This window comes from Notechis scutatus, chromosome 7, assembly GCF_049901735.1.
Source record: "Notechis scutatus isolate UNSWTSFEM ecotype Mainland chromosome 7, rNotScu1.2, whole genome shotgun sequence".
Lineage (NCBI taxonomy): Eukaryota > Metazoa > Chordata > Lepidosauria > Squamata > Elapidae > Notechis > Notechis scutatus.
In genome coordinates, this window is record NC_142015.1 from 10,907,482 (window position 1) to 11,051,660 (window position 144,179).

General features: G+C 40.1%; 5 protein-coding genes across 12 annotated transcripts in view; 3 read left to right on the top strand and 2 right to left on the bottom strand.

The window, feature by feature from the left end:
• DDHD2 (DDHD domain containing 2) overlaps positions 1-325 on the bottom strand; it is a 27,798-nt gene extending 27,473 nt beyond the window's left edge. For 2 of the 3 annotated variants that reach the window (XM_087969961.1, XM_026671332.2), the window contains exon 1: positions 189-325. The gene's annotated coding sequence lies outside the window, so the exon portion shown is untranslated. The remainder of the gene's footprint in view (positions 1-188) is intronic. The other variant, XM_087969960.1, reaches the window with a different exon arrangement.
• A 6,859-nt stretch (positions 326-7,184) lies between these two features.
• BAG4 (BAG cochaperone 4) lies at positions 7,185-18,028 on the bottom strand. 6 transcript variants are annotated; one of them, XM_087969969.1, is made up of 6 exons: positions 17,959-18,028; positions 15,705-15,763; positions 12,254-12,355; positions 11,114-11,368; positions 10,243-10,485; positions 7,185-8,742 (listed from the first exon to the last, which is right to left on the bottom strand). In XM_087969969.1, the coding sequence occupies exons 2-6, from the start codon at positions 15,711-15,713 to the stop codon at positions 8,254-8,256; spliced, it is 1,098 nt and encodes a 365-aa protein (XP_087826095.1). In that variant the 5' UTR covers positions 15,714-15,763; positions 17,959-18,028; the 3' UTR covers positions 7,185-8,253. The 6 variants fall into 6 exon arrangements, with proteins under 6 accessions (XP_087826095.1, XP_087826094.1, XP_087826096.1 ...); XM_087969968.1 differs by lacking the exon at positions 17,959-18,028 and adding an exon at positions 16,202-16,403; XM_087969970.1 differs by lacking the exon at positions 17,959-18,028 and adding an exon at positions 16,202-16,389 and having other exon boundaries at positions 15,536-15,763.
• LSM1 (LSM1 homolog, mRNA degradation associated) lies at positions 17,802-25,761 on the top strand. Its single transcript, XM_026671336.2, has 4 exons — positions 17,802-18,174; positions 19,448-19,516; positions 24,365-24,480; positions 25,241-25,761. Exons 1-4 carry the CDS (start codon positions 17,973-17,975, stop codon positions 25,409-25,411), a joined length of 558 nt encoding a protein of 185 aa, XP_026527121.2. The 5' UTR covers positions 17,802-17,972; the 3' UTR covers positions 25,412-25,761.
• A 5,393-nt stretch (positions 25,762-31,154) lies between these two features.
• On the top strand, positions 31,155-108,832 carry LOC113414440 (G protein-coupled receptor kinase 5-like). The gene is made up of 16 exons (XM_026671337.2): positions 31,155-31,357; positions 71,160-71,255; positions 74,125-74,237; positions 83,688-83,765; positions 84,738-84,838; positions 86,169-86,261; positions 86,375-86,438; positions 91,065-91,205; positions 91,843-92,033; positions 97,774-97,811; positions 98,060-98,149; positions 99,345-99,553; positions 100,405-100,542; positions 101,552-101,689; positions 101,955-102,086; positions 102,927-108,832. Exons 1-16 carry the CDS (start codon positions 31,306-31,308, stop codon positions 103,014-103,016), a joined length of 1,764 nt encoding a protein of 587 aa, XP_026527122.1. The 5' UTR covers positions 31,155-31,305; the 3' UTR covers positions 103,017-108,832.
• Positions 108,833-135,224: 26,392 nt separating this feature from the next.
• On the top strand, positions 135,225-142,366 carry STAR (steroidogenic acute regulatory protein). The gene is made up of 7 exons (XM_026671338.2): positions 135,225-135,611; positions 137,758-137,871; positions 137,992-138,119; positions 138,423-138,581; positions 139,509-139,693; positions 141,816-141,909; positions 142,236-142,366. Exons 1-7 carry the CDS (start codon positions 135,548-135,550, stop codon positions 142,350-142,352), a joined length of 861 nt encoding a protein of 286 aa, XP_026527123.1. The 5' UTR covers positions 135,225-135,547; the 3' UTR covers positions 142,353-142,366.
• The last annotated feature ends 1,813 nt before the right edge of the window (positions 142,367-144,179 follow it).

Consider the following 144,179-nt stretch of genomic DNA (forward strand, 5'->3'; position numbering starts at 1 on the left):
CTCGGCCAGGCGGAGGAGAGCCGCATCCCTTCCCCACACGCACCCCATTAAACGTCTGAAAGCGCCAACCCAGAGAAGGTATAATTTATCCCTCTTCTACCGCCCATCCCCCAGTCTTTTCTCTCTCTCTCTCTCTCTCTCTCTCCGGCGCCAGAGTAGCCACCCGGCCCCGGCTCAAAGTGCCTCACCCGGGTCGCGAGAGCCCGAGAAGCAGGCTCCTCCTCACCGCTCCTCCTCACCGCCACGGCCGCCGCGGCTACTGACAGACGCGGCGGCCGTTGAAGGTGGGCGGTCGAACGCCGAGCGATGGCCCCGCCCAGGAGGCGGGGCCTAAAGGAGGGGACGTGGCCTGGGGTCAGTTTCCCCGCCATGCGGATTTGTGCTGGGCGGTGCTAGCGGGGCTCCGAAGCTCCGCCCCTTGGAGGCTTCAGGGCACCTTCCCCTGGCGAGGGCAGAACAGGGTGGGGAAGAAGGAAGGGCGGGGCAGGGTCGACACGTTTCTTCGGGTAGTCTTCAGAACCCAGCGCTTTGCGGGGCCAGAGCCAATCCTAGGGTTCCATCCAGGTTGTACACTCCACTTTCACCCCCTTCCAGGCAGAGCATGAAAGTAGAGTCCCTGTTTATTAACTCAGCTTTCCTTCTGTCCCAAAGGTGCTTTTTCAAAAGGCTTGGGGCTTCCTTGGAGAGTTTAGCTTTTTCATCCAAGAAGCTTCCTCAGTTCTGAAGTCAGAGTGAGAAGTTTTTTTAAAAAAAACCAAAAAACAAAGTCCAGTTGCCTTTTGAAAAAAGCATCTTTGGGACTATCATGACATGGATGATTGAAGAATCTCCATAGACATTCACCTTTCCTTTGTACGTTTTTTTCTTAAATGTCAAAACAGAATAACTGTTGGAAGGGACCTTGGAAGTCTTCTAGTCCAAGCCCCTGCTCAGCCAGGAAACCCTATACCATTTCAAACAAATGGTTGTCTAATTCTTAAAAATCTCCAGTATTGGAGCTTTAACAACTTCTGGAGGCAAGCTGCTCCACTGATTGTTGTCAGGAAATGTCTCCTTAGTTCTAGGTTGATGCTGGTACAGGTAATCCTCTGTAATGTCAGGGAAGTCTGTAATAAGAGTGGTTTATAAAGGGAGTGGAAGAGAACAGAAATAAGAGTTTCACTGACAGGGATTAAAATGAGTTCTAGAGAAAGCCAGGGACCACTCCTGAGAAAATTGCCAAGACCCAGCACCATGGGGATAGTTCTACAGTTCATAGCATGGGAAACTCCCTGCAGTTTAGCTGGAAGAGTAAAGATTCTAAGAATAGGCCTGTCTGTTGAAGAAACAGTTGTATTCAGAAGCCTGCTGACCCTTCACATACCATAAAACTGTTGAGTAAGAGTTTTGCACAATGAGTTGCTTTTCCCCCAATGTCTACAACCCATTTTAGAAAAAAATGTTTTGTGACTGATGCAGTCACCCACCACATGGCTAAGCATGAGACAGTTGTACAGTACGTAATTGGCTGTAAGAGCAACACTTCTAAAAATAGGAATTGTTTCTCCCGACCCAGGATCCAAAAACTCTGGTTATGCTAGATCTTGTTTAAGCAGATAACTAAGAGCTAATCTGAATTATGTGTTGCCCAGAGCAGGAGAACGTAGTTTGGTGCTCTTGGAGAACAATGCTTATTCTGCCCATGTTGGTTGGGGATAATGGAGAACGAAGTCTGGATGACAGAAGAATGACAGCTAGACAGACACTTGTAAGCAGCTTATTACTGCAGGCAGATGGTTGTAGCTGATGTGCATCTTTGGCATTTATACACCTTACAGTTAAAAGCAGTAAATGGCATCAAAATGCAGAAGTTGATCAAGTATTACATTAAAAGGTATGAATATGTGATGATCCATACACATATTTATAACATGCAATGTGTCTAATATGCTGACATATTGAGAGGATCCCCTTGTAGGTATAAACAAAGTATTGAAGATGGTCCTCCAAGACAGACCTTTTCCAGTAACTCAAACTTTATTTCAAAGACGAGCATAGAACAAAACAATTAACAAACTGTTTAAAAGTAAAAAGACCAAACAAAACAAGCTAGCAGAATACAGAATATCACTCTATTCATATCACTAAAAGCTATACATAGAATTAAAAAAATCCACAGAACTGTCTAGACATTAAGACAGAAATTAAAATTCTAAGATAGAAATTTAGATTGAAATAAAATAAACTGATATCTACCCATCCTTATTCAATATTGTTCAAGTTAAGTATAGTAACTGTACCGTAATATCGAGGGATGGGATTAGGCAGCTTGAATCTTGTTTTACTAGCAGCATAAAGAGAAGTGGAGTCCCTTAGATCAGAAAGCAGAATTAACTGTAATGGCAGATCACTGGGCTGATCTTTCTCCACCATCTGTAACTTCTATGTAAGGGTTATAAAGGATGAAAAATCAAAGATTGTCAGCCTTCAGCAGTTTAATTTACCCCTCAGTAGTTTTTCTAACACTTATGACATCAGGGCAGGACTTTGAGACTGAAATCTAAGTCATACGCCCCAGGGATGGGTTATCATTTTTAGTGACTGTAAATACACAGTACTATCTGAAAAGAGAGAAACGTAAAACCATTTACATCCAAAGTTCCTCCTAGTCTTCTCCGCTGGGCTTACATAGATAGCTCCCCTAAGATGGCATTGAAGAAAAGAATTGCCAACAGAGACTGCAAACAAATATCAAAAGTGAACGATTAATATTCCAGCCACGTTTTGGAAATTTTAATCCAGTTTTCAAAGCAAAGTAATCATCATCTTCAGCGTTAATTCCAAGTTTGAGTCATTTGGTAAGGACAACAGTGGTTGGTTTTATTCTTAATCCAATGTATACTGTATGTTGCTCTATATTTTTCCTACGACAACCTTGTGAGGTAGGTCTGAATGTGAAGCGTCAACTAGATTAACATCACCCAGTGAGCTTCTGTGTCCAGTGGTGGAGTTGAACCCTTCTTGTCCAGCACCATAATTACTGCATCATGTTTACTGATCTCTAAAGAGGAATTGAAGGCAGACTTCTTTTATCTGGTGTCCTTCAAATGTCCCTCAAATGCATGAGCATCATTGCTCCAGCGCTGTTCAGAATTATGCAGTGATGGTGCCTGCCAGGAACTGCAGTTCTACACCATCTAGGTTAGCTTCACCATTCAGGTTATACAAATATACTGGACTACAATTTTATGGAAACATCCCCAGGGTGCTAGGCTCTGTGTGCAATGCCACATTTTGTCATTCACCAGCATTAGTGTCCAAAGGATCCACAGCATGGCTTTTAATCAAGATTATGTTCACTTCTTGCACAGATTAATTGAATGGCAAGGACCGTGAGCAGTGGTGTTAGGGAAAACACCTTGCATCAATTCACTTCACACCTCCAGGTATGGCATGGTGTATGAAGTAGAAACAGCATCTTCTATTTGCTGCAGCCTGGAGATAAATAGCCACACCTTTGTAACATGGGTATAAATCCATGGGCTTAGACTTGATGCAGTAAGTGCCCTTCAGGGTTTATTTATAAAGCTGAAGACCAGCAACCAATGAATCAATAGACGGCCTTTTCACCACGTCCCCACATCACATTACTGTTAGGACATTATATATGGATAGTCCTCGATTTACAACCATAATTGAGTCCAACATGTTTCTAAGTGAAACATTTGTTAAGTGAATTTGCCCCATTTTATGCAGTTGTTTAAGTTAGTAACACAGTTGCTCAGTGAATCTAGTTGCCCTATTGACTTTGCTCTTAAGGTCGCAAAAGGTGATCACGTGACACCGGGACACTCCAACTGTCATAAATATGAATCGGTTGCGAAGCATCCACATTTTGATCACGTGACCATGGGGATGTTGCAGCAGTCGTAAGTGTGAAAAACTGTCATGAGTCATTCTTTTCAGTGCCGCTGTTAACTTTGAGCAGTGACTAGATGAAATGTTGTAAGTTGAGGACAATCTGTATAAAGTTATGACTCCTAAAACAAAACTCCATTTCAGATAATACCCTGAGTACATTTATCCAGGAGGCAGTTTGGAAATGGTCTGACATCCCAAATTAGCCTACTGTATTGGTATTTTGTGGCAATTTCCATTCCAATTAAGCAACCTAGCCTTGGGCCGGTACTTCCACTACAACATAATTAATAAATGCTAATCTTATAACGTAATCCAAATTTCAACCATTCCCTCACAGGTACAGATAGTCTTACTTTACTACTGTACCATCCTGGAACCGGAATGTTCATCATCAAGCGATATAGTTGTTAAGTGAACTGTGTCCAAAACCCATTTTTTGTTGTGGTTAATCCCAGTGTCTTTAAGCAAATTCAGCTTCCTCCACTGATTCTGCTTGTCAGAAGCGTCCTAAGAAGGATGCAGATCACATGACTCTGCAACTGTCATAAATACATGCCCGTTGCCAAGCCTCCAAATTTTGATTACGTAACCCATGCAACACTGAAATGGTCTAAAGTGCAAGGAGTGGTCATAAGTCATTTTTTTCAGTGCAACTTTGAACAGTTGTTAAATGATTGATGCTAGCTGTTATTAAATATGCTAAAGCACATCAATTACAAACCAGGTTTTTGCATTGTCTTGCTAGTGAGATGAAGAACAAGCTAATCAGAGAACCAAATTTCAGCAATTACAAATGCTCCTTTCATGTAACAATTTAGTCACACATTTTTTACTACATTTCTCAATTACCAGTATGTGTTAATACTTGTATGCAAGCATTACCTATTGAAACATTCTGTTGTTTAAATTATGAATACAAAAAAAGGAGAGGATTTTTCAGAATTAAAAAACCCAAAACTATTCCATATATAAAATATAGCAAGTAAGAAAAGAAAACATTTTTACTGAGCTCAGAAAGCAGTGAAGTAAATTAAATGGAGTCATTGCTGCAACTTTAGAGCAACTCCACCCAGGACCTTTATGCCAAGTTTCTCAAAAAGTCTAAATGTTGTCAAAGTATACAGTATATACTTCACTTTGGTGAATGTATCTGAAAGGGCCAAAACATGACAGGAGCTGCATGTTTTTGAAGTACTCTGATCATGAAATCAATAAAAATCTGCTACAGTGCTAATATGAATGAGATTTTAAATGTAAAGCTTTCTTAGCCTCTTAAATCCATAGCCCACAGGCCAGAGTTTTATATATGGGATGAGACATCAGGGTGCTGCAGACCCAGCCTCCAGTCAGAAAACTAGAGTGCACAGCCCAATTAATGTTGTACATACAAATCAGATGATACTTTCTTTCAAATAGATTGCACTATAAATTCTTAGATTCTCCATTAGTTTCCCAAACACAACAAGCCACTCTCAGAAATTATATTAAACTGCCAACTGGCAGAGGGAGTTTGTATGGATTGATCCTTGTGCCAGGGGGAAGATCACAAAAACAATAAAAGAACAAGAGGTTTGTAAATCAAGGTAATCACTTCATTGAGAAAATTCTATGTGACAGACACTGCATTTTGCTAGCAAAAACACTCCACAAATAAGCCATAATTACTTGTCATTACATGCACCCTTTGATGGGGATGAAGAATGGCAGTAATTGAGAATACGTTGTCTTAAAAATGGAAAGTATAAGATATGTGTTCCACTTACCTCTAGCAACCACAAAATAGGGAAAGAGATCAGGAAGTATGCCTTGATCTTAGATTCATTTCTGAGCAACTGACATTGTTTGTTTAAAAACAAATGTAATTAAACTGTTTAAAACATTAAGATGCAGAAAAAGTAGAGTTTACAAGTTCATTCAAGACAGTTCATTCATTATTTTGCAGTAGAAAGTCAAAAGTTCAATTTCCTTCAGACAGTATTCAGCTGCAATGATGTAAGATACTAAACATACAGTACTTATCTACCATCTCTATTGTTTCTATGACTGAACATAGTCTGGAGTCCAGGAGGGAGGGACTATCTCAGTGGGAAAACAAGCAGTGGAGCTTGGAATATCTGGTAGGAAAGAAGAGGACTCTCCCTTGCAGTTCATAGAGTATATTTATAGTTATGCAGATAGTCATTTTAGTCTGGCAAAATTCTGTCTGTAGGCAAACAATAAAGAAGCTGTTCAGAAGTCATCATTCTTGTTTTGTGCGGCCTGACATCAATCTTGCCAGACTATACTACTACTATCTGCATAACTACAAATATATTCTGTGAACTGTTTGTGGGGGGGGGGGTCTGTCCTTGCTCTTTTCCTGCCTATCAGATGTTCTGCTGTTTTTTGCCCTCTGCGAAGCAGCCCCTCCCTCCTGAGGCTCCAGACTACATTCAACCACACTTCCCTAATTTATCCCAACAATGCTGTTAGGCAGGTTTGGCTGAAAGAAAATGCCAGATTCCAAACTACTTGGGATTATTGTTCTTCCTGGTCCCACACTGTGGGGGTTTTAGTAAAAAATACACACAATCCAACATTGCAAACTTAAATCAACCACAGTTCTCCCATCTCTAGTTTTATATTGTTTTCCCACTTGTTTTTTAGTTTCACATGAAAGCCCGAGAGACTGTACCCTGGAACTGATTCAAATAATTACAGAACAAAATTTAACAGGAATTTCTTTGGATAAGTTGAGAACAAGAACAAACCTAACTACAACCATCACACAAATTAAGTGAGATATGTTTTTTGTTCTCCTTATGCAATAAAAAGGCTTTCCATATAAAACAGTACTACTGACTCTTTAAAACAAGTAAAAATATGAAAACTGAACATGGTTTTTCCGTGAATGTTTCTTTCCTACCATGGAGAAAACTGCATATTCTTGTGGTTTTCTTATCTGATACTTTCACAATAGAATTGTTGCACAGATCTTTTTAATTTGGCTGATCTGTTCTTTTATTCGTTGCTGAATATTATCTTTATAGCATATTCCCATCCTGATTTTATAAAGTTTATAAACACTTCAGATTTACAGCAGAAAAAGGCCATGCAATATTAAAAAAAACCTACCAGCTAATATAACAGTTGGGAGTTTGAGTTCATTGCAACAAACAGTATCAACTAGGCTTTTAAAATTTAAGGAAGGAAAGTCAATAGCTAATGTTACAGCCAAATCACGTATTTTTCTTGCTGCTGATATTCAGAGCACTGGGGTACAAGAAACCAGGAACTACAATACCATATTTAAGATATATTTTCTGTATCATTATGTACAATTTTCTTTTAAAGCAGTTATACCCTGCTTTTCAACCAGAAAGACTTCCAAAGTGGTATACAAGTCTTTTATGTATTGTACGAAGTTCTTACTAGAACACTTCTAACATTTATTTTATTATTTTAGCTATTTGACACAGTGTTCTTTAAAAAAAAAACCTCTTACAATAAATAACTGTTTTTTAAAACATTAAAAGATGTATTTCTTGCCTTTTTGAATCAGGGACACACTGTGAAGAGCTGATGATACATTTCAAATCAGCTGTAGCAGATTAAACCAGAATATAAGCAACTGTAATACATAAAGTCTATGTCACAACTAAGTATTTATCACCAAATTCTCCTGATCCAAATCCTCAGAATCAGTTTATTAGTTAAAAGTGCCAGCAATTCAAGCATCTTCTAGGTTCCTTTTTCTTATCCCATTTTTTTAAAAAAATGTGGATATTTGCATAAGAGATGAGGGAGAAATAACATGAAAAATGCCTGTTTGGTTGCCTTAGTGATACACATGGCTTATCAGCATGGTTGCACTTGAACATATTATATCCCAAAAGATATTACACAATTTACATGATGATCAGGAAGAATCTATAAATAATGTACAGGAAAAATTAGCTAAAGAGCCCAAAGTCATGGCTTTACTGGTGCTGCATTGCAACTTAAAAGATTTTTTTCTACCTTTCAAATATGACAAGTAACTTGCTGAAATCCTTGATGGTCCAGGAGATTTTCTGAGATGTAAATCCCAATCTCTTTTCGCCAAATCATTTCTCTCTTGTAGCTGGTAAAACTATGCAATGAAACCCTTAAAACAACAAGGGTCAGCATTTCATCCCTTCTTACTCATTGAATGGGATAACCACCATACTAAACTAGATTCTAGATCTGACCCATTTGTTAAATCAGATCAAACTTACCATGCTTGATTTCCTAAAGTCAAAATGCACATCCCCACTTATTGCTTTGGAGGTCAAGAGAAAAGCCAGAGACCTGTAATAATTTCAGGACTGGATTTTAACACTGTCATTCACATTAAAGACCCTTCCTTTCCAGCTCTTCCAGTACAGCTTGGATTCTATGAACTGCCTCTTTCCTTGCCTGGCGCACATTGTCCTGACCACCTGTATCTACCGAGTCCAGTTCCAACAACTTCTTGGTCAGCATTTCTTCCAGCAACCAGTAGTCCTTATCTGTCTTTTTACCTACAAATTCATCCACTTCTTCTTCCAACAGTTCAATTCCCTCCATAACTTGTGCGATCTTCTGTATTCCAGGCAGCACATTAGTTGGAGGCTGTATGTTTATTTTAGAAGCTGATCCACTGTTAATCACAGATGGTTTCTTATGCACATTATCATACAGCTGGGGCTGTGCACTATACTGCACTTTGGGGTTGGAAGCAGATGGCTTAACATCAAGCTGTGTTGGATTGTAGTCATTCGTTGTCCCAGAAGGCAAATTATTGGCTTCAGGAAGATAACCATGTTGGTTAATTCCTTGATCCATTTGGCTAAAAGAGTCCTAAAGCAGAAAAAAAGCAATTTGAACAACTCTTATCAATTCCATTTCCCCCCATCCTGTCTCGAAAATGCTGTGAAAGCAGATCCCTAGATGGCCAATATTGCCAGCGTGTTTCTCTGCATATTTGTAAGATCTGCATGCTCAAGATGCCAGTGCAAAAAGGTTCTAGTACTGAAGGCCACTATGGATAGGACCTGACTTTTGAACCTGTCAGAATGACATCACAATGTGCCATGATCCAATAGCCTAAAACCTAGGTGATCTTCTCATGGGTTCTATAACACAGTAAGCAAAAACAAGAATGTAAGAGCTCACTAGACTAAGTACTTCCTTCCTCACGTACATATGTGTAAACTCAACAGCTACTACACTGAAGACTTGTAAGTTTCAAAATGAGCATCTCCAATTACTTTTCCTATTAGGTTTCTTTTTAAAACTTTATTTTATTGTTACCAATTTCTGCAATATCAAAACATTTCAACTACGATCGAACAAGATTTCTCCAGTATTCTACCCAAATGCTCTTGGCAAAATGTTTCTATATCAATACATTGAATATTAATCACCTTGCTTTTTTAAATAGCTATTTCCCTCTGCAATTCTGCATCTATACAAATCTCCTCTAGATGTACTATAATAGCAATAGCAGTTAGACTTATATACCGCTTTATAGTGCTTTACAACCCTAAGCGGTTTACAAAGTCAGCATATTGCCCCCAACAATTTGGGTCCTCATTTTACTCACTGTAAATAATAATTAATTAAATAATTAAAAAGTATAATGCTGTACTACTCCATTTTTTTAACATTTAAAGCCTGGGTCTGCAAATTTCCTATTAAATCAGACTTATTTCAGATAATACACCTAATATAAACTCATACTTTGTTTCTCAGACTGAAAGCTGATCAGGATATTTTTATTTTTAATAACTGTTACCTTAACTCTAGTCCTTTACACTCCACTTTCATTCTTTTTTATATTAATTTCCTACAGTATGTTAGTGACAGTATGTATTTGAAAAAAATTACATCACTTTCTTGTAATCAGTATTTTTGAAACTGTCTTAATTTTGAGCTTTTTTATTGCAAGTTAGTGACACTTTGACATGTTTATTTTAAATTAAATTACTAAATAATTTATTTAGAGTGATAGTGTTTCAACCAGTTTCAATTCTATGGTATTTTGAAGACACAACCCTAAATTTTCAGCATATTATTTAATATTTTGCATTAAAGAATAAGTAAGTACAGCTAAACTATGAATTAGTATTACAACATTCAGGATTTTTAAATAAAACAACTGTCCCAAAACAGGTATTTATTAAACAGCTGGTAACAAGCACCATTTTAAAATTTTGGATTTTGCTTCAAGGGAGTTAGATACTGTATCCAATGGGATTCTTCCTATGATGTAGGGCACAAATCCTAAAGCAGATGAAAATGGAGTTTCTGATCTTGAATAAATAATGCACCAACCCCTTGTGTATTTCAAAGACATACCTTAGGATTGTTATTTGGGGGGTGTAGAGTAGACGCATCACTGCTAGGCCAAGATTCTGCAACATACGGATTCCCTTGCCCCGCCGGGGGAGGGGGCCAACCATAGGGAGGCTGCATTCCATAAGTGCCAGGTGTTTGCCAAGTGGCATCTTGAAGTCCTGGTTGAGGAGGAGGTGGCCTCTGCTGTGGAATGTTAGGATTGCAATCTCCATAGGGATAGGGTGGGAGCGGAAAAGCTGGGCCCTGTAGGAAAAGGGGGATACAGAGACACTGTTTCTTTAATCATCCCAGGAAAACTCATCACTTAATTACATTTACACTTAATTACATCACATTAAGACATTTCTAGTAGCAGTATTTCCATGGTGCTAATAGAAAAACAACATTCCTGTTCATGCTTCAAAGGACTGGGCCCTTTTCTGATGGGCACATCTGATTATGATCCATCCATGCGGAGTGTAATACAGCTGAGTAAGCAATGGTTTGCCCTCCCCCATTTCCTTATTTTCATGATCAGGACACACGCCAGCACTTTAGAGTAGATGCTTCATAATACCATGTGTGATCTCCCCTTCTTTCAGTATCTGAATGCTCTTTTTCATTTACTGTTTCTATATCTGCCACTTGAAAAGAAGAAAGAAGGGCAGCAATTGAAACAGACAAAATATTATGGCCTAGAAGAGGCAAGTGCCAGGCCTCCCTTAAGCATGAAAGCTGGATGATGACATTGTGCCAGCCACTCTTTACAACCAACCCACCTTGTAGGTTTGTTGTTAGGGAGAGACTAAGAGGCAGGAAGATTAGGTATGTTTGTTGTCTTAAGATGACCAAATACACATATACGCAATGATGATTCATATTAGATATTTACTTGTAGAGGGGAGTAACCTGCTACCTGCCTCCTCACCATGGAACCTTCAGCTGGACAGTCTGGAGGAGGGTAATTCCAGTTTGATGCCAATGATGGAGTTCTATATATGCTAGAAGTGTCTGTAGAGTAAGTGGCAGGAGAGCGCTCTGAAGAATAGTATGTGTTTGACTGTGGGAGACTTGGGTATGGCGGCCCTGCCCCAGGAGCTGGATATGAAGGTCCATAGGCACCATTTGTGTAGGAAGAATCAATTCCCTGGAGGACAAAAAGAGAAGCTATTTGAAATGGCTAGCCTAGCTTAAAGACAAGAATTAATTAGGATATCAATACCTTATTCAAAGACAGTTCCAGAGTTATTTGCTTAAGCAACCTCAGTAAACAAAATGACAGCTATTAAGATTTTTTGGTTCTTGCAACTTTTAGTTATGGACAATATAGAATATTGCTTGTAAAAAAGCTAAGAAGGAAGCAAAAAGACCAGAACATATTCACGCCAACAGTCAACACCCAGATAAGCAGAGATTAACACCAGCCAAACTATCAAGCAGAGAACAATGCCCTAACCAAGAAATTATCAGGGAGAAAACCACACCCCCACATTGCCAGAAGAGACACTACTAGACATAAAAAGAGACCAAATCCCACACTCACTTGCACTGATGCTACCAGTTGGATAATTAAACGTTTGCAAGCAAACAACCAAGCTCAGAAAACACCAAGGATTTCGTAGCAAAAGAAACTGTTACATTTATTACTGCTTGCTTGGTTCTGCTAACAATAAAACAAAATGACCCAGTTGGATAAGATATTAAAATCACTGATACTTCTATATAAACTATTTGCATAAAACAAGAAGTCCTGTGAACATGGATGACAGGCTAATAAACAGTTTGAGACAGATTTTATAAACCGTCATTTAGGGCAAAATTTCAGGTGCTTAAGTTTTGTGCCCAGGTGACATCTAAATTCTTACACAAAATTTTACAGAGCAGAAAACCTCTGAAAATTTGTATGCTGCATTACTTAATTTGATCTTTTTAAGATCGTATTATATACTACCAACTCTCAAACCAGAAGCTTAATTATTCTACAAGAAGCCATGTCCAGACAAAATGCAGTATGTTATTCCTATTACTCTACCTGGCCTTGAAGCTCTGATCCAACAGGATATGGATTTGAATAGGAAGCTCTTGGAGATGAATTCCAGTAATTGGGGGCATACCCGGGATAAGGAGGCTGTTCCTATAGGAAGAACCAATACATTTAATTTCTGTAAGTGATTAGGCTCACCTAGAATATTTCTAGAATAGTATATATAGTTATCTAACTTTTGCATTCAAGCTGAATGTCAGACCATCAGTAGGAAGTTCAACAGAATGTTGCTGGAAAATCTTCTTGCCAATCCATGGCTACCAAGCTAAATTCAGCAGTCTGCTTGTAGCAACATGTGTGATTTCTGTTGTAAGAAGATCCTTGTAGCAGAGGCGCCTCTAAAAAGTAATGGCTTGACTTGATCAACTCTTGGTGACTGTGTGGGACTACTGATACAGCTTTCTTGGCTACATTATAAAAATGGTTAGCCTCTTGTTTGAGCCAACTAGTTTTTTAACTTCACAGGGTAGTTTACCATCCTTGTATTCCAGAATTCCAGCCACCCACCAGCCCCTTGGTTGGCACGCTCTCGGGCTCCGCAGGCTCTTCAGCGCAGGTGAGTTGATTGTCCAAACAGCAGAGGCAGAGATGCGGGGGAGGGGGCAGGGGATCCGGATGTGCTGCGCGGCCGCAGGAAAGCCGAGAATCTATGGGCCAGGGGTTGTGGGAGGCTTGTCTTTGCGCAGAGGCACCAGTAAGTGGAGGCAGAGCCACTCGGCTTCCCTGCAGACTGTCCAGTGCATCCAGATTCCCTGCCTCTGCTTCCGCCTGCTGCTTGCACAAGTACTCAACTCACCTGTGCTGCATGGGCTGCTGCTACCAGGTATCATTGGCCCGCACACACTTGCCACCTCCTATACTGGCCACGCCTATCCCCTTCACTAGGGCTTATTTTTGGGATAGGGTTGATATGAGGTGTGCACGTCAAAAACCAGGCTGAAGCTTATTTTCGGGGTAGGTTGTATTTTCGGGGTTGGTAATATTTTGGGGGAAATCTCTCTCTCTCTCTTTCTCTCTCTGTGTGTGTTTGTGTGTGTGTGTGTGTGTTTGTATTTTAAGTGGTGACTGGCAGACAGGCAAGGAAGTCTTGTTTTATTTATGACACATTAAGACTCATAACCACTGGCAAAAATAGGATGAGCACACTGTAGAAGACTTACAGTCTTTTCAAGGTTGTATCAGGAAATGGAAAGAGGAGCTTCCTTTTTCATAATGCAATTTATATTTATATGAACACACAGCTATGACTAATAACAAATCTAAATTTTATCTGCAAAAATCAAATCCTGGGAGGCAGGTGAGTGAGAGGATCAGAGAGCAGGTGAATGAAGTACTCTGCGCTACAATACATCTAGTATTACATTTCTGAAATGCTTTACAACACCTTAAAGCTTAGCTCATTTGTTGGGTGATCTTTACCATACACAAAGAATTGGAAACTCTTGTGGTGTTAGGTAAAAATGGCTACATATTACATTCATGGAAGGATATTATAATATCTGATAGGAATGATCTGGAAATAGTGGATATATAGTAATGGTTTCTTCCAAGCAATGACTAGAAAATCTGTAATCTTCAAATGGTAAGAGCTATAAATAAGGATCAGAATAACCAATATGTATCCCAACAATACCTAAACACAAACTTAAAATGTTTAGGCACACCCCAGAGTACAATAATCTAAAATTTATTTAAGATTCAAATAACTCACTCATACTATATCTTTAATTTTACTTCAATTATATAACAGCGAGTCCGACAGTAACACTAAATCCTCTAAAAAAATCCTAGTGGCATCTGAAAGACCAACCAAATTACCGCTGCATAAACTCTTGTGGATGTCCATTTACTCTTATAGATTTTGAGACTGAGCTGTATTTTTTAGAAATGGAAAAGTTAAGGTGCTGCACGGAATATCAAGAATTATAAGTAGATACAGATAGAAAGATCATAAAAATACCATCCTCCATTTCTCAAGGAAAATAGTCTCAGCTACTATCCATTTTTCTTTAACCAATACAATTTATGAGACTCCTTAATGAATTGCTTAAACTTAGATATTTTGCACTGGTAATTTTAACCATCAGTAGTAAAATATCAGAGTCTTTCAGGACCTATTTCACTGATTGAGCTATTAATTTAAGTGGTATCAAAACACAATTTGAAATAATTGTTTTTACATTTTTAATATCTGCTGATATTTGTGATGCACTAAAATAACATTGGTAAGCCTATGTATGTTTAATTTAATAATCATCTGGGCAACACCTTTTCTTTTACACTTACAGACTATTTACTGAATGGCTGCCAGGACTGACTAACAAAAAGCAAGCTTTATCTTAAATCTCTCTTCAGCAAACGAACTAATTAAAAAATTTTTCCTGATACTCTTATAAAGAAATCTATTCTATTATTCACAACCTATCAAACTGTCCAAGAATTTATAGAATGCAAATATAGTTTGTCATCTGTCCTCAATGTGATTTAACTGGAGGCATACATATTTAATTTCTTAAAATTCCAAAAACTACAATATTTTCCCAGAACAGGAAGTTAATAATTAGTGAGTTAAAACATTAGTGAGCTTTAAAACACATTAGTTATTTCTATTCCAACATTAAAATAAGGTGTCTAGAATTATAGTAATAACACTGTATTGCTCTACTTACATTCACTAGTTTCACTAACTAATGCTTAAGGCTATCTCATCTCTACTTGTCTAAATGTTGTAAGCATTGCCTCCTCTCAGCAATGCCAAATGTTTGTACTAAAACTAATCACCCAAGAAATAAGAAGGAATTCAGATCATAACCACTGCTTGTTAAGAATTTTCTAAGTGTTAAAGTGTATTATTAGACAATTGTTCACAGTTTAAATTTAGGATTTCTTTGCTCTTCATTCAGAATCTTTATAACTTTTGTAAATCCTTTATTGTTACAATCTCAATTTTTAAGATGTGAAAAAAACTAGGGTACAATAAACTAAAAACAGGTGCTTCAAAACAGCATCTTCTACACAATACTACCACAATTCCACTATGAACTACTTAAAAAAAAACTCTATTTGAATCTGCTTCAACATTTTGATGACTATGAATCAAGTTCCAAAACAGAAAGCAACTACCTTAAAAAGCAGCTAAGAGCCAGCTAATCCCACCCAGGCTTTGAAAATAAGCTGTATTTGCCAGGTAATATAATGATCAATGAAAGAACCTTCTAGGAATACAAAACAAAACATTTTAAGACATTTAAACAATTTCCTAGAACCTACCTTCATGACACAGAATTGTTAAGAGAGCCTGCAGCTGTACACAGCCCCAAAAGAAAAGATCAAACAAAACAGACTTGCTTTATGTTTTCCCCAGATTTATGCAGTAGTCCCTCCCTTCCATGTTATGTTAGCCAGCAAGTCTTTTTCCAATATAGGAAAAAGCACTCACCAAGAACATTTCCTGAGTCTCTGGGCTCCTTTTCGAGAATTAAAGTCTATACGATTTTCCTGGGGAGAGACAAGGATGAAAAATTCTAGATAGGAACAAGAAGAGGATTTTTCATACAGGTCTTACCATTTTTTTCAACTTCTAATCAATCCAAGGCTCCCCCCTCCCCTCTTTTTCTGACTTAGCCGAACCAAGGGAAGGTTTTTGTTATGGCTCAGCTCCGGCAAGCGTGCACTTGAAGGAATGCATCAGACTAGAGTCAGCTAAGCAATCATTAAAACAAATGAGAAGGGAAGGAATAACGAGGGGACAAAACAGAACCGGCTTCGTTTCACTTCCTTCTCAGAGTAGACGCAACAAGACTGGACAGAGCACGTGGCAGCACTTCGGGGGAGGGGGAAGAGCAAAGGAGACGCAGACGGTGGCCTGGGGCGGTCAATTACGTCATATAGCGTTAATAAATGAGAGAGAAAATAGGGTATGGACTGGGCCGTTACCTGGGAGCCGCCCTGAACCGCGCTCTGCCCGCTGCTGCGGTGCTGGGCACACCTAAATGGTGCCATGCCCCACAACGGTGGGGGAGGCTCCGGTTCAGGCCGAACTCGTTCCACTTCTGTTCCGCGTAACCTCTTTAACGTCGCCGCCATTACGGACTCTCAATTAGTATTTATTTTCCCCCCCTTGTAAAGCAGTGCGCCTGTTCACCAAGCGACCAATCACAACGATCAACACACCTCTTCGCCTTCGATTGGCTATTTGCGATATTCCCGGATGTGGGGAAAGCGGTAGGGTTTTGCTAAAGAAACAAACGCTGCTGCTGACGTCAATAAGTGGGGACCACTCTCCAACGTCACTGGGAATGTTATCCAATCAGCTAGTCTGAGTTAGAAGAAACTTTCAATTAACTCTTAAAGCGCCGGGGGAAAAAAAGAGGAATTCGGATTTTGTTTAGAGCCAAGATGAGAAATTCCCCTCCCCCCTTTTGTCATTTGTTATTTATTTTACATAGCAGGATTTACCTTCAAACTTTATTTCGGAAGAGGAATATTGTCATGGGTTGAGCATGGTTTATCCCACAAATAACAAATTTGGAGGGCCAATGGAGAGTCCCCATCAAAACAAGATTGGGGACAAAACAGAAATTAAATAATATTGTATAGGTACTTGAAAGAGAATTTTGAACGGGGATTTTATGCCCAGGAATATTTTTATATTATTTTCTTTTAAATAGTTTTAAAATATAGATTGTCTCTACTGTACATGTACTGTACATGTTAAGGACATTCAGCAGGCTTTCAATTAACCGAGTTTGCAGTAGTATTTGAAGCCATTTTAACCGTTACATATATATCTGCGGGAGAGCAGGTTAGGAAAGCTACATCCAGTCAAGGCTTTCTTAGGCTGAACACAATAGGACAAATGGCATACAAATTTTGCCTTCTATTTTATCCTTAAAATGAGTAGCATACAAATACTGTACATATCTTTACATCAATGGTAGACCAGTGTAAATAAAAATCACAATAATAAAATAGCAATAATAAAATCTATGCGATACAAATAATACCTAAAATTTAGGGTTATAAGAATGTAATATGAAACACTATTTTAAATAAGAATTCTTAGTTTTTGTAATACTGTTGAAAAAGTAAGAATATAAAACAATAGAATAGAGCCAGTTTGATGCAGTGGTTAAATTCAGCTCCCACCCAAAGCCAGCTAGATGACCTAGGGCCAGTCGTTCTCTTAGCCCTAAGGAAGTAGAAAATGGCAAACTCCTTGAGAAAACCATGCCGAGAAAACTGTAGGGACTAGTTCAGGCACCATTTGGAGTAGAATAATATAAGAGCAAAAGGATAAAATGAATGTGCAATTATAACCCAAGGTCACCCAGTGATCTTCAGGCTGAGTTAGGATCCTGCAAGCTTGCATATACATCAATTTTAGAACTGGGATCATAGCATCCTAAATGATGATTTATTGAATAAAACACATTAGGTGAACTCTCACGTCCTACAGACCAGAGTATAGCAGGCTTTCCACAGCAAACCAGGTTTTCACGTAGTTTACTGACCCCGCTGAAGCCCAAATCCCGAGGGGGGGGGTAGGAGCTCCTGACCGGCGGGCGCAGCCGAGATCCCTTTCCGATCCCGTCTTTGATTGCGCTCCAGCCAGCCGGGCGCGGCCGCTTCCGACCCCTCCGCCCTTCCCTGTCCGCCTATTTAAGGGTCGAGGCCGGCGCTGCCAGACTCACTCCTGGGAACTCCCATGCGCACCAATTCGCCGCCGGGCACGGGTCCCCCTTTGTCTCCCCGCCCCGCCGGAGCTTGTGCTTCCGGACCGGGCGGGGAGAGGGCAAGAGCAGGTTCCGCTTCTCCCAGGGCCGATGCAGGCGGCGGAGCTTCCGCTGCGTCCGGGGAAAAAATGAATTATATGCCGGGCACGGCTAGCCTCATCCAAGATATCGACAGTGAGTTGCTTGCCGGGCGCCCCGCCTCAGCACGGCGTCCCTTGGCGCCTGGCGGGTGGCTCCTTGCAAAACCAGCCGGTCTTTCTCCTTTTCTCGGGTTTTGAACCAGCTTTCTTTCCACTTCTCTCCTCTAGATAAAGCCTTTGCTTTAGGAAATGGCACTGCACTAATTTAAGCTCCGCTGCCCTACAACCTGGCTGGCATGCACGCATGCATGCATGGCGGCAGCAGGCAGGGGTAGGGCCATGAATGCGAAGGGGGTAAAAAAGGGGAGAGACCCCCCTTCCCAAAAAGAGAGGCATGGAGCGCTGCGTTGTGGCTGATTTCGGTTTGAAGGATTTGCGGCTGGCGAGCGTTCCGTATAGTAGCAGGGACACCTCTCTCTGTTTTGGAGGGTGTGTGGCGGATACCTTGGCACTATCTTCCTGCTTTTTCTTCTCTTTTCTGCCTTGAAAGTGGCTTGTAAAGGCTTTAACTTGACTTGCGGTGGGCTTTGGTCAAGTTAATTGAAATCATTGTTAATGGGATAAGCTACAGTTGGGGAGTTTTGCACAATACCCTAAGTTGTAACCCATAGTTTCAAAGCCACTGGTGAATTTTTACAAAAGTTGGGAGGGTTGAAGCCTAAGTTTGTTTCCTACCTACCAGAGACATTGAAACATAAGTCAACCATGTTTTACACTAGCAATGTTTTCATGATAGTTTCCTTCAGTGATACGTTTGTGAATGGCTTTTAAAGGCAAACATCCTTCCAATGCTGGTCAAAAGATAACCCCATTTTAGATATATTCTTACATAATCACCTGAACCACAAAATAGCTGGTTATATTTTTAGACTAGCATGTTGCATATGTGCAGTCCATATGGTATGTTTATGCTGCACTGTGCAAAAGAACTCCTGAACACTGAGCTGAGTAAACCATAGTTTATGGTGTGTTATAAGCATAAAATGTGGCAGACTGTTAATACTGTAAAATCCAACATTTTAAAAATGGTGTGAACTAAGTTTTCAGTTAAGTTAGAACGAATGAGGAAGAAAAAGCAAATTCAAGCAATGAAAATCAAATCCAAATAGGTTAATTGGATTCCTGCACCTCTCTGCTTGTACAGTGAATCTGATCATTCTTTATAATCCCAAATAGCAAACCTAAGCGACAAGCATTTTTATAGAAAACAACACAGTAAATATATTTTGCAAAACTCCAAGGCTCATAGATTTTCAGAACTAGAAAAGCAAATTAATGAGATTTTCCTCTCTTTTTTCCCTCTCCAGAGAAACACTTGGTCCTCCTTAGAGATGGCAGAACACTGATTGGATATTTACGCAGCATTGATCAGTTTGGTATGGCAAACCATTCTCTTTTCATTTATGTACCTTTTGATGGTCCTTCACTCAGCTAATATTTTGCCAAAGCCAGTTCAAAGAAAAAAAAAGATTGAGGAAAGAACAGGGAGGAAAAGAAAAAAAAAGGTGACATTTTATTTTGAATGTACTTAATAGCACTTATTGCTGACAGAGTATAACTATATAGAATCTGTTTGGTGTAATGTGAAGACATCAGGAGACTGTGAATTTTAGTCCTGCCTTAGACGCAAAGCCAGTTGGGGTTTCTCTTAGCCCCAAGAAGGAGGCATTGGCAAACTACATGCAAAAATTTTGCTAAGAAAACTGCAAGGATTTGTCAATGGCATCAATGGAGACCTGGCATCAAAACTGATTCAAAGAAGAAAATGTCAAAGACATTCCTGGATTAAAATCAAAATAAATGATTGGGTTCTTAGGGTACCTTCAAAATAAGTTTTCCAGCAAATAATTTTTTATTCTGCCTTTGCTGCAGGAATTCAAAGCAGTGTACATGGAATTCATTCCTCTTTTTTTTTTTTTTTTTTTGCTCCACAATAACCCTGTGGAATTTTGTTTCATGGCCTCTGGGGAAAAGCTAGGGTTCAGAAATCATCCCAGGTTCTCCCAAGCTTAGTTTTCATGCAGTATTATTGTTCTAAAGTCTAAACCATCAGATGACCAGAAAGATTGGTCAGAAATCTGAGTATTTAACATCAATTAATAAAGCACTGGATTAGTGTGAGATGGGGGAAGAGAACTGCATTCCAATACCCTTTTTTTGACTAATGTGTGTGAACATCCCCAAAAATCATATCACTGGAATGCAGCAGCAAATAAAAACTTATTTTCAAAAGCAGGAGTGACTTTTGAGAGGCAATCTTCTCCCCTTTAAAATCTGTACCCGGCCTGACTTTATGCTACTGAAATTCAGCTGCTTTGCTATGGAATTTGATTTTTAGCTGTTAGCTGTTAATTCAGGCTTTTACGTACATGTATACATAAAAGTCCAGCTTGCTGCTGAATTCTGCTGTACCGCTAGAGGGTAGCAAATGCTACAGAAGATCAAGACTTAGGCATGCTTCTAATTGGGTTTAGAGAGCTTCACTTGGTCAATCTGATTGTAAGAATTATAAAAGTAGTAGTTTCTGTTCTTAGATTAGAAGTGCATTGCTATGGGATTGTTTATCAAGCTTGTTTTTCTTCGTGCAGATGGGAAACATCTGTAAAAAGAAAAATAGGCTCAGAATATCAAGAATTCAACAATTCAGCTCTGAGCGACATATAATCCCCAGTATTGTATACTACTATTTTAGAGCTTAGGCTAGTTCTGGTATACTAAGAATTGAACAAAAATAACAAGAGCCAGGATTGACCCAACTCTCAGATTTAATTTAGAAGTCTGTATTCTTTGGTAGAGGCCCAATAGGTCGTCCTCCTTTTTCTCTATTTTTATTTTTTGTTTTCTGTGCTGGAGAAAGTTGGAAAGAAGTTTATATAAAGAGGCATGGGACTCTTTATTTGTACGTCTTTAAGCAGTATAATTGTCTAACAACTGAATAGAATGGAACAAAATTGGGTGCAGGATGAGAAACTGCTAAAAGAAATACTGAGTTTGAAAATGGATTAGAAAAAAGGGGACTGCAGAAGAAAAAGACTTCCTGTGTGTCTCTGTGATATTGGTCAACGGTTGAAATGTTTGCTATTGGACCATTCTAAGCTGCTATGGGCATAGGATTTAAGGCTCTTCCTGTGTTTACCTATGTAAGCATCCCCACAAATGGAGAGCAAAACCCACAGAGATGCAACATATATTTGTTTACATTTACAGAATAAAATGTTGACACTGTACTTCTACAGACATTATCAGCAAAGGACTTGGAAAAGAATTTCAGAAACCATGTTCTGTAGGGCTTCCCTAACTTATTCTTTAATTTATAGTGGTTTGTAATCTTGGTGGGGTTGACCAGAGGAACAGAACTGAAATAGTATCTTGTGCCTATTTTCTGGAATGAAAATAAGTAGTGGTGTTCATATATTTCTGTGGCCTGATGTTAATATTTGCTATATGGTCATGGAGCAGAAGTCTTGAAAGGTTCTCCAGATGTGGGATTATTAAATAATGCTTGTCTGCAAATAATCAAATCCCACTAGTGGTTGGGTAGGCATACCATTATTGTTGCATTTGACCACATCCTTACAAGTAAACCTACAAATAATTGCAAGTGAGCCTGTACTGACGTTGCGGTTTTGATTTAATGCTGAAAAATGTTTTGGGATAAGCACACATGGTACATCTATTGGAATCTCCTTATAGAATCTGCAGGTTTTGTTTTGCTGGGCTTACACAGTAGTTGTGCAAACCCAGGAAAATCACACCAGTTAAGGAACACTGACATGTATATTTCAAGTACCTTGTTTCATCTTTCACTGTCTTCATAGGTCAAATCAGGGTGGATTTGATTTAAATCAAGTCGATTTAAATCATAATTTTTAAAGAGCAACTGTCATCTCTGTCCCACGGCAGCTCCTCCTCTGACCTGCTGTTGACTCACTGACAGTCCCAATATTGCAGAGTATACAGCTTCATGCTACATAACTAAGCTCCATTTCATGCTGAATAAACTAAATTATTAATGTATCTTAAATAGAAAACTATCTTTAGATAGATTTTTAACTCCAAAAGTATTTTATTAAGATAAATTTAATAAAAATTTAAAAATCCAATTTAAATTTTAAAAATCAATTTTTTTAATCAATTTTTGTCCACCCTGGCTCAAATGCATTTTTTAATGGCAATATATTGTATGAGCCCAGAGAAAGATACAACTGCTTAACTGCCAACAGATGTGGATGCATCTCAGTTCCACTTTGCAAAATCTTTTTGGCTTCAGATCCAATATGTACAATATAATTTTTTTTCCTGAACAATGCCTAGCATTCTGCAATTTCATGCTGGCCATATAGGGCAGCAAGCCCCCGACCTACATCCAACCTGGAAGCTGATGGTGCCGATTTGTTTGTAGGTTAGTCCCTTTTGGGCTGAAAGAATGGGAAACATTGTTCTGTTATCAGCATGTTTATTTACACATATGGAAATCCTGCACATCTTTGGCTAGCAGATGAATTAGACGGTAAATTTGTGTTAGATGCCAGATAGAGTTTGGATTTGCATACCTCTGTACAGAATAGACTTCCTGTTGGAAAAAATGAGGGATGTCAACTATGATTTTGATTTTGCTATGCATATGAAATTCTGAAGAAAGGCAACTTACTCAGTGAGAAAAGCATAGAAAAATAGACAGTTGGGATCTGCAACTGAAACAATCACTAAGTGAAACTATGCTGATCTTCCTTCAGCTGTCCTTTCCTTTACAGACCCGAAAAGGTCATTAATGCAGAGGCTGGTTGTAAAGTTACTTTTGCATCTTAAACACAAACAGTTGCTAAACGAGGCAGTAACTAAGCAAGGACTACCTATGGTATATGCTTTCTGATTGTACAGCTCTCCAAATGAACCATTATTTGCTAAGACCTTATTTGTAAATGGCCACATTTACTTTCATGATCCTATAAGCTCCTGATTACCAAGCTGAGAAGCTTTTGTAAATGGCTTGTTAACACCTTTAAAAAATGATGGATTGTTCTCAGATCACCAAAATTGAATGCTGGAGGTGTGTACTCTTGGATTCACATGAAAATTTAATTCTGACTTAACATGGAATGTCACTCCAAGCTATTTTGTTTATGACTTATTGTATGAACTGTGGATTATTTAACAAACGGTAGTCAAGGGAACTCTGATTTCAAGCAATGTGCAAACAGACACTAGTCTTTCCTGACTTTCATTTCAGTACCCTAGAATGCAAGTACAACATTTCCTGTCTACAACTGTTTACCAGAAAGTTAGGGGTCATTTTTTGCCTTGTTGCTGGAGAGCTGAAAGCTTGAGATGGTCCTTTCTGCCTGTGTTCTCCTACTGTTTGTGTTAACATTGGAAGTGTTGAATAGGAATATTAGAGAAGATAAAGAAATAAAAGGAATGAAAATCCAAAAGGAAGAGTATAAATTACAAGCTTTTGCAGATGACCTGGTATATTAGAAGACCCATTGGAAACAGCACCTAAATTAATAGAAAAAATAGAAGAATATGGAAAAGTAGCAGGTTTGAAAATAAACAAAGATAAAACAAAGATACTAACAAAGAATATGTTAGTAAGACAAAAGAAAGAGTTGGAAGAAGTTTTAGAAATACAGGTCACAAAAAAAAACTTGAGTAATGCAATGTAAGTTTGAGAGGTCTTTGGTGCTCTCTGAGCTTGGCTGTTTTTTTGTTAAACACTGATGATGTTATCTAGTTGGGATAATGAAATGTTTACAAGAAAACAACCAAGCTCAGAGAGCAAAAAGCCCCCCTAATTTCAACCCTGAGCTACAAATATTCTCTATTGGGAATATAATATAAGCTACATATATGACAATAGTGTGTTTTTTAGGGACATACCAAAAGAAAATGAAACACCATCATGTTTGTAAAACTATAAAGGACATCTAAAGAGTGTAAACTATCTCATTGAGTTGTTGGATGAATAAAATAAGGTGAAGATTCACTTCTTACCTGTTGGAAGAAAAACAGAGGTCTCATAAGTGCTAAATAGAAACAATGCTTCCAAAGCCAGACAACAAAGAGGAAATATTTGCTAATTAGTATTATTTGCTTACCTCTTTGGAACGCATTGCACAGAAATGCAAAGGTGGAAGATTGCAGACTTTTCCTTTACAAGCAGCCACACATTTCATCACTCTTTCCATCTTTGTTTCTTTCTTTCCTTCTCCCTGAACTTTCAGCAAATCTGGTTTTGCACCAAACAGTGGAGCGCATTCATGTGGGCAAAAAGTATGGTGACATCCCTCGTGGCATCTTCGTAGTCAGAGGCGAGAATGTTGTGCTCCTGGGAGAAATTGTAAGTCAGCAACTTGTTTTTCTTTATTCAAAGAATCACAGGCCTTGGAGCGGAATTCTGGGAGTTGAAATTCTTACAGCTTAAAGTTGCTATGGTTGAGAAACATTGCTACAACTTAATTGATATTAGCTGACCTAAATTGGGATTAAAAGCACTTGTAGCTTGATCTGTCTGGAGATCATAAGGTTGCAGAAAAAAATAGATTTTTTAGGAGTTTTTTATTCTTTAGAAAGGTAAAGGTTTCCCTGTCCAGTTGTGTTTGAATCTAGGGCATGGTGCTCACCTCTGTTTCTTGGCTGTGGATCCAGCCAAAATGAAGACATTTTCAGTGGCCGTGTGTCCAACATGGCTAAATGCCAAAGGCGCACAGAATACTGAAATGATACCTATTTATCTACTTGAATGTTCATGCTTTCAAACTGCTAGGTGGGCAGGAGCTGAGGCAAGGATGGGAGCTCACCCTGTTGCACAGAGCTTGGGCCTCAAACTTGGGCTGTCAGCTCTCCAGCTGACAAGCTCAGCATCTTTAACCGTTGAGTCATCCCTCCACCCATTTTATTTTTATTATTTATTGTATGATAAATTGTATCTTTCAGTGATTTTTTTAAAATTGAGAATTGTTTGATAATGTAGTGTAGAACAGAGGCACTGAACATACCTGTACAAATTCACAGCATATGTGTTTTGTGTCTCAGAGGGAAGAAACAGCAATTTCTTCCCAGTTTCAAGCCCTGAAATATTGACTCTTTTTCTACTGCAGGACCTGGAAAAGGAAAGTGATACCCCTTTGCAGCAAGTCTCGATAGAGGAAATCTTGGAAGTTCAACGGGTAGAGCAGCAAACGAAGCAAGAATCAGACAAGTTAAAAATGCAAGCGCTGAAGGAGCGAGGCCTGTCCGTTCCAAGGGCTGATACATTAGACGAATACTAAGTATTTACCTGAACTGTCTCCCAAAGATTGAGGAGACTGTGTACTGAAGTGCCCAAGAAATGGACAACTATTTTTTTTATTATTATTTCAGATTCCTTCCCCAGTCCAGAAAACGGTTGGATCACCATGATGTAAACCGTAGTTCTTCCCATTTCACGAAAAATCATTTTTGAAGATTAAATATAATCCAGCATGATGAAGCAGCTGTAAAAGAGAAGGCTGGTTTAGGACATTTTGTTTATAATTTTTTTAAATACAGGAATGATTTCTGGAAGAAGTGGGGAAATAACACCCTATAGCCTGTAAATAAAAGGTGATTCTAAGCACTGCTGTAAGCCAAGGTGAAAGCACTACTGAGAATTTGTCTTTTTTGATCAGGGCACTTTTCTAGGGGGACAGAGAAGTGACAAAAAACATTTTTGTCTTCTGAACTGGGCTGATGGAGACTTTAAAACCCTCAAATAGGAGGGGGAAGGTTTGACAGGAGCATCTGAGTTCTTGTTTGTGAAAAGTTCTTAATGGCCTCTGAGCTTGATTGTTTGCTTGCAGATGTTTCAGTATAGAACCAGGTAACATCATCGATGAAGATGTAACATCTGCAAGCAAACAACCAAGCTTAGGTAGCACCAAGAATTCCTGAGCTACAGATATTCTCTTCTATTTGCTTTTATCTGTAAGATTGCAGAATGAGAATTGGAAGAGACCTTGGAGGTCTTCTAGTCCAATCTCTGCTCAGGCAGGAAACCCTGTACCATTTCAGACAAATGGTTGTCCAGTGTCTTCTTAAAAGCCTCCAGTGATGGAGCACCCACAAGTTCCAGAGGCAAGCTATTCCACTGATTAATTGTTCTCACCATCAGGAAATTTCTCCTTAGTTTTAGGTTGGATGATTTTTTGATAAACTTCCATCTGTTCTGCCCTCAGGTGCGTTAGTGATTAGGCCATCCCCTCTTCTCTGTGACAGCCCCTCAAATATTGGAAGACTGCTATCATGTCACTGCTATTCTTCACTAGACTATATGTACTCAGTTCCTGCAGTCATTGTTCATATGATTTAGCCTCCAGACTGCCAATCATCTTTGCTGCTCTTTTCTGCACTCTTTCTAGAGTCTCGTCATCTCTTTTGTATTGTGATGACCAAAATTAAATGCAATCATGCAAACAGCCATTGACCAGAAAGCGAGGAGTAAGATGGTTCCTGCCATTTCTTCTAGCTCCCAAGGATGATCCCTGTTAATTCAGTTTAGTCTTATTTTCTTGGCAATTGAGCTCACTTTCAAACAAAGGCAGGTTTCTTTTGCTTCCCTTGCTGTATCCTGAGAAGACCCGGGAGCACTTTAAAAAACAAGAGTAAATACTAGAATTGACATGTCACAGCAGGTCAGTGTCTCATTTGCTTTAAACAGTGTTTTAAACAGTGAAAAAAAAATAAAATAAAAGCCGGGTGAGGCAGAGATTTAGCAAGATCCAAAATTGATTTTACGTGGAAAAATTGGCACTTCCCCATGCAGTCTGTTACTTGACGCAGCATTGTTTTCCTTAAGCAATGCCCAAGATGTGACCCACAGGGCAATATTGATGGCAAAGGACCTTTTGGGGTTGAGATGGGAGGGGAAATTCTTTTTACAGGTTTTTACTGCCAAGCAGCAGGCTTGTGGTATTCTCTGCTTCTCAATTTAGTTTAATTTAGCTGATGCCTAATAGCCCTGAATGCCTCCTGAATGGAACGGGAAAAGATACATCAATAATATATAAGCTGCTAGCGTGGAGTCCTGCCTACTTTTGCCTGTGATAGTTACAAACATACATCCACAAGTTAAAAAAAAAAAAAGTCCACAGGGGGACCTCTCATTCTGACTTGGTGTATATTGAAGAGATTCCCTGTAGCCACAGACCTCAGGCTGCTGTTTTAGCCTATATGGTAACTGTAGGTTTGTTTGTTTCTGTGCCCAAACAAAAACAGCATAATTCTGCATGCAATGGAGCAGAATGTATCTATTTCCCCAAATCCTGGTTTTTGTCTTGCAAATTGTGCACTTCATTTACTTCTCTCCCTCTCGAGAGTATAATGCATTAATTTTCCCTCTTGCCCCTTGTCATTTCAAATTAGTATTTGTATTACTATCATTGTATTTAAGGGCTTCAACTTTAAAACATCCTAGTTCAGACTGAACATGCTGCTAATTCATTAACCGCCCATTGAATCTATAAGGACCCATTGAACTATCTACTCATGTTTGTGAACCAGCAAGTTCATAATAGGCTTGATCGGTCCCATATCTAGCTAGCTATCCTCAATTCATTCCTTACAAATTGGCCTATTGTTCAAGATCTCACTGGTATCTATAACACCTTCACAGCATTGTAGGAAAGGTGTGTTAGGGCAACCTGGCTGTGGAATTCTGGGAATTGAAGTCCACACAACCTCAAGTTGCCAAGGTTGAGAACGCTGATCCATGGTGGTGAAAAATCAGGAAGAGCCTGTTAGTACTTTTTCTGATTTAGCAAATTTTGTTAAAAGCACCTGCCTTCATGATGCATAGATTGGCTAGACTTGTTCTTTAGAATATGATGAGAATATCACAGAAGTAAACACATACACACAATTCATGCAAGTATATACAAAACTTGCACAGGAATATATGTCAGTGGCCTCATAACTGTATGTCCAGTTCCGCTATTCAGGCAATTGCCTCTCAGTTGTTTCATCAGATTTTCTAAGGAACCAGGGAATGTTCATTCCTGGCTAGATTTGATACTGGCATCTTGGACTTAACAACAGTCCGTATAGTGTAGTGGTCGCCAACCAGTGGACCGGGGACCACTGGTGGTCCATGAGAAAATTTTGGTGGCCTGCAGAGAAATGTCACCCCCAAAGCACCCCCAAAGTTTAAAAGACCCCCAAAGCAATTAATCCAGGCTGCGTGGGAACACAAGGTTGCGCTGCCCACATGGCCTGTGGGAATACAAGGCTTGCGTCATTTGCATTGCAAACAACGAGGTAGTGAGGGTGGGGGAAGGGCAGAGAGGGGGAACTTGCCCCACTCGCCTGGCCTGGCCACCGGGCTGTTGCTTTCCGCTTCTTCTGTTTTTGTCTTCACACAAGGAAAGCAGCAAGTCTTTCTTTCTCTCCTCGAAACTCCACCAGAAATTAATCTTTGATACCCTGCAAGGCCTCCTGCTCCAAGAGGCTGCACCGGCAAAGACTAATTTCTGGCAGAGTTTGGGGGAGAAAAAGAAAGACTTCTGCTGCTTCTGCTGCTTTCCTTGCATGAAGCCAAAAGTCTCTCTCTCTCTCTCTCCCTTCCCCGCCTTGAGAACAGAGCTGGAGACGGTATCCTGCAATCCCAAATAAAGAATAATCGATTGGTAGGAAAACGGGATGGGGAATTTTCCTGCAGACTTTTTTTGGGATTTTCCCAGGGTCTCTGGTCTGCGGGATTTAAAATTATGAGTTTGGTGATCCCTGAGGTCCAAAAGGTTGGTGGCCCCTGATTTAGACAATGTTCAAAGTTACGAAGGCATTGAAAAATGTGACTTTATGACTGTTTTTCACAGTTACGACCTTTGCAGCCTCTCCATGATCATGTGATCAAAATTCAGCTGCTTGGGAAGTGTTTCATACTTATGACTGATGCTGTTTCCCAAAGTCATGTGATCACCTTTTGCAACCTGAGAAGCATAGTCGATGGGGAAGCCAGATTCACTTAACAATCGGATTACCAATTTATCAAGTGCAATGATTCACTTAACCACCGTGGCAAGAAAGGTTCGTAAAATGGGGCAAAACTCACTTTTAACAAATGTTTCACTTAACAACAGGAATTTTGGGCCCAATTGTGGTCGTAAGTCGAGGACTACCTGTACAGGATTAAACCTAGGAGATTGCTTTCATTGTGTCCCTGGCTTGGAGCTGATGATGAAGGGTGTCCTTAATCTGCAACCACACTAGTGTCAAAGTAGCACCTTCCTCTTTATCCTGATGTCTGCTAGTAGCCTAAATGTCTATGACAAATTCTAGGCTTTTGCCATTCATTATTTTGGAGAGGAATTGGGGCTGACCAAGAATGGAGACAGGATAGGGGTCTCCAACATGGAATTTAATGCCATTATTATTTTGTATTGACTTAATAACAGGTCCAATTTCAGTACAAGGGTGAAAGCAGAGGTGGTATTCAGCAGGTTCTGACCAGTTCTGGAGAACTGGTAGCGGAAATTTTGAGTAGTTCAGAGAACCGGCAAATACCACCTCTGACTGGCCGCACACCTATCTATTCTCTTCCTCCCGAGTCCCAGCTGATTGGCTGGGTCTTCTTTGGTTGCCCTGCACAGGAGAATGGAGCTGGAAAGCAGGCTAGTTGGGTGGGGAGGGAATGGAGATTTTGCAGTATCATTCCCCTGCCATTTGCACCAAGCCACGCCCATTGAGTCATGCCACGCCCACCAAGCCACACCCACAGAACTGGTAATAAAAAGTTTTGAATCCCACCACTGGTGAAAAGTCCTCAGACTTGAGTGGATGAAGCATAAATGGGAAGATCCTTCAATGTGCAATTAAAGTCAGAGTTATGGGGCTTTCTGACACTAGTAGACAGACCGTTATAAACTTGAGTGTGCGCCTTTATGCAGCCGTTAGAGCAGGGGTCCCGGACCTCCAATTCAGGGAAAAAGCTCCATGGAACCGGTCCCTGGTGCCCAAATGTTTGGGGGCCATTGCATTGGAGCAGAGGTCTCCATAGTTGGCAACTTTAAGACTTGTGGACTTCAAGTGCCAGAATTCTGGGAGTTGAAGTCCACAAGTCTTAAAAGTTGCCAAGTTTGGAGACCCCTGCGTTAGAGAGCCAACCTTTGCTTGCCCAAACTTTCAAGCCCTTCCCTGCCAAACTACATTTCCCAGCATGCACCCGAGAACCATTTTTTTTTTTTTAAAAGGTGGGACGGAGGCGATTACATAAGTCTTTCGAACGTTGACACATCGGAGCCCTCCCCCCCCCCCCACGCCGTGGGTGGCGACGTCACCAACTCCGAGCCCCGCCCTCTTGGAACGTTTTGTAGCCAGCTTGCTCGCGACGGGCTCTTTCTAGTATCCCTGCTATTTCCTGCTGGGACAGAAAGATTCCAGAGGTCTTGCCTTTCGCTTTCCACCCCCTCCTCTCTCTCTCTCTCTCCCCGCTCTGCGTCGGCGGGAAGAATTCCCTTTGAAGTGGCTTTCTCCCTTTTGGGAGGACCCCCCCTGATCGGTACTTCTTTGGGCGGCGGGGGGGAAGGCGCTAGAGGAAGGATCGCGCGCCCCTCAATTTCGCCTGCTGCACATCGACCGGGGCTGAGCCTTAGCTAGTTTTCCCCCTGCCCCCTTCCCGGGCATGCTTTGCTGGACAGGAGGGTAAGGGGGGGGGGATTTTTTTCCTCAGCGCTGCTGCCGACCCCCTCCGCCCGCCCCAGGCGAAGAGCTTCACCGGCGCCGGAAAGCCGAGGATACGGCTGGCGGAGGGGGGGGGGACGGGGGACGAAGGAGCGCGGCTAAAGAGGATTTCTTCTCCTGCCTGGATTTGCATTGCGGCGGTTGTTCCAACGGTCGGGGAAGAAGATCCTGCTTCCCCCCTCACGCCCTGCCGGGTCTCAGTTCGATCTTCCTGCGAGCAGCCTGCGAGCCAGCGCTGGGCTGGAGGGATGTGATACCTGGAGGTCCAGGATGCTGGCGGCCTCTTTTTAAAAAGCCGGAGGAGAACATCAGCCTTTCGAAGTACGACTGCGGAGGAAACAGCCGGTTCTCCCCTCCAGCACCTTGATTTTCTGGTCCGGTTTCTCCTCTTCCCACCCCCTTCCCTCCTCGCCCCTCTGTTGTTTCCCTTCGGGATTCTGCCGCACCGCAGCATCTTCCAAGCTGGAGCACCATGGAGCTGGAGAACATCGTAGCCAATACAGTTTTACTGAAAGCCAGAGAAGGTAAGAGAGTCGGGCAGCCGAAGCGAGGCAGAAGCATAAGAGTTGTTGGGGGGAGGGAGGGAGGGGAGCCGGTGGCGGTTTCCGAAGAGCGTCGCGCAATTTGAGTAGGGGAAAAAAGTTGAGCCAGCGCACCCACTTCTGGCCGGCAGATTCTCTGAATGGAGTTGCCTTCTGCAAAGGTGTTAAGGAAAATGAATAATTTGTAGGATATTTGCATTTTTTTTTTTTAAAAAAAAGAAGAAAGCCTTGTGTGGCTGCCCTGGAATTTACACAACTCTTCCGTCATCTCCTCCTGAGTTTTATTTCCACAATGCTCCTGCAGGGTGGGTTGCTCTTAGAGGTAGAGAGGGGTCCATCGTCACCCAGTAAGACTGGCATCAACATTTCAACCATGATTCTCACTGAACATCCCTGCAATCATAGAAGGGCAGCCAAAGGAATAGATCCAGAGTTGTGGGCTGCTGGTGGGGGCAGAGAGGATTCATTTGACTTTGATGTGTTGACTTCATCTTAATGATATTCATGGATATGAATTTATGAATTATAAAGTTACTTTGAGAGTTAAATCCAAAGGGATATATGCAGTGCATATTTTTGAAAATTCCAAACGGAAGTGCAGTATGTTAAAAATCTTTAAAGGTAGTTGCTATGTTCTATAGGTGTTCTATAAGTGAGACTTTAACTGACTAACAGGTTCTTAAACATACACACATGCTCTTTAGATTTGCAGGCTTGTCAGAAATGCCCTGGCAAGATGCTACAAAGAAGTTGTTTTGCGGTGAGATGGGCAACAAATAAAATATGTAAGAGCGTGACTTTAATAATAGCAGTGATGATGCTGTAGCCTTTTTGATGAGCCATAAAATCGAAGAGCGAGTTTCATTATCTTTTAAAAAATGTTTTAAATTAAGAGCATTGGATAAAATATTGAATTTGTGTCTGGGTCTAAATCCCAGTTTATTGATTTATGCACAAAATGCTTAGCCTTTATTTTACCAGTGGGAAGGCGAATTGCCTGTTTGGAATGGTGCCAAAGATCAGAAAATTAAAGGCTACAAAATTAATTGTTCCAATAGGAGAGAATATATGCGGCTCAGAGTTGACCTGTGGAGTCCTTGGTATTCTCAGAGTTTAGTTATTTTCTTGCAGACATTTCATTACACGACTTGTTAACATAATCAGTGCACTGATGTTACCTAGTCAGATAATGAAGCATCTGCAAGCAAACCACCAAGTTTGGAGAGCACCACAAAATAGTTAGTGTTCTAAAATGTATTTTTCACTATAAACATCAATTTTATGCTGTTGTCTCTGTTAAGTAGATAAGAATAAAGAAGCCTACAGTATCTTGTTCAGAGCTGAACTCAGTTCCTGTGTGTGGCCAAGATTGAGATGTCACATGTGTTGCATTTCCATGGTGTGTTGGGATATCTCTGCTTTACCCAGATCAGTAGTTATATTCAATTCTTTCTCAGCGAGTCTGAAAATGTCAAATAAACAGCAGCACGCTTCAGTTCAGTATAGACAAAAATGCTCTGTGTGTATCTTCAACAGTGGTTGTTGGGGTGTGGGGGGGGGGGAATCTCAGATGCCATTACGTGTCAAGACTGCATTGCTGTTTATGTGAATGAGTAAACCACAGGGTGGCCTTTAGAAAGGAAAGCCCAGACCTGTACTTTCAAGGCTGCTGCAGTTGTTTTTCAGCAAGGTCATGAAACTTTAGGGCAAGGGGAGCAGGCCTTTATTGATGGGGGCAGAAAAAGCAGAGAGACCACAGAAAAATACATGGTATAGGGTAAGAGTGTACAACCTTAGCAACTTTAAACCCGTGGACTTCAACTCCCAGAATTCTCCAGCCAGGCTGGGGAATTCTGGGAGTTGAAGTCCACAGGTCTTAAAGTTGCCAAGATTGGACACCCCAACATAGGACTCATCATTTACAAGCTACAAAGGCATACAGGTAGTACTCAACTTATGGCCACAATTGAGCCCAAAATTTCTGTTGCTAAGTGAGACAGTTTTGCCCCATTTTACGACCTTTCTTGCCACAGGAGTTAAATGAATCACGGCAGTTCACTTAGTGACATGGTTGTTAAGTGAAACTGGCTCCCCCATTGACATTGCTTGTCAGAAGGTTGCAAAAGGGGACCCCGTGACCCCCCAGGCACTCTGCAACCGTCATAAATATGAATTAGTTGCTGAGCATCTGAATTTAGATCACGGGACCATGGGGATGCTAACAATGGTTGTAAGTGTGAAAAACAGTCATAACTCACTTTTTTCAGTGCCATTTGAACAGTCAGTCAATGAATGGTTGTAAGTTGAGGACTACCAATACTGGGAGCTGCTTTGCTATAATTTGCTGTAAACTTTACACTACTAGATGAGTGGATGGGGCAATTAGGCCTTCTCAAGAGAAATTGGGAACTCCTTAGCTCAATTTCTGGTCCTACAAGAGGATAAGAAAATATTTCTTGAGAGGTTTGAATGAACAACACAGGAAGACACAATTGAGTGACGAAAAGCTATTGTCCTCACATGCCCTTTTCTTTTGTTAAAAAAAATGCACATACACAGTTGCTGAATTCCTAAGCCCTTTGTAATTGTCAAAATGTTGTAAGTTAGCCTGGGAATGATGAGTTTTGTTGAGTGGTTACAGCCCTTCAGTAATTGTGATGTTTTCCCCACTCCTTTCCTTAAAAGCCATAATGTCATCCATATGTTGATAAGAATCAGAATATAGCTGGAAGGGTTCTTGGAGGTCTTCTAGTCCAGCCCTCTACTCAAGCAGGAGATCCTATACCATTTCAGACAAGTGTCTGTCCAGACTCTTCTTAAAAACCTCCAGTGATAAAGGACTCACAATGTCTGAAGGCAAGCCCTTCCACTGGCTAATTGTTAGGAAGTTTCTCCTTCATTCCACGTTGCTTCTCTCCTTGATTAGTTTCCATCCATTGTTTCTTGTCCCGCCCTGTGGTGCTCCGGAAAATAAATTGACCTCCCTCTTCTTTGTGGCAGCCTCTCAAATACTGGAACACTGCTATCATGTCACCCCCCAGTCCTTCTTTTCTCTAGACCAGCCTGCGACTGTTTTTCAAATGTTTTAGTCTCCAGGCTTTTATCCTCTTAAGTTGCTCTTCTTTGCACTTTTCCCAAAATCTCAACATCCTTTTTTTTCTAATGTGGTGACCGGAACTGGATGCAGTATTCCAGATATGGTCTTACTAAGTCTTTATAAAGCGGCACTAATACTTCACATGACCTCTCTTTAGAAAGATAGAAAAAAGTAACAGTTCTAGCCGACCCCAGAATTAAAGGCACCAGAGTGGAAAGGTTTGGGTTTTTTTGACCCTCTTGTAACTAGGCTGTATACAGGTTGTCCTATGGCCACCATTGAAGCCAGAATTCCTGTTGCTAAGCAAGGCAATTTTTCAGTGTGTCACACCTGACTTTACAACTTTTTTTTACAATGGTTGTTAAGTGAATCACTTAATGGTTGTTAAGTGAATCATTGTGAACTAAATCCGGCTTCCCCCATTGACTTTGGTTGTCACAAGGCTGCATAGTCTGCAAATGGCGACCCTGTGAACCCACAATGCTGCAATTGTCATAAATATGCTGCCTTTCCAATCAGCCAAATTCTGATCAATTGAACGTGGGCATGCTGCAACGATTGTAAGTGGAGGGATAGGGTATACCTCACTTTCCCCCCACAACTTTTGTTAGCTTCAAAGGTCACTAAAGAAATCGTTGCGAGTCGAGGACAACCTGTAATTCTATTTCCAAAAGATGACTGAAAAGTGAAAGTACATCAAAGCAATTTTACAAGAAAAAAATAAGATCTTGTTTGAGCAACATTTGTGCATCACTTCTTTGTCCAAAATGTTGCTCAAACAAGATCTTATTTTTTTCTTGTAAAATTGCTTTGATGTACTTTCACTTTTCAGTCATCTTTTGGAAATAGAATTACAGGTTGTCCTCGACTCGCAACGATTTCTTTAGTGACCTTTTGAAGCTAACAAAAGTTGTGGGGGGGAAAAGTGAGGTATACCCTTATCCCTCCACTTACAATCGTTGCAGCATGCCCACGTTCAATTGATCACAATTTGGCTGATTGGAAAGGCAGCATATTTATGACAATTGCAGCATTGTGGGTTCACAGGGTCACCATTTGCAGACTATGCAGCCTTGTGACAACCAAAGTCAATGGGGGAAGCCGGATTTAGTTCACAATGATTCACTTAACAACCATTAAGTGATTCACTTAACAACCATTGTAAAAAAAGTTGTAAAGTCAGAACTGATTGTTTAACTCCCATCCCCTTTGGACTTTATGGCTGTTCTTCTTAAATATGTTAAGCTTCTTTTAGGAATATTTGTGTGATTCTTGCCTTCAAATAGAAGAAACTCTAGAGGCATATTTGATCCTGGGCTTCAGGTTGCTTTCCTCTATTCTTCTTCAACCCTGGCACATTTTCAGATGGAAATTGCCCTCCGCTTACAATTTAAATTTGAAGTGTTCTTCATATAAGTGATATAAGTGGTCCTTTTTATACCCATGCTTCATTTTGTGACACTAAGGTGTATTCCAGAATCTTGATCAATGTTCCTTAATCAGACAAGTGGATTCTATTGTTTTGTGGATGTTTCAAGGCTTAGTGGATTTTTTTTAAAAAAAGCAGGAATCTCCATGCTTAAAACAGCATTCACACTACATGTCTGCAGGATGCATGCTCTTTCCAGCATGTCTGTTAACATTTAAAACAATGAGGCTATTTGTCTGAATATACATTAGCGGAAAGCACACTGTGTACACTTTAAAATGTCTCAGGATAAAATGGATGAAGAGAACAACGATTACAAAATGTGCAATTCCATAAGTCCTAGATGGTTATAAACATCCTCAATTTTCTCCAGCAATTTTTGGAGAGGTTAGAAAGGAAGAATCTACTAGATATTACATGGGGAGAAAGTCAGAATTCTTTAACTTTAATTTGTTGAACAAGCCAAATTAACAATGTTTTGGGATTGTTTTGGATTGGTTTTCCACTATTTTTAGCCACTGTTATGCATTTCTATAAATTGGCCAGGGGCATGGGCAAAACACAGAAGCAAATTGCAAACCATCATTTCTAATACAGCTGTATGAATAACAAACCCTAGTTAGTTTTATGTGCATAAAGGACATAATTAGCTTTGTCTGGATGAAACTAATTCCCTCAAAGAGGCAAGAAAAGTTAGAATAAGTTGGGGAATTTAAATTGTTGTTTCTGATAGCCATTATTGACTAGGGAATTCTACAAGTTGATGTCAATATATCTGGAAGATGTCCACGTTAATCTACTCTAGACCAAGTTCTCCAGTATGGTGTCTTCTAGATTTTCAGGTAAGGATTTCCACTAGCTCCAGACAACATGACCATTAGCAGTAAAAGTTATACCCAGGTCATCAGGGAGAGGGGAGGGAGAGAAATGATTTTTGATGTATGTAAACTTTTCCTAGTATACTTCCATACTCTTATGACAAGCTTAAGAGCTATGTTGCCTCAGGAATGGTGGTTCCATCTGGTTTTGTCTTAGCCTAAGTTCAAATGTGTGTAACTTAAGAAAGCTGTTGTAGTGGATAATGGATAATTCAGATTACCAGTGCAGGATCCAATCTGGGTCAGTCACCAAAACCACAGGGTTTTTTTTTTTTTTTTGTCTTCCAAGTTTTCAGACTCGTGCCCCTCCTCAGGGAACTTCTCTCTGTGACACAGAAAATTCCCTGAAGATGGGCTCCAGCACAAATCCAAAATCTTGGAAGACAAAAAAACCCTCTGGTCTTAGTAACCCACTCAGATTGGATCCTGCAGCACATACAGTCATCATATTGCCATATACATACATATATACATATACATATACATATACATCATATACATATACATATACATATACATATACATATACATATACATATATACATACATACATACATACATACATACATATATATATATATATATATATATATATATATATATATACACATACATACATATGTATATATGTGTGTGTGTGTGTTTTTGTAGATTTTCACAGGTACAGGTATGCAGGTATGTATATATGTGTGTGTGTGTGTTTGAGATTTTCATGGGTACAGGTATGCAGGTCTTGGCGTGTTCGGGTCTTTTCCCATTTAAGATTGAGAGTATCTTGGCAACATTTTGATGAGGTCCCACTCGCCATCTTCAGGCTGGTGCTTTCGGCTTCGTGCTTGTGCGAGCAAAGCGTGATCGGAGCTGCCGTCTCCCTAGGACAAGCACAAAGATGAAAGCACCAGCCTGAAGATGGCTAGTGGGACCTTGTTGAAACGTTGCCAAGATACTCTCAATCTTACACGGGAAAAGACCCGAACACGCCAAGACCTGCATATTATTCAGCTTTGTTCGGGTATTTTCCCACGTCATTATAGTTGTGCTTTTAAAGTTGTAGCAACGTTTCGGCAGAATCTCATCTGCCATCATCAGGCTTCTGTATTGTATTCGTCTGTGAGTCAGACTTTCACAGACTTTCACAAATATATATATAATGTAGGTCTAGGTGTGTTCAGGTCTTTTCCTGTGTAAGATTAAGAGTATCTTGGCGATGTTTCGGTGAGGTCCCACTCGCCATCCTCAAGCTGGTGCTTTCGGCTTTGTGCCAGTACAAGCAGTGTGTGATCGGAGCTGCCGTCTCTCTATATATACTGGTGGTGGGGCTGGTGTGTTGGGCTGGTTGGCTGCACTGCTGCCTCTTGATTGGTTGATGGAGTTGATGTTGGTATAATGGGCTGTGTGATGGCCTTGTGAGTTTTGTTGTGGAGATATCCTGGATCTTGTGCTGTATATATTGTTCTATCTATCTATCTATCTATCTATCTATCTATCTATCTATCTATCTGGTATTCAGCTTTGTTCGGGTATTTTCCCACGTCATTATAGTTGTGCTTTTAAAGTTGTAGCAATGTTTCGGCAGAATCTCATCTATATTTGTTTTCTTAAGTTTTCACGGGTGTTTATATGTATAGTATTCATCTTTGTTAGGGTATTTTCCCACGTCGTTATAGTTGTGCTTTTAAAGTTGTAGCAACATTTCGGCAGAATCTCATCTGCCATCTCAGGCTTCTGTAGAACACTATACAGAAGCCTGATGATGGCAGATGAGATTCTGCCAAACTGCTACAACTTTAAAAGCACAACTATAATGACGTGGGAAAATACCCGAACAAAGCTGAATACCATATATATATATATATTGTAGTTGTTCTTTTAAAGTTGTAGCAAGTTTCAGCAGAATCTCATCTGCCATCATCAGGCTTCAATACAGAAGCCTGATGATGGCAGATGAGATTCTGCTGAAACGCTACAACTTTAAAAGAACAACTACAGTGACGTGGAAAATACCCGAACCAAGCCGAATAATACCATAAGTGTAAACTTAAAAAAATATATATATATATATATATATATAAATATTAAGATAAACAAATATATATATATATATATTTGGGTTTTCCCGCGTAAAATTGGAAGTATTTTGGCGACGTTTCGACGAAATCTCATTCATCATCTTCAGGCTTGTGTCTTCGGCTTTGTGCTTCTTGGAGTAATGTGAGCTTGCAGTTTTACATGGGAGAAAACCCGAATAACCAAAGATCCACATACAAATACGTGCAAAAACCTCAGAAAACAAATTAAATATATATATATATATATATATATATATATATATATATATATATATATATATATATATATATATATATATATATATATGTGTGTGTGTGTGTGTGTGTGTGTGTGTGTGTGTGTGTGTGTGTGTGTATAAGATTACCACTGAATATTGACTATATCTGGGTGACCCTAAGCTATCTCTCAAGTTATCCTGCTTCAAAGTCATCTTGCAAGGATAATTGAGGAGGGCAGGTCTAGCAGACCTTGTATAAATTCCTAATCACCTAAATGGTGGAGGGAAATAGGAAAACAAATGCCTACGATTGCTTTAAAGAGTAGATGCAGTCAAATACTTTGGAAAAAAATCCCTTATAAAAGGTCTGGCTTTAAGACAGAATTTCTTGACACAGTGAAAATTGCCTAAGCAAATGGAAACTAACTTTTTTCCAAAAAAAATCTAGAAGGTATAAGTGTTCCTAATGAGAACCATGCACTGCTGGAACTGAACATGAAATTCTTTGAAAGCTTTTTCTAGATGGGTTTTACAACTATTGGGGAATTTAGGGAATTATTTTAGGTTGAAGTTTCTATTATAATTCTAAGCACAGAAGGCTTTTCTTCATACTCTTTTCAATTTCCAGCAAATTTTCTTCTCTCACAAAAAAGGCTTCGGTTTTTCTAAAGTTGTTTTAGAATCTCCTAAAATGTGTCTTCTCTGTGATTCTTTCCAGACTCTTTGCATTTTTCTCTGTTGCTTCTCTTTTTTCTCTTATGCACGTCAAAGCTCTTTTGGGCAACTAAAATCCAAAGCAGCCCTACAATCTGGGGCATTTTAGAGCTTGTTGGCTGTATCCTAAAAGGAATTACATTATGTTTGCTTGATTCAAAACAGTGTATAGTACATTTATTTAGTAGATTATAAGAAAAAAGAGAAAAGTGTAAAGAAAAAAGGGGGAGGAAGAATCTCTGTTTTTTTTCCAGTGCATTGAAATACAAAAATAAAAACTGCAACCTCAGATTTTTGCTTTGTTTCATAGCATTTAAAACTTCTATAGTAACAGAATTATTTGAATCATCAAAATCTAAAAGCAGTTTCATTTTTTTCTGTTTCAAGCAAAAAGTCTAGAAGTTTCCGGGTAGAAACAAAACTAGATAAATTCTGTAATTAATCTCTGCTAATTCCATCAATTTTATCATCCAGGCTTCCATTGTGGGAATGAATGTGTCTTTCCATCTTTGTGTATTTAAGATTCTTCACTGCTGTCAACCTATATAGTAACTAAGTTCCAAAATTTTCTTTCAAGCTCTTTGTCACTGTGATCCTTTTTTCTAAAGCAGTTTTTCAGATTTGCTGTCTATTTGGTGCACCAATGTAGCCTGGATTGTCATCTTACAGTGCTCCATTAATCAGTTGATCAGTTAACTTTAATCAGTTAATTGATCAAAGGCCTTTATGCAAAAGTTAAAAAAAAAACCAGTAATATAACTTTCCTGGTTGGAACCATAACTGATTTTAACCAGTGAAGTTTCTTCTAATGAAATTTAAAATGTGCAGCTGGGATGCCCATTTTAAAACTCCAATCTCTTTCTTTATTTGGAAGAAACTGTGTAGGATGCTAAATATCCTGATTAATAAAAAAGAGAGGATAATTTTGCAATGTAGCACAAAGGTAAAGATGTCATCACTTCTTGGTTAACTAGGTAAATGCAGTTCCATTGCAGTTGTGGAAGTGGTTTGATATACTTTTTTCAAGATTTTTTCCCCCCAATCCATTCACCTAAAATTTTCAGTTTATCTGAGTATTATCCAACACTGACTGAACTAATCCTGCTTAGTGGATCAAGATCAGCCAAAGATGGTCTAGCTGCTGCTAAAACAACAGAAACATCAAAAGATCTGATCTATAATTTGGTTTGTCTAAAAACCAAATTATAGATCAGTAAACTACAGCTCCTTCAACTTCAGAAGTGAAGGATTCATAAATCCATTTACAGAGCCATAGCTACACTAGGGTAGAGAAATTGTGTTTTTCACTAAAACCAGAAAGTCCATCATCTAGACTTGGGAACAAATTACAGATAGTCCTTGACTTACAACCATTCATTTAGTGACTATTCAGAAATACAAAGGCACTGAAAAAGGTGACTTACAGCTGGTCTTGGCACTTCCGACTCTCGCAGCATATCCCTACAGTCATGTGATCAGAACTTAGATGTTTGGCTACTGGCATGTGTTTACGGTGATTGCCATGTCCCAGGGCCATGGGACTGCCATTTGCAACCTTCCCAGCTGGCTTCCGAGTCAGTGGGGATTTGCTTAATGATCATATGGTTCACTTCACAACTGGGGTGATTCGTTTAACAACAATGGCGAAAAGGTGGTGAATGAGTCACTTAATCACCAGCCTTGCTTAGCAGCTGAAGGCTACCTACAGTATCTCAATTAGGCAGATTTAAAATTACTGACCATCTGCTTAGTAGCTCTGCCCTTGTATGCTCAGGATTTTGCTTCTCTTTTTTTTCTCAAAAGCTTTCTTAAAAGAAACAAAAATGTGGGGTTTTTTTTTTGGAAATTGTTCTCTAACCACGGAATGTCAGAAACTCTGACCCATCTGCCTTAGAATATTCTGGCTCCTTCCCAGAAGATCCCAATTTAGCATCTGTCCATCTGTAATTAGGTCATCTTCAGCTTTTTCTGACCCCAAAACCCTATTTAATTTCAAATTGCCAAATGGTATCAGAGAGATTCCCCATGTACACTTGCTTTTCCTTCTTTCTAGATTGACCAAAGACATAAGGAAAAAAGTGCGCTATTTTATTCTTAATGCCAAGGGAAAAATTAGACTTGTCTGCAAAGTATATTTTTGATAGGCAGAAAGGGGATGACCTGGTTTCTCAGAATAACTTCTTTGGTAAAATTAATATAAATACATTTGTTGCCAGATTAGGGTTTAAAAAGTCCCACAGGAAAAGTTCATCATGTGTCTTCAATGGCGTTTAACTGATGTTAGGAAAACTGAACAGAGATAACAGCATATATGCTTCCTTGGTTCACAGACTCCTTGCTCTTTATAATGAAATAATAGAATTGTTTTCCTTCCTTCCTTCCTTCCTCCCTACCCCCCTCCCTCCCTCCCTCCCTCCCTCCCTCCCTTCCTTTCTCCTGCCATTCCTGATTTTTCTTCTCTTAATTAATTTCATGTTTGTGGAATCAGTGAAGATAAAATGAGTGATCAGCATGAGTGAATCCTAAAGTCTGAATGGGTCTTTCTACTCCTCAGTGTACATGTAGCCTAGACATAAATCTAGCCTCAGTTCAGAAGAACAGTTTCTGCAAAGAGTTAAGGCAACATTCAAAGGTTTTTTTGCTGTAGTTGGTTGAAACGAGTCTTCTACAACAGGGGTCTCCAACCTTGGCAACTTTAAGACTTGTGGACTTCTGGGAGAAATCCACAAGTCTTAAAGTTGCAAGGTTGGAAACCCCTGTTCTACAAAACATAGTTATATAGCTGATTCATTTTAGCCAAATGGAATTATGGTGACTCACAGAATAGGATTCAAACATAAAGTTCTATATATCAGCCTTCCCCTCAGTTGTGCAGGTGATTTTGCAGCCAGTCTAGATATCGCTAAGAATTCTGGGAATTGAAGTCAATATAGAGGCACCTCAATTGCAAAAGTTGGTATATACAGTATGTCAAGGATCTCAATTGTATCTGCAGACATCTCTGGGTATGAGTCTAAACAAAGATTCATCAGAGTTTTCGGGATTTTATTTATGTATTTAATTTCTATGACTACCCATCTCAATCAAATGACTCTGAGTGGCTTACAGTTCTAAAGCGATAAAACAGTTAAAACCAATTTCCTTTCCATTCATCTTTTCTGCTCATCAAAGTTTTCTAGTCCAAATGATTTACTGTAATTATAGAGTTTGTTAAATGAGAGAGATTGTGTATCAACTTCCTGCTTGGGTCTTTCACAACTCTGATGTTTTGTAAGTCAAGCTTCATGACTTTGAGAAAATAAAGTTTTATATTCGGCTGAAAAATCTCTTGTCCATCTCTCCTATTTTTTTTAAAGGCACTAAATTTAATGATGTTAACATGGGAGGATGGGTTTGTCTGTCTAACAGACACAATTTCCTTTTGTGAGTCTTCCTATCAGTTATGGACTGAACTACATGTTCTCTTAAAAATATGCCTATGCACTACGGGATTATCAGCATTGTGTGAAAAAGAAGATTTGTGTTTCCTGCTGTGAAGCTGATTTTTAAAAAAATCATGTCCGCAAAGATGCATTTTCCTCCCACAAGGAGGAAGTTTCTGTTGGTGTGAATATCACATGGGAGAGAATTAAACTGTCCGTGTAATGTAGCCTGAGCTCTTCAAGGCAGCAATTTTTAAAATAACAGATTAACAGAGTTGGAGGGGACCTCAGAGGTTTTCTAGTCCAACCTCCTGCTTAAGCAGGAAATCCTATACCATTTCAAACAAATGGTTGTCCAATCTCTTCTTAACAACATCCAGTGTTGAAGATCTACAGTTTCTGGAGGCAAGTTGTTCCACTGATTAATTGTTCTAGCTGCGGAAATTTCTCTTTAGTTCTAGGTTGGTTCGAATAGCTACATTACAAACAAACAGGGTTTAAGACAAGGCTATTTAAACTGCATCCAGAGTGCATGAATAAATATAAAATGATCATTGTTCACTTGGAGGCCTAAAGAGATATATTATTCCTTTAGGCCAGTCCTACCAATTCCTATCAGTTATTTGGATATGAGTGATTACATGTTATCACCAATAATACCTTGTGTTGCGCTCACAGCCTTTATATTTTTAAAACATGCCATTGTCTGCAAACTACTGCTCATTCCTGGCTTAAAAAGTAGACCTTATTCAGACATGAAGCAAAGACCAGAATCTAGCATCTCTCAGATATTTGGGGCAATTCCATCGACCAGTATTCCCAGTTACTGGCTATCTGAGTGGATCAATGGGACTGAAACATATGGAGGAATGACTGCAATGTATGGTCTAGTGTTGCATAAAACTAATTCTGGACAGGTTAATATTCTTCTCCTCCCTCCTGTTGCTTGGTTGCAAGAACAAAACTGAGAGATTTGGTTTTTGTCCAAATACAAACTGTGGTTAACTAGTTGACAACATAGGCTGCAACAATGGAAAAGCAAGATCTCAAGATATAAAACTGTCATTGAACAGTTTTATAATCTAGTTCACTCTCTGCATGAAGCCATGGCCTGTCGATTAAGCCAGAATTGATTGAGTATGAGTTATATGCGCAGCCAGGGTGGAGGAGTTACCTTGAGAACCAAACTTTCTCAGGACAGGCATGTAAGTTGTGTCAACAAGCAACCATTGAACAGCTTTGAGGCTGAGAAAGTCCAGGGCAAAGAGTCCATTAAACCCTGAAAGGGTGGAAGAAAAAAATCAATTTATAACACAGCAAATACAAACAAGGAATTACTCCTTCATGTTGACAGAAGGCTGTCAATTGTTTGAAGAAGAAAAAAAATAAGTGTGTTACCTAGCTATATGCAATATGCAGACAGCCTTAAATCATAAAGCCATGCTGGGTATTTAGGAAATTCTGCCAAGCTCTTTTCAGCAAGCCTGATAAGGCCAGGCAATCTCTGGTGCTCAGGTGTTGCTGAACAACCATTTCCAGGCTCTCATTAGTAACCCTGATTTCTTGGAAGTTGGAAGTTGCAATTCAGCAACATCTGGAGAAGTACAGGTGCCTGTCTACTCCATGCTGAACTGAAACACTCTACAAACTACAGGGACTAGGTCTGCACAGCATGCTGAGGCTTAGTGCAATGACTACACAGGTAGTCCTTGACTTACAACCACAAATGAGGCCAAAATTTATGTTGCTAAGTGAGAAATGTGTTAAGTGAGTTTTCCCCCATTTTATGATTTTTCTTACCACCTTTGTTAAGTCAATCAGTGCAATTGTTACATTAGTAACACCTTTGTTAAATGAATATGTGTTTCCCCTTGACTTTGCTTGCTGGAAGGTCACAAAAGGGGATCACATGACCCTGGGACACCGCAACCGTCATAAATATGAACCAGTTGTCAAGCATCTGAATGTAAATCACAATGCTGCAATGGTCGTAAGTGTGAAAAATGGTCACAAGTCACTTTTTTCCATGCTGTTGTAACTTCAAAGGGTCACTAAATGAACGGTTGTAAATGGAGGACTCCCTGTACTAATCATAAACCATTAAAACAATGGTTCAGGACCATTTAAATCTACTGGGTGAACAATTGCTAGAATTCCTAAGCCACTTAAGCTAGTTGTCCCCAGCTCTGATAAAATTGCATCCCCATTTTAAACATAACATTTCCACTCTTGAGAAGTTACTTGACTTATTTTAGTTGCTTGATCTCAGAAAATCAGAGATCTCAGAAGATCTTCGTTCCCCATCCAGATGCTGTCTGAAACCACCTTGCCAGTCCTGGAAAGATCACATCTATTTCCTTTAAAAAACGATTTCCCTTCTCCACAACCAAGTTATCTTAAGCTGAGGCTTCTCCCCTGGAATTAAATAGAACAGGGTCCACAAATTGAGGTGGAGGAAGGGAACTTTTTGCCTAATCTATTTGTAGCCTATAAAAAAACATGGTAGAAGCAGTAGTGTAATCATGGCTTGAAGAATACTTTGTGTATAATCATGAAAATAATTATATCATTCAAGCTTTGAATTATTTCTTGGGTACAGTCTTCTATTTTTAAATCCGGAGTAACTGATGGAGCCCTTTCTCTCTCTCCAGCTTCTGGGCTAGGAGGCTGCTTTCAGTGGGAAAGCCTTCACATATTATGAACATGGTGCTCCTTACAGCTTAATCAGAATGCTTCCTTCTTCATCCTGTATGTTCTCATTCCCTGAAGCCTTGCAAGTCCTCCCCCCTTCTCCATCTAGTCAAACCTGCTGCTTTAGCTGCAGGGCAGAGCATAGAGGTAATGGGGATGGCGGAGTGCCAGAGCAGAGCAGGAATGTGGTGCTTAGTACAAGTTGACACAGGAAAATTAGATGAGCTCTGGAGTAGGGAGGAACAGCTGACAAAGCCCACAAGTACTACCGTGTTTCCTAGGGAATGTGGTTCATTCCTAGAACATCCAGAGATTGCACCCATCCACAGATAGGAGGAAACTATGGCTCAGACATAAAACCTATGCTTTGCAAGCCAAAGTTTGCACTTCACTTAGGATGTCAATTTGTCAATTGTTTCCCGTTCACTTCTATGAATGGGACGAATGAAGCAATAGCACTTAAGACTTATATACCACTTCACAGTCCTTTATAGCCCTCTCTAAGTGGTTTACAGAGTCAGCATCTCGTTCCCAACAATCTGGGTCCTCATTTTACCGATCTTGGAAGGATGGAAGGCTGAGTCAACCTTGAGCCTGGTGAGATTCGAACTGCCAAATTGCAGTCAGCCAGCAGGCAGCTGCGTCTGTTTGACTGATCCAGATACGCAAATAAACAGACCTACAACAAGGAATCTAACCTCGTAAAATTAATCCGCAGAGATAATTGAAGTGTCTTCTGTGCCTAATGTCTTCTACTACATCTTCTTGAGTGATTATGTGCTGTCAAAGTTCCTTTGGACCCCTACTAACAACGCATAGATTTTCTGCATGAGGAACCATCCCTAATCTGATTTTTATTCCACATATCCTGCCTTCTCCATTTCCCCTACCTGTCATCAACAAAGAGATGTCTAGTCGGCATGAAAAAATTGTATTCTTTCAAAGCTCAGTCCAGTGTAATTAAAAGGAAAGGATATTCTCTGATGTTCTAGATTTAATTTTGTTAGTTAATTAGCACTGTCATTTTATTTGTCTTCATAAATGTATTTTGCCTGCAGGGGTATCTTCAGCTGCTCTCTTGTGACGGCTTGTGAAAATCTGTGTGATGCATGTAGCTCGATTGAGTGTGTGTATCTGTTTTCAATGAACAGAGAAGGAACACTGCCCTGGCACAATGCCAGCACTCAAAATGATGGGAGATCAGAACATTTGGAAAGAATTGATCAGGAAATTGTGTGTCAAAAGATTGTAAGAACTATATTTTATTGAGTATTTATGTACAGGGACTGTTCTCATGTGACCTACCTCCTATAGCTGGATGCCTGATTGAGAATGTAGTGTTCTGTGTTGTGTTCAACAGTTGTGATAACTAAAGCGCTGTAGAAGAATCATGCTTAAAAGTAATTAAGCATGATAGAATCTGATACATGTCAGCAGTGCTTCTGCATTTGCTAACAATCATAGGGATGATGTTGGGTGGCATGGGGTAGAAGAAAGGAAGTCAATGTGACATGAGATGAAAAGACGCCATTGTGAAAAAGGATTGTAAAATCAGGATGAAACAAGAAAGACCTCAAAAGTACAAAATCCAAATAACTTCTGGCTTAGACCTCACCTATGCCACAAATTTAGGAGTCCACTTTAGAAATGCAGCCCTTACCATCTTTTTACTATCCCCATGTAGGTGCCTAGACTGTGGCTGGGTTCAAACTTTCAACCTGAGTCAACAAATGACCAAAGATATACAACCCTAACTATGATTATATATGATTGCACGTTACATAAATCAAACAAACAAACAGGATCAGTGAATTTGTTGGTTTATTTAGAACAGGGGTATCAAACTTGATTTCATTGAGGGCCACATCAAGGTTGTGTTGACTTCAGGGCGCCATAGTCAGGGTGGGTGTGGCCAGCTCAGTATCACTTGTCGAGGCTCCGTTTTCAGCCACGGTGGCTTCCTGCAGCCCTCTGCCACTGAAAACAGAGCTCAGGGTGGCTCAGGCTCCCCAAGCTCTGTTTTCTCTGGCAGAGGCACTGCGGGGCGGTCCTTTTCTGCTTCCAGGGTGGCCCCGTGCGCCAGATCTAAGCACCCTATAGGCTGGATCTGGCCTGCGGGCCTTGAGTTTGACATCCCTGATTTAGAAGTTTTGATAACAGTCTCAACTCTTGAGTATGTTGAATTACAATGCTGCCAACTCCATTTTAGCTCGAGATAATGCATCACACATTTAGAATAATAATATTTTACATGGTGGTTTTATGTAGATTTCTCTGACCTGGGCTTGCCAAGCATGTAGAATTCAATGTTCCTCCTTCTTTCATATGCTTATTTTACTCTCATAACTAATCTGAAGGGCTGTTTAAAAAAATTAGCTCCAAGTCACCCGGGGGTACATTGGAATTTGAACTTAGATTACCAAATTTATGTCTCTTCCTCATTAGTGATTTATTTAAATATGATTTATTTCCAGAAGTTGGGGATGCTCCACCGCTGGAAATTATTAAAAAGAGAATGGACAGCCCTTTGTCCGGAATGGTATGGGGGTCACCTGTTTGAGCAGAGGGTTGGACTAGAAGACCTCCAAAGTCCCTTCCAATTCTGCTATTTTATATTTTGTATGCTATAGTGCAGTGGTGGCTAAACTTTTTGGGCTCCTGTGCCAAAAATTATGCATGCACTTGCACACGCGCGCTCACATGCCAGCACCCAGAAGGCAATGTGCATGGGCACCCCACGCCCCCTGCGCATGTGCGCGCAATCCCCCCGTCCCCTTACCTGCACTGCACCTCACAGCTAATTTTCGGCTTCCCAGAGGCTTGAAAAAAGCCTCTGCAGGCTTTGCAGGCCAAATAATAGGCCCGTTTCATCACAAGAAGTGATGAAACAGGCCTATTATTCGCCCTGCGGAGCCTACAGAGGCTTTTTTCAAGCCTCTGGGAAGCTGAAAAAGGCCTCAAACTAGCTGAAAATCAGCTGTAAGGCATGCGCATGCGCAGTGAGGTAAGTGTGCCTACAGCTCACGTGCTGGCACAAATGGCTCTTCGTGCCACCTGTGGCACGCGTGCCATAGGTTCGCCATCACAGCTATAGTGTCTCTCAGTTACTGTTGTGACAATATAAGTCTGCCTGATACCTCAGCCGCCAAATATTGATAATAAATTCCTAATAAGTGAATGACTCTAGTTTGACTTTCTAGTCATTTCTAGTCACCCCACCTTAAGAAAAGGACAAGTATATCACACAAAACTATTATCCATGTTAATGTGACCCAGTTGCCTGGGGTTACACAAGATACTGAACTATAAAGTAACCATGCAGATTAGGTCAGAAGAACTCAATACTATATGTAAAGTATGGATGACAACTTTGTGTTTTAATGTGCTGGGCAAACGTAGTCATGGAAGGTCATTTTATCTTGCTTGGATCTTAGCCCTTGGATTACATACATAATAGAACAAGATGGTGGACCTTTGAGATGGTGGAATAGGGCACTGAACAATGATGTATTACTTAAAATACATTCCTTTATGTTAAAAAGAAAAACTGGGAGATATCAGTCTATCTTAACTCTGATTTTCCTTCAAAGATGTGGAGAACCTAGATACAGACTGGCACTGCCAGTATAGTGCCTCCCCACCTCTCTCTCCCTCCCTCCCTCCCTCCCTCTTCCCTCCTTATCCATCCCTCTCTCTGTCTCCCAGTTCAAAGTCCAGTTCTGTCTCCTTTCCCATCTGCATTTAAATTATGAATTTCCCCAAGAGGAAGTAACATCCTTTAGCACATAGGCAAAAATCCTCCTTACTTTTTCTTTTGAAAACTAAACTTACTTACCTGGGGAAAGTCTTAAAAACCCTGCTCTGTGGTTGTTTAAGTGATGATGTGCAATCTGGAATGGCTCCATTGGGTTTTTAACCTGAGTTTTCTGTCAATTCTTGCCTGAAGATTTAGGTTCTGTTTTTTTAAAGGACAATGTGAACTGTTTATTTCTCAGAGTTGTACAAAAACATCCCAGGAAGATTGAAAGCAACAGGATTTTTTAAAAAAAACATTTTTACTACTTCTCATTCCTCTTTTAGCTGATCTGCTTCCAAGCCATTTTAATCAACTTATTTATTTTTTTAAAATGTAAATAGAAGAAAGGAAAACACACCTGCTTTGAAGGGATTTTAGGAAAGGGAGCTCATTCATAAGACCAGGATCTGCTCCAAATGATAGATCCTGTTTATTCATTGTTTGAATATGGCTTATTGATTATAGCAAGGTGTTTGATTTCATGCATCACCTTTATTTTTACGATTTTGAAACGAAAAGGGCAGGGTAAGGTTGCACTAAATTTAAATGGGGGATTTTTCCAGATTATTATAAAATGTTAGTTATATTAAACTTGTATCTTATATTAGACTTGTTGTCTTTTCCTATTCCCTCACGAACCCGAGGTTTCTTCCTCTGCCAATGAAGTCAGTGAAGATTCTCAGTCATCCAAGTAGATTGTCCAGAAGTTTAGTCATGGCAACCAGACTTCTTTTCTTGTTGAAAAATTTGCTGCTTATTATCACCATATTATTATCATCATATTATAAAAAAGATGTATAGACTCTGAAAAGAGTGAAAAAAGAGCAACGAAGATGATGAGGCTGGAGGCTAAAACATATGAAGAACAGTTGCAGGAGTTGGGTTTGCTTAGTTTAGTGAAAAGAAGGACTAGGGGTGACACAATAGCAGTGTTCCAATATTTGAGGGTTCGCATTAATGGGGTTGTCACAAAGAAGAGGGAGTCAACCTATTTTCCAAAGCACCAGAAGGCAGGACAAGAAACAATGGATGGAAACTAATCAAGGAGAAAAACAATCTACAGTATGTCTAAGGAGAAATAGAACAATTAATCAGTAGAAGTGCTTGTCTTCAGTGGGTATTCCAACACTGGAGGATTTTAAAAAGAGACTGGACTTGTCTGAAAGGTTATAGGGTCTCCTATTTGTGCAGGAGGTTGAGCTACAAGACCTCCAAGGTCCTTTCCAACTTTGTTATCTGTTCTGTGTGTAGCTTCTTCAGTATTATACTAGACATTTTTTTATGTTTCATGCATGCAAATGATAGGAAACCTTCCCCTTGAGTTTGGCCAAGAATGGTCAAGGGAGATTCACGGGTTAGAAAAGCAGGATTCATTGGCTGCATACAACTCCTAGGTTTCCTATGGCCTACCCTGACATTAAACAACGCAGCTTTTAGGGTCAAGCATCCTTCATGCAGGCATTACTGCTTGATTGCCCCTGCCAAGCCATTGTCCTGAAAGACCAGAGGAATACATGGAAAGACTGATGCTCATTCTCAAGACATAGGACAGTTTCTCTTTAGACAGTATGAAAACCATCACTCAATAATGTGCAATGTTCAAATATTACAGATTGCCATTCTCGGGGGGACTGGGCAGGGGGAAATTATCAATTTATAAAACTAGGGTTTGTTTTTCCCAATTAGGTGGTTATAATCTTTAAAGGGAGCATATAGCAGCATGGACCACAGCCAGGGCCAAGAAAGAATATGGATGCTCCTTTCTCTTTCCAGCCATCCCCCCATGTATCCAATTCCTCTTAACCAAAATGGCTTCTTGGGGAAAGGGCTGCCTGTTGGCAACCCCTGTTGTACTCTAAATGTTTAACATTTCTTCCAGGAGTTACACCATAGGGATTGAACCCTTTGGGGCTTGGGTGGAGTGGTGCAAGAAAGGGAAGATGGCAATGCAGGAAGGGCTGGTCTTCCTGTAACATTTCCTGCCTTCTGGACATTTTCACCTAAGCCAGTCCTGAATGTACAGATGTGCTGTGCTCTGCACAGGCAGAGAGTTCTCCTTCTGCTGGTAGATGTTTTGAAGATGAAACAAATAAAAGAAGGCCTAGGTCTTGCCATTTGGTGCATGGGAATTAGGTTGGTCTTGCTGCACCTTCCTGGAGGGAAGTGTTTTATTTTGCATTCAGCAGCCTGTCTACTTTCATGAGTCACCTGTGGGGGAAAGAAAGGGATGTAATGCATTCCTCCTCCTCCTCCTTTCAGGAAAGCTGTTTAAATGATGCAGAGACTCGAGCAATGAGCTGGTACAGACAGGGCAGTCATGACTGAACAGCTCCCACTCCCTTCTTATGATGGTGCAGAAGGTGCAACCAAGCCTTTTCTTGTCTATGTCATTAACATGATAATTGTTCCTGCCCCAAAACTTTCATCTCTATTTTTTTCTCCAGGAATATTTTAATTGGTTGAAACTAAAGGTTGTTAATTAACAGCATTCTTGAAGAACATTCTTTATTCTTGAAGAACAAAAGGCAAAGAGCGAAGCGGGGTCTGATGGACACAAAGGTGGCTGCAAAGGATGAAACAGTGCATAGTGAATAGTGCTGTTGATGAGAAGTAGTTTTAGCTAGATTTTCTTTTCTTCTTACTATATTGTGCCTTTAATCTTTTTTGCTTACTCTTACCTTACTCTTGCTTATTCTTATCTTACTCTTCCATAACAATGTTAACTCCCCAAAATGTTTATTCATTGTTTTTATATCTTGGCTTTTCTCTTGGAGATGAGGCAACCAATTTAATACTGTCATCTGCCACCAACAACAATGTTGTGAGATGGGTTGGACTGAGTATATGCGACTGACCCCATAACGCTCAATGGGCTTTAGGGTACAGATGAACCTGAGCCTAGTCTACAGCTCTTTAACAACTACATCACTCTGACTTCTATTTCATATGATAAGATTCTCAGGGATATCCTGCCTCACATTGTACCATTCTTTAGTGGTCTGAAACAACGCCGGCATCTATGCTTCAGTTAAATCCCAAAGAAAAACTTCATAAAGGAAAAGGTATATCCCAAAGAAAAACTTTGTAAGGGGAATTCTTTCAATGGGGCTTTTTTGAATCAGGAAGTATGGTCAGCCAGGGAGGCTGTAGATCGTTAAAGAGATGTGTAACAGGAAATAACAGTAATACTGGTGTCCTCCACCCTTTAACAATAAGAAAAGAGAAACAAGTCTGAAGTAGTTTGAAAGCTCCCTGAGAATGAGGTTGAGAAACATACATCTTTTTAAAATCTCTTTCTGGAAACTGAAGGACTAGAGTTTTGACTGTATATTAGTCATACCTTTTAGAATTAGAGCAACTGAATGACTGGTCTAAAAGAACACTACTCAAGAAAGTGACAGCTGAGGGAAGATGGTTTTCATTGGCTCCTTTGATGTAAACATGGCCAACTGCCTGCCCAACATTCCTCTTTACTTTAATTATTGGAACAACCAGTTGGGTTGTGGGAATTGAAGAACAGGATTGGCTAGTTGAATCTTCTCTTCCTCTTGAGTTGTCAATTGTATGTTTTAACAAAAGGCTGGCAATCACAGGCCTGGAAGATGTTTGTACCAGGAGAGGGGGGCTTAAAGTTATAGAAAAGATAAAAAGGTGTATTATCATGTGATTTATGTTATATGAAGGATGGATAACTTGACCCATAATCCTTCACAATCCTTTATGCTTAAGGTAAGGCAAAGAACATGTTTGATGCTGTTGTCAATTGGGAACCGGGCTAAAGCCTCATTAACTGTTTATAGTTTTATCACATTGTGTGACTTTATATATATTTGCCCCAGATTTAAACTTCAATATTCCTGCAATCCTTAATCTGCAATGAAACTGATGTTTTGTATTTAATGAGAGTTATTTGCATCTACCCTTTTAATTATTGTGACATCAGCCAGCTTTCTTTGTATATCTAGTGTAGCATCTTTTTCCACATCATTCTTGTAGTCTATCATTTTTAAAACCACTTTCAAGTCAGTTCCAGTTTTGTCTGTTTCATAACATCTTTTAAGCACAGCCTATCTTTAATAAAAGACACTCTTAAAATTAACGTCTGGGTCCATTCTTCACAAATATCCTTCAATACAGGCAATGTAAAAGTGTTTTGTCCAATTCTATATTAGTTAATCACATGTAAATGTTCTCTTTTAATTGTAATATTTAGTGCCTTATGATTCCCTCTAGTGTCCAACCTTCAAAATCCTATAATTTCTTTTTTAAAAAATCCAAACAAAAGCATTTTCCTACTAGACAAACTCTTATAAATTTTTTTAAAAAAATCTTATTTCAAATCCATCAGGCCTCTTAGTTAAACTTGCATGTAAAGGTTCTTTCACTAAGGATTGATACTTACCAGGTATTCTAAAACTTGCCATTGTGAAGTTTTCTAATAGTTAAAAAAAGTTTTTGAAAAAGATTATAAATGAGGTTTGATGAAGCCCATAAAGACTACATTGCAGCTGTGAACTTGGTTGGAATCCCTCAACTCCCAACCACTTGACTCACAAGTTGACCACAAACACCTTAGTTCCTGCAGTGTATTCGTGTGAGCAGCTGTCCCGAATACAAATGGGCAATCTCACAATCTCTCCTTTTTCTAGAGATGTTTCATTGCCCAGAATTCACTGTCTGGCTGCTGATCTCATCACAATGCCATCTTAACTTTTTTTGGAAATATTTAGTTCACCACACATTCTCACTGATAGTCAGCCAGAGCTAGATTTTTAAACCAATTCAAAAGATTGATTAATTTGGACTTTTGAATCAGTTTGGATCATCAATTAGATATGGTTTGTTTAAATCCAATCAATTTGGACTTATGAATCCATTCAAAAAAGTGTGTGTGCATATGCACAGAACCCATCAGAGCATGGAAGCAAGTCTAGATATTCCAGATTAATTTATAGATATTATTAAATTCAGTCTGTCTATTTGACTTATGCCATTCTGGTGCCACATTATTGAGGATGTTGTGAAATAGAACAAGAGGAGCAGTGAATGGCCCTAGTCACCATGGCTATTGGTGAAAGATCAAGAGACTTTTCCCCCCTCCCCCCCAATATTACATTAAAGGCTACATGTTGCACACTTCTGGGTTAATAGCTGAAGTAAAGGTTTGAAAACAGGAGAGACAACAAGAGAGATTACACAGCTCTTTGAGACAGTTTCCTCAAACTGCAAAACAACCTGCATAAAATGTAGACTTAAATTGGTAGGAAACCAAATTATGAGAACTCTCTCTTTTCAAGAAAAAGACTTGGCCTGGTTATCCCCATTCATGATAAGGTCGCTTCTTTATATTGTTTATCATCCTCACTTAGAATGTGGCATTGCTGTTGGAGCAGAAACTTGGTTTGGCACAAGAGGAGGAAAGAACATGTGCCTGTATGATCACATAAACATTCTACTGGTTAGATGGCCGGCCATGTCTACTTGTTTAATAAAATAATGAATATATAAATGAGTGGTAGAGTTCTGGCTGGGAAGTTTCAGGTGCGAGATAAGAATGAGAAAAGGAGCAAATATCACAAATACCATTCAGTCGTTCCTGACCATGTGGACCACCCATTTTTAAGAAGGTCCATTTTAAATGGCAACTGTCTGGCAGGATAGTCTGAATGCCTTTTTTGAATCTTATCAGTTGTGGCAGCTTGGAAGCCTAGGTGCCAGCTGCACTGCCTTATCGTGGTCTCCAGCTGGCAAGGCTTCCGATCTTCAAAATTTCCTATTTTCATTCTAGAAGAGCATCATACCATTTGCGTGGCCGCATATTTTTTCAAGGATGACCAAAGAATTTCCAATAACAATAGAATATGCTACTAACAAGTAGCCATAAGGTGTTATTCCTGTTAACCTATTTGATCCATCTACTACAATGGTAGACAAGGGAGGGTCCCATGGATGGGGCTATAAGGCTAAATTGGTAGGACTTGTCACATAGCTTGGGAAGGGGCCATGAGTAGGAGAACATGTTCAACCACAAAGTTAGATTTTCCATATTATTTTGCTCCCATCTAACGATCATCCAGATTTTTGTATCCCAAAAATGCAAGACCTGAATTCCTCTGCCATGGACCAGGAACATAAAAAATATAAACAGGTCAGACCATTTGCTCAGTAAGCTGAATATTGGCTGGGCTCCATATAATAAAATATAGTGGATTCAGCTTGTTTTGATTTTAGTGTTTTATGTGAATTCAGCCAGCGAAATTTCTAAAGTATGTTTAATTGCTCCGTATGTTGCATCACTTCAACAAATTGTATTTATCTAAGAAAGAGCAATTCAACAAAACATTAGTTAGGGAGCCAGATCTAGAAGTTCCACACGCAGGCAAGGCAACACCCTCTTCATATTTCATATCCAACTACCATCAGCCACAACCAACATAGACAGAATCAAGAGGTTGTGGCTGTTTGCACTCACAGGAAGGTGTGTCAACCACCTGTATAGGACAATATTTTCCTTTTACACAATCCAGGGGTAATGATAAAAGGTGGAGTGGGGGGGTTGAAGTGATTGAAGACTATCCATTTCATAGGAGGTCTGAGAGAATACATGAATAAATAAGCTAGGATGTTCCTCCAGAAAGATACTTTTAGGTGGCACCATTCTATGGTACCTGTCTCAGAAGACTTTCAGACCAATGGAGTATCTGTCTGCTGTCCAAGTACCTATGTGAGGTAGTGAAATTTAGTTTGAGAGATCAATAGCTGATTGGCAGCTTAGAAGGCAAGATAGCCATGTGTGTGTGTGAGAGAGAGAGAGAGAGAGGGAGGGAGGGAGAGAGAGAGAGAGAGAGAGAGATTAGGCTAGTTTCCTATCACTCTGTGGCTCAAATGAAGCAAAAAACCTGAGAAGCAGATGGGTCTTTCCTGGTAGAATGTCAAAATGAGTATTCGTCGGAGAAGTGTGATTATGTGGCAGGGAGAGGAAATAGCCCAGGATCATTTCCTTGGGTGTTCCATAGAGCTAACAATGCAGCTCTTTCTGCAAGGCCAGCACAACTGGTTCGAATTCACTTGAATGCTGAGATGCAACGCTCATTCAAATCCGAGATGTTTAATATACTCCATTCCATTGGGTGTATTTAAAAAATAATAATAATTCGTAAAACTGCGGGAAAATTCACCTTCAATCGCAAGAAAATTCCCAGAATGACTAGTATACTCCAAGAATCGTACAGTGGTTAAAATTGTAGTTGTGCTCATACTTGGTGTGGACATGGTGAATTCAAGCATGTTTTGTGGAATAAAACCTAGTGCCTCAGTTGTAACATGATATCAGTTTTCCAATATTTGAGGGACTGTCACAAAAAAGAAAGGGTCGACGTATTCTCCAAAGCGCCTGACGACAGGACAAGAAGTAGAGGGTAAAAGATCATTAAAGAGAAATCCAACCTTGAACTAAGAAATTTCCTGTCAGTGAGAACAATTAATTTGTGGAATGGCTTGCCTCCCAAAGTTGTGGATGCACCGTCACTGGAGGTTTTCAAGAAGAGTTTGGACAACTATTTGTCCAAAACGATATAGACTGTCCTGTTCAAATGGGGGGAGGGTTGATGTAGGTCCTTCCAACACTGTTATTCTATAGACCAGGGGTGTCAAACTAGATTTCTTTGAGGGCTGGATTTAAGCACCCCAAGGGCCAGATGTGGCCCCCGGGCCTTGAGCTTGATACCCCTGCTATAGACTATGCTGGGTTTGCACAATATAGAGTTCTTAAGGAAGAAATAGGTTTCCTGTTCATTTTCAAATATTATTTGAGCCTTCAAAAGATGTGGTGAAGCTAGATCTACAGTGGGAAACAGATAGGGACACATAGACACTTTTTTCCCCTTCTTGTTAGGGAACTAATGGATAGTTTGCTACCTAGAGTAACAACTCACATTCAGCATAGGAAAAACAGAGAATTGTAAACTGAAGACATGGTGAAATAGTAGCACTAGGTGATTTTTTTAATGTGTTCTATAGGCTTACAGCTCATTATTACTAATACTGATTAGTACTAATGCGATGGATTTATTTTATTTTAATTGTGCAAATAATAAACTTGCTGTATATGAGAGGGAAATTGAAGTGTCTATTCAGGACAGGTTTAAAAATTCTTAAACCAATGGGCAAAAATGGAACGTACAGCAGGTACTTCTTTAGAAGAGACCCATTGATCACTGTTGAACCATAGAAAATTCAAGCTGAGTTCTTGAACGGTGAGGATAATTCCTACTGTCCTTTGCGATGATGGGGCTGTACTCCTAACAGCATGGAAACAATCATGTGAAACTTTGTCACGGAGGTGCAAGCTGTACAGGACAAACATATTTAACCTTTCTTCCCTTTCAGTAGTATATAATTTGCGTTCTTTCCCTTTAATTAATGACCAGTGATAAAGATACAACCATTAACCTTTCTGTTTGAGTGTCCCGCTATGTTACATATATTTAATTCAGTGCGCGCCTGTTTGATCTCTGGATAGATGCATTGCAGAAAGCTGTAATGTGGGGTTGAACCACCATAATTTGTAAGTAGTGTTTTATAGCGCAGCATGTTAACAGCACTGAGATAATAATTCAGGAAGGGTATGCCAAGCAGTCTTGAATGCATTGTGGGAACACAGCCATGAATAAATGGTCTGAGAGCTTATTGAAACTTGAATTATTCCTTGGCTTACCTAATAGGTTTTTTTTTCTTTAGATCTGGTCTCTCTTTAGATTACATTTAACCCTTGATCCTCAGCATGGCACTCCAGGGTGACAATTTGCCCCTTGACACAATTCTTGGCATCTGCCAAAATCTTTGCCCAACATTTTTACTTAGTCTTGTTCAGTTTAGAAAAATGAATTGGGAGTTTAGCATGACAAATGGTACCCTGAGACATTTCAACTAGCTAAATGAGCATTACTTGAAAATAAAATGGCAGTGATGAAGCCCGTTGCTTTGTTCACCTTCTGTCATATGAATATTTTTTAATTAGCCACATCCTCCATGGCAATCACTTTATGAAAGTGCCAACAACAGTCTTTTAAAATTCCAAACGAGCCTATAAACCCACAAAGGTAGGTGTGATTTATTGAACAAGTCTTGTGGCTGAGTTTACATTCGACACAGCATCGTAAACATGTTATGCCATATACATTGACAAGTGAACATTCTGGACTAGGAGAAAACTGACTACAGAATAGTTTGAACTAGCTTCTCAATCTGGGCAACTTTTGCAAGCATGACTGGCTGGGGAGTTCTAGGAGTTGAAGTCCATACCTCCTAAAGTTGGCCAGGTTTTAGAACACTGATTCAAGCTTCAGCTCTATGTAACATCCTTTGCAGGGATGAAAATATGACGATATCACTGTAATGGAGACTTTTCAAGGAAAATCCAAAGGTGTTTTTTTTTTCCAAAGCAACTGGACATTCTTTGTTTTTCCTCAAAGACATTTTTCTTCTCATCCAAGAAGTTTCTCCAGAATGAGAAGTGAAAGGTCTTCGAGGAAAAACAAAGAACGTCCAGTTGCCTTTTGGAAATAAAAAAAAAAGCACCTTTGAGATTACCATGACTGAGAATCTCCATAGACATTTTCAAGGAAAAGTGTTGGGTTTGATGCTGAACTGGTTTCAGAAATAGAAGCATGAAAGCTTAAAAATAGTACACATTTTGTGTATAAGACATTCCTTGTCACCTTGTGTTAAATAGAACAGGAACACTAGATGGGCAAGATCGTTTCTTCAACAGTCTAGATTCTAGAAAGCCTCTTCTAGTCAAACTAGATTAATCTATCTTAATCTAATCTTATCGAATCTAATCTAGTTTCCTTCAGATATAATATGATACTATTTCCAGATATTTCAAGCATCTTGGGCCAAGCATATCTTGAGGGCAACAGCTTAGAAAACAAATGTTTGATTTGTAAAATGTACCTCTATAGTGATCTGTTTGTAATCTTGACAATGAATTAGCTTGCATAGAATAGTTGAGAGTGAAGGACAGCTGTGAGAGTGAAGGACAGCTGTGTTAATATATATCTGATATAGATATATATTAATACAATGCTATCAAGTCATCGGGGCCCTTGATCCCAAGGTTTCCTTTGGTAAGTTTGCACTTTTAAAACAGAAGGAAACTTTAAAACCTGAAATAAAACCTGAAATGTTGATTCCATAATTTCCAACCCTCGTCCAACCCTCTGGACCCAAACATATTTGCATGTGTACCTTTGGGATGAATCCAGGCAGAAGGCCCACTGGAAACACCTTCTCAGCCATTGCATTTCTCAAGCTGACGACCCCTTGCCCTTCCCATCCCAAATCTCTTTTTCAGAATTGAGATCTGTAAAATAATCCTCCCTTCTGCTTTCAATTTTTTTTCCTGTGACTGCCTTTGTCTTTGAAAGGGAAAGCTCATGACTTGTGATTGTGCTAGAAAACAGCTCCAGCTCTTCCTTCCTGAATCAGCTCACATGGAACTATGAAAAAGGAAAAAAAAAAAAGCCACAGAGAGGGAGAGAAATGGATTACGCACTTGGTTGGTTGGAGAGCTGACTCACCCTCAAAGGAGTTTGTCGAGGCAGCTTTGAGAGATGTGCTCCGCGAGCACAGGCCTTGTTCTTTTGCTGCTGTTCACCTCGGAGCTGCCATCTGGAGCCCACTCCTGACCTTCTTGGCATCCCAGAGATGGAGAGTAATAGCAAGGGGACCTGAGTGGGAGGGAAATGAGTAATGTGGCCTTTGTGGTTCGTTCTCTCTGGGTTTTGACTTTAGCCTCCTCGTTGGCAGGAGACATTGGCAGCACTTGGTAGTAGGAATGTACGATCCCTGTTATTCCCAACCTGAAAGTTTTCACATCAACAAGGTTGGGAGATAAAGATCTTACATTTAAGAATTAGTGTTAAAAAAAAAAAAACCTAAGCAGGAGGGAGATGGAGGGAGTAAAGCACACACAGGGAAGAAGAGGAGTGTTTGCTATTCCATTAGTCACCTCTAATGTGCCACATCACCATTGGCCTAGATAACGTAGCCATGTCTTCAAGGAAGGCCAAAAGGCTGGCAGCAGACCAACCTTTTATTCCTTCCAACTTAATTAAATATTAGGAGGAAAGTTCTATACAGTAGTTCTGTCTTTCCATTTGTTTGGGCAGCCCTAGCTCAAAAGGTGTGTGGAAATCCTTCCTTCCTTCCTTCCTTCCTTCCTTCCTTCCTTCCTTCCTTCCTTCCTTCCTTCCTTCCTTCCTTCCTTCCTTCCTTCCTTCCTTCCTTGAGTTTGCCAAATTATCTGCAGCATTGATCACTGATAATGATGCTTTATCACTGGGAAGGGAGTCAAGGAACTTCCTCAACTTTTCTTGTGCCAAGAAGTAAATGTGGGTGTTAGCGCTGATGTCCCCAGCAGGTCATAGACACAGACTATTAATCTGCTTTGCTCCAAGGCATGGGGAGAGACATAAAGTGTCATTCCTTTTGCCTTTATCATTCCGTTTTTAACTTCCTTGTCAGAAACAACAACAGTGCTATAAAATCAGCTGTTGAACAGCTTGACATCTGTGCTCTTTACCAAGTGTTATTACTCTAAATCTATATAACACTGTAGGATATCAATCAATGTCTATGGAGATTCTCAATGGTGTAGGACACTGTAGGACACCAGTGGTTGGTGTACCTGGCATTGCTGTTGTGTTCACCCTTTCTGCAGTTGGTCAAGCAGGTGCTCCAAGACTCACAGGAAACAATATAGTGGTAAATGAAGAATTGATGTAGAAGAAACAGGGGTTAAATTACCTGCAGTGTTCCACATGACAGCTTCTTCCTCAATTGGGTTTAATTGTTACATTAATCATAAATAATAGAGACCCTTGCTTCTATTAGCTGCTTTTGACAGTGTGAGTAGAGATAAGGAAGTTAATCTGCAGTATTAGTTATAGACAACAGTCTGAAAACCTAAGGACTGCTTTCTCTCAACAGTGATCTACCAACTTTAATGGGTTAAAACCCAGATTAGCCTACCACATTTGAGTTCTCAATCCGGTACAGATAATCTTCCATTTGGGGGCAGCGGTGGTAAGATGCTGGGCCTGCGCACCGCTGAGGTTGGTGGCTCGATTCCCGTGAGCAAATAAACCGCGGAAGAACAAGAAAGGAACCTCCCCCAAATGCCTACCAGCATTCAAGTGTCCCACGGGTAAAGATAAATTCCTTTCACAGAGGCAGTCAACCACCTCAGTGATCCCTGGCTAACATGTGCCATATGCTTAAAAAAAAAAACCTTCCATTTTCAATAGCTTATTTAATGATCATTTGAAGTTGTAACAGCACTGAAAAAATTGACTTACGACTGTTTTTCACATTTATAACAGTTGCAGCATCCCCATGATCAAAATTCAGATGCTTGGCAACTGATTCATATTTGCGGTTGAGTGTCCCGGGGTCATGCAATTACCTTTTGTGACCTTCTAAAAAGCAAAGTCAATCCAGATTCACTTAACAACCATGTTACTAACTTAACAACTGCACAGTCTCGCTTAACAACTGTGGCAAGAAAGGTCATAAAATAGGGCAAACTTTGCTTAACAAAATTCGTTTGTACTCAGTTTGTCGTCGTAAGTCAAGGACCGCCCATATTAGCCCCTATGGTTGATCTCAGTTTTCAGCCTCTCAAACCAAGAAAGTCTTTTTCATCAGTTGCTTCCTAATCCTGTTAGCCAGGTTAGAAAAAGTTGAATGATATACCAGGCAGCTTGAGAATATTTTCTGAAATAAAGCAAAGCAACAGATTTCCTTGACCTGCTATCATTCTTATAATCCTATAGCCAAGGATATTGGAAGTGTGTACAACTGCACATCAAGAAGGTGTAAAATCGGGAAAAGATGCAATGCCCTAGAGGTGAAAAACTGTATCATCATGAAATCATAGTGACAGAAAGAGTTCTTCCTACTGGATATATTGGAAAACACCCAATTTGCAGTAGGCAGGACTGGGCGGATGTACAGATAGTCTGACTTGGTACAGTTCATTTAGTGACCAGTCACAGTTATAACGGCACTGGAAAAAAGTGATTTATGACTTTTTCACACTTATGACTGCTATAGTCTCCCCATGATCACATGATCAAAATTCAGATACTTGGCAACTGATTCATACTTAGACATTTGCTATGTTCCAGGATCCTATAATTCTCTCTTGTGACCTTCTGACAAGCAAAGACAATGGGGAAGCCAGATTCAACAATAGCCATGTCAGTAACTTAACAACTGCATTGATTCACTTGACAAGAAAAGTTGTAAGATGGAGCAAAATTCACTTAACAAATGTCTCACTTAGCAACAAAAATTTTGGGCTCAATTGGTGGTTATAAGTCAAGGACTACTTGCATAGAAAAGTTTTTGTTGTTCTAGAAATGGCTAGTGTATATTACTGTGTTAAAGTAAAAAGTTGAGGCTGTAATGTTATTATCTTATTCTACTATGCTAAAAAGAGTCCGATGTCAATGCTTTTCTTTTTTTCCCACTCTTTAACCCTACACTTTCTCCTCTTCCCTTTTTCCTCCCCTAGTTTCCCATCATTTACACTTTCCTTTGTATTTTATATCCTGATAAACAAATAAAAATTTGATGAGATATAGAAATGTTTTCTCTGCAATTCGCTTAGCTGATTGATTGAAAAAGCACGGTAGATTCACCCAGCAATGCCCAACCCGAAGCAAGACTAGCTCACTCTGTGTAGTCTGCTAAACCCCAATAGTCTGCTTATTTCAGGTTACACAAATGTCAATGCAATGGACATATTGATCCCACTAGTACTCCTGTTGATGAACCAGTGTATGGTTGCGTCCTCTGGGTTAGCCATGTATTACCCTGAAATTGTGTGTGTGTGTGTCTCCCCTCCCACACACACAAAAAATCAATACAAGGAACAGAAAGAAGAAGTAGACCTGGCAGAGATCACCCTGCCCACCCTTTCCCCCCTTTAAAAAAAAACTCAGTTTGAAACATGCAAAAGAATGTCCAGACGTCTATGTTCTTATCAAGAATTCTTGCTGACGGCAGGCATGAGGTAAGAATAGTCCTTAATAAGATCATTATCAGGCTTCTGTTAAAACGGAGGGCGGAAGGGACATTGAGAAGATGGGTGGTGGTGGCAAGACTTTAAAAGTTGGCAAGCCTGAGACCAGCTATTGTTGCGAGCTAGGAAGAGGAAGTCCAAACAACCATTTAACAACCTCACTGTGCGTAAGTAGAGCTAAGAAAGCCAAAGACTGGGATTTTCCAGCCAAATCTTTTTAGCTGGTGTTGCTCCTTTACAGGTTGGAAAGGACAGTGATGGGAGGCTTCTAAGCGCTTTTGGCTGGGCTTAGGCTTTTCTTCTTTTTTTTCATCACTGCAAAGCTGACGTAGTTGGTTGTTTTCAATTTCATCTGGCAAAGGATGCTTGGTTTAACCCAAACTGCAGCTGGAAATCTTTACCCCATTTACACTGATGACTAATCAACTTTCGTTCGAGAGGACCAGAATCAAAAGAGAATGAGGTTCCTGGACATGTTTTGCTTCTCCAAAAGCAAAATGATAGCTGCTTTTACCCAATTGAGGCAGCCCAGTAAGGAATGCATAATATCTGGGTATGCGCAGCAGGCTGAGAGATAAAACACGATTTACAAGCCCTAATTAGCTGGGTTTGGGGAGTGCACTAAGGCAGCAGCCCCCAACCTTTTGGGTACCAGGGACCAGTTCCACGGAGAGAGGTTTTTCCATGGACTGGAAAGTGCGTAGTTTTGTGTGCTGCTTGCATCCCATGGATGGGGCTTCACTTGTTTCTGTGACCCTGTTTCTGGCATGCCACGGCCAGGTGCTGGTCCATGGACCGGGGGTTGGGGACCTCTGCACTAAGTTTAGTGGGTTCATGACATTGCCAAGTTGGAGACCCCTGCCCAAGACTAATGCATTCCTTCTGAATCCAGTATTCCAGCAGATACTCTGCATTAGGGTGAGATGCAAGGCAGAAGAGGCAGAGGCGCTGAAACTAGTGGAAGAAACAAAGTGCGTAAGGCTGTCCTGTTATTTACTGAAAGGAGCCCATTTCAGCTCTTGACGCTCAGCCTATTCATGGAAGAGGAAGTGAATCGATTCCAACAGGAAGCCTTTGCCCAGCCTATTCCCTGGAGGGCTTTGAAGGACAAGGACTCTCCACAAGTTTTGTGAAGGGCTGTGGCACTCTCAGACTCCGTTGGTGGGATGATGGAGCCATATGTATTTCGTGGGGTCAGCATTTCCTGCTTGGCTTACCTTGACATCATAAGGCGCTTTCTCTTGGATGGGAAACGTTCAACGGAAGAAGTTCTGCCTGGCCAGCCACCAGCCCTGAGCTGTCCAGAGGAGTGCTGATGTCATATCTCCACAGGGATTACTTCATAAGTGAAGCATTTAGGCTGTGAAGGGAGGGGAGCAGGAGGGGGAGCAAGGCAAGAAAATCAAATCCATACATCTCCCATCTACATACACACACACACACTCCTCAGCAGTCTCCTTTTTTCAAAAAAAAAAAAGTGAAAAAAGCACTTGTATAGAGCTGTTTCAGGCATAAGTAGAGCCTTTGAGTCTTTTGAATCATTTTAAGTTTAAAAGATCCAGGGATTTCCTTAGCTTCTCTCCCACCCAATTCTGATTATTATACTTGAGCAATTGCTTGAAGATAGAAAATGGCCCGGACATCAAGATGTCAGCATGAGAACCAAGGGCATTTCGGCAGGTGTTTACAGAAGCCAAAAAAAGACTTTTCCACAACAATATCCAGAGTCCGTATTGAACAATGTGACCTGAGCTAATTGGGGAGCTGGGAGGGGAATTTGAACTTTAACTATAGGGGTTAGCACAGGAAAGCTCTAGATTTGGTTTTGCCCTCAAACATGCCAAAATGATGTACTCAATAAAGTTTTGCATAAGGAGATTGGAGCATCTCAATCATGCTTGCCTTGGTTGGGTTCATCAGTCATCACCTTGACAAGCCAAGTAAAATCTGCAGGGATTTCTTTCCCTTTTTTCTCACAGAGGTGTTTCTGGATGGCATATAATGATTACACACACACACACACACACACACACACACACACACAACATATAACCCTGCTCCTAAGCATAGAAATGGCCAAACAGCTGGTGCCAAAAAAAAATTCCAGTATTTCAGGCATTTCCAGTTTGTGGTGTCCTTCAGCAGGGCTATTGAATCCTCTGCATAGAATATCCCTTCTTGGCAAAATAAACCAGGTGATTCCAGACTCGTAATTCCCAACATTGCTTTGGAAGAAGCAATCAGCAATTTTTCAATGCAGACAGATTGCTATGTTCTGTTCCATTCTGGTACTCTAATAAAATAGCCCCCAAACCTAAGGAAGCTGATATCTGGTCTTCCACATTTGGCAACCCATGTATCTGGTTGTGGCTGATGGGTGCTGGAGTCCTAATAAAAGCAGGAGGAAGAAGTGGGGAAGATCTTGTCAGCATGCAGTTGATTCTCTCATGGGAACAGATATGAGTGATCTAGGAAGTTTCACCATGTGGATTGAATGGCTACTTTTCTTGCCCTCTTCTTTCTCTTTTTTAATTATATGAAAATGGAATTTAATTCTAAGGATTGCTGCAAGAGCAGGTGATATTAAACACATAGCAGTAGGCTTTTAAAATATGCTGAGTGTAACTTCTCAAAGATAACAGTCATGGCTGGCCAATCCATAGTTAAAGATATCAGCATTGATGCAAATATTTCAGATGACTAAAAGGAGCAAGGAATCTGTCACTCCCAGATGTTTGCCATAGCCCAGCAAGCAGAGTGTTGAAATTAATTAGGGGTAAAATCACCTAAAGTCAAGCTAATTTCTTTTGCAAATCAAGGAACAACAACCATTAGATTCATAAGTCACGACAATAGTTAGAGTAAATAGCAAACTGTTGGCTGAACTTTCACACACAGATGTATAATCAACTCTAATCCATAAAGGAAAGGTTCCACATGCAGTTGCCAAAAATGTTGGATGTGAAACTATTCCAAAATGTGCTATCTTAGTGAAATGTTTGTCATGACGGAAGACAACATTACTAAATACACAAGGGACGATTGTATTATCTGCATTTAATTAATCTGATATTTGAAATTCGGGCACTTAGCAACTAGCATATATTTATGATATTTCAATGTCCCAGGGTCATGGGATCACCATTCATAACTTTTCCAGCTGGTAAAAACTTTCCAACAAGTAAAGTCAATGGGGGAGGCCAGATTCGCTTAATGACCTCAGGATTCACTTAACAACTGCAGTGATTCGCTTAACAATTGTGGGAAAAGGTTATAACATGAGACACAACTCATTTAACAACAGCCTCGCTTAGCACAGAAATTTGGGGCTCAACTGTGTTCGTATATTGAGGGCTATCTGTATGATGTACAGTGTGTGAGTGTGTCTGAGACAGAGCAAGCAATGGCTTCATGCTGTGGGTAGGTTATCATTCCGGGGAGTTTCCTAAACTGAAGGCGTCTGCATTGGGCATGCGAGGGCATTGTCTTGGACAAGACGGAGTCTCCTGAGAGCAGCCAGTGAGATAAGGAAGCTAGTTGGCCATTAATGGGTGAGACCAGAGGATGGACCCATTGTCCATGGCGGAAGTGGGAACCACCTTTGCTCTTCAGCTCCAAGAATCGGCTCTGACGGCGAAGTTCCTCAACTCCTGGAATCAGTTCAACAAGGTTACTGAAGGGACAACCTTTATGAAAGGGAAAAGATTAATTACAAGAGCAGGAATGGAGCAGCCCCTCCTGGAGCCTAGAAAACCCTGAGAAAAGTTTAGAAGGTAGTTCCTGAAGTGGCTGTAGTTAGAAGAACAAGCACTTAAGGGCTTTCTGTTTCCTTCCTCTTATTTATTTCATTTGACTTTTTCCTTTTGTCTATGAGTCTCATGGTAGTATACGTGGTTTCCTATTCCCCTTTTCTCTTCCCACTGTAACAGAATACTGATAGTCCTTGAATTATGACCACAATTGAGCCCAAAATTTCTGTTGCTAAGCGAGATGGTTGTTAAGTGAATTTTGCCCCATTTTGAGATCTTTCTTGCCGCAATTGTGAAGTGATTCATTGCAGTTGTTAAGTTAGTAACATGGTTGTTAAGTGAAGCTGGCTTCTCCATTGACTTTGCTTGTCAGAAGATTGCAAAAGGCGATCACATGACCTTGGGACACTGTAACCGTCACAAATATGAGTGAGTTGCCTAGTGTATGAATTTTGATCACATGACAATGGCGATGCTGCAGTGGTCATAAGGATGAAAATGGTCATAAGTCGCTTTCAGTAACATTGTAACTTTGAATGGTCACTAAATGAACAGTTGTAAGTTGAGGACTACTGTATAGTTGATGCTGAGAGATAAGGATTAGTCCTAGTGCACCTTGTAAGCTTCATTGAGAACAGAGCTATTTTGTTTTCAACCAGGCCATATATCGGCCTCTTATACCCATTGTACTAAGTCATGATATGATCTGTTTGGTGTGGGTTTAGCAAACGGTTGGCAAACCAATGGCCTTCCAGATGTCATTGAAGTACTCCTTCTAAGAATTCCTTCTAAATTCTTCCTTCTAAGGCTGCTGGGAATTGTGGTCATCACCTGCAAGGACACAGATGATGAGTGTGTTGATTGTGTTGGGAAAAGCCAGCCACTGTAGTTTGAAAAGAATGGTTTATGGTATAATGTGATCTATGGATTCATTCAGGGTGATTTACTTAACAGACTGTCATTTATGAACATGTGAGGATCCAGCCATGCTCTTCTAGCCTTGAACTAAGGCATATTTGGGCAAGGAAAGTCTACCAATATTTCTCTCCCAATTTTTATCTGATCTGATCTTATTGAAGGCTAGCAGCATATTAGATGTTTAGATGATGAGCTGAACAAAAGAAGCCTGAAGTTGCTTTAAAATATAAGAAGCGGAAACAAAGAAGATCTCACCAAAGAATCCAGTGGGAGCAGGGTAATGAGCTTTGCAATCGGTATTTGTTTTGTTAGATTTATATTAGTATAACAGAATAACAGAGTTGGAAGGGACCTTGGAGTCCAACCCTGCACTGGGGCAGAAAGCTGATGAAGATTCTTGATTCACCTCATACTTATGGGTCAAACGTACTCGGTTTGGCAACCTAAGCCTACAGCTTCAGACATCACTACAAGGAGGAATCTGCCTTGTAAATATGAGGGTACTTCCCTAACTGTACTAGGGAAAATAAAAGTACCAATTTATTAAAGTAGTTACATCCTTTACAAACAATATAGAAGTTTCAAAGGATTTCATTGGTTGTCTATCTCTACAGGAATTGTTGCTTTGGTTTTGCTGGCAGTCCAAAAAGAAGTCATCTGTTCATGGACCAGCACTTATCAGGGAAGCCTTGTTGAGCCTTCCTAAAAATATGGCTACTTGAATATTTTGGGGTACATTGTTTCACTCATGCCAACACTCACTGCAAGCACCCTTTTCAAATGCCTTGCATAGCCTTAGTTATTATAAGTAGATCAAGATAACATGTATGAAATGCTTGGAATATCTAAACTCTTCCTCCTTGTGTTCATTATTTGAGGTTTACTTGATTAAGACACTCCTTAAAGGATTATCTCAAGGACCATGCTTGTTTTAACTTCTCTCCCACATGGAACCATGTCTGTGTGGTGGCAAATGTCATCTCATGTAGAATCTGTCATGACACCTATGCAGCGAGATATAATCTTCTATTTCTGTATCGTGCAGAGTATTTCTTAGCTATCCACAATAGGCTGGAAGTCTGCTGATACGGATGGACAAAAATATAATAGCTTTAGCTTGTTACAGAGGTGGAGAGGAATGTTGACAAGCAGTGGTATAGACTAGCAAAAGATGAAAAGTATTCGCAAGCAATACATTCAAGATGGCCCTCTGGGACTTTCTTCTTACAAATCATCTAATGACTATTTGGTGCCTTCTAAGTATGTTGGAACTATCCATAAGGAGGGTACCAATTGGGGAAAGTCAGTCTAGTATTTTCTGATTCCTGGGATTTGGAACAAGAATGGTGGACCACGAAGACCTTAATCTCATCCAGCAAAGCACTTTCGTTCTCATTCAAGCACTCAGAATCATAAGTGCACTCCTGTTTCCATGGTGAATCAGCCTCTGGAGGTGGAACAATAGCTCAACAAATAGTTCATCACTTTTGAGATTATGCCAAATCATAAGCCTGACTTGGGCATTATTTTAAATCAAGGAGAAATAATATATTGAAAAGCGGTAGGAATCAGCATGTCACCTCTACTTGAAATTAGCATTTATCCGATTCCAGTGCCTTTTGTGGGAAGACCTGAAGGGGAAATCTTCCCCTTTAATCAATAAGCTGTATGCTTCTCTATACTTTCTTTGCATGATGCTTTTCATGATTCAGATAGTTGCACATACTTGATGCCTGTTTCCCCCAAAATCTCAATTGTGCAAATTTCTATGACTAGTGGTCGAGTGTGACCATATTTTAGCTAAGGGCATATTTAGTAGCCCAGAGTTTTTCAACCTTGGCAGCTTTAAGATAGGTAGACGTCAACTCCCAGAATTGGGTTCACTGGCTGGGGAATTTTGTGAATTGAAGTTCACCCATCTTAAAGCTGCCAAGGTTGAGTATCACTATGTTAGCCTATTTAGCTAGATAAAATCTGGGAAGAGAATACATACTGCCTACCCCTTGCTTGAAAGAAAACCTACAAAGAGCAGTAAATTGCAGAGAGCTGGGTGTTTCTACAAACCAGCCTCGTGCCTGGTTGTTGTTTTTTTAAACCTGGTGGATGCCAAGTCCTGTTTAGTCTGTCCACACCGCCTTGTATGTGTCAGTAAAAATACTTTAAAGGAGCTTGTGGTTATTGCACCTAACAAACAGATTTGTTGAAATGTGTCAGATAATGTAATTGCTTCTTTGAATTCTCTAGGTCACTGTTTGACCCTCATAGTCAGTCTTTGCTTTGCATTTAATCATCAGGTTTCAGGCTTCTGAAGTTTTTCTTCTGTTGAGAAAGACGTTTTTGTTTTTTTACTTCACTCTTAAGTTATTTGTGTACAACAATTTTCCTTTGGTTTAATTGATACACGGGATATAAGGGAGGTTGCAAATTCTAAAGAGATTATTGCACAATCCAAAGCACAATGGTAAGAAATAATCTTTGATCAGATTATAACTAGGTTAAATACAAGCACTCTACTTAGTAAAAATTGCACCAGGATGTTCTTCTCATTTATGATGGATAGCATTGACTGCTATGGTTGGTATTGTACTGCACTTGTATGAATTAAAGGGAACCAAGACTGTCCTGGCCAGAAGGTAAAACAGAGTCAGAAAATAAGCCATTGTATTCACATTCATCATTCTCCTCTTCCCTCTCGTCTCTCTGATTTGTAGGAGGTGGAGGGAAACGGAAAGGAAGGAGCAAGAAATGGAGAGAGATCCTCAAGTTCCCACACATCAGCCAATGCGATGAGCTCCGGAAAGGGTTGGGTAAGTGCAACATGAGACAGATTCCCTCTGCTCAAGGAAATGCAGCAGCTGGTAGCCAAAAGCGTCACAAAATGATGCCACCTTACTTCCTTGTGATGAGCAGAACTACACATGCCACATCAAAGTAAGATTTCCTATAACATCAATTCCCAATGGAAAGCCAAATGGGTTGCTGAACATCCAGACAGGTTGACATACAAACGACCCCACGCAAAAGATGCCAGGCTTCGAACAACCACCTCACATGGTGTCTGTCAGGACTCAATGTATAAATGGAACATAGTGACTTCCCCTCAGTGTGACTGTGGGGTCCTATGTCAAACTGTAGGTCTCATCATGACCAGATGTAAGCTGAGGGCATATGTTAATATATGTTGGAAGACCAGGTATCAGTGGAAAAGGTATTAGAGGTAATATTTCTCCTCCAATGAATGCACAGCCTATAATTTAACAGAAAAGTGAGGAAAGGATCTGTGAACAAAACTAAGTATGAATAATCAATAGTTCAATTTAGCTTTTGTTCTTACTACTCTGTTAAATTTTAGGCCGTGCATTCGTTGGAGGAGAAATAATAATTATTTGTGGAATTCATCACCAGTTGGTGTGTTAATGGCCACTAATTTCCCTAATAAGTGGATTGAATCAGTGCAGGATCGAACCAGTTAGAGAGGACTGATCTGCTGAAGGTGATTAATCTTGAACTACCGTACAGTTTGGAGTTGCGCATTTTCAAGTGCCAGCTGTAGGAAAGTTATGATGGGAGAGAAGTGTCTCCATCTTTCTTGTGAGCATCTTGGACATATCTGGTTGGCCACTGAAAGAAATAAACTGCTGGATAAAGATTTGCCATAATTTCACCCATTCCATTGTTATCATCATGGGTCCTATACACTCTTGTCCATTACCCACGTCCAGGAGTGATTCCCAGATTTTCCGGAATTGCACTGCTGAAATTTGATGACAACTGTTAAAATATAACTCTGTGATTCCTCAGATTTTTTAAAAGGGCCTTTACAAGGCTTAGTAGACCCATTTTACTTCCTAAAATCCTTACGAGTATTAGGGTGGGGGTAGAGATGGAGAAAAGAAAGGTCTGCGGGAATCCTTGAAATGTGAGGAGAACAATAGGCTTATTTTAGGTGTGAAGAATCAGGACCACACATTAAACTCCAGTTAAGCTGATTTATTGCTCATGCCTATACAGAAGAATGTAGTCAACTAATGGTCAGCACTAAATTGGTGTTAGATAAGAGCCAATGGAATTCAAGAGGGATGAACTCAGACCATTTGTGGGAATATAAGGTTTCTAGACTTATGACTCTCTTGACTCCACCCCTGACTCTGCCTATCCTTCTCCAACAGCTCCTCTTCTAAAGAAATTACCCACCTTTGATGTTTGCATGGCAACTACTGTAGGTCTTTGGGGCCACATTGTATTTTTATTCCCCACAACAGCAAAATTGAAAAATAAAGTGGGATAACAGAGAACTATTGCCCTAAAGTCATTGTGACTTGGTGACTGACGGGGGAGAGGTCTCCCCACTCCTAATGCAATACATAACTACTGTATTTAACTGATTATCAGAGGGAAGTTGGAAGTGACTTTAGGGCAATTTATGTTTTGGGAAGCCTACTGTGTGGTTTTTATGCATCGAGTCATCTTCAAATCATCTCTTTCCAAGAACTTCTGTGAGCCTTTTTTTCAAGTGAATCAACACAAAGAGTAAATTAATATCCTTGGTGGTTGTGTGGCCTGGTCTCTGACTTTTAAGTAAGCTCACTGTTCTCCCAGGCCCTTGTAGACTATTAGAGATCCTTGTGTCTGCCCCCATCTTCTCATACTTCAGTTTGTTCCCAGAAGGAACATGCTGAGATGCAAATGAGAACATGTTCCTACTGCTTGAAAGTATGTTTACAAAAGATTGGGGGGGGGGGGAGTTGTGAAATGGGGAATGCGAAGGAGTTGGGCAAAGGCAGATGGGCTCGTGAGAGAGCTCAGCAGGACGTGATTGTGACAACCAGAAGTTGCAGATATGGAAGGCGCCATGAGCACCTAAGTGCAAAAAAGAGCTGGCCTTCTCAGTACCTGAAAAGCAAGTTTTGAGAGTCCAGTTTTTTTCCCCCGGGACTTTGAATCTGCACCCAAAGGTCATCTTTGTTTGATGCGATCAGATGAAGAATTTATGTTTTGGGATCAGCTACAACATCATCCCAAAGCTGAACAGTTTTGTATCTAAACAGATGAACTATGATTTAGAATTTCTTTTCTACTTTCATATGCGCAAAATCCAGGTGTGCAATGATAATCCCCAGCATCATCATCCCTATTCACACATTACACTAAACAATAATGTGGCTTGTTTGTTTTGTGCTTATAGATTGAGTCCAGCCATTGTCATTTTGGAATCATAATTAATGAGTTAGATTTATTGCTTATTTTAATAACCAATGTTAAGCACGTTGTAGTTTAAAACAGTGTTCGAATTAGCATACACCATGGACTTCAAATTCATAACAAGACTTGGTTTCATTTTTTGTGCACCATTCAGATAATTTTGGCTACAGAGCAAAGCAAATTCAAATCCAGATGAACTTTGATCTGATCTGAAATCTAAACATAGCTCTCTTCTTTGGGGAATTGTGTGCATCTTTAGCTATAAATATTTACAGCCATGCTGACTGGGAAATTCGGGGAGATGAAGTCCATAAGTCTTAAAGTTGCCAAGGTTGGACACCCCGGCTTTTAAAAATGGCATTCCAACTTGCTACATGTGAAGCTCTACTAGGATGGACACCCTTGAAAGCCCCATGGTCCAGAACTGTCTGCTTACAAGTGACAATAATTCCTTCTCCATATCTTCCTTTGTAGAACGAGATTACAACAGTTTGTGTGACAAGCAACCCATCGGCCGACTGCTTTTTCGACAGTTTTGTGAGACCCGGCTGGAACTCCTACGGTGTATCCACTTCCTGGATGCTGTGGTAAGGCGAGCACAGTTTCTAAAGTATATTTGGCTCTGTTCAGCCAATCCTTAAGGGACAACCAGGTTCCCTTTGGCAACTCCTATTTAAAGTATCCCAAAACTTTGGATGGCACAAGATTGATGATGAAGTGTCAAAAATCAGCAGCAAAATTGATGGAATCCTTGGTACTTCAAGTCTAGAAGATTGACAGAAACATACCCTTTACAGCAGGGGTCACCAACCTTTTGGACCTCAGGGACCACCAAACTCATAATTTTAAATCCCGCGGACCAGAGACCCTGGGAAAATCCCCCAAAAAGTCTGGAGGAAAATTCCTCACCCCGTTTTCCTACCGATCGATCATTCTTTATTTGGGATCGCAGGATACCGTCTCCAGCTCCATTCTCGGGGGTGGTGGGGGTGGGAGAGAGACTTTTGGCTTCCTGCAAGGAAAGCAGCAGAAGCAGCAGAAGTCTTTCTTTCTCTCCCCCAAATTCTGCCAGAAATGAGTCTTCGTGAGACTTGTCATGCCGGCACAGCCTCTTGGAGCAGGAGGCCTTGCAGGGTCCCAAAGATTCATTTCTCGCAGAGTTTGGGGGAGAGAAAGAGAGACTTTTGCTGCTTTCCTTGCATGCAGCCACAAGCAGAAGAAGAAAGAAGCAGAAAGAAGCAGCCAGGTGGCCAAGTGAGGCATGTGGAGCAAGTGGGGTAAGTCCCCCCCACTGCCCTTTCCTCCCTCCCCTCACTACCTCATGTTGTTTGCAATGCAAGCAACACAAGCCTTGTATTCCTGCGGGCCATGTGGGCGGTGCAGCCTTGTGTTCCCGCGCAACCAGGATTAATTGCTTTGGGGGGTGCTTTGGGGGTGACATTTCTCTGCGGACCACCACAATTTTCTTGCGGACCAACAGTGGTCCCTGGCCCACTGGTGGTGACCACTGCTTTACAGTATATGCCATACTGAATTAGGTGGACCTGTTACCTAATTAAATAATAAGTTATTTTGCTTTCCTCCTCCAATCAGGAATGATTTAGCTGGGTGCAAAATACCTGCCTTACATGCAATTGGTCATGGGTTTGGTCCCAGGGATCTCCCACTGAAAACAAGTGGGATCTAGTGGCATATGTGAGGAGAAAGGTCCTTTGTCAAGCACTCTTGAGAGGTGCTTCAGCTTGATCCTTCATCGTTTGTAACCAGTTGGAATTTGGAGAATCTATCATGGGTGTTTCTCATCAAAAAATGGCTGCTTACAAGAAGCTGCTCATGTCCAGGCCTGCATAAGCCAGTGTGGTTGTTTATCACCAGGTAAAATGATGAAATTAAAAAATAAAACTTAATATGAAGGCTGGGATGGAACTGAAGTGCCAAAATACGTACTGGCACTCCCACAAGACTTCAGAATATCTGTTTTCCAGAAGCCATGGCAGTGACACTCAGAAAACACTCATATGTACACTACCCTTCCACCAGCACACACACACATATCAAGGTAAACCACACAACGCACACTTTGATATATATGCAAAAATATTCCCCAACCTTGTTTATTCTTAAATCTTTAACTTACTTTCCCAAGCTTATCTTATATCTGAAACGTATGGTCTTATATTTGAGGAACCTCAAAGAAAAAAATATCTTTCATCTCTGCCCATTATAGACAGGATACGGTCTATAATGTTAACCTAATCCTACGTAGCTTTTTCTCTGGTAATATCACACTACTAACCAGAGCATACAAAACATTTGCTAGACCAATACTCGAATACAGTTCATCAGTCTGGAACCCACACTACGTATCTGATATTAGCACAATTGAGAAAGTCCAGAAATATTTCACAAGAAGAGTTCTCCACTCCTCTACTCGTTGTAGAATACCTTATGCCACCAGACTTGAAATTCTAGAACTTGAAAACCTTGAATTACGCCGTCTTCGGTCTGACTTAAGCATGGTATATAAAATCATACATTGCAATGTCCTACCTGTCAATGAATACTTCAGCTTCAACCATAACAACACAAGCAGCACAATAGATACAAACTCAAAGTAAACCGCACCAAACTTGATTGCAGGAAATACGACTTCAGCAATAGAGTGGTCAATGTCTGGAATACTCTACCCGACTCTGTAGTTTCTTCCCCAAACCCCAAAAACTTTAACCTTAGACTGTCTACTATTGACCTCACCCCTTTCCTAAGAGGTCTGTAGGGGGCGTGCATAAGCGCACCAACGTGCCTACCGTCCCTGTCCTATTGTTTCTCTTATTCTTTTATTTTTCTTATATGTACCCATTTCATATATTCACAACTATGTATACATTTATACTTATTATCTTGTAAACAATTGGCAAATCAAATAAATAAATAAATAAATAAAATAAAAAAAATATCTTTCATCTCTGCCCATTATAGACAGGATACGGTCTCTTATGGAGGGGAGGGGTTGGAATTTCCCATCATCTTCTCCCAACTGGCTAGTAAACATTGGATGCAAATTAGAAACTTTCATGACCTTCTTCACACGACGCACTCAGCTGTGGGAAATCCTTTCCTAGTAACATTTTAGTTCCAAGAATCCAGTTATGGAACTTACAGAGGAAGTACAAAATCAGTCACTCTTTTGAGATAATTCTGTTCACTAAAATTCTGATGGCAACATTTTTATCTTCTCTGTCTTTTACAAACCTTCTTCCTGTCAGTACTGCCTTTTTGAAATTCTGGTAAAGGGAGGACAACTTTAAAAAAAAAAACTAAGAGGGGAATGGTGGGGGGGAAAAAACCCAAATTCTTCCAGAGTGACCTCTGGAGAAGATCAGAAAGGCGGGTGTGTTTTTCAACCCACTCTAAAGTCAACGGTGCAAAAATTCCATTGGGATGACGTATGATTTAAAAGTCAGCACTTCATCTGAAATACTATCCTAGTGTTTTTGTGGGTTGCAACCCCCACTCATGTCTTTCTTTTGAAAATGTTGCTTAGCCTGAAAGCATTTTAACCTCAAGCAGAACAAATCATAGTTTAGGGTTTCTTCAACTCATTTTCCTCTCCAAGTTCCTTCTTCCGCATCTCCTAAACTCAGACAAATTTACAATCAGAAAATTGATCTGTTTTTGCTCCTGGGCCAGGAGGTCTTTTCAGATGGCCAGGAGGCCTTACATCAACCTCGTAAAACACTCTGTGTTTCTCATTACCAAACTGTTTATGCAATTCAACATTGTTCTCTCTCTCTTCCTCTCAATGGGAGGGAGTTTGTTGAACCTTGGGCCTTTTTCTTATTTTCATAAGCTTGTTGGATGTGAATGACAGGAATGCCTATCTGGTCAGCTGGCTGCAAAATGGGAAACACATGCTTGGAAACCAATCCTCTGTAAGATTTGAACTCTTTCAGCCAGCAAAAGGCTGAGTGATAAAAAGTCATTGTTTATTTAAATTTGGTTCAGGAACGTGACCCGGCCAGGGGATCTTTTCTCAAGGAAATTAAAACTGGTGAGCATCAAATGCTTTAAGAAGGGTGTTGAAGGATCCGGAACGATTTATGCTTTTCATTTTTCAGAGTTCAGCACCTTGTTTTCCCATTCTTATTTCCAAGTTAATAGAAATGGATACAGCTACAATCCCAAGAAATCTGTCCCTGGTTTTGTGTTTTTTTTCATCAACCTTTATAGCATGCAAAGCTCCCAGAATAGTTTATATAATAACAAAAATTGGAAAGCTCTCAGAATTGTGGTCTAAAAAACCCTTCACACAGAGCTGGAAAAAAAAGGCAGTGAAAATAAGAACAATCAGGTACCAAATATTAAAATGCTATGGTGACTATAATGGAATTGGGCTGCTTTTAGAGTGACACCATTGTCTCCAAGTTCAACAATCCAGTTGCTTTATCATACCAGAACAGCAGTCTTAATATTGTTTACAGCAGATGGAAATTTTTCTTTGCCCTTTAAATTCTCAGTGGTTTTTTTTCCCAACACCTTTGAGTCAGAGTTGATTCCTGGTGACTACCTGGACATGTCCCTGTAGTTTTCTTGGCAAGGTTTCTGAAGGAGCTTGCCATTGTCTCCTTCCTTGAGTTGAAAGTGAGTGACTGGCCCAAGCTCATTCAGCTGGTTTCATGCCTAAGACAAGAATAGAACCCACAGTTCCTTGGTTTCTAGCCTGATGCCTTAACCACTACACCAATGGTCTAACCATGACTACATTTATAGTCTAAGAAAACTTTTTCAGCATGGCACTCTGCAGTCAGCTTTAACATTTCCTACCAGCATTTTCACTAGAAGTGGAGAATAGGATTATTCAATTTGCTTTGTTGGGGTTTTTTCCAGCAAACATAGAGGGAATTATCTGCTGTGTATTAGTGCAAGGCCAAATGTCTATGGAGATTCTCAGTCATCCAGGTTATAGTTGTCTCAAAGGTGCTTTTTCCAAAGGGACTGTTTTTTGAGGATGAAGAAGATGTTTCGCTTCTCGTCCAAGAAGCTGCAAGGTTAGATTCTTATCCAATAGTGAACAGTCTGAATAAGACCAAAATATCTTCACACTGATTAAATATAATAGTTGAGAATTGCAGAGTTGGTTTTACTGAGTTTAGAATTTCTTCAGAAAAAAAGCCTTCCAGTTGTAACATGCTTCTTTTTTAAAATATGTGCATCTCATATCTGGAAATCACTGTCTGAGCTCAGCCATTGTCCTTAGTCATGGTTCCTTGAATAAGCTGCAACTGGCTGAATTCACATATATTGCAAATCCATAGATCATAATCTCAGTACATTATTTTTAAGCCCACATAGCATGCTAATATCAAACCAAAGAAATCACACCATATAAAGTCACTATGTTTATAGGTCCAAAGTACAGACAGGGATTTAATAGAGTGTCATCTTAGGTGCCTTCTATCTGAATATCCAACAGCACAAAGACTTCAATCACGTTACTAGTGGTTGCCATGTTTATTTTGATATCTGCCATTGTAGTTTTGCATTTAACTCATAATGCACTGGACTTAGAAGTTTGAACCCATTGCAGTTAGGAAAATAAAACTGGCTGCAATATCTGGGTGCTGCTAGAAGAACAATTCTATACATGTCACCAGCAATGGAGGCCCCAATCTGTATCCAGTCACACCTGTAACAGGATGCTAGAAGCTGAGGCAGTGGCAATGTTTATAGCTTGCACAGAAATCTCTGGTGCTCTGTCTTTTATAGTCTTCCTGAAGGCAGTTTCAGTATGCTCTTAGTTAATAAATTTTCTGCCATGATAAGGTGTTTATCTTTTCATCAGATGTTAGCTTTTATCTACTGCTGTTTCCTGTTCCTTTCTTTTATCATGATGGAGTGCTATTTTATATCAGAAGTGTGCTATTGCTCTTTGAATTTGTGTACTGCTTTGTTTGCCCTTAGGGCAGGGGAGCAGGATAAAAATAATTAATTTGGTGGGTGGGCTGATAGATCCTTCTCCTTGTACTCCCTGCTGTTTTTTTGTGTTCATTCTCTAGCCAGACTTCATCCATCATCAAGATACTTTGGGTATGCATACAGGTTCCCAATCCTGTGGCAGATTTGGGGGTCTTCTAGCAAATCATTGTCCCATGATTAATTTGTGACTCAGCGACCCAGGGTGTTTAACTTTAAAAGTCTTTGGCTTTTTCCATTTTTCTCCCTTCCTCAAAGTCTTCTCAGACCCAGGTTTATTCTTCTGCTTCTTCAGCAGCTGACAGTCTTGTAAAGGAGCAATATGGAGGAACGTTCATCAAGCACCCCTGTAGCTGGTGAACATCCATCTACTTCCCTGGGGAATTGCTGTACATGCTTTCCCATTCATTTCTCATGGCTGTGGCCCAGCAGCCTTTCCAGCAACAAAAACACAGATGTCACTTGAGCCTTGAGAGTAGCAATGACCTGCAAGTCATCCCAGTGACATGGACCTTCTAATTTGGATCTTCCTGTTTTTAAGAACGTTGGAGGGATGTTAAGGCAATTTATTAAAGGTGGGGGAGGGGGGAATCCACCTGTGTTCATCTGCTTTGATTGGCCATTTGAGGTCCACCTCCCTTCTCTTGCAGTTGACATGTAGCGCAAAGCACTTTCATACTTGGCGTTATCGCCCTGGTCTGCTGAAATGGGTTCCGTCTGCTGCACGCTTGGCCAATTTACCTGCCTCTCCACTCCCACCATCACCACTATTGGGATGAGATGAGGAGTCCATGTCTTGTTTCCCTTTTGTTGCTTAGCAGCAAGCCCTGTTCCAAAACAATGGGGAGGGAATCTGTGGGTCAGATTTTTTAATAGCAGCAATGTGCTCTTCTCCACTGTCAGGCAAACAGCTTGTGCTCCTGTGGAAATAAGCCAGGAAAGGAAGGGAGGTACACTAGAGAAACAAAAAGAATGTGGGGAGTGGGAGGAAGGAGGGGGTAAAGGGAATTACAGACAGGGACTTTAAGCTTGAATCCAGAAGCAGAGTTGAAAGTCGGACCACACTTTTGTCCTCAGGTTTCAGTTGTTGGAGTTCCCTTTAGGAGTCCACACTGGGAGATGTAGAAATCCTTGCTTAGTTCTTGGTAGGGTTGAGTACAAAGCGTTTCTTCATTCATACAGTAGCATCAGTGCACAGATTATAATACTTTACCTGTCTAATCTAAGAAGCGCAAGTTCCTTATTTTCCCCACATTTAAATCCCACAATGCAGCCTAACAGAGCCTGCTGTTTTGAGTGGGATGTGAACCTGTTAGGATGTTCACAGGTCCTGGTCATTTTTCAATCTTGTCCTGGATCAGATTTGAGCTGGATGATTCTTGTAATTCCCAGGCTTTTGCGATTTGGCTCTTTCAGACTCAGACTAAGGAAATGATAATGGTCAGTTCTTGAGGCCATGTTTGGTCTTGGAGGACTTTGATTGTTCATTCCTTAACATCTTCAGATGCCTAGAGAGCTTAAGGACCTCCTAGCTGAGCTTGAAAAACCAAGCAGGATGAGATCTGGTTAGCATTTGGATGGAAGAAATCAAGAAGTCCTAAGGCCACAGTCTAGTCTTGGTAGACAGTAGAACATCCTAGAAGAAGCCTGATCCAGCTACTTTATATTTTATCTTTTTTGTTTATTTTAGAACAGGCTGCATCTTCCCCTGAGAGTCTAGCACAGATAAGTATGGAAAATTGGTGACATTCAAGTCACCAATTTATATTTATTTGTATTTATACAAGTAAACCAATTTAGCAACATCTGCATGTGTTTCATCACAGTTGTCATTATGAACCAGTTGACAAAATGTGTTCCATCCATAGTCCCAGGCATCTTGCTGATTAGTGAACTATAAACATCCCCTTTCCCCCAGGAAAAATCTCTAGTATTTATGCTTTCCCATCTGTTATTTTTTCATACCCTGAACTCAAGGGGAGCTGTGAAAATCTCATCTGGCATCTGGTGCATAACATCCACAAGTTTACTTATATCCTTGATATAGGACTATCTGAAGGACACACAAGTGCCAAAAGAGAGTTGTTTTCAGTCCATTGTATCATCCCCATGTATATGCACTTAGGTGAATCAGAATATAGTTGGAAGGGACCTTGGAGGTCTTCTAGTCCAACCCCTTCTCAAGCAGGAGACTATACCTACCAATACCAGTAGGTGGTTGTCCAGTCTTTTCTTAAAACCTTCCAGTGATGAAGCATCTACAACTTCTGAAGGCAAGCTTTTTCAGTGGTTAATTGTCTTCACTGTTAGGAAGATTCTCTTTAATTCTAGGTTACTTCTCTCCTTGATTAGTTTCCATCCATTGTTACTTGTCCCACCCTGTGCTTTGAAAAATAATTTGACCCCCTCTTTTCTGTGGCAGCCTCTCAAATATTGGAACACTGCTATCATGTCCCCTAGTCCTTCTTTTCTCTAGACTGGCTATACCCAGTTCTAGCAACCGTTCTTCATATGTTTTTGTCTCCAGGCCCTTAATCCTTAGCTCTTCTTTCCACTTTTTCCAAAGTCTCAACTTTTTTTTTAAATCAGTGACAAAACTGGATGAAGTATTCTAGTGTGGTATCACTAGAAGTCTTATAGAGTGGTATCAGTACCTCACTTGATCTTGATTGTATCCCTTTGTTAATACAACTTAGGTTTGCATTGGCTTTTTTGGCGGCTGCTGCATACTGCTGGCTCATATTTAACTGGTTGTCCACTAAGACCCCAAGATCCTTCTCACTGTTACTGCTATTAAGCCTGGTTTCACACAGACTATATGTCTATTTTTGGTTTTTCTTGCCTAAGTGTAAGACTTTACTTTTCTCTGCACTGAATTTCATTTTGTTAGATAGGGCCCAGTGTTCAAATCTGTCAAGATCCATCTGGATCTTGAGCCTATCTTCTAGGGTGTTAGCTATTCCTGCCAGTTTAGTATCATCTGCAAATTTGGTAAGTTCCCCTTCTACTCCCTCATCTATGTTGTTTATGAAGATGTTGAAGAGTAAGATGGAATCTTGTGGTACTCCACTGCTTACTTCCCTCCATGTAGACTTAGACCCATTAAGGACTACTCATTGAGCATGGTTTGTCAGCCAGTTATGAATCCATCTGGTGGTGATGCTATCTATCCCACTTTTTTCTAGCTTACCAAGAAGTAGGTTGTGGTCTACTTTGTCAAATGCCTTGCTGAGGTCTAAGTATATTATGTCCACAGTATTTCTTGAATAAACAATGCCTCAATTGGCACAGTGTGAACATAGTCAGTATAAAGCAGCCTTAAATTTACAACAGTAACTTGTGGCACATTTTGTTCTTTACTAGTTCTCTAAGCAGTTAGTACTTAATGATTTCTTTTTGACTTCAGAGAAAAGGATAGTGGCTTTTTCTCCAGTTAATCAAGAAAGAGTCCATTTTCTTTGTAAGAGCATTGCAACAAGAGGGCAAGGGGAAGAAATAGAGAGAACCATTCACATAGCTGATGCAATAATACACATCTGTGGGTGTGGAATTTCTTGACGACTGCAGCTGGACAACAAGTTGGTTATTAAATACAAAGCAGAAATAACATTTCTCCAGAACTGCACCTGGAATATCACTATTGCAATTCAGGAAATTTGGCAATTCCAGAAACAAGCAAAAAGGAAAGGCAGAGTAACTATCAATGTTTCATCCGTAACTCACAACTTTATACCAGAACAGAGATCACTCCAGGTACTTTTCCATGAAGAGCACTTGAGCTTTTAAAAATGAAAGGAAAAAAATGAAAGATCTCAAGGACCAAAACTGGGGTATAGGCAATAAATAGGACGATCTAGTTTTGAGCTAATTCTCCCTGCCATCTCCAAAATGTTTGTGAGTCAACAGACAATGAGGAGAAACATAAAGTCTTGGGGGGGGGGAACCTTATTGAATCAAGAAATGTCCTTCTAGATGTGTGGGATAGATGTCCTCTTTGGCTTCCAGGATAATGTCCTTTTCAGGTGGAGCTTCTGTTCTGATGACCCTCTTTTCTTCTTCCCCAGGCAGAATATGAGCTTTCTCCAGATGAGAAACGTAAGGAAATGGGAGAAGAAGTCATTCGGCAGTTTTTCAACAAGGAGGTCAGTATCGCACCTTCAGAAGATAAAGGTGGAGATTGACAGGGTCCTTCTAAAAAGGTGGTTCGATATACAGAAGTCCAAAAGTATTATTAAGAATTGCTAGAATCATCTGTAGCAACTTATGTTTCCTTTCTCTGGGGTTGCCCCATTTTTCTTCTTCCAGCTATTGTGTGAGATGTTTTACTTTGGATAAAAGTGCCAGGATCATTTCAAAGGATGTGATCTTGGGTGCTGGGTGCTTTTAGAGTATTCCTGATTGTAGAGTCCAAACATTGAGTAATCCAGAAGAATCTTCTTCAATTGGTTGGCTTTCCAGAGGAGCTCAACTCTAGCTGCTCTTCTCCTAGACAGCAGGAATGATTGGTTATGAGAACCTTATTCTAGCAAACAGAAGATCACTAACTAGGGAAGGCTGCTATATGAACTGAGAGCAGAGACTACAGAAGCATATAGCATATTTTTATTTTACAGTGAGGAGTCAAAGTAGGGAGTGAAGACAGAGAAGAATAAGAATTGAAATCTACCGATAGAGGAGAATATTTGTAAGTCAACTGTAGAGTCCTTCCTGCTCTTGAGCTTGGTGGTTTTCTTGCAGACATTTCATTACTAAACTAAGGAGCACAATGGCTCGTGTGGTTAGGACTCTGGTTTCTAGGTTAGTAAGCCCAGATTGAAGAACTGAGTGTTGCCATGGGGCGGGGTTAGCTCTCATCCTTCACTCCAGCTCCCGCTGAGGACATGAAAGAAGCCACCAATTGTGCATCCCCTGGGCAATGGTGATGTCACTGGCTAATCCTTTCCCGGAAGCACCTCAGTGCTTCTGACACGAGTAGTAATTACTAAACTAGGTAACATCATCAGTGCACGACTCCACAGAATTATTATCTTGTGTGCAAGATAGTTTACTCGCTTTAAGAATTATTAAGCATTTGTTTATGGCTCTTTCCCTTCTTTTTATGTGTATGAGTTTAGTCCCTGGGCTATATGGCAGAAATTTGTGAACTTTTTATGAACCAGTGCATAGAAGACCTACAGAGAAGCCCTTGCAAGGATCTCTTTGGCAGTTGTGTACAGTAAGTACTACATCCAATAGATCTGGAAGCCAAAAGGATAAGGGGGTGGATTTGGTTTCTTGTCAGGACAAACTTGTGTATATCCATAGAAGTAAAATTTTTTGTATAATAAACCAACATTTTCCAATCTAGGAACCCTTCCAGATGTGTATGTAGACCAACCACAGAGTTCCCCAAAACCAAGTGACATTGCTGAGAATTATGGGAGTTGAAATGTATGGGTGGAGGGTGCCCTGTCGTAAAACATCGGGATAAAACATGGTTACTTTATCCATAATTTGCTATAAAGAAGATAGCTGCATAAATCATGGTTGACATTGGCTTGTTTTAAACTCAAAGGGTAATTAAAATAACCGCAATTTGTTGGGTTCAAATAATGTGGCTAGATGTGGCTAATATACTCATACAACACACTTACTCATAGTTAACCATATTGAACTCTGTCCAGTTTTCTGGGTTCACACACTACAATAATTCATAACCACACAGGCTGAGTTTGCACAAATGCTATATTGAAATGATTTGGGACTTAGTGTGTAATATAAAACAGCCAATAACTCCCAAACTCTTTTTTTTAAATATGCCCCCAATGAAGGAAAGGTGTGTATGACCTAGATGGGGGGCTGAATTCATTCCTTTTACAATAAACTCAATGAAAATTACTTAGTGTAGTTTTTAGTAATTACCTATTCTACAGATACATGAAGGCATGAGACTGAAGAACACTGATGTTTTGTGGTAACCAATTTGTAGCTAATTAATCCAATAATTTTCTAAATGGCATTTACATTACATATTACATTAAAATAAAGTCTATTAAGCTATGTATAGCATAGCTTATTGAATCCATGTCACAAGAGGAATAAATCATTTACAAACCATGACAGTTGAGTCCATAATCCTGCTATCAGTCTCAAACAAACCTTATTTTGAATGAACCCAACTAAGTGGTGCATCTTTGCATTTTATAAGAAAATCATGACCAGTCAAGGCTGAACTGTTTTTCTTCCCTATGAATCCCAAGGTGGACCATCATGGGCAGAAGTAGCTTTAAAGTCAAGAAAAAACACTGGGTTTATATCATTATATAGCAGTGTTTCTCAACCTTGATAACTTTAAAATGTGTGAACTTCAATGCCCAGAATTTCTCAGCTGATATGCTGGGTGGAGAATTCTGGGAGTTGAAATCCACACATATTAGAGTTGCTAAGCTTGAGAAGAACTGCTATGGAGAGTATCCAATATTAATCACTTTGTGAGCCCACAAAGAACCTGCCTTCCTAGTTCATAGGGGGAAAAACACCCATTTTCAATTTCTCTTATCTCTTAGGCGCTTGCATGAATACCTGGGCGGTGCTCCTTTCACAAATTACCAGGACAGTATGTATTTTGACAGATTCCTCCAATGGAAACACCTGGAGAGGTAAGACAATAATCCTGAGTGGCCGGAATGCAAGAATCCCCACTCATTTACTGAGCTAATGCTGATAAAAATGGGTTTTCAATGATGCGGTATGATCTTCTTAATATCTTTAGGCAATCCGTGACCAAAGACACCTTCAGGCAATACCGGATCCTAGGCAAAGGAGGCTTCGGAGAGGTAGGAAGTGGTGACAGCTTGAACTTGTTCTGAATTAGGAGTAGCTTTGGATTCCTGCAATCTCAAATTCATTTCTTTGGCCTCAGTTCGAACTAGGGAGGGGTGAATTTGCCAAAGTCAGATTTGCTCAGTTTTCAAAAACAACCACCACCAAAAACCTATTTTAGCTTTCTTCTGCATCTCACCACAAACTTCCTCAAAGATAAATCAGCTCTTTTCCAAATATGTCTGATTTTGGAGTGGGGGCATTGTTTGAATCATGAAAAGATTAAGACATTCTGGAAAATAGAATTTTTATCATTTAAGTGGGTTGCAATTTGGGTCTAGGTTTATGAAGTGCAAAATTTTCGTCAAAATGAATCAAATAAATTTTGCTGCTATGCCTACTTATAATACTTCTATTATTGTCTGCCAAATGGTGAATTGTCATAGCAATTCCTATCAGTGAGAGTGAGAGGCTCACTGCATGCAGAAGCTATTTCAGACCATGCTGGTCGGGGAATTCTGAGTATTGAAGTCCACAAGTCTTAAAGTTGCCATGGTGGGAGACCCCTGGTCTAGATCAGGGGTCGCCAACCTTTTGGACCTCAGGGACCACCAAACTCATAATTTTAGATCCCATGGACCACTAACTGGTTCTGTGGGTGTGGCCTAATTTGTGGGTGTGGCTTGGTGGTCATGTGACTGGCTGGGCATGGCTTGTATGTAAATATTATATATATTTATATAAATATTGAATTTTTTATAAAAAAAGAGCAACTTTTTCCCAAAATCAGACAAAGCAGGCAGGCAGATTGAGTTGCTCACAGAATCACAGATTCATTCAGAGATCTATCTATCCGCCATTGGCTAGCTGACTCTGTCACATAAAATTTGCTTGCAAGCAAACTCATAAAATTTGCTAGCAAGCAAACTCATAAAATTAACTCACAACACACCACGTATGTAAATATTGAATTTTTTATTTAAAAAAGAACAACTTTTACCCAAAATAAGGCAAAGCAGGCAGGCAGATTGAGTTGCTCACAGAATCACAGATTCATTCAGAAATCTATCTATCCGTCATTGGCTAGCTCAGTCTTTCACATAAAATTTGCTTCCAAGCAAACTCATAAAATTTGCTAGCAAGCAAACTCACAAAATTAACTCACAACACACCATGCATGTAAATATTGAATTTTTTATTTTTATTTAAAAAAACATTTAAAAACATTTACCCAAAATTAGGCAAAGCAGGCAGATTGAGTTGCTCACAGAATCTTTCAATGATCTATCTATCTGCCATCGGCTAGCTCAGTCTCTCAAATTTGCTTGCTGTGAGTATGCACTGAATTTCCTTGCAAGCAAACTTTCAGTCCTAAGGGAGGTTCGGCTGTACACTTAAAAGCAGAGCCGAAGATCTAAAGACTAGCTAGAAAGCAAGAAATCCAACCATTTCCTGCTTCCTAGTTAATCTAAATCTCCCGGCACAGCAGAACAGATGACGGTCGGAAAAAGGAAAAATAGCAACTTAGCAGACAAGTTTGGCAGGTAAGGAGTGAGTGGGCGGAGAGGGTTCCCGCGAGCCATGTGGGCTGAGCAGCCTTGTGTTTCTGTGCAGCCTGGATGAATTGCTTTTGGGGGGTGCTCTGGGGGTGAGATTTCTCTGTGGCCCACCAAAATTTTCTCATGGCCCACCAGTGGGCCGTAGCCCACCGGTTGGCGACCACTGGTCTAGATGACCAAGCTAGAACCCCCCAATTGACTGAATTCATACCCATCTCTCTGGTTTGTAGTTTGCAAACCACTTAAAAGTACTGTATAACATTAGGTCTTAAGACAACCCAGGGTTAATTCAGCAGTTAAGCTACTTCACCTAATGCAATGCAATGGAGAAACACAGCATCTCACCCCAAAGTCCCCCACCACAAAAGGGTAGTTGTGAATCATGTGGGACAAAGATGTCTATGGAGATTCTCAGTCATCCAGATCATGGTTGTCCCTTTTTCAAGTTCCTTGTTTTTCTTTGAAGACATTTTGGTTCTCATCCAAGAAACTTCTTCACCTCTAGAAGGGCTTCTTCAAAGAAAAAAAAGAAAGTCCAATTGCCTCTTGAAAAAGCAAAAGAGCATTTTTGGCAGGACTGGATGGTGCTTATAAATAATTCCTATCCAAGAAGCATCAGAGGTCATCAAAATATCAAATCAGGAATGGCCCAGACATCCTGTCCTCTTCTGGGCTACTGGAAGTCCTGAAATGAAATTGAAATAAATCTAGAACCCTCTAAAAAAGTAGGTATGAAGAAGGATTGAGACTAATGCTCCAGCATTACTTCCTTCTTCTCTGACATTACTGTTTTGATGGGGAAAGTCTGCAGGAAGGTTGTCATTGTGTTCATCTGAATTTGACCACAACTTCCCATGAAGCTTAATTCCAGTTTCATGGAGAATTGCAACATCATTCCATTAAAAATGTTTACACACTATTTCTACAGTTCTTGTCAACATGGGTCAAGCAGGGGAAGGGAGAAGAGTTTACTACAATCTGACTCCATGAAGTCGTTTGCTGAGAGCCAGAAGAGGTTTGTTCTGAAAGGGTGCAACCCCAAGTTAGTAACACAGAAGCTGCATTTAGATTATATTAAAAAATAGACATGACTCATTTCCTGGTTATTCCACCTAAATCCTTGTTATTAGTTGAGTGTGAGGGACTTGAGGCTTTATTTCATAGCCAAAAGTCAGACTGAAAAATAAAGGTGATGACTTCATATGCTGAGGCTGGGACAATTCAGTTTGTCCAATTTTTGGTTTGGAGTTGAAAGGTTCGAGAATGAACACACAGGAAGAAAAATCACTGGGAATAAAACCATTCTCATGTCCTTCTTTAGAAGGAGCCCCCCCCCCCCAGTCTCCTCCAAATTGCACTGCTGAAGTGTGGGGACAAAAGGACTACAAATCAATGTAATTTGATGGCAATATAGTTCTGGCTGTTTTGAAGTAGGTAGAGGTAATCCTTGACTTACAAGCACAATTTGAACCAGAACTTTGCTCGCTAAGTGATTCAACTGTTAAGTGAGTTGGGTCCAATTTTATGACCTTTTCAATGGGGTCATTAAATGATCATCATGGACATTAAGCAAATCATGTAGGTGTTAAGCAAATCCAGCTCCCCCCACTGACTTTGTTTGTCAGAACCCTCCTTAGAAAGTCGCAAATGGGAATCACATGATCCCAGGATGCTGCAAATACATGCTGGTTCCTAAGCACCCAAATTTTGATCAAATCACCACAGGACACTGCAACGATCGTAAGTGTGAGTAAACTACTTTTTTGAGAGCCATCATAACTCCAAACAGTTGTGAAATAAATGGTCATAAGTCAAGGATTATCTCTTAACAGTAAAAAGCAGTGAAACTGTTTATCTTGCAACGGGCTCCCATTTTCCCTGTTCAGATTAATTCCTTTGGCGAAGGGTCATACCACCAGACATGTCTTCTTGCTTCTTGATTTCTGCAAGATGGTCTTGGAGATGACATTCCTGTTTTGGAGATGGTCTCCAAATAGAATTTGGGCCGCAGGTGGCCTGCACCTGCTATAAATAGATTGATTTAACGGAACATTTGAATAGCAGTTTCAAGATTTTTAATTCCAACAGGCCAAGCTGAGCCCAACTAATGGATAAAGGACCCTATTGTTGTGCTTAATGGACCCCTAAGGTTTACAGAAGAACAAAATATTAGAGAAAGAAGGAGACACTCTGTCTCCTGCTCCTCCTAAAAGCCAAATGTAGAATGTGGCTACCAGTATAAGATGACCCAGAATCCATTCAGAACATGGGAAGACAAAGCACTGCAAGCAGCTGGACCCTCTATGGCAGGGGTCTCCAATCTTGGCAACTTTAAGCCTGGAGGACTTCAACTCCCAAAATTCTGGGAGCTGAAGTCCTCCAGGCTTACAAGGTTGGAGACCCCTGCTCTATGGTACTGTTTCTCAACCCTGGCAACTTTAAGGACTCGTGGATTTCAAGTCCCAGAATTCTGGCTGGCTGAGAAATTCTGGGAGTTGAAGTCCACATGTCTTAAACTTGCCATGGTAGAGAAACACTGCTCTAAAGGGTCACTTATTTAGGAAGGGAGACACCCTGGTTACATTTAGTCCCCGCAAAAACATGTAACTGCTTTTAAAAGCTGCTTTGAGAGGGAACTGTGTAATGTGGCAAGTGAGAGCTTTCTGTTCTTTCCATCCCTCTTGCTCCTAATCATCTCCCTCTTCATAGCAATTTACACCCAGCAACCCACAACTTCCTGTAGTTGCCCTGCTGAAGTTGGGTATCTAAATAATTTAGCAGGACAACCTTAGACCATTTGGGGTTTAGAATGGGAAAGAGCGCTGTTTGGCTCAAGGAGCCTTCCCACTCTTACCTGCCCTCTGCCAGTAAAAGAGAAGAAGAAAAAAACAAGCTGAACAATTTTACTCCTCTACCCGCTTCCAGTGGTATCTCTGAAATAAATACAGTGTTGTGTGGCTCCTCTTCAGAGGTTTGGGAAGCTAAATTGCAGTCTTCACCCCTCAGATGATGTAACACTACTGCAACGTCGCTAGCAGCCATTAAATGTGCCCCTGACAGTCCACCTTGTCTTGCCTTTAGGTTTGTGCATGCCAAGTACGTGCTACAGGGAAGATGTACGCTTGCAAAAAGCTGGAGAAGAAGCGCATCAAGAAGCGGAAAGGGGAAGCAATGGCCCTGAATGAGAAGCAGATCCTGGAGAAGGTCAATAGCCCATTTGTGGTGAGCAACAATCCTGACTGTGTTGTTGATGACTGCATTTGGGATTGGCCTTTAGAAGACTGAAATATCCAAAGACTTCCACTTGCTAATGCTATTTGGCTCTGCATTCTGAGGGGGATTTCACAGTATCAGATTCAGCCTGGTTGATTTAGCTGCAGTTATTGCCCGTGATAATTAAATGAAACTTCTTGCATTCAAAAGCGATGGTCAAGTGTCTTTTAGGGGCAGCCCAGCCCAGTTTTCTCCAGATATAACTGGGTAAATAATGTTGTACCAAAATACACTTCCAATTCCTAGAAATTGCTTGTTCTGTGTCACTTTTAAAGTGGCCCTGTCATTTTTCAGGTTTCACTCATCTGAAAAAAAATTGTGGCTGTTTTAATTAGTAGCAGAGTAGCTGGACTTGCATTCTGGAAGACTGCGAGCGAGTTATTTTCAAAGCGTGCACAGTTCTATCAAATATAAGAGAATAAGGCAGCTCCCTGTATTTCTAAACTATTGAATGTCATATGTTTATGGAAGGGGATAAACAGATGATTGCTATCTACATGTTTCTTGATAATTGGACACTGTAGAAGCAGAATATTCTGCAGTATGCTTGGAGTCATCTCCTCCTTTTTTTCATCTATGCCAACAGGTCAGTTTGGCTTACGCGTATGAAACCAAGGATGCTCTGTGCCTGGTCCTCACAATCATGAATGGAGGTGATCTGAAGTTTCACATCTACAACATGGGCAACTCGGGTTTTGACAATGAGCGGGTCACCTTCTACGCTGCAGAGATTTGCTGTGGCCTTGAACATTTGCACCGGGAGGGCATTGTTTACAGGTGAGAGGGGATGAAATTATTTCCTGGTTCCAAAAAGGTAGAGAAAGGGCTAAGGTAAAGTCTCTCTTAATTGGCATGATGGAGAAGTGATCATCATCCTTTATCTGATTAAGTGTTGAGTTATCTGAATGGCAGAGGGAATCAACTGCTAAACCAACGTCGCTTTACCTGGCACTCCACGTGGATTCTTTAGGTGTTTTGACCAACAATTTTAGAGGGAGAGACATGCTAAACCAGGGGTCGCCAACCTTTTGGACCTCAGGGACCACTAAACTCATAATTTTAAATCCCAGAGACCACTAACTGGTTCTGTGGACATGGCCTAATTTATGGGTGTGGCTTGGTGGTCATGTGACTGGCTGGGCATGGCTTGTATGTAAATATAAATATTTATATAAATATTGATTTTTTTATAAAAAAGAGCAACTTTTTCCCAAAATCAGGCAAAGCAGGCAGGCAGATTGAGTTGCTCAACAGAATCACAGATTCATTCCGAAATCTATCTATCTGCCATTGCCTGGCTCAGTCTGTCACATAAAATTTGCTTGCAAGCAAACTCATAAAATTAACTCACAACACACCATGCCTGTAAATATTGATTTTTTTATTTTAAAAAGAGCAACTTTTACCCAAAATCAGGCAAAGCAGGCAGGCAGATTGAGTTGCTCGGAGAATCACAAATTCATTCAGAAATCTATCTGTCTGCCATCGGCTAGCTCAGTCTCTCAAATTTGCTTGCCATGAGTCTGCACTGAATTTGCTTGCAAGCAAACCTTCAGTCCTAAGGGAGGTTCGGCTGTGCTTAGCTAGAAAGCAAGAAATCCAATCATTTCCTGCTTCCTAGCTAATCTAAATCTCCTGGCACAGCAGAACACCTGATGGTCGGAAAAAGGAAAAATAGCAACTTAGCAGACAAGTTTGACGGGTAAGGAGTGAGTGGGCGGAGAGGGTTCCCGCGAGCCATGTGGGCTGAGCAGCCTTGTGTTTCTGTGCAACTTGGATTAATTGCTTTGGGGGGGTGCTCTGGGGGTGAGATTTCTCTGCAGTCCACCAAAATTTTCTCACGGCCCACCGGTTGGTGACCGCTGTGCTAAACCATAATGGATTAGACCAGTGGTTCCCAAACTTTTTGAGTACACCGCCCCCTTGGTGCTACAAACTCATCCTCGGTGCCCAAACTTTTTGAGTACACCGCCCCCTTGGTGCTACAAACTCATCCTCGGTGCCCCCCACCCAGGGGTGGGATTCAAATTTCTGTGGGCATGGCCTAATTTGAGAGTGTGGCTTGCTGGTCATGTGACTGGGTGGGCATGGCCAGGTGACTGGCAAACCAAATACAAGTGGTCCTCACTTAATGGTCGGTTGTTTAGCAAGTGTTCTAATTTATGACTGGCCTCCCCAGAGCTACTTGACCTGTTTTTGGAGTTTTGACAGCTTTAGATCAGGACTCTAAATCCCACCCCTGCCTGTGTGTGTGAGAGAGAGGGAGAGAGAGAGGTTGGATCAGATCTCTCTCTCTCTCTCTCACCAACGCCAGAAAGCCACTGTCAGTCAAAATTCATATTAGTGGTCTCCGGGATTTAAAATTATGAGTTTGGTGGTCCCTGAGGTCCAAAAGTTTGGTGACCCCTGATCTAAAGGGATGAGCCTGAGAGAGGAAAAGAGAGAGAGAAAAGAAAGAGAGGAAGAAAAGAAAAAGAAAAGGGAAAGAAAGAAAAAGGGACAGACAAAGAATGGGGGAATGGAAGGAAGGGACAGAAAGAAAAAGAAATAAAGAAGGAGGGAGGGAGGAGAAAGAAAATGAGATATCTATTCTGGTCCAATCACCTGCTCTAGCAGGGTTAGAAGGGAGTGTGTGTGTGTGTGTCTGTGTTCTCCTTGTAATTTACCAGTACATTTTGGTTTTGCCTTCTTCAGAATTGGCACTGTAATACATTGGGGAAAAGTAATTTTAGGGTGGAGATCTCGTCCAATGGATCCTGTTTAAAGCCTCAACAAAATGTGAGAGCTTCCTGATAGTCTTGACCATGTTTCGTCCACAAAACCTTTAATAGAAGCCAAAGAGGTTTCAATGTGCTGGCAAAGATATTCCAATGTTTCATTGGAGGCGCTGGTTCCGGAGCATTACTACAGTCAATGGGTGAACCTGCAGGGCTGGTGCCTCGAACGCCCCCCTGCCAACTCTTAGCATCCCCAAGGGGGCCAACAGAGGGGCGCTAAGAGGCGGCAAGGGCGGCGCATCGTAACGTGCCACCGCTTCTGCATTGGAGAGGCTGGCTCCGAAGCAGTGCCAGTCAATGGGTGAACCTGTAGGGCCGGACGGCACCTTGAACGCTCCCCTGCCACCTCTTAGCATCCCCAAGGGGGCCGGCAGAGGGGCGCTAAGAGGCGGCAGGGGGCAGCACATCGTAATGTGCCACCGCTTCCGCCTTGGAGGCGCCGGCTCTGGAGCAGTGTACAGTCAATGAGTGAACCTGCAGGGCCGGTGCCTCAAACGCCCCCCTGCCGCCTCTTAGCGCCCCCCTGCAGGCCCCTTGCCTCTTAGCGCCCCCCTAAGGCATCCCACCACCCCCCAGGGGGTGGTACCGCCCACTTTGGTAACCACTAGATTAGACGAAAGGATCCACTTGTCTCTATAACCCTTTTGAATGCCAAACCCCAGCGTGGTCCTTTATCCCTCTGAGATTTAAAGTAGCAGTCACTGGATAACAATCACCCGCCTATCATTTGATGTCACTGACCAAATGAATCATTATAGACCTAAGCTTTAAATCAACTGTCCATCTGTAGACCTTCCTAATGGTGGTCATCTCTCCCTTTGAGATTCAAAGCTTTCCCAAATCAAGCACTTTTAGCACTCAGTGCTGGATAACATTCATCAGTGAAAACTGCAACAGAATGCTGTGGTAATCCTGATCACTGAGCTTAATAGAGCGACATCCTCTTCCCCAAAAAATCTATTTCCACTCCCCCTTCCTCTTCTTCATACACACACACACACATACACACACACACCGCTTTTCGCAAGCAGCCAGCATTCCACACCCATGAGTGTTCTGCATTCTAATTGGTCTGTTTGGGAGAAACACACTCTATTAACCTTTCTCTCTAAGTATATTTTCTATTTCTACATAAATTGGGATTCTCCCAAGTTTACTACTAGCTCCCTCTTGTGTGTCAATGGTGTCAAGTCGCAGGAGCCATGCCTGCACAGTTAAAATCTGCACAGGAGTGTTTCCTAGCCTTTTCATCTTCCTTGTAAAGTGGAAGTACAAACATACTATCTAGAAATGCTGTATTATTACGTATTGCTCTATATTTGATCTACAGCAAGAGCCTCTCTTGTGAGTCCCTCTAAGGTGGGACTAGAATGTAGTCGTGCATTAGAACACTCTCCCCCATTTTTTTTAACATCATTGTTGTTGTTGTTGTTAGTCACGAAGTCATGTCCGACCCATTGTCCGACCCATGGACAACGTTCCTCCAGGCCTTCCTATCCTCTACCATCCCCCAGAGTCCATTTAAGCTCACATCGACTACTTTAGTGACTCCATCCAGCCACCTCATTCTCTGCCATCCCCTTTTTCTTTTGCCCTCAATCATTCCCAGCATCAGGCTCTTCTCCAGTGAGTCCTTCCTTCGCATTAGGTGGCCAAAGTATTTGAGTTTCATCTTCAGGATCTGGCCTTCTAAAGAGCAGTCAGGATTGATCTCCTCTAGGACTGACCAGTTTGATCACCTTGTAGTCCAAGGGACTCGCAGGAGTCTTCTGCAGCACCAGAGTTCAAAGGCCTCAATTCTTTGGCACTCAGCCTTCCTTATGGTCCAACTTTCACAGCCATATATTGCAACTGGGAAAACTATAGCCTTGACTATACACACTTTTGTTGGCAGGGTGATGGCTCAGCTTTTTAATATGCTGTCTACATTTGCCATAGCTTTCCTCCCCAGGAGCAAGCAACTTTTAATTTCTTGGCTGTAGTCCCCATCTGCGGTGATCTTGGAGCCCAGGAAAATAAAATCTGTCACCTCCAAGAAAAAGTAATGTTATGATTTACCTAAAAATTATGTTCAATAATGTGCATAAGACAGCTGGTTCCAAATGGAATGAAAGTAACCAAAAAGTATTTAGCAAATGGGAAAAATTGCACAGCATTATTTATTCTCCCTTATTAAGACATGTTTATTTTCTTTAAAATCCCACAGCACTTTACTGCAATAAAAGAATACAATTAGAAAAGTACTATAATGCAATGCATACAGTAATATATGTTGTATTATAGTACAAATAGAAAACTAAATATAAATTAATACAAATTGGAAACTAAGGAGCCTCAATTACATATAAAGCCTGGCAAAGAACTGGGGGAATTCCTGAGTATTATTAGGCAAGATCATTCTAACTTAAAATACATTCTGTCTTGTTAAACAAACCAGCAAAATCAGCCAGTATATGTGATTGACTTACCTAATAATTGACAGGAATCTATTTTAAATAATTATTTCAGATTTGCACATAGTTGTCAACCAAACAAGTAGAGTTATACATTCTGGGTTTTTTTCCTACTCATGTAAAAGAGACAGAAGGGAAAAGGGTGTGTGGGTGATTCTTGGCAGCTACTTGTCTGCACATGTGCAAGCATTCCTTCATGGATTTAGCCATTGTATTATGCCATGGTTTCTTAACCTTGTTTATTCAATAATACATCATCAGACTAACCGCACTGTGGCTTCAGTGAAGTTTGAATCAACATGAACATGCTTGCCAGAGAGTTGAAGGAGTTATAATCAAACACCTCTCAAGAACACTAGTCTGGGGAAAGCTCTGTTCAAGATAAAAGTAACTACAAAGTGAGCAAACCACAAGAAAATGTGGAAAGGAAGCCTATTAAAACAACTGAAAAAGGAAAAGACTGTCCCAGTTAAAAGGTGGTCCTCCAGGATTAAGATGATAGAGAGGGATATTTAGAAGTAATTTTGCTAGAAGGTGCCTAGACAAAAATCAAACCATCTGTTATGTATGTAAGTTTCAAATGTTCTGGGAGCCCCCTTGGTTTATTTCTTTATTTTATTTGTATCCTGCCTTTGTCATTTTTATAAACAACTCAAAGCAGTGAACATATTTAGAGTGGAGTGGATTGGAGTGGAGTGGAGTGGAATGGAATGGAATGGAATAGAATAGAATAGAATAGAATAGAATAGAATAGAATAGAATAGAATAGAATAGAATAGAATAGAATAGAATAGAATAACAGAGTTGGAAGGGACCTTGGAGGTCTTCTTGTCCAATCCCCTGCTTAGGCAGGAAACCCTACACCACTTCAGACAAATGGTTATTCAACACCTTTTAAAAAACTTCTAGTGTTGGAGCATTCACAACTTCTGGAGGCAAATTGCGCCACTGATTAATTGTTCTAACTATCAGGAAATTTCTCCTTAGTTCTAAGTTTTAATGCTCCTCCTTCCTATTTTTCCCCACAACAACTCTTTGATGTGAGTTGGGCTGAGAGAGGGTGACTGGCCTGAAGTCATCCAGTGGCTTTCGTGCCTCAGGTGGGACCAACACTTGCATTCTCCTAGAGATTGGTCCAAAGTTGGTTGAGCTGGTTTTCATGACTAAAGCCGGACTTGAACTCACAACCTCACAGTTTCTAGGCTGGTGCCTTAACTTCTAGAGGCTAGACCAAACTGACTCTCAAACTGATCCTTATTCTGGGTTGTGTCTCTATTTCCCCTGCAGGGACTTAAAGCCAGAGAACATTCTCCTGGATGATGATGGTGAGTGCCACGTGTCAAATGTTTGAATTGTCCCTGTTATAGACTTTCAGAATAACTTTTACCTACAAATATCAGAGATCACAGCCAGATCTTCCTTCCTTCAAATCATCTTTCACCATTGAACAACACAAACACATTTTGGGGCAGATTAGAACTTCGACCCCTTCTGTCTTTCCTCATGAAAGATCACAGTATCCCCATCATGATTTCGTATCCTCTATAATCACCTTCTCTCTTCTTGTATCTAGGGCATATACGGATCTCAGATCTGGGGCTGGCCATTAAGATCCCCGAAGGTGACACCATCCGTGGCCGTGTAGGAACCGTAGGCTACATGGGTATGTGTTGGAGAACTGCTCCAGGTCTTGTGAGATTGCTGGCTCAAGAGAAAGCTGACTCAATCCATGGACCTTCATTTTGGATCTATCTGACCACACAGGCTGAGAGGGCATGGTACTTTAAAACAGGGGCAGAAAAGCTATTTTAGACTGAAAATCAAATTTCTACCATTACAGTTAGTCCTTGACTTGCAGCCACAATTGGGACCAGAATTTCTGTTGCTAAATAAGGCAGTTATTAAGTCCGTCCTGCCCGATTTTACAAACTTTTTTGCCATGCTTGTTAAGTGAGTTACTGCAGTTGTTAAGCAAATCTTGTGGTTGTTAAGGAAATCCAGGTTCCCCCATTAACTTTTCTTGTCAGAAGCTGGCTGGAAAGGTTGCCAAGTGCCCAAATTATGATCATGTGACTGTGGGGATGCTACAACAGTTATAAGTGTGAGGACCAGTTGTAACTCACTTTTTTCAGTGCTGTTCTGACTTTGAGCTGTAATGGCACAGTGGTTAGAATGCAGTATTGCAGACTAACCTGCTGACCATCAGCAGTTCAAATCTCACCAGGCTTAAGCTTGACTCATCCTTCCATCCTTCCAAGGTCAGCCAAATGAGGACCCAGATTGTTGGGGGCAATATGCTGACTCTGTAAACTGCTTAGAGCGGGGCTGAAAAACACTGTGAAGCGGTATATAAGTCTAAGTGCTACTGCTATTTGAATGGTTGCTAAATGAATGGTTGTAAGTCAAGGACTGTCTGTATTGTCATTTCTGGTTCTGTTGTTATGCACACATAGCCTATTTATAAGTAAAATAAGGAGAGGAGTCCAACAAAAAAAAATATCAATCCAGAAATGGTTTGTTACTGCCTACTTTTTTTTCATTTTTCCAAGGCAGACAACAAACCCAGACATTCTTTCATCCAGGAATTAACCAGCTCCAACCCTTTATCACTTTTTCAACCAGCCACTCAGTTAAGTGCTGCTACTTGTTAAAAAGCAACACATTTAATTCTTTCCCCTTATAAGGGGGAGAAATCCTTGCCCGTTGGATTTTGCATTATCACCTGTGATGGGTAATGGTTCTCCAAGATGCAAAACAAGAGAAGATTCTTTCTCACAGTTTGCCACCCAATCAAGTGCTTTATATGAAATTGTTGTCTCTTAACTGTGCTCTCTCCACCCTTCTCCTCCTCTCCCCAGCTCCTGAAGTAATTAACAATGAGCGCTACTCCTTCAGCCCAGACTGGTGGGGACTTGGCTGCCTCATCTATGAGATGATCGAGGGCCAATCACCCTTCCGGGCCCGCAAGGAACGGGTGAAGAGAGAAGAGGTAGAAAAGCGGGTTCAGGACGACCAGGAACAGTATTCAGACAAGTTCTCTGAAGATGCCAAAACCATCTGCAAGTCGGTGAGTGATGGGAAAAAGGAGAAAGCCAAGAAAATAAGGAGGAATCTTTTCCATGAGTCTGTAGTATCAGATGGCAACTCCTACATGCCCTGAGTTGATGTCAACTCGGGGTTGACTACATGAACCCCTTTTGGCACTATCAAGAAGTACTTCGCCATTGTCTTCTACTGGGCAATTGTTTTAGCTTCTCATTCATTTGGTCTGTCAAGTAAGGACCAACTAAGAGTTTTGTGATCAGCCAAGATTGGCTAATCTGCTTAGCCGGGCATAGGTAAATTGTGCCCGTGTGTGTATATACAGGTGCACAAGTTTATATGTGTGAGCTGACTTGGATAGAGTATATTTAGTCAAGCAGCCCCACATATTATTCCCTTAAGCTTATCAGATTTCCACTTTGCAAGGGTTTTCAAAAGCAATAATATAAATATTTCTTTTACATTAAGAGAAGCAGAAAGGGATGCTTCTGATCGCAGCCATCTCATGCTACTGTTGTAATGCATGCTTAGTTCTTAATGGACTCCCTGTTATTTCATTTCCATTGGTTTAATTTTTAAAATCGGTTGATATTAATCATGTTTTTTTTAAAAAAATGCCTTTGACAAAGTGGACAAATCCTTTCTTTTCTGCATGGACGCTTTCTTCCTCATTATAAGAAACTGTATTTACAGGATAAACATTGGTGAAATATTCTGGACTCAAGTGGGTTTGAGAACCAACTTGGTTTGTGTTCCATGGCAGAAAAAGCCAACTTGGGCTTGGTTTACAAAGTCTACTTTAAAAAGTTCTGAGTTTAATGTTGTCACAGGCTTTACTTACCAAAAAAGTCCTCTTTCCCCCCATCCCCCTTTCAGCTCCTGACTAAAGATCCTAAGCAGCGGCTTGGAAACAAAGGTGAGGGGTCCGTCCAGGTGAAGCAGCATCCATTCTTCAGGACAATCAACTTCAAGCGACTGGAAGCTGGGATTATGAAGCCCTCGTTTGTGCCAGATGTAAGTTCTTACAAGTAAGAGTGAGGAACTCAAGGACAGCGTTAAGAAAACAAATAGATGGGCAAATGTTTTATCTGGGGGGGTGAAGTGTTAAGCCAGTGCTAAAACTTTCCTCTTTCTCCAGTTGTTGTAGTCGTCATCATCATCATTTTGTATTGAGATGTTCTTTGTCGGCAAGGTTGTTGTCATGCAAGATTGTTTCTGAGTTTTCTGTTTCAGCAGAGGAGAATTCCCTGGTTTTTAGCAATTGTGAATGCACAATTTGGGGCCCAAATGTAGAATTCTAGAAGCTTCAGAATGAAAAGGAGGCAGGAAGGCCTTGGGCCATGAACTGTCCAGTCTGTGATATTTCAGGCTTTTAGTTCTCTTCTTTTTCTTCCGAGTAATGGGGATCTCCTCTCTGCTTTGTGTGAGTCTTTTAGATCTTGAAAAGTACTATCATATCCCCCTTCCTCACCCTAATCGTGTCTGGTTTCTTCTGCTTTTTGAAATAGTATTAGTGTCTACATATTCTACCCATCATCCTCACCAGTTTTCCCCCCTCCCTCCAATTCCAAATCTGTCCCAAAGAAGCTAAATAAAAGAACCATAAATTAACTTATGGGGTTCCTCAGTATCCACTTTTTACCTTTTTAGTTAGATTTAGTATCATAAACTGAGCTAGAAGGGAACTTATAGATCTTCCTAATTCAACTCACAGTTGAGGCCATGAATTTACAAAACCATGCCTAACCTGTGGCCATGCAGCCTCCCTCTCTCCTTTCAAAAGAGAAATCCTCCTCCGCTATTCTGGCTGGATGGTGGCACTGCTTAATTACTGATTATCTTCAGGAAACTCTCCCTAATGTTCATTCTGAATCTTCTGTCTTTTCATTTCAATTTATTAATCCCAGTCCTCCCTTTGGCTTTCAAAGGGACCAAATCCATTTCTCCTTGCACATGACTTGCACATCTGGATATGTAAGTCCTGGAGATGACAAACTTACTGGAATCCTTGTCTTTCCCTTAGCCTCGGGCTGTGTACTGTAAGGATGTACTGGACATTGAACAATTCTCCACTGTGAAGGGTGTCAACCTAGACCAAACCGACAATGACTTCTATGCCAAATTTGCCACAGGCTGTGTCCCAATACCCTGGCAGAACGAGGTAAGGAAAGGACATACAAATATTTATCAAATTTAGAAACTGTCCATCTCCCTCACAGAGTCAAATCAGGGAAGAGACTCATGTATTGTAGTTGTACATACCTCTAAGCTAAAAGAAGATCATTGTCAAAGCCTCTTGATCTAAGGAGGCACATAGAATGGGTTGTCCCAAATTTCCATTCTGTCCAGTTGTTTTAAGGATTTTATTATATAGCATCCTGTTTCCCCACCATTCTTACCAATTGCATCATCTTCCTTTTATCTAGATGATCGAGACAGAATGCTTTAAGGATCTCAACATCTTTGGACCAAATGGCACCCGATCCCCAGATCTGGACTGGAAGCAGCTCCCTGACCCACCCAAGCGTAGCCTCTTGCAGAGGCTCTTCCGACGTAACGTAAGATCCAACCTTGCTCCTTTTTTGCTATGTATCTTTGCAGCTATTAATCCCATACTTACAATCTTCAATACTACTCAGCCTAATTAAGCAATATAGCACTGCTGTGCCTTCAACTTCAAGATATACTTTAGGTACTTCATATATCAGAAGTTTGTTTTTGAATGGACATACTTCCAGGTAACTATGAATATGGGTCTTCTTCAAACTGGCCAGCCAACAGAGGTGGAGATCTCAATTCCTGGAACTCTCAGCAATGGCCATGCTGGCTGGAGAATTCTGAGAAATGAAATCCCACGTCTGGAAGACATCCAGATTGGAGAAGCCTGGTATATAGGCCCTTTGCCAGAGACTGCAGATTGGAGGAATTTTATGTGGCTCAATGATAAAGCGCTTCAGGAGTTCCCAAGTTAGATCTCTGGGTGCCTGTTACATCCTTCCTGAAACTCTGGAAAGCTGCTGCCAGTCAGTCTAGATCAGTCTAGATCAGTATTTTCCAACCATGGTATCTTCCAGATGTATGCAGTAACTCCATAAGTTTTCAGCAATTGCTGAATGGGGAATTCCTGGAGTTGAAGTCCATACATTTCAGAAGTTGCTGTGGTGGGGGAATTCTGGAACAGTGGTCCAAACTGAATAAGGCAGTTTCTTAGATTCCTAAGTCTTCGCATTCTTCTGTTTGAAGAACAGCAGTTCACTGGTTGAGCAACTGCATAGCACAAATAAGTTCTTGGGGTTATTGCTGGCATCTCAGAACAGAACAAAGATCTTGCCTGTTAATCATGCTAGATAGCAGATTTTTTTCCCCCTGTACTCACCTGTCTTCATTTTTCCCTATAGCCAAGTGACTTCACCATCAGCACCAACGTACATTCCAACCTGTCGGCAGCCCCCTCACCAGCTTGGCCCATGGCACAGGCTCCCTCCTGACCTCTGGAGCTAGCACTCATCCTTGTCTTCTCAGGGTTGCCTTAGGCTGATATATGGAAGTCCCTGTCTGGGGCCAGGCTCTGTTACTGCTGGGAGCCGAAGGAACACAGCCTTCCAATCGGCAGGGCAGCAATGGTCCAGAAGACCTTTGCCACCTCTTGGTGCTGATGTGGATTGGGAGCATGGAGACTCTTCTTGTCCAGAACCTTGGCTGCTGCTTGTTGACAGGGTCTTCCTTCATCTTTCTGTACTTTGACTGCACAGGGAGCATCCATGGCTCTCCCCCATTTTCTTTGTCTCATCACCTCCTGACCCAACTTTCACGGGAGATCAACTGGGGAGATATACCTGAGAAGGAAGGATTTAAACACAGAAAGAACCACCAATGGCGCCTGGAGATGGCAGAGATGGGGGCTGGAGTCTTACTGGAGAGAAAAAGAGAATGCATAGCTTGGACAAAATTGCAATGGGGATGAGAAAGACTCCCCACTCTTGTATTGGTATTTCCGGAGACTCATGGATAAGTGTGTGTTGGTTAGTGTGTGGATGTGTATTGAACTGCTAGCTCCTTGGAGTTCATTCAGGGTTTTTCCAGGGATCTCTCCCACCCACACCATCAATTCTACAGCCTGGGGCCATTGCAAAACCAGAACATGGAAGACAAAGAAAATTGAAGAGCAATTGGTTGTCTTTCCTTCAGGACATCCTTTCTTGGCTGGTCATCTTCTAGGTGTGCTGGACTGTCCAGCACCTGCCATCCCTTAGCAATACAACTTTCAGACCAGATTGTTGGGCAGGGTCAACTGGAATCCAGGATATGTGGAAATCCCCAGATGCAGGATGCTGCTTTAGAAGCACTCAATAGGAAAAGACAGAGAGGTGAGATGGATGACATCTCAGCCTGCATAAAGTGTTCCCAAACCCTGACTTTAACCTCAGCCTGCAGTGTTGAAAAGATATTTTTTAAATCCTACATATTTTAACTTTTGTTACAATTGTTTCCATAGGTCTGTCTACTCATTAATTTTATTTCCTTTCCTTTCTGTCTCTGTATTTTCCCCCATTCTCACATGACCTTTCCTTTTTATCTTTATGCCACCCAGCCTAGCTGGTTCCTGGTGTATTAAAGCAGATGCAGGGTCTACCCTGATTGTGATCATATGCGCAAGTATGATGGAACCAGATAATTTCATCTTATTGGTTCCAAAAAGTCCAACATCCAAATGTGAAAATACCAGCTGCAGGTGGACAATTGTCTTTTAAAACTCTCCTCTACATTGGAAAATAAAAACCTCTTTGTAAGAAGAAAAGCAGAATAAGACTGGGTTAAAGTTTTAACCCATAATATTCTGGATTTCTGACTTTCGAAGAGAGTCCCCTTACCCATCCTACCCCCAGCACAAGGCTTGAGTTTCGCTTGTTTGCGTGGCCCAGTTTCTGGCATGCCATGGCCCAGTTGACACTGTCCATGGCCTCGGGGTTGGGGACCCCTACCCTAATGTGCTTCATTTCAGGAAAAAAGGATCATTTTGTTGCTGCTATTGCTAAATAATTGGAATATTCCCGTTGCCTCTTCTCTTTGAAAATGATAGCAATGATGATGCAGAGAGAAATGCATGAAGAGAGCATTTCTCTCTAGGCTTAGAGAAGAAGCAAGAGAAGGAGAAAGGACAACAGTGGAGAGGGGAAGGAAGACTCAACATAGGAAATTTTGTTTGCAAATTTCTCCAAACCCAAACAGGAAGCAGGGCTCTGGAGCTATGTTGAAGAACAGTGTGGAAGTTAGATACTTGTAGCTCTCCAGAGGCTGGTGGAGCACAACTCTCGGCATCTCTTACTCTAGATCTTCCTAGGGGGCCCTGTTGGAAATGGTCATTTAACAACTTCTGGACAGCTATAGATTTTCTACTTGTAAATAAGGCTAGATTTTCTTTAGCTTATAATATACTACTGTAGTGTTCCAGTTTGATCCTGTTTTCCACCTTTGCTTCTCTGCCATTTGTTTTTATGATCCTAGGAGGCTCTAAAGGATAGGATAATAGATCTATGGACAAAGCTGCTGCTTTCCCTTCTGGCTGCCAGAGTGTGGTGCTCCTTCACTGATTTCTGTGGCTCAGGTTGAGACTGAAACAATGCATCCATTCTAAGATAACCACAGGGAGCTTCCCAAATTCTGAGGCTCTCCCTTCCAAAATAATTTGCAAAGGATTGGCTCTAAATGGCTACGGCCATCACACATTACAAAGGTCAGGGGAAGATAGATCTATTTTTACTCAGAATTCCTTCTCTTTATCTTATCACTTGGCTGTTGCATGACCTGCTGAAGGAAGGGCTTGCTCTCAGCCTGGTGCTTTCTTTTTTTAAATAGGCAGAGATGTCCTTGGAGTAGGAAGGACTTTCTGGGTGAAATATCAGGGAAACTCATTCTCAGCAGTCAGACTTCAGCCTGGGAATTGCCCTCTGATCCTCCAGCAGCAGGTGTGAAAATTTGGGCTCGCCCTGGACAAGCTGAGCCCTAATGAACAGCTTGATCCAGGCAGTGAAGTTCATCTGTTCATTAAATCCCACGCTCTGGCAAGCCCCAACTAGAAAGGTTGATTTCTGGAGGCTTACCTCATTAAGAAAGACTGAAGACCAAGTCTGTCTTCGAGACCAGAGAGACAGGAGAGAACGTGGGGCCTTTCTCTTGTGCAAGTGACATCATGCTGATGTTTTGAATGGATGCCTGACTTTTAATAACTGTATGGTAGGCAAAGGATCCACCAGTAGAACCAGAAAGAAATTGCAATATTTTTTTCTGGGTGTGATTGTTTAAAAACTGCACAAATATGGATAATAGTCAAGGAAATAGAGACTTCTCTTAATGCCCAAGGTAAACAACTGAACTTCCTGACCTGTTGATATTTTTCCACTCCTTACTTTTATTTTTTGGAATCTCAGTTCCTTCTCTACTTCAGTTGCCTCTCACTAAATCTGCAGCATGAAGATTTGTTTTAAAACAAAAGCAATCTAAGTAAATAGGCATGAAATCCTGGTACAGGGGCCACATACCCACTTTGCATCCTTGCTCTGCCCACCAGGACCCTTCCAAAAACGTAAGTGCTACACACATGCCCCTTGAAAGTTGCCTGCTTTTTTCCAGGTGCCTGTCTAATGACATTTCACTAAAAGGTCAAGCAAGAGATGTTTGCAAAGAGAAGGAGGCCTTGCATAGGGAAAACATACAGCAGCAAAAAGAGGGCCAAGCTTCTTTCCCACCTTCCATTTCTGCACAAAATTTGACTGCACTTGTGGATTATTCCACAAAGCCGCCTGCATTACCATTAGAAGACAAATGCAGAGTGGGGATTTGGATTGCTCTGACTTTCAAGAACAGAGGTTCTAGAAAGAACCTCCTGCTCTAATATTAACAGGTCAGGCAGACAATGGTTCAGGTTGCTGTAAAGAGCTGTGGGCAGGCTTTATGACAGATTGGGCATGAATTTTATGGCAAAATGGAACACCGCAAGGGGAAACTTGGATCTATTCAATTAACTCCTTTGTTGAGCCTTATCAGCAGTCTAAAGTAGAAAGGTCTACCATAATGGGAGAAGTTAGACTAGCTATCTTTGATCTTCCTTTCTGCTCTGTTTAAGCAGCTTATCTTCTCTGCCATGTGTTGGCAGAATACTTGAGGCAGGGGGCATGGTGTTCATACTAGAAGACATGCATAAAGCTTTTCCACATGAAGGAAGATCTGTTCAAATCCAGCATCTTTGAGCAGTCATGATGGGGCCCAACAATGACCTCATCCATGCCTCTGCTCCCCTTCTTAAAGATGCAAAAGATTCCATTGCCCAAATGGCTTTGTACAAGCAGTCCTCAACTTATGACCACAACTGAGACCAGGCTTTCCATTGTTAGGTGAGATGGTTGTTGAATGAGTCATTGCCCAATTGTATCACCTTCTGTGCCCCAGTTCTTCAGCAAATCCGGCTTCCTCTATTGAGTTTAGTCATTGGAAGTTGGCTGGGAAGGTCCCAAGTGATGATCACGTGACCCTAGGATGCTACAACTGTCATAAATATAGGCTGAATTGCCGAGCGCCTGAATTTTGATCAGGTGACCGTGGGATGTTGCCACTGTTATAAGTATGAGATATAGTTGTAAGTTACTTTTTTCACCACTGTTGTAACTTTGACCAGTTGCTAAATGGATGTAAGTAGGGGACTACCTGTAGGATTCCCACTGCCCTCTAATAGAAGGAAAGACACCTCAGCAGTAACAGAATAACAGAGTTGGGAGGGACCTTGGAGGTCTTCTAGTTCAACCCCTGCTCAGGCAGGAGACCCTATACCATTTCAGACAAATTATAATCCAATCTCTTCTTAAAAACTTCCAGTGTTGGAGCATCCACAATTTCTGGAGGCAAGTTGTTCCACTGATTAAATTTTTTCTTAGTTTTAGGTCACTTCTCTGCTTGATTAGTTTCCATTTCTTGCCTCTTGTCCTACCTTTAGGTGCTTTGGAGAACACCTTGACTCCCTCTTCTTTGTGGCAACCCCATTAATGCCAACCTGACCCATTGTGCAAGATTTTGGAGAACCTGCTAATTGAAATAGTAGCCTCTCTTGACATATTGACTCCTAGTATTCCTCCAAAAACGTAACTGGTAGAAAGGGAATTGATTCTATAGATGGGTCCTCCAATGAATGGATGGATTGGGTGGATTGTTGGAGCCCTGACACCGTGTTTACATCATTTCATGTTAATTCAATCTATAAAATCAATTACAGACTGAGAGGGGCTTGGTCCAAAATAGGTGAGCTGCTGCTGGGATTTAATTGGCCAATAGTCACATATTGTGAGCCCTCTGCCTAAACCTGTCTTGGCTCAATCCCCATCACATACTTTATTGCAGACCTCTTTCTCACATACACATACCTACAGACAAGGAATGGGCGAAAAAAATACAACTTTCAGCCAAAATCAGGAGGAGAGGGAAAGAGGAAAATATCTGAAATTGTGATTTGCACATCACACTAAGCCATACAATGGTTGGCTGGCTTGGAGTTTAGTGTAACGTTTGTTTGCAGCCAGGTATAGTTTATTGAATAAATTGTGGTTATACAGTGGCCTAGTGTGATGGGTGAACCTCATCTAGGTGAGAACCTCCAAAGGAACCAAATAGGAAGAAACTTGAAAGGACTATGAGCAGAATGTTAAGGAACTGTTGCCTTCTTCGTCTGAGAAGAACAAAAGGAGGAAATATTCTGTGGGTGGAGTGATCCTCTTGACTTCAGACCCTTACACTTTTTTTGTATTTCCCTTTTCTTTGTACATCAGTGTTGTTGGGTTTGGTCTAATGCTGGCTTTTTATTTCTTTCTCTTTTTTTACACTGCTCGTTTCTGATTCTGGAGCATTTGGGTTCTGACTTCTTGGGTTTTTATTTTGTACATTTGTAAATATTTGTATGTTGAATGTTTGGATGTACATTTTTAAACTTGAAAAAGCTGCAAGCCAAGCCATGTTTGGAAAGGTACCCCTAATGCTTCGGGGTATTTTTTTTTAAATTGGGGAATACAGAGGGAGGTGGGAGGAAAGAAATGAATCAAAAGTTATTATAATATAAAGTCCCTATTCCAGTCAAAGGAAGCCAGAGCAGAGAGGGGGGAAATTATCTCAATCAGTCAACTGGGATTTCTATTCCTCCCGATTTTAAAATTTCATACAGTATATATATGTACTATGGTTGCTGTTTTTTCTTGTTACTTATTCCCAGGGCTGTGTGTAATCTGCATTGAATAAAATATATACACCAAATCTCCACCAAAAAGAGTTGCATTCTCTGAATTACCTGATAAAGCCAGTTTGATCTAGTCCAGGGGTGTCCAACCTTGGCAACTTTAAGACTTGTGGACTTCAACTCCCAGAATTCCTCAGCCAGCTTTGCTGGCTGAGGAATTCTGGGAGTTGAAGTCCACAAGTCTTAAAGTTGCCAAGGTTGGACACCCCTGATCTAGTCATTAAGGTACCAGGCCAAAAACTAGGAGACTGCGAGTTCTAGTCCTCCTTTGGAATGAAAGATGGCTGGGTGACCTTGAGCCAATCACCACGAGACTGTGACCAGGACTCTAGTCCTGTCTTAGCCACGAAAACCAGATAGATAACTTCGGATCAGGAAGGTAAAGGCAAATCTTACCAAGAAAACCGAAAGAATTGTCCAAGCAGTTACAAAAATGACACACACATTCAAAGGGGTGGTAGTGGAGTGATAACCCATATTTAATGGAGGATATTTAATTTAAAGGATATTTATTGTTTTAAGGGTTAAGCATTGTTTTGCTTTGTTTTTAAACATTGATATATGTAGCAGCCAGTGAAAGTTCTGTATCTGGTTACCAAGATGCCCAACATGTTTTTATTTATATAGAATAGTAGGAGGCAGTACATCACTAGTCTCAATCTACTTAAAACTTATTAAATGTATATAATCTCAGGTCTTTTAACGAGATTGGATTCTTCTAGTAGGGATTGAACTCATAGCAGGGGTGGGATGCTACCGGTTCAGTCCGGTTCTATAGAACTGGTAGCTGCAAAGAGCAGCTGACTCCGAACCGGTTTGGTGTTTGGCCCACCTGCCTGCCCGGGCTCTAGGCTGTCCTTTATTCCCTGCTTTTCCCTCCTCAGCTGCTTTGTGCAGCACAGCTGAGGTTGGAAAAGCAGGAAACAAGAGCAGCGCTTGTCAGCTGTCCAGGTGGCACAGCTGATGATTTCTTGCAAACGCTGCACACACATGTGTTATGAGTTCGGAGAACCAGCAAATCGCTCCACTGGCTGGCCCTGCCCACTCACTCCTTACCTGGCATGCGAGCCATCCAACTTGCCTGGTTTGGTGAGTTGCTATTTTTCCTTCCCCTCCCCCGACCATCAGCTGTTCTGCTGGGCCAGGAGATTTAGATTAGCTAGAAAGCAGGAAATCCTTGGATTTCTTGCTTTCTAGCTAATCTAAAAGCAGAGCCGAACCTTCCTTAGGACTGAAGCTTCTACTTTTCAGTGCAAACTCAGGTAGCCAATTGCAGAAAGGTAGATCTCTAAGTGAATCTGTCATTCTCTGAGCAACTCAATCTGTCTGCCTGCTTTGCCTGATTTGGGGTAAAAGTTGCTCTTTTTTAATAGAAAATTCAATATTTACATACATGGTGTGTTGTGAGTTAATTTTGTGAGTTTGCTTGCAAGCAAATTTTATGTGACAGACTCAGGTGGCCAATTGCAGGTAGATAGATCTCTAAGTGAATCTGTGAGCAACTCAATTCTGTGAGCAACTCAATCTGCCTGCCTGCTTTGCCTGATTTGGGGTAAAAGTTGCTCTTTTTTATTAAAAAATCAATATTTACATAAATATTTATAATATTTACATACAAGCCACGCCCACACATCACATGACCACCAAGCCATACCTAGTCAGCAAGCCATGCCCACCCAGTCACATGGCCACCAAGCCACAAATTAGGCCACACCCACAGAACCAGTTATTAAGAAATTTGAATCCCATCCCTGACTCATAGGCCACTGAACCTGAGAGGATTGTCCTCAGCAATGTTTCAGAAAGAATATACACAATCTGTCTTTAGAATGATGTATAAGACCATCTTCCTTTCCTAAGCTTTCAAAGCAGAGGGATGTATAGTTGCTATATTATGTCCTTATCACGGGTGGTATTCAGCAGGTTCTGACCAGTTCTGGAGAACCGGTAGTGGGAATTTTGAGTAGTTCAGAGAACCAGAAAATACCACCTCTGACTGGAGATATTACAGTAACCTTCCTCTGCCACGCCCACCAAGCCACACCCACAGAACCAGTAGTAAAAAAAAATTTGAATCCCACCATTGGGTGGGATTCATGTATGAAGTTATATGTTTTATGAGACCCAAACAGGACAAAATCATCCCTATATAGCTCCTGAAAGTCCATGTAAGTAAAAACATACACAGGATATACATCGTGCAAAAAAATTGTACATAAGGGCACGAAACACAGTAGCATCTGGTCTAGGAGCTTAAGAAAAGGAAGGTGGATTGAGTATACCATTCTAAAAATACTGTACATTCAGAATTACAGCATACCCTACACCAAACAGAAGCATCTTCTGTGCTCCCCAATTCCATTAGTTAGAGTAGTGACTTCTCTTTTTTGACCTGATTCAGATCTCAAGAGACAAATCAACATGCATGGTTTCTCCTTGCCCTGTGAGACAATACTTGGGCACCCAAGGATCTGCAGACCTTGATAACATGATGTGGTTGACCAAACCAGAGTCCAGTTTGTAGCAGTAAACATTAACTGCTTGTGCTCTTCAGCTTGGCTGCAGAAGGGAAGGCTGAGGAAATAACTCGAGATACTGGTGCCATCAATGAAGGACTTTCAGGTTGGAACCCACAGGTCACATCAAGAAGGGGAAACTCCAAACCCAGCATGATGGATCTCCTACATTTTAAAATAGGCAAATCAGTAAAGAGGGGTATTTGTGCAAGACCATTAAGCCCCAAGGAGTTTGCCATAGAACCTTTAAGACTACAGCCTAAAATTACCACTGCTACTGTGATTTAAGGACAAGGTCAGCCTGATAGTGGTGAAAATGATAAATGATAAATTTTAGCTAATTATCTGCAGTTTAGGGCATTCCCTAAATGACCTCAAGCATTTATTATTTACTTTAAGGCTAGAAGCAGAGTCAAGATAGATGAGTGAATTTATCCTTGATAAGGTTTCTAAAATATGCAACATGAAGCATTTTTTTTTTCCTGATGTTGTACTTGCTTACATCTTAGAAAGTAACAGGAAATTAGAATAAGGGATCAGAAAAAGGTGAAGGTTTTTTTCAGAATCTATGGTAAAATTGCAACAGCTAACATTCCGGTCTCCTTTTGCCTGTGTTCAATTCTATGTAAGATATTTGAGGTTAATAAGGTAAGGAATAAGCTGAAGTTAGTTAGACATTTGAATAAGTGCATTTATCTAAAAGTAATAAAGGTTTAACAAAGGTTAAACTTTCTAACAGTGAGAACAATCAACCAATGGAACAGCTTGCCATCGGAAGTTGTGGGAGCACCATCACTTGAGACTTTCAAGAAGAGATTGGACTCCCATCTGTCAGAAATGGTGTAGGGTCTCCCGCTTGGGTGGGGAGTTGGACTAGATGACCTACAAGGTCCCTTCCAATTCTGATTATCTGTTATCTGATCAGGTTTAAGTGCATTTATCTATGGTGCATTTATCTATGGTAACAAAGGTTTCCAAAGATTGCCTGATCAGAAGAAAAGAAAGGAGGCATAAAACATGTGTGACAAGTTTATTATTCTATGTATGGAATGAATGGGCACTGAATTTAATTAGATTCAGTTCAAGCAGGGATGTCAAGGTGTAGCTTTTTAAGATGATGTGTAGATACACATGGGAAAGTTATGTACAACAAACATTCTGGCTAAATTATGGAAATGCCTTTTGAAGGAACTTCATTCTCTTTATTTTGATCCCATTTGACAGGGAAGATGTTCTAGCCCAAAATAAATATACTGATGAAAACATTTTTTTATTTAAGTTTTTATTGGTTTTCAAAAACAAACATTAACAAACAAAACATAAAAACATCAAGCCATCTTCCATATGTGTACATACAGTGTGCCGGTTGGTTTACAAATTGTTTTGTGGTTCCATTTCGTAGTCTTCAATTACAATTACATTGCATATAATCTCGTATTTTCAATCAAAAATTAAATACCTTAGTATCATTATTAATCAATCATTTGACTATACTTTTATTCATTCATGTTTTACAAGATAATCATAATTTACTTAGTTTGTTTTATAACAGTTCATATTATCATCCCAAATCTATCCTAAAATCATTTTGTAGATATAATAAGAAAGAAGTACATCTTTATATATTTATTATTTTCTAAAAGTCTACATATTTCATTACTGCATTTTATTGTCTAACCATTAATAGAATAGATCCCAAATTTTGTAAAATTGTTTATCCTCTTGTTCTCTAATTTCAAATGTCAATCTACTCATTTCAGCACATTCCAATATTTTCTTAATGATTTCCTCCTGTGATGGTGTTTTCTCATTTTTCCAGTTTTGGGCAAATACAATCCTAGCCACTGTTAATACATTTACAATCAGATATTTCAAGTCTTTACAACTTATTTCAGGTAAAATTCCCAATAAAAATATTTCTGGTTTCAAGTCTATATGTTTTTTTGTCATTTTTTCCAACCACGTGTGGATTTTGGTCCAGTATTTTTTAGCATCCGCACAAGTCCACCACATATGGTAATATGAGCCAGATGTCTGATGACATTTCCAACATTTTTCGGATTTATTCTTTTTTTTTTTTTTAAACAAGTTTTATTAACAATTTCAACAACAAACAAATCATTACATATTTAAATCTTTTCCTGTCTTTCTACAGAAATTTCCCCAATATTCTCATAAAATACAAACAAACACAAACAAACATAAAAAATCTTTTAGTAAAGTACCTTGGCCCCAGTTACCTCTCTTTGCATGGGCAGCGCATATCACTCTTCACAATTCTATCTTATTTAATCCATCTTAATTAAATCATTATATTTATATCTTTTGCCCATTCATTATCCCTCTATCTCTTCTTATAATAAAAAGAATTTCTCCTGAAATCACTAATCAGAGTATGATGCCTTTCTATCCTCCCCTAAGTTAGTAAAATTAACATTCAACATAACAAATACCCAATTCGGTTCTGCTTGGTACATTCTATCCACCAAAAATGTTTAAATACATTGTATCCTCCTTTCCTTCAATATTTTATTACATTTTAAAAATCAATCATTATTAAAGACTTCAACATTTTAATTTCTTATTAAATCTTAAACCATTCTAATTTACTATTTCAAATATAAATGTTACAATACCATCTTCTGTACCTAGCAGAATCTTTCTTACAGAAGTTTATATTTCATCCTTTGTCCCTAAAAAAAATTCCTCTTCTCCCATCCAATTTTAAAACTTTGAGGCTTTTCTCCGCCTTTCCCCTTTCTTTCTTCCCCCACCAAATCTTCCTACCCCCCTTCTTCTTCTAACCTCTGCCTTGCTGGGATCCCTTCTCTGTTGTGTTCCCTTTTTCTCTTGTTTGCTATCATTATATTTACTTTGCATCATATTTTTCTCTTTCTCAAATGTTTTTTAGATCTTAAGTCCTTCATTTTCCTTGCTCTCTTCCTTCCTTCTTCCTTAGATAAGTTTTGGGATTCAATAAAGATGGCGTCTTCGTCTTTTCCTTGTTGTTGTTCTTCTGTTTCCATCTGTTTCATTGTCTGTTGGTAATTGACCAGCGCCATTTCTAGAAATAGAAAAGCTTTTTCCATACCATCTTTGCAGGCTGCTTTTGTTTGCTCATATTCATCCCTCAGGTCTTCAAAAGGGAAAGCCATTATAAATAAATCTTTTCTTTTCTTTATTCCTCTTTCTTCTTACACCAACCAAATATTCCGAGAGAAAGGTAAAACAATCCCAAAATCCACAATCCTCAATAAATCCAAGCAAGCCAAAATTCCCCCTTCCTCTTCCAGGGGTGGTATCAAACAAATAAAAAAGAGTCCAAATCTATATTTTAAAGCCTTATTAAAATTATGTTTCTGTCCTCAAATCTTCAAGGCATCTCCTCCAACAAGATCCAGATTTATATATTTTCTTTATCCTCTCCCTTCCGGCTTAATTCCGTCGGGAGGGAGAGTAAACTTTCCTTTCAGCACCTCAAAATTGCCGCTTTTTTTCTCTTGTGGAAAAAATCATCAAAAACCATCTTTTCCAGGAATTAAATTAGATAAATCTCAAAGCCCTGGGTCGACCAAGAAGAACTTTCACTTTCAATAACTTTCTCTTCTTCCTCCTGCGCATACTTGCCCGGCTGCGACTTCTTTGTGGCGGCCATTACGGACCGCCACTGCACCGTCCTGGTAAAGGGGTTCTGCCGGCCAGGAGGGGTCTGCAACACCCCAGACCCTTCCTCCGGATCCCCCTACCTTCAGCTACCCCTGCAGGGCAGCCTTGCTCCGCACCCGTCCGGATCGGAGCCCCAAAGCGGCTAGCGCGGCAGGGATCGCGCCGCGAATCCCTACCGCTCATGAAGCCGACAAACCGGAAAACATTTTCGGATTTATTCTTGAACATTCTTGCTATTCTTGTCGGGAAAATGCCACCTGGAGAACATCTTATACAAATTTTCTTTATATGCTGTTGACATTGTCATTTTATAATTTTGAGATCACAATTTTTGCCATTTCTCTAAATCCATCCCATATCCAAAATTCTTCCCCCAAGCAATCATAGTTTCTTTAACTTGTTCTTCTTCTAATTTAATTTCTAATAAATATCCATACAATTTTTTAATCACCTTTTCATCAGTACCTGTCAAAATCTTATCGAAATCAGTCAATTTATCATAGAAACCTTCCATTTTAGAATCTTTATCATACCTTGAATGTATTTGCGCATATGAAAACCAATTCATCTTTATAGTTGTTCCTCTAGTTTTTGTATAGATTTGAGTTCACCCTTTTCATTCAATATTTCACCATATCTAACTGTTTGTTCCTTTTTGTATATTATAGGATAAGAAAATGCTTCAATAGTTGATAGCCAGACTGGAATTTTCAAATGACATTGTCTTTTAATCTTCTCCCAGTTTAACCACAGAGATTCCCGTATATAATGTCTTCTAAAATACCCCTGTGTTTTAGTTCCTTTATACCATAAAAAAGCATGCCACCCCAACAACAAATCATGTCCTTCTAATGTCAACAATCTAGTATTTCTTAGTGTTATCCATTCCTTAACCCACATCAGATTTGTAGCTTGATAATACAACTCCCAATTAGGCAAACCAAATCCTCCTCTAATTCTAGCATCTTGCAAAAGTTTTAACTTTATTGTCGCTTTCTTACCTTGCCATATATATTTCAACACAATTTCATTTAAATCTTCAAAGTAATCTTTTCCAAGCCTAATTGGAATTGTTTGAAACAAATATAAAATTCTGGGTAATATATTCATCTTGATTGTTGAAATTCTCCCTATTAGTGACAGTTGTAAATTTTCCCATTTCGCCAGATCTAGCGCTATCTGCTGTTTAAGTTTGATATAATTATTCTCTTTTAGTGTACTACATCTTGCTCTCAAATATATCCCCAAGTACTTGATCTTATTCGTGACCTGAATTTTCAATAGGTCTGCCAGTTCTTCCTTTTGTCTTAATAGCATATTCTTTGTCAAGATCTTTGTCTTATCTTTATTTATTTTCAAACCAGCCATCTTTCCATATGTCTCTATCTTTTCTATCAATTTTGGTGCTGTTTCTAGAGGGTCTTCTAAGATGAAAACCAGATCATCTGCAAATGCTTGCAGCTTAAATTCTTCCTTTTTGATTTTCATTCCTTTTATATTCTTTTCATCTCTAATATTTCTGTTTAGCACTTCCAAAGTTAACACAAACAACAAAGGTGATAGTGGGCACCCTTGTCTTGTTCCTTTTCTTATATTAATAGAGTCTGTCAGTTCTCCCTCTATCATTACCTTTGCCGTTTGCTTATAGTATATAGCTTCTATTGCTTGAATAAATTTTCTAGCAAAGCCCATCTGTTCCAGTAGTAATAACATGAATCACCAATTCACATTATCAAATGCCTTCTGTGCATCTAGAAATATCAGAGCCATTTGTTTTTCAGGATGTGCCTCGTAGTATTCCAAGGTGTCCAATATTACTCTCATGTTATCTTTAATTTGTCTCTTTGGCAGAAATCCATTTTGATCAGGATGAATAAAATTATTTAGATATTTTTTAAGTCTTTCTGCCAATATTGAAGCAAAGATTTTATAATCTGCATTTAGTAGAGAAATAGGTCTATAGTTTTTAATTTGTAATGGATCGGCCTCCTCTTTTGGAATAACTGTAATATAGGCTTCTGACCATGATTTAGGTATCTTTTTGTTTAACATAACTTCATTCATAACTTCTAGCAATGGAAGATTCAACGATTCTTGTAATGTTTTATAAAATTCTGCCGGAAATCCATCTGGGCCTGGTGCCTTTCCATTATTTTGCTTCTTGAGTGCTTCAGTTAACTCCATCATCGTTATATTACTTTCTAACATTGCTTCAGTCTCTTTAGGTATCTGAGGTAAATTAGCATACTGTAAGTTTAACTCTTTCCTCATCAATATTCTCTTGCATATATTTTCCTTGATTCTTTCTCCTTTCTAAATTTGTATGCTAACCATCTACCTGGTTTGTTTGCGTCTTCAAAGTAGTTCTGTTTAGCACCTCTAATTTTCTGTGCTAATTCTTCTTTTTCTATTAGACCCATTTTATGTTTAACTATATATATTTTTAGCTTGATGTCCTTTTTCTGTGGCATTTTCTGTAGCTCTTTTTCGAGTCTTTTATACTCATCCTCCAAGGCCTTAGAGGCTAATCTTTTCATAGTATTTCTTTTCCTTGTATAGTCTATTATCAAGCCTCTAACATATGCCTTCATTGTATCCCATACATTCTGAATTGATGTATCTTCTTTTTTGTTTTCTCTAAAGACAAAAGCCAATTCTTTCTCCATCCACTGTGTAAAGTCTTTTTCCTTTAAAATAGTATTATTTAACATCCATCTAGATCTTCTTTTTTGTCCTTTCCATTTAATTGTCATTGGATTGTGATCTGCCCAAGTACTTGTTTCAATATTTATTTCTTGAATATTAGTTATTAATTCTGTTGGCATCCATATCATATCTATTCTGGACCATAAGTGTCTATTTGAATAGAAGGTGTATTGTTTAGTTTTAGCATTTCTTTCTCTCCATGTATCTTTTAAGTTTATTTCATCTACCACTTTAAAAAAAGATTTAGGGAGAGTCTTTCTGTTTTGCTTTATTGTTTTCTGTGCTGTATAGTCCAATTTATTGTCTACAATTCCATTAAAATCTCCCATCATAACTATATTAGCATAGTCCAGTTCAATTATTTTCATATGTAATTTTTTGTAGAATTCTTCTTGTTTGTCATTCGGGGCATAGATTGCAATCAGGAGTATTTTCGTATTATTATCCATTATTTCCACCATTAGTATTCTTCCGTCATCATTGGTATAAATCAATTTTGCTGGGATGGTCTCTTTAATATATCAAACCACTCCTCTTTTCTTACATTGTGTCAAGGAAGTAAATATTTTCCCTAGTTTTGGCTGTATCAACAATTGTTCATATTGTTTTTTAATATGTACTTCTTGTAGACAAATTATATCAAATTTTAATTTTTCCAATTTATGAAAGGTTTTCCTTCTTTTAACGGCTGAGTTAAGTCCATTTATATTAATTGTAATCAGTTTTTTCTCTTCCATGGTTATATTTTGTAGTTAGGTTTAGCAGCTTTCGTAGATCTTGGTTCACGTTGTTCTTTGGCTTCCACCTTTCCACCTACTGCACCTTCTTCTTTTTCAGTCGCCATTTGGCAGTCCTCTTGGAATTCAATTAGTGAGATTTCTTTTTCTGCCTCTTCCTCTGTCCCTCCAAAAAATCTTTAAATAAAGAAAAGTTCTCACCAAACCGGCACACTTTCTCTTTCATTCTCTTTCGTTTCGAAGCTGTCCCAACTTCAGCAGCTTTAATGGCTGCCTCTTTGCCACTGGCAAAAAGAGCTTCTCCTGGATCTACCAGGGACTTTGTGATATCCCTGGGATCGACAGGATGTACTCTTTACATTCACCGTCTCTTCGGGACGGTTTAGATTCACTTGGACCGTCCAGGAGCAAAGATATCGGCAGCGATCTCAGATCTCCAAGATCGCATGCCGTATCATCATGACGCCAGCTCCATACTGAAGAAAACATATTATTGTTTAGATAAAAAGAAACTTTATACTCATTGACCAATATTCGTACACTCAACAGAATGGAGAAAGCAGTTAACTAACAACAATAACTATTGGCAACCATTGTGGGCCAAGCTTTTGGCATAATGTAGCAAAATTTTGCTACTTTAGAAAAATAAATTTATCTTGGTTGTTGAACATATAATGAAAATAAAAATTATCATACAGTTAATTATTTCAGCGCCTTCTTTGATTGGACCTGCATGAAGATTGGAACAACAGATGGCAGCATTTGGCTGAGTTTATCAGAACTTGGAGTCAAACAAGGTCAGGAATAATGAATAATGGGATGAGACACCTCCAAGGAATATCAGTAGTATAGGCTGTACTGGGAATAACAAAAAAAAATCTTGGAAGAAGGCAAACCAATTAAGAATTTGTCTATGTGAAGTCATTGACTGTCAAACTCATCTCAAGATGATGATCTTTTTAATGAAGTTGATTTCTTTTTTTTTTTTAATGAAGTTGAGTTTCAGAAACTCAGAGTGAAAGATAATACACAGTGAGAGACAAATAGATACTGTAGATTCATTACAATCATAGACCTGTGCAATACAATGAACTAGGTAAGACAGATTGAAATAACCATTAAATGTTTAAAGGAACTCTGGAAATACCTCCTTTAAGACCACGGCCTGATGCAACCTAAATTTCTGCAATCTTGAAAGCAATGTGTCTTTTCATTCATTTTATCTGCAGAAGCAATCCCAAGGTTTCCAGCAAGGATTCCTGTGGGCCATAGTATCTTCTCCTGGGAGAAAATCCTGTCCTTGGATTCCCTTTGCCACGAAGCTGAAACACTCCGCATGTTTTGGGTTCCAGGATCAGACTGGATATCTTTACATATCCAAAGACCTTTGCCTGAATTCTCTCCCTAAATTCATTGCGTGAGGTGGAGTGACCAAAGGACCAACAGAGTAGCAGAGCCAGTTGATAGAATATTCTTCTCAGAAGGTTTTCCAGATGCCTCCTTTATATTCTCACCGGTGCCAGGTGGAGACCTTTTTAAAATTTTCAAAATTGTATTTTTACATGTTTATTTCATTAATACATAAGTATGTATGCTTGCATTTAGCATGGATGTGACTAGTCAACATATTTTGGAATGAGAGGTTCAGATTTTATTGACAAACCAGCCTTCCACAACCCCAGCCCTGTCTGTTCAAGGACCTAAAAGTGACTTATCTTGCTTTTGGATTTCCCAATGTTTTGATCAAGCATTTCTTCTTAATAGTAGGCGGATCTTCATCAAGGGCAAATTGTCTAGTAGGCCAAGATTTATTGGTTGCTGTTGTCCAGCTGCTCAAATGAAAAAAACATGGAAGGACTTTTGAATCATCTTCACCTACAAAAGACTTTTTAAATAATGGAAGATTAAAATAGGATCCAATAAAACAAAAATGTTTAAAATAGAACATGCACATAGAAAGAAGTGAAGGTGTTGGTGTATAATATGATGGAAAAAGTGAAATGAAAAATCCTTATCCAAAGGTGTTTTCCAAAAGGCAACTGGACTTTCTTGAATGAGAAACAAAACATCTTCAAGGAAAAACCTAGGAACTCCAGTTGCCTTCAGAGAAGCACTTTTAGGACCACCATGACTTGGATGACTAAGAATCTCCACAGATGAAAAATCCTGACCTCTATCTGCTAAAATGCATATGAAAAATCCATCATGAAAGATACATTCCATTTTAATAAACCCAATTCATCTATTTACTGGTATCAATGACAAACAAACAGTATACAAAAACCTTATCTTACAATAAGGTCTGCCTGAGTGTGTCAGAAATGAAGGAACAAATGCAGAATACTCATGTCCCTGACTAGTTAGTTCAAAGTCTGAGACAGCATTTCCCTCAGAGGTGTGTGTGTGTGTGTGTGTGTGTCTATGTATGTATGTATATACACAAACACACATTCTGAAAATAACAGAATTCTAAAATGGTTTTAAAACACTAGCATTAAAACAAAACACTAAAAACTTCGAAAACATTACCAGACCTGGATAAAAAGGTAGACCTTAGTCCCTCTGCTAAACAATGACAAGGAGAGGCCCAACTCAAGCACAAGAACAAAGTTGGGTATGATCTTTGCCCTAGAAAAAGTAGAAATGCAGTATTGATGTCAGACATCTCAGTAGTGACATTTGGAAAAGGTGCCTGATTGAGGAACACATACTGAGGGATGAAGGTACAAATAACTTGGTTGAAGCCCAAATAAAGCCTGAAAAATTTCAGAGGACCCCTAAATGACAACCATAGAAACACCAGAAAATTCTTGGTCATCTGGATTTGAAATTCTATCATTCTGTGGTGAACTGTGATGGAGTGGTTAGTACTGCAGGCTACTTCTGCTGACTGCCGGCTACCTGCAGTTCGGCAGTTCAATTCTCACCAGATCAGGGTTGACTCAGCCTTCCATCCTTCCAAGGTTGGTAAAATGAGGACCCAGATTGTTGTGGGGGAGGCATAGGCTGACTCTGTAAACCACTTAGAGTGGACTATAAAGCATTGTGAAGTGGTATATAAATCTAAGTGCTATTGCTATTCTTTCTGAAGCAGAAAAAGAGACTGTATAATAATTAAATAAGTAGCAGATATTGGCTTTTCAGGAATTTTTCAATGGAGAAAGATGGAAAGGACATGAAATAACTCAGCAGTTGAGTAATCAATTAAACTAGATATAATGTCATAGAAATGATGAGTCCATGCATAGTGGCTCTTTAATACCAGTACCATGCAATTGAACTAGAATGTAGCATAAAACATATAATCTGAAAATGTTATGGAAGCAAAATGGTGAAAGCAGTATGGCTACATCATTCTACCAGCTGTGCCCTTTTGTACATATAAAGGAACCCACTGTGCAAACACCAGTATATCAATTGTTATTGGAACAATCCTAGTTACAAAAGAACCAGGTTACCACAAGTCACAAAAAAGAGTGAGAGGATACAGCCATAACTCCTATGCCTCATCTTATTTATTAAACACTGGGTGGATAAAATAAATTCCCCTATAATTGTTTGTGCACATTTGGCACACAAAGAGATTTTTTTATGAGTATCTTTACATTCCTTACATATAGATTTTTACTGGAGGACAAACATCTTCTTAACTTTGTTAGGAGAACTTCCTTTAAGTTTTTGTGACAATTTTTCAATCAACGCCCAGAATTTATTTCTCCCTCATTCCTTTCCATCTGTGTAATGTCAGTTCCATTATTGCCCTTGCACTCAAATAGAAAATGCTTTATGTTCAGCCAGGTGTCATAAGCCATCATTAGACCAGAGATTAGTTTTGTAATCAACTCCATTTTTTTCTGTCAGAAGTTAATTGAAGATAAAGAAAAAAAAACTGTCCTTGTTCTCTAACCTTCTTGGAGAATTTGGATTTTACTCTGCAGAATTTCTACTATGGAGCTTCTAATATGGAGAGGTTCTGCAATTTCCTGTCTATCCCAGAGCTAGATTGCAGTAACACTAATCAAAATCCATTATGGTCATCAAGTATTCAGATTTCAGAGAATATTTGTACATCGCTTTATGTCACAGGTTCTCCAAATTTGGCAACTTTGAGACTTAAGTACAGCTCCCAGAATGCCTACGTTACGCTGGCTGAGGAATTCTGTGACTTGGTCCACAATACCTCTCCTTTATGAGTTACAGCCAACTCATAAACTCCACTAGCAAGTCCTCAGTTCTGGGTAGAAAACAGCAACTATGAGTAATTTTGAATTTATTAAATCTTTAACAGGATGCAACATCCTCTGTGGCAGATGCTAGTCCCATTGAGGTATATTTCCTCCCATGGGGAAAATTTAGCAGCAGATAGAATATTGCAATAAAAGATATACAAAAACTATGCTCTATTTATTGAAATGATATACCTGAAACTATATAGATCATTAATGAGTTATGATCACAAAAGAGCAGGAGAAACATATCTATTTCCCAAGCAAGTACATCCAGAGTTGTGTTGTTTCCCATTCAACTCTTATACAGTTTACTTCTTTGTAAACAAGAAAGCTTTATGGATATAGGTATGGCTACGAAGCAGGAGAGCTGTTGTTGCTCAGTCACAGTTTTATTTGTGTGATGGTTTATTAAAGTAACACAGCCTTGGACTGCTCAGTCAAGGTGAATGACCCTGCCTGGTCCATTGGGACATGCTAAATTTTCCTTTAGTGCTGCTATGATGATTTTGAAGGTCATTGGTACAGCGAGCACAATATGCTGAAGCCCTTGCCTCGACATATTTTTTTGTCAACCTCTAAGTGAGGAGCCACAGCTTCCACAATCCTTAGCCACCACCAACCATCTCCCTCGTCCTCCTTTCCTCCTTCAAGTCTTTCACATTAGAAAACTGGAAAAAGGAAATTTTGCTCTTCAGGGGAGAGGAGAAAGGATGATATTAAGAGGCACCTTAATATTCACCTGAGCCTAGGTATACAAATACATGTCCAATCACTCACATTTCTTCAAGATGACTAAATAGCTAAGCCAAACAACAAGCCCCAAATTTAGAAGTCTAACCTTGCCAAGATTTATTGCCCTCCCCAAAGCTGTTTTTGAGAGTGCCTACTTTGTTTCCATGAAGGATTTTATATTGATTTGTTTCCTTCATGTAGCTGGCCAACTCAACAAAGCCAAGAGATAGACTATATCGCACTGGGCAGAAAACCAAGTTTTTCAGGCTTTGTGCAAGGCCAGCAAGGTTGAAGCTAACTTAATCTAAGGTGGAATGTTGTTCCCCAGGGGTGATACCGGAGCAGAAAAAGTTCTCTTGGACTCCACCAACTGACACTCCTATTGTACCAGGCAGGGCAGGTAGAAACAATGGGGAGAGAGAGTTCTTGAGACATTAACCCACATTTGTTATGTTGCTCTTTTCATAAAGAGGCCCAGCTGCATTTATTAACTCCCCAACTAGTCAGATTTCCTGATCACCCAGATCCATTTTATTTACAGTAGTTACTATACAACCAGAGCAATCTAATTCTCTACTTCTTAAAGTAACTGTATTTGGTTATACTATTTGGAAAATACATCGTATTTTCACCAAACCAGTTTTATAATTTTGGGATTTTAATGTTTATTTGCTGTCTCATAGTTTTCTTTCACTGATCAGTGACTCTAATAAAATATTACTTTCTCTGGATCTAGGTGAAATCAGAAAAAAAATCAGCTTTTAAATGAAATGTACAGAAGTTGGCCTCAACTCATTTGCCAAGAAAATTATTTAGCTGCCATCAGTTTGAGCTGGATTCCAGCGGAAAAGAGTTTGCCCTCCCAACTTGTCTCAGCGATACGTTGTAATTCTTCTAAACTCATTTCAGCAATTTATGTTATCCCATTCATGATTCTGATCCGTTCTGGTCCCTTCTTTCTCTTCTACTCATCAAGCAGCCCCACATCCTTGGCCAAACAGAAGATTCCTCAAGTTCTGACCTTCCTTCCTTTCTCCAACTGTTTCAAGAGAAATCCACAGACACTATAAAACAAGAGAGTGAAGTCATCAAATGCTGCTTTCCTGGAAGACTGATCAACTTCCTGTAGGCCAGATCAAAATTTCTCATCTTTCAGATACAGCATTTAGTTTCAAAAGACCACCCTTTTATGGCTTCTTGCCTAGAGGCCTACTGGGGAACTAGAGAGGAAGTTCTTTCAGAATTCTAGCACATATAAAACAACATGTTCTCTGCCAAAGAAAAGCAAGAAAGGAAATCTTGGAATGTTCAGTGTTTAATATATTGGAGGAAGACTCTTCTCCAATACATCATCCTTTCCATGGTCCATCTTCCATTCTACAAGGAAGGTTCATTTATTTTTTATTTATTTGATTTGCCAATTGTTTACAAGATAATAAGTATAAGTGTATACATACCGTGTTTTCATATAATAAGGCGGGTCTTATTTTTTTGAGCGAAAAATGGCTAGGCTGTCTTTGGGGTGACTTAATTCCCCCTTGCATCTTTGGGTGGGCAGGTGGCGCGGTTTGGATGTTGACCTCGGTGTTGGTGGGGCACTTAGTATAGGGTCACGCAGACAGCAATCCTGTGCAACAAAGTACTTCCTAACAGCAAGACCCCCACCATTCCGCCCCCATTTCGCATGTTTTAATATAGGCCTTAATTTGGGGGAGGGGCTTAATTTCATTTCATGCCATAAACATGCTGGGACTTCCTATGGGGAGGCCGATTGTTGGAGAAACAGGGTAGTTGTGAATACATGAAATAGGTACATATAAGAAAAATAAAAGAAGAATAAGAGAAACAATAGGACAGGGACGTAGGCACGTGGCGCTTATGCACGCCCCCTACAGACCTCTTAGGAAAGGGGTGAGGTCAATAGTAGACAGTCTAAGGTTAAAGTTTTTGGGGTTTGGGGAAGAAACTACAGAGTCCTTTATATGTTATTACGAAATAACAAAGAATATATTAATCTTGTTCATTCTGGTGCCATCCAGACATTTTGGGCTTCAAATCTCATAGTCCATTGTAAGCATGCTAGCTGGGGATTATGAGAGTTGAAATCCAAAATATCTCAAGGGCTCTAAGATGGAAGAAGGTAACTTTAGAACTATTTCTGCCATTAGCATTATGAATGTTCTGGTCCAAGTTAGTATTTATTCTGTTTCCCTCTGCATTTAAAAATTGCTTATTAAATATGTGTTGCCATCTTCCATCATTTTAGCTGATTTCAGTTTTTGATAATTATTGGTGCTTTCTTTTGGAACTTGTTTAGAACCACACTTGGTTAGAATAAGTGGATTCAACATTCTGTTGCTTCTTGGGCTCTAAAATTAGATTCATGAAATATATTGAATGAACCTCTTTCAAATTCCATAATGGCCTAGCAACAAGTGGGAAGCCTGCCCTGTAGCTTTTTCAATAAACCATTATTAAATAACCATATTTTCATGTGATGTGTGAATCTAATCATATGAAGCCATAATGGCTTTAAAGTTCCTTGTTGCACACAACAGAGTACTCCGTTTTCCTTTGCTATCATTTTTTTTAGTGCATACAAATATCAAACCTATCAGTTCCAAGTTAGTAGGGGATCCATTGAAACTTGCAAACTCTGGTCCTATTATGTATGGCCTTGATCCATTCCTGATTATATGCATGATGGGTCAAGGAATACAAAGGCCTTGAGCAACATTTGCATCTTTCCACATCTGCACAGCTGGATATGTACATTCTCTTATTCTTGCCAAAAGCTGCAGTTCATCTTAACAGATCTTGCTATCAAAAAGCTTTAGCGGCTTTGATCTGGCCTTGCAATTTGCTCCTAATAGATAGTGGAGGGAAAATAACTTTTATCAGCCAGCTCCAATGTTTGATCTCCCTCCACCTACCTGAGCAAGTGCTAGTTCTTTTCTTTTCTTTTTCTGACCCCCTTAAAGGCCTGGCAGGAGGTTATCTTTAGCAAAAGAAAATGAGGTTTGCTTTTGATATGGAGTTCTTGGTGCAGAAGGTTGCAAAAGGCAAGATAAGTTGTTCAGATTATTTCTGGTGGTGGAGAAACCAGGATGCTCAAAATTAAAACAGAACATCATTCGTCAGGCAGACTCGATTTTGAGAAAGGTGCAAAGGAAGAACAGCATTGATTGGTCCATGCATTGCATGTACTGTAGAAGATGGCAGAAGGTTGCAGGGGAAATTTCCTGCACCTCCAGTTTAATAAAGCTCAGAGAAGTGAAGAAAAATACTTTTGTCTGCATCCAACCCTGGGGAAACTTTATTTGGCATTGGAGTCAAACTGAACTATAGAAAGAATTTTACATATTTTAAGATGGACAAATAAAGTTGGTTACAGATTTATGGAGCTGAATAAAACTATTCATTTTGATAGATAGGTACCCTGATAGAAAGGTAGCATTATACTCTGTCAGTTTCCCTTTTTAAAAAAATGAAAAACCTAATTAAAGTCCTCTTTTAAAAATCTATTTTAAAACTTACCTCTGATTTGGTTCACAGCTTTCCCTAACAGATGGAGCCTTTGTACAAGACAAAACCTTTATAGCCAACCCTGTAATTCCAAGGCATTCTCTTTTTTCAATTATAAAAAGTAGATGTACATTCCTGAATCAAGGAATTTGAAATTAGTGGCAAATCAATTCTTTTCCCAGGCAACAAAATCAAATAAGTAAATCTTGTGTCTCATGCTCATGATTGTTCTAATTATTAAAATTAATTATAAGCTTTCCTCACATTAAAAAAGCAGCAAGATGGGAACAGGACAAATATTTCTTTGTTCCAGTAACATGTTCTACCCAATCCACTCATATCAATCCCATCTCAAAACATTTGTTACTCAAGTACATTGCAACAAATGATATCATCACCAGCATAGACATTTAACAGTTGGGTATGGGAAAATTCTATTGGTTGCACATCAAGGACTTGTGTTTTATTGACAAACAGTGCAAGTTTGAAAATGATTAATTCCTTGAGTCAAAAGAAAAAGCAGGTCAAAAGAAGGGACTTATAAAAGCAGTAACTGGCACTGAGGAATGATGTGTTAAATGGCCCGACTCAAACATGTGAATGTAGCATTGTGATTTTTATCCAGGGCTCTTTCCTTCATTCCTTTGATATAAGGGGCTTCCTTCCTTCCTTCCTTCCTTCCTTCCTTCCTTCCTTCCTTCCTTCCTTCCTTCCTTCCTTCCTTCCTTCCTTCCTTCCTTCCTTCCCCTCTCCCTTCCCCCCATTGCTTTCTCTCTTTTGAGACACAGTGCAAGAACAAAATATCATTCTGTCCTTGGGCCCTTTGCAGTCTCATTATATTTTATTTTATGTTATACTTTATTTTTTTCTTTTTCCATTTTTGGCCACACTGAGGTCAATGACTAAATAACCAGGAATATACAGAGGAGACCCAAAATGCTGACCTAACCATTAAAAATGCTCTTAAACTGATTCATTTTGTTGCCTTCAATTAAAAGAAAAAGATTAATTTGACTATGTGAAATCCTGATTTGTACTGAATAATTATTTCTATCTGAGGGGTTTATCCTTTACACTCTTTAGTAAAATTCCAAAGTTCCTGGCAGTGAACAAAGTATTTCCTGGACCCACAAATAAGGCACTTGACAGCCTGGATCACTTTCAGTGAATATGGGACTAGAACTCAATTAGCTTGGCCAATAGTCAGGATGATGGGTGTTACAGTCTAAAAAATTGAAAGGGCAAAATGCCTTAAATGAGTTTATAATTTCTGTAGATTTTTTAAAGTAGATGCTATAGGCTATTTACAAAGGAAGGTAAAACAGTGGATTGTATGTATGAACAAGGCATACTAGATTAAATGATCTTTAAGACCCCCTTATTTCTGCTATGACAATTACATACATACAACAGAACAACTAGACACAAGGAGTTTTTTCCCGAATGCCATCACTCTGCTAAACAAACAATTCCCTCAACACTGTCCAACTATTTACAAAGTCTGCACTACTATTGCTATTAATATTCTCACCACTCATTACCCATCCCCAGGGGTAGGATTCAAATTTTTTAACAACTGGTTCTGTGGGCGTAGCTTAGGTGGTGGGCGTGGCTTTGTAGTCATGTGACTGGGTGGACATGGCTTGGTGGTCATGTTATTGGCTGGTTGTGGCCAACTCAATATCACTCACATTGAGGCACACATCTCCTCGCCTGGCCTCTGTGGGGATGCTGCAACAGTCGTAAGTGTGGAAAATGGTCATAAGTCACTTTTTTCAGTGCCATTGTAACTTTGAATGGTCACTCCACACAACCAAAGTACCAGCAAAAGAGGAAAGAAAACTCCAGAGACGTTCCTGAGACAGGAAGTCTAGTCCTGCCAAGAATGTAATAAGAGTTAACGGAGAGGCAGTTTCTGTAAGCAACACCAGAATGTTTCCTTCCTGCCTTCCTTACAGGATTAGGCCAGTAATTTCTTCTAACAACCGGTTCTTTGAACTGCTTAGAATGTTAACAACCAGTTCTAGTGAATAGGTACCAAGACAAATTCCTTGTGTGTCCAACCACACTTGGCCAATAAAGAATTCTATTCTATTCTATTTTCAAATAAATAAAAAAAATAACTATCAGCTTGACTTGGATAGGACCAATGGCTTACTGAATCCAGCACTTGGTTCTGTGATTGGATCAACCTAGAAACTGATGCCTTCCCCAGATCTGATGGCAAGAAGCTCTATATTGGATCTATATTATACATAAAAGTATCTATGACAAAAGGCAATGGAAATGTATCTATATTTACTACAGATGTGAGAAATGTAAACATAAAATGTAAAACATGTAAAACATAAAGATGGGAGAAGGAGGAGGAGGAGGAGGAGGAGGAGGAGGAGGAGGAGGAGGAGGAGAAGAGGAAGAGGAGAGGAGGAGGAGGAGGAGAAGAAGAAGAAGAAGAAGAAGAAGAAGAAGAAGAAGAAGAAGAAGAAGAAGAAGAAGAAGAAGAAGAAGAAGAAGAAGAAGAAGAAGAAGAAGAAGAAGAAGAAGAAGAAAAAGAAAAAGAAGATTTTTATCACACAGTACCCAAATTCATTAATAAGTACATAGAACATGGATGGAAACAGCGAGGAAGATGCCTGGGATGGCTCTTTAAACACTGGATGATGGCTTTGTTGCTGGGCACAGCTCTGCCAAGTAGAAAAAGCAAAGCTGTCAGCCTTCAATAGACAGCCTCATTTTCTTGCCTTCTTGCGACAGTAACCTGGAAGGTCAGCATCCCAGCAAATGAGCACGCAAGCTGACGTCAAAGGAAGTATCTGCCGATCGACTGGCTTTTGGGAAAGAGCATCCCCACAGCTGTAACTCACTAGGAAATGTCAGCTTATCCTTGACTGTTATCATCTCCTGCATGGCATATTGCCGCTGCCCCCCCTCCCCGCCTCTGGAGAACGATAATGCAGCTGGTTCCACAGATAGAAGAAAGGAAGAGTTTAAAGAGATGGCTGATGTCTTTCTTTCATTTAGGGTTGAAATTGATTTCTTTGACACCTGCATCCTTCCCTCCTGCCACTTTGTGGACTATCTAACATTTTTCATGGAAGTTATCACCTGCCTAAACAAGGTCAGGTATTCTGCAGGGCTCACATTATCTGTTTTTGAAACACTGTGCCTCTCAGACTTAATATGAGTTTTCATATTTTAACATCACTTTAAATTTCATAACATCTCCTATTTTATCAGATATCTGCACTTTTGGAAAATGTGATTCTCTCTTCTGTTCCACCATTAGCGTGACAATATGGAATGGATGGTAACCACTGCAGACTCGCTGGCACAAGCTGCACAGGTTGTTATTTTGAGAAAATTAATATGTTCACAGCTGGAATAGGGATTCTTCCCCATTACCTAACATTTGAGATTTGCATCCACTTTGGAGGACTTTTCTTTCCTCTCCTCTCCTTTTTCCTTTCCTCTCTTCTCCTCCCATCCCCGCTCTCCTCTCCCCTCCCCTTTCTCCTTTCTCCTTCCTTTCCTTTCCTTATTGTCAAAGGAGGAGTGTGTCTCCCTGCACCCATCATACTTCTTGGCCATGTAACCAAATATTCTGGGGTTTTCAGGATAGTCTGAATCATAGCTAATCATGCATACTGAGTTACCTAAACAAGCTAGCCCAAAGCATATTCATTACTTTGTGGTTTGGAAGTGGATATATATGTCTTAGAGAAAAAAGACGTATGGCAGTGGCTTTTACATTCTCCTCAAGGAAGATGCATATTGAACTCAAACATGCATTATTTTGAAGGACCATTTTTAAATGTTTAATATGTTTCTGGCAGAAGTAGTCTATTCCCTAAGACTTGGAGTCAACAACTCCTGGCTTAGTTGCCCTGCATTTCTCTCCATTATCACTGAAAGCCATCATGGCTTATTAGCTTAGCCACCCCTGAAGACCAGTGTGTTAGAGAAGGGATACAATGCAACTAAAGACAAACATTATAAAAATACAGATTGCACAATTGCCCCAGTTCCATATTTACCTAAACAAAACCAGGAACAGTATAATAAAGTGACACAACGTGCACGACACATTTACCACACTATCCTCTTTGCATACAGAGGTTTAAGAGGGAACTAAAACAAAACCATTGCAGAACTGGACATATCAGCCAGAGAAAGTTTGCAATAAACCCACCCCAAGAGAATTTTTTCCATGTCTGCTTGCAATTCATTTGTATCAAGCACTTGATTAGAATTCAGTGGTGATATAGTCAGAGCACTTCTCACAAAGCCTCATGAAAGAGTCATAGCCATGGTGTTATTTAAAAAAAAAAAGTCAGTATTTTTTTATCACGTGTATGTGCTGTCTTTTCTCTTGAAAACTCAAGATGGTGTCACTGGAGTTTCTCTCATTTATGTTCCCAAGAATAATCTCTCTGAAGTAGTTCATATGAAGCCAGTGACTGGTCCCATGAAGTCATGGTCAAGAAACTTGAATTTGACTTCCTGGTCTCAGTCCAACCTCTTAACCACTGCTCTATGTCATCTTTGTCACCTATTCTGTCATGTCTGACCCTTGACCACATATGGATCAGCTCTCTCCATGTCCCTCCGTCTTACACCGCCTCCTTCAAATCTGCCCTGGTCATGCTGGTGTCATCCTTTCTAGGGTCCAGCCAGTGGAGACTAGGATGGCTTCTTCTCTTTTTTCTGCTGATCACTCCCAGCCTGATTGAAGTGAGTCAGTTCTCATGACATGACCAAAGTATAACAGCCTAATTGTAGAGCAATCTTGGCTTCAAGATTGCTCTACACAGAATGCTATATTAAGAAAACCTTTGTATATATTTTTAAAGAATCAGATCAACGTCTAGTTGAGATGATTGTTAGAATATTAGAGGCTGGCTTTGGGGACCGGGTTTCAAATTTCAATTCCACTCTGATTGGGAAATTTATTATCAGGCTGCAACACTCACATGGATAAAGGATTGGATCACTCTTGATAATAGAAAATGTTAGCTTTAGAAGGCCACAATCTACAAGCAGGATGGCATGTTTTTTTATGGCAAGATAGACAAGAGGCTCACCGATACTTTCAAAGACATAAGATTAGGCAGGCATTGTTATAGGCATGGAATAAAACCAAACAACAAATAAATGTAGAAACACTAATATGGCTATCTACATTGGAAGCCCTGATGTACTCACATTTGCTCCATCAAGGGAAAATAATTACTTACGGAGATATCTTAAACGAGTCAGGAGAACTGAGATCAAGGCAAGAATTGAAAGAACAAGGAGTGGATTTGGAATGGTGAGCTTACCTATAAGTCCACTTGAGATACAGGAAAGATATGAAACAACAGGGAATTAGTAGACAAAAAACACAACTAGATGAAATATTATTGGGAACAGATGATAAATTGATAAGGAAAATTTATAGAGTATTATTGGAATGTAAATTAGAGGAAGAAAAAGTAAAAGAAACAATGTTGGCATGGATGAAAGATATTGGTCATGGTATTAATTTGGACAAATGGCCAATTCTATGGAAATAAATAAAAAAATAACATTGGCCACATTGTATAAAGAAAATTTATACAAAATGTTTTACAAATGGCACATTCCTCCAACAAAATTAGCTAAAATGTATGCAAATTTATCCCCTATTTGTTGGAAATGCTCCCAGGAAAATGGATCGTACTATCGTGTATGGTGGACTTGTAGGAAAGCCCAAAATTTTTGGCATAAAATTCAGAGCTGGTTAGAGGAAGTGTGTGAAATCAAAATCGAATATAAACCAGAATTCTTCTAATTGGGAATTAATATAGATATAATAAAGATGTGATATACCTATGTGATTACGGCTGCAAGACTAGTCTATGCTCAAAAATGGAAATTCCAGATGAAACAGAGATAATCAAAAAGATATGGACATGCACAGAAATGGATAAATTAACGCAGGAATTAAAAAATAAAGATGAATCTGAATACTATAAAGTATGGGAAAAGTTTTACCACTGATTGGGAAAAAGGAAGGATTCAAAATGTAAATTAAAATAAGATAAGGATGTTAAAATGACAGACTAGGATTAATTAAGAATTGTTGATATTGATGTACATATTATGTAAATATGTATTATTTACCATATGAAATAGCTATGTAAGACAATTAGGTGTGTCAAGATGATTATACCATGTTCACTGTTTTTAAATGTTTCTATTAAAAAAAAATCAATTCTACTCTAATGCTGATTTGGAAGTTGACTTCAAAACAATAAAGGTAGTCCTCAATTTACAACAGTTCATTTAGTTGATCTTTTGACTTATGATCCTCTTGCGCACTTATGACTATTGCAGTATCCCCATGGTCATGTGATCAAAATTCAGACCCTTAGCAACTGACTCAGTGTCTGTGAAGGTTACAGTGTCCGGGTGTCATGTGATCACTTTTTACGATATTCTGACAAAGAAGCCAATGGGGAAGTCAGATTTACTTAACAACTGTGTTCCTGACTTAACTGCAGAGATTCACTTAACAACAGTGGCCCAGAAAGGTTGTAAATGGGCAAAACTCACTTAACTGTCTTGCTTACCAACAGAAAGTTTGGACTTGATTGTGGTCATAAGTTGAGAACTACCTGGAGTTCTGGCTGTTGTAAGGATAAAAAGTGAATTGAATTACATCTTTAATTTCTAAAAGAACAATGGCTGACATCCTAACCTCCATTGACAAACAGAATTTTATACAATATTTTTTTTAATCTGAAGATTAGAGGATTAGAGGATTAAAATAGTTGTGCCTTTGAGACCATCTTGACTCCTTAAAGACTTGAGTCAGTCTTGACGTGGACAAAAAGACCATGCCGTTTTCTTGTCGACATTTATAGAAATGTCCCAAGTGCTTTTTCAAAAGGCAATTGGACTTTGTTTTTCTTTGGAGATGTTTCGCTTCTCATCCAAGAAGCTTCTTCAGTTGAAGCTTCTTGGATGAGAAGCAAAATGTCCTCAAGGAAAAACAAAGTCTAGTTGCCTTTTGAAAAAAGCATCTTTGGGACAACCGTGACTTGGATGACTGAGAATCTCCACATACATTTGCAGAAATGATTTGCTTTGTCTTCTCCCTAAGATTGAAAGCTGATGAAACCACGAGTTTATTTGATTATTTTAATATTGAGTTCAATTCCTGATGATGTCATAAAACTGGTTGTAGTTAACTGACTGACTTCTTCCGGAATCTTTTTTTTTTTCTTTTGATCTGAGATTTTAATCAGGTCTAAGTTTCCTTAGCATTTTGTATCTTCTTCTAATAGGAACTGCCCTCTTCTGTGGCAGAGTAATAGAACAGTAAAAGTGAAGGACCTTAGCTTAATCATTCCTGTTTCTCTTATTATATGAGCATATGATTATTATAGCAGAGGATACAGAGTAAATCAGGGAGTGCATTATAATAAACACAAGAAAATTTTTCATCCCACTAAGGATGTTATGTTATTTTTTAAGAAGGCTGCCCTTTTAAAATTATATCATGGAAAGGTCTTTGAACAACACTGATTTTCTCCTGAAAGCCACATCTAATGACTAAGAGAAACTAATTAAAAACATTCCAAATATTTGAGGGATGGCACAGAATCATTCTCTATTGTATCACGATTGTATTCTGGGTGTGCTTCTATTTTATAAATAATGATAAAGATTTGAGGCATTTATACATTGGTTTCAGATAAAGGCCTCTAAATACTTAGGGCTGTTCAATTTCAGCGTGTTCTCAGAGTTTTCATTCCTGCTTTTTAATCATTAATGATCTCTGTTTGGTTCCTTTTTATTTTTTTCTGCAAATCTTGCATAGAGTAAGGAATGGAACGCAATGATCTTCAAAGTCCAGCTAACTCTTTGATGTGTCTCTCCATTATTATCACATTATTTTTCATCACGGTTATACTTGTTTTCCTGACTATGCTTTATTTTTCCTGGATCACTTTATAAACTTGGGGCACGCTGTTTTTATATAATGGAAGCATATTGATGCATGGAATAACAGAATCATAATATTCCCATGGCAGGAACCTTGCAATTTACCCAATCTGAATTATAACTGGACTGATAGTGAACTGCGTCTAGCGCAGGAATTTAATTCATTGCCTCTCTATACTCTGGTCCTGAATTAGTTACCAATTACTATACTCCCTTTCTCAACCAGTTATGCCTTAACAGGAGCATCCAAAGTGGATTTTTGCTGAAAAGGATAGAGAGAAAAGCTTTGGTTGGTAGGACTGATTCGAAGCACAGAGACTCTGCCTGGAGAACATCTGGCAAACTCAAAAGGAGATAAACTGGCTTAAACCCTTCGGGGATTGTGCAGCCTGCCCTTGGGTGGAGCTTCCCTTGCAATTTCAATGCCTCCTACTTGTCCCTACCACCCCCTCCCCCTAACTCCAGAGAGGACGAGAATGGCCTTGGCATCGGCCAGCTTGCTGTAAGTGATGTCTTTCCTTATCTCCCAGCTGACAAAACAGCACCCTTCATCAGCTGTATTTAAGGGCAGAGTCCAGCAGAGCCTCCAGTGACAACAATAGCTCCCGGAGCTCAAAGACAAGAGGATATCAACGGGAATCCTTTGAGACTTAAAAGACTCTTGCGATGCTGCCAGCAACATTCAAGCTTTGTGCCGGAATTTCCTACCGACACTTGCCCAACATGACAGGTAAGGATGAATAACAATGCTTGAACAGCAAGAGAAAACTGGAGACTATATTTTGAGGGTTGGTAGCTGAACTCAGGACAAATCTTTTGAATGGTTCAGGCTGGCCATCTGTGTTTAGCTCTTTGGAAGACAGGATAGGCTGAGAAAGTTGATCCTGATCCTTTCTGCAGCCAAAACTAATGCTTTCTCCCTGAGCCATAATGAAGCACCTATGTTCTTTTTTTTGCTTTGGAAATCAATATGGATCAAACCAAATCAATAGGTGTTCATGAACAGTAACAGATACAATTTGAAGGTGGAAGATTGATGGAAGGTTAATTTTTTTCCAGATAGGCAGGATGGGTCCCTGTAGCCTGCAAAGATTTTCTGACATAATCTGTTAGTTCCTGGGATTACCTTTGTGCTTTGTTTTATGAAGCAGCATAGGTACAATAAAGGCAGAACCATGCTATATGCACATCATAAAGTTATTTCCCTTTTCAAATTAGCTTGGGAGATTGTTAGGATCCAGTTGGAGTGGAGGAGTGGAGTGCAAATAGAGAGAATAAAGGAGAATGACAGTGATAGGGAATACACCTTTCCTTTGAAGGTACTGCTTGCATTCTTCTCACTGCCAATTTATCATGGCCCAAGTGTTATGTTTTGGACACCAGATGAAATGCAAAACGGCTACATGTAAATTGAGCAACAGAAAAATGTTTTGCAAATTCAGATCATATGCCACTAAGTCAGCACCCTTACCTACAATAGCCCCTCAGATGCACATGAGAATAGTGTTTCTGTACTATTCAGAAACAGTTTTTCTAGTGGAGAAACATGTCAGCTATTGCTTTCTGCCTTGCATGATGTTGGTGAGGGCAAACTCTTCCTGCCTATTGAGAGCCTAAGATTTGTGCATTGGCAGTTAAGTGTTTTATTTATTTCTTTTTTCTCCACCCTTACAATAACCACTGTTAGACCAGCTCTGCTTTCACTATCAGCAGATTTAGTGGTTAGTATCGTATGGCTTTTCCAAAGTCATGTGTTGAGGGGTACCAGTTCTTATGTTGATTGTAGTGCCAGAAGTAGTCTCTCCTTCTGAGGTTATCAGCAGCTTGGAAGGAAAAATATTGTGGAACCATTGAGGACGGTGATAAACCAACTCTCTCTCCTCCTAAGGCTCTAGCTAGTTTTGTAATTACCATTGATTTGCATTTTAGAAAAATGCCTTCCTTCTTTCCCTACAATTGGTCAAATATGGCACATAAGAATTATTAGGAACCAAACAATGGCTCAAAAGCAGGACTGAGAATTACTGTACTTAAGGCAATTATATTAGTTGAAATATTCATCCGGAATGTTTATATTCTACTTTTCATTCATCTTGGATCTCAAGATGGAAAAAATGGGGTTTGCAAGCAGACTCCCATCTGGGCACTGACCAGACTCAGATCTGCTAAACTTAAGCAAGGAGGTTGTTTTATCTGAACCATGCTCTGCCTTGCCTTTTTCAGTAACTCACATGCCTCTTTTTAACCATAGTGCATTAATTTTCTTTTCTGTATTAACCTTACCTTAAGTACTCTGCTATATATTATCAAAATCAGAAGTGGAATTATGGTCTGCTATGGCACATTTTGGAATTTAGCTTGTTTGGTTGTGTATTGAACAACAATCCCACCAGGCCAAAGATTAATTTAATAATCAATTTAAGCCAATTGTGCAAACACAGAAGACAGAAAAACTGTATGGACTTCTCCTTACACTGAATTATTATTTAAAAATAAAAAAGCAGAAGAATACCAAATTATGGATGCACTTTTATCCAAATAAATGTGCAGTTATTTTAAAGTGCAGCAGGAAGAATGAGGATTTTCTGCATCTGGAGGCACAGAAACTTCTGTTCTTCAGTGCAGGATTCATTTCTCCAAAATTCTGGAAAATTCAGAATCAAAGCTTTTCATGGCTTCCCTCTACAGATGTGCAACCAACAGCACACATTGCCCACTCAGAAACTGTGCTGGCTGAGGATGGTAGGTGTTGTAGTCTCAACACATTTACAGGATACTAAGACATTGTTCATAATCTCATAGAGGGTGAAGAAGCAATCAGTGTAAGAATTCCTTTTCTTTCCACCCCCAATAATGTTGGGACTTCTTCCTCTTAGGTTTGAAAAGACAAGCAGCTGTAGCTATTGTCCAGGAACTGAAGAAAGTTGCATTTTCCAGGCCTGGCCCTACCCAGTGGATCAACAACGTACACAGAAGGAGTTCTCTTCTAGGCAAGTAGGATGTGATTTTTCTTCCCAGAAAGGACCTCCCTGTTTGAGTGTGCTGGTGGTGATGACAGAAGATTGTAGTTTCTTTGATTTCTATTTCTTAAATCTAATTCAATTGTGCAGGTTCAAGGCTGGAAGAGAACCCTTTCAGTGATATGGAGATGTCCTACATCAAGCAAGGAGAGGAGGCTATCCAGAAGTCTCTGAATATTCTTGGAGAAAAAGATGGCTGGAAAACGGAGGCAGTGATGGTACGCTTAACAGTTTTACAAGAGCAGACTATCTATTACGACATAGTGACAAAATTCAGGTTGCTACAAAGTAGAAACAGTTGAAAGGCAATAAGAAATGGCTGGTTGTAGCATTATGAGCCACAACAGAAATCCACTCATTTAAGTACAATTTAATCCAGGCCTCTTAGCTCAGCTAGATGAACTTGGGGCTTCAAGGATGGCCCTGTGTACAACACAACAGTTGTGCAGCTGGGGCTGTCTCAGAGTGCCTATGTATCCCATTAATACCTTCCAGTTAAATCAACTGTCTTATTTCTACAGGGCAATGGTGACAAAGTCTTGAGCAAAGTGTTGCCTGATGTGGGGAAGGTTTTCCAGCTTGAGGTAGTGGTTGATCAACCCCTGGATTGTGTCTATGATGAGTTAGTGGAAAAGATGGAGCAGATGGGAGACTGGAATCCGAATATTAAAGAAATCAAGGTAAGGCTCCTGCAGGTAGAGGCCCTTTTTGGAAATGAGAAAAAGTTGCATGGTTGCATGTGTTTTGCTTTAGTGGGCCTTTCAAAACTTTTAGAAGCAAAATAGTAATATTTTTCAGTAATAAAGTATAATTATACCTAGAGTTAAATTGCTGCAGAATATTCAGTGAAGTTTGGGAGATCCTGTTCCCTAGATGTTGAATCATAATTCTGGGCATCCTTCATTCTTGACCACAGTGGCTTTGGTTGCAGGAGACACTAGTTCACTAGACATTTGGAGACTCTCAAGTACAAAACCCCGATGTATAATAAGCTTTACTTTTAACATGAGCAAGTGAAAGTGCAAAAGTAATATTTGCAACAGCTAGGGGTTGAGCTCAGCATTAGTTTCTCCACCAGCTACCTACTCTTTCGATGTGTTCTCTCTCTCACTCTTTTGGAGGAAATTTCCTTCAATATATTGGCTGTGTATAGTCAGAGATGCCCCAGCTTCTGAGATAGTGTTGCGGCAATTACAAGCTAGCAGCTCCCAAATGTAGGCAAGGCGAGAAATTCACTTCTAGTGTCTCATTCCCTCCAGGTGAGGGAATACATTTATTGCCTCTTCCATGGCATTGACTCTTTAACCTGTGATCCAAAGTTGAATTCATTCTACATTTTTTGAAATGTTCCAACTTTCTTTCTCCATAAAAATTTTGCTTTGACTTTTTAATGATCTGTTGCACAATCAGCCAGATGTTCAGAAGTTTTATCCATTTGTTAAGTCCTTCCCAACAACCTGATAGGCAAATGTACTACTACTACTACTACTATTATTATTATTATTATTATTATTATTATTATTATTATTATTATTATTATTATTATTATTATTATTATTATTATTATTATTATTATTATTATTATTTAAATGGCCATATTTACATAGATTCTCCAGAAAATTGGCAAAGACACCGTGATCACTCATGAAACCTCAGCAGCAACTCCTGGCAACGTAATTGGTCCACGAGACTTTGTCAGTGTCCGGTGTTCCAAACGGCGTGGCTCTACATGCCTCTTAGCTGGCATGTCAACCACCTATGCCGCCATGCCGGAACAAAAAGGAGTTATCAGGTATCTCTTGCCTTTACTTAAATTACATAGTTCAGTTACAGAACAGATGCCCAAATCTAGTCCTTCCAGCTAAAGTTGTATCAGAACTTGCCTCAGTAAAGAAAATTACAGTTGTAACCCAACACATGTAGAGAGCACCAGGGTGAGAAACGCTACCCCTAAGACCTAATATAGTTACTAATGCAGTGGTCGGGGAACAGGGGTAAATTACCCCAAATGGGGTAAAACTGAAAATCCTGGGGGTAATGAGGACGGTCGCGCTGGCGCGACCGTTCTCATTACCCCCAGGCATTTTATTTCCGACATTCTGTTCGCCTTCGGTGAATGCTGCTGGGATCGGGAATCAAGGACACAAATGAGAGAAGGGGAGGGAGGAAGCAACGGAAGCCTGTCCTGCTCTCTGGCTCAGCAGCTTCGGTTTCCTCCCGCCTCGTTCCTCTCTCAGTCGCTCTCTCGCTCCTCCACCAGCCTAGGAAGAAACTGCTTCAAAGAAGCGGGGGTGAACGGGCGCTGGAGGAGCTGCGCTCCGAAACCACCAGAAATGAAGGCAGGCAGGCAGAACGGAGGATTGAACCGTGGGCGGCGGGGTGGGGGTGAACGGGCGCTTTGGGAAGCTGCGCCGACAGGAAAAGCCACCCTGCCGGCTTCTTTGAAGCAGTTTCTTCCTGGGCTGGTGAGGAGTGAGAGAGCGACTGAGAGAGGAACGAGGCAGACACCTGAGGGATGGGGCTGAGGGAGGGAGGGAGACACCTGAGGGATGGGGCTGAGGGAGGGGAGGGAGACACCTGAGGGATGAGGCTGAGGGAGGGAGGGAGACACCTGAGGGATGGGGCTGAGGGAGGGAGGGAGACACCTGAGGGATGGGGCTGAGGGAGGGAGGGAGACACCTGAGGGATGGGGCTGAGGGAGGGAGGGAGACACCTGAGGGATGGGGCTGAGGGAGGGAGGGAGACACCTGAGGGATGAGGCTGAGGGAGGGAGGGAGACACCTGAGGGATGGGGCTGATGAAGGCAGGGCCGAGAGGCGAGGCTTCTCAGCCGTCCTGCAGGGACTATCTGTCGCTCAGGGTTGCAATGAGGAGGCATTGGCGCTCCTGAACTTGGTGAGTTTGCTGGCAGACGTTTTATACCCGACTAGGTAACAACATCAGATGTTACCTAGTCAGATAATGAAACGTCTGCAAGCAAACCACCAAACTCAGACTCTTTCTCTCCCCCTTCTCCCCCCGCCCTTGAAAAAGTGTTTCTGAGTGAAACTGGTCCCTGGCACAAAAAGGTTGGGGACCACTGGTTTACATACAAATAGTGTATGATTTCCTTCCTTTCAAATCAAGGGGTAATGTCGGGCGTTTATAAATTTTTTGGGGGGTAAAAGGTAAAAGTTCCCTGACCCTGTACTAATGAGATATCTGACATCTTCTCTTAGCCAATGGGTTAAATAAGCTATGACATGATGATGTGAGGGATGGTGTCAATGGAGAGGGAGGTGATGTGATGGACTTTAATAAAATGGTAGTTTCCCAGGAAGAAAGGAGCACATTCAAGGAGGGAGGGGGCAAGACAAGAAGCAATGCAGTCCAGAGCTGGATCAAAGACAGAGGGAGAAAGGATAGCCACTCCCTAAACTCTCCCAGGACATATCCATTAGGCTGTAAGCAGGGATGGGATCCGACTGGTATAACTACCGGTTCTGTCTATTAGCGTTGCATGCGCAAGTCGTGCGAGTTCAATTTACAACCTGCTGAGCTGCCTGGACAGCTGAGCAGTGCTGCGTGCAAGTGCGCAGTAGTTGGAAAAGCCCTTTTTTCCTGCTTTTTCAACTGTAGCTGTGTCCCGCAAAGCAGGTGCAGTTGAAAAAGCAGGAAATAAAGGTAAGAGCCCGGGCGGGCGGGTGGGCCACAACAGCAGCATACAACTGGTTCTATATCGGCTGCTCTTCGGAGCAACCAGTTCTACAGAGGTGGACAGAACCGGTAAAAACTCACCCCTGGCTGTAAGTAGTAAGGGTTTAATCTGGCAAGATTCTGTCTGTTGAATGTAAGCATATAAAGAACTGAACTTTGGCTGGGTTATTCCATGTTGTTCTTGGGCCTCTGCTTAACTATTTTTTTCTTTACTGCAGAGCGGAAAATGGTCCCACATGCATGGTTCTTCGTCCAGTTCTAGGAAATCCCTCACAAACCAAGTTAACTTGGCTTCTCAGCATTGATTTAAAGGTAAAGATATAGCGCAAACCAGGTTAAATTATGGTGAACATTACTTTTATAAAAACACTTCCATGTTAAATGTGTACATAGAGAATTGGCGAAGAAATCAACTTCTGTTTTCATAATTGAAACTTACCAGTAGCAAATTTGAGGCCAGAAACATAAAACTCCTTAATGCAGGCTTAATAAATTTACAAAATTTATAGTCCCCAAATTGCAGCTCTCCAGAAGCTGCTGAACTACTAAGTTTCTTTTTCTTGACATGGAGCTTAAGTCTACTTATAATTGCATAGCAACCTGGTTTAACATCCCCACTATTTATTTTTTAATTCCAGGGATGGCTTCCAAAGACACTGATCAACCAAGTTCTTTCTCAAACCCAAATGGATTTTGCTAACCACCTCCGGAATCGTTTGACCAACTCTATATCTGCACAAGCCCTCAGATGCTAAAAGAAATGTTCCTTGCTGGCAATTGTTCCTGGATGATGCTCTGACTCCAGCCACTCCAGCCAATCAGACTGAATACTGAAGACAATCCCAGAGAATTGATGCTTACCACTCTCTCCTGCTAAGAGGCAGACTTCTTTCCTTTAGGTTGCATCCTTATGTTTAAGAGCCTCCCCTTAGAAAGAGCTGCACAAAGCTTGTGTTCAGGACTCTGGCAGAATAAGGTATCTGGCTTAGGTATAGCAGGCACTGAAGGTGATACCAAGTGATATCAATGGTGGCATCAACCATGTAGTTTGCTGGGATTCAAAAGGCTAGCAATTGCTTGATGGGCAACATGTTGCATCTTATTTCTTATCAACGTCTAAATTCTGAAATACATAAGGCAAGATAAACTATATTGAGAAGGCTGCTGGAGCCTACGTTATAGGCTACAATAGAATACAACTAGAGTTCAAGACTAAGAGAGGAAAGAACCAGCATCTTTGATGAACAGATTACTGTTTCACCTGGACAATACTACACTGGCTCTCTATACTTGGTTTAGTATTCAGTGTGCTTAGAGTAGGTTAACCTACCTTGGCTACTTACTGATAACGTGCCAGGTTTGACCTGTAACCTCTTCATTTCAAAGCAACTGACAGGAACCAAGAGATGAGAAGGAGCTTTGCAAAAGGATTTGGAGAATTATGCCAATAAGCGGTGCTAGGTGGACAGTTAGTCTGACCTGCAGAAAGGCTGCTCCAAAATACTTTTACAGAAAGAAGTATCATATCCAGAGTGATATCTTAGTTAAAAGATGCTGCTGATCACCTTCTCTTAGTCACTTGACTCATCCCAATTTGGCAGCAGATGATCAGCTGGGGTTGTATCACTGCAGCTATTTTTACAATCCCCCCTAGGTGTTACAAAGTTAGCTGTTATGTCCTTTCCCATCATTTACAACCTCCCTTTTCCAAGCCAGGATGCCACTACCAATGGAAGATTCAGACGGATGCTCCACCTGCCTTCTTTCCCCTTCTGTTTTTGACTACCATGATGTGGCTCCTAAATCTTGGGAAAGGTTAAGGATTAATTCAAGGGTCACTAGTTCCCATGATATACTTTGAACTCTGCAATATTGGCTTTATTTAGAGCTAAGTTTAAAGTAACTCCATTGGTTGATCTGGTCAACTAATGTTCTTTTGATGCTTTTATGGAACACTAAGCCTTCATGGATTCAATTTAAGAGTGACATGGGAATGGAGACTATGCATAGTATTAAATTATGGTCAATGCCTAATTGTTGTTGGAAAGTGGATCTGTCTCATCATATCCATCTTCTGCCTGATTTGTTTGCTGCCCTTTGAAGGCCCAAGAAACCAATCACTTATTGTTTTCCACCTGTTCCTATTTTCTTCTTTGAAGATAGATAAACTGGGAAGTTCCAAAGATTAGCAATGAAGACAATCCACCCATTCTTGACAAGTAAAATAGATAAGTATTTTTTAATCTTGGCAACTTTAAGCTATGTGGACTTCAACTCCTAGAATTTGTCAGCCAGTATGGAGTTTGAAAAACACTGGGATAGATACACATTGTTGCTCACTCTTGATGTCAGCTCTGCCTAGGTTTTTCAAACATGCTACCCAATTTTGTCTGAACTTTAGTCTAAAAGGAAGGGTGAAAAGTTACTTGTTTTTCCCCCAGATCAACCAAAACTGGTAGATAGTCCTTGTCTGATAACATCACTAAACACCAGAGCTGATGGTAGCTTACGTTTTAAAAGCCACATAACACTTATGCCCTCCAAAAGTTTACAATAAAAAGCACACTCTGTTTCAAGGATTT

Bases quoted from the DNA above. Each gene is read 5' to 3' on its own strand.
- LSM1 (XM_026671336.2), top strand. From the start codon at position 17,973: ATGCGCACCAATTCGCCGCCGGGCACGGGTCCCCCTTTGTCTCCCCGC. The intron at 19,517-24,364 runs GTATGGCAAACC...CTGAACTTTCAG, and splicing joins ACGCAGCATTGATCAGTTTG to CAAATCTGGTTTTGCACCAA. The intron at 24,481-25,240 runs GTAAGTCAGCAA...TTTCTACTGCAG, and splicing joins TTGTGCTCCTGGGAGAAATT to GACCTGGAAAAGGAAAGTGA.
- STAR (XM_026671338.2), top strand. From the start codon at position 135,548: ATGCTGCCAGCAACATTCAAGCTTTGTGCCGGAATTTCCTACCGACAC. The intron at 137,872-137,991 runs GCAAGTAGGATG...TCAATTGTGCAG, and splicing joins CAGAAGGAGTTCTCTTCTAG to GTTCAAGGCTGGAAGAGAAC. The intron at 141,910-142,235 runs GTAAAGATATAG...TTTTAATTCCAG, and splicing joins TTCTCAGCATTGATTTAAAG to GGATGGCTTCCAAAGACACT.
- BAG4 (XM_026671333.2), bottom strand. From the start codon at position 16,351: ATGGCGGCGACGTTAAAGAGGTTACGCGGAACAGAAGTGGAACGAGTT. The intron at 12,356-16,201 runs GTAACGGCCCAG...TTCTTCCTATAG, and splicing joins CGGTTCAGGGCGGCTCCCAG to GAACAGCCTCCTTATCCCGG. The intron at 10,486-11,113 runs GTAAATATCTAA...CTTTTCCTACAG, and splicing joins CAGGTTACTCCCCTCTACAA to GGCCCAGCTTTTCCGCTCCC.
- LOC113414440 (XM_026671337.2), top strand. From the start codon at position 31,306: ATGGAGCTGGAGAACATCGTAGCCAATACAGTTTTACTGAAAGCCAGA. The intron at 31,358-71,159 runs GTAAGAGAGTCG...TCTGATTTGTAG, and splicing joins TTTACTGAAAGCCAGAGAAG to GAGGTGGAGGGAAACGGAAA. The intron at 86,262-86,374 runs GTAAGACAATAA...TAATATCTTTAG, and splicing joins CAATGGAAACACCTGGAGAG to GCAATCCGTGACCAAAGACA.